Genomic DNA, 121,896 nt, shown 5'->3' on the forward strand with positions numbered 1-121,896 from the left:
TAAGTTAGATATATGCTAATGGTAGCCTATATAAGTTTGTAAAATAGATCTATAGAGTTCCTTTAAGAATATAAGCTTGCAAGAAGTATCTAAGGTAGTCTTAAGATATGTAGTAATAAGCTTGTAAGATGTTAGTTGTAAATGTAAGTTTATATAAGAAATAAGATGGAATGAATATAAGTATATAAGAATTAATAAGAAATATATTTGCTAAAGTAGTTCTATAAATAAGTAGATGTTAATATGTTGTACGTGAGTTTGTAAAAATGTGTAAATGTTGAATGTGAGTCTAAATGCTTTGCAAAAAAAAGTTATATGTGAGTTTGTAAAGTGTAAATGTTAAGTGTGAGTCTATTCTTAATGTATATGGTGAAAACATCTGAGACACAGGAGATAGTGTCCTAGTAGACTGCAAAGTAGGCAGTCTGAATGGTTTCAAAAGCTCCAGAAGTTGCTAAGAAACTAAGAATGGCGGACGCCAGAACCAGCACAAGGCATCCGCAGCTGAGATCCGTGGAATATCAACGCAGCACAGAAAAACCTGAGCTAACAGCAAAAACGGTTTAAAATATTACTATAACTAAAAAGGTCTGTCTGTGAGAACAAAAGTTGCAGAGACGCTTGTTTGAACTAAAGTTGTTAACTGCAAAAAGTTTTGGTTGTAAAACATCTCTTCATATTTGGAAGTGAAAGCCTTGATACCAGAATTTATTTCTTGTTTGAACTTTTTGAACTTAAAAATGAGATAAAATTACAAAAAGATTTTGGTTATGGATTTCTTCAAATTTGGAGGGCTAGTACCAATATTTATCATTTGAATTTTGGTACTTAAATGAAATGAACAATAGAGATTTCATTGCAATGGGACAATTTTGAGCTTACTTATAGTAATGACCTAGGAATGGTTTTCTGGAATTGGGTTAAAAATGGAACTGTTTAAATGAAGAAATGTATTTCTACTTAGAATCAAGATGCAGTTTTGTGTATGCATATATGCTTTTATTAACTGGTAATTTATGAATTGTTTTGTGGAACTGTTTATGTAAAAATGAAATTACTTATGGAACTGGTTTTGTGTTACAAATGGAACTGTTTAAAAAGAAAAGTTTGGGTTTTCTAACTAGGCTTGAGATTTTGCTTAAAATTATCAAGAAAAGGGAGAGTTAATATTCCTTAGTCTATTTAATTTAAATTGTTGTTTGAGTGGATTAATGTCATGTTTTGTTAGTAAGAAATGCAAATGAGGTATACTAAGAGACTACTTTTAAAGTGTGTAAAGAGTTTTTTTAAGAAACTGCTTTTGGATGTTTTGCTAAAAGTTTTCAAAGAGTTAATGGTTAGATTGAAAATATTGCTTTTCAATCTATGGGTTTGTAGGAATTGTATAAGTTTGGGTTCCTCTAACTACGTTTGAGATTTTGTTTAAAAAATTATAAAGAAAAGGAGGAGTTATGAGATTGAAGTATGTTCGCAGAAACCTATTGATATTAATGCACCCTGGTTTTGTGGAGTTAAGAAATGTTTAAGTTTGTGTATACATCGAAGTTTTTCCTATGTTCTGTTAACAAGAAAATTCAAATGACTGAGTTAAAGTTGTAAGACGGAGAAAATTGTTAACTATATATAGCACCATATATGCTAATTCAAATGGTTCTGTTAAGAGTTTGCTTTGAGTTGTAAGACTGAGAGAATTGTGACTATGTATAGCAATATTTATGTTAACCTGTTAATGGTAATGATGAAGCTAAGGGATTCTTTAAGTTTGTAGTCGCCTTAAGAGTTTTTGGTTTAGAAAGGGCTTGAGGCAGCTAAGACTGCTGTAGTCACCTTGGACCTAATTCAAAAGAGAAATGCCATCTATATCATCCTCTACTCCATACTGGGAGGTGTAACAGCTATGGAGATTACTGTAAGCCATTAATAGTTATTTTTTATATATTAAGAAGGGGGGACCTGTGGGAGCCCGTTCTTCTTGGGTTCCTGGTGGCTTTACCCAGCAGGTCCGAATAGAGGATGATCAGGACCACGGGCCTGAGTGCAGGTGTCTGAGATGGTCTGCACTTGGCAGTGTTGGGGGAGGAGGTCTTTTGCTCCACCCCTTGGCGTCTCTATAAATCCCTGGACCAGAGACAGTCGAGGCCCGTTGGAATAGGTTCCAGGCCTTCTCGAGGCTATCCTTTATTTTCTATCTGTTTATCTCCGCAAGATTCTCCACTATAAATCCTTCTATCTAATATTTCCTGCTGAATGCACTCAAGAAAACTCTGGGAAGCTGTGGGGGTGGTGGGTAAATGCCCCACAGCTGGGCAAACCAGGAGGAGCAAGCCAGTAAGTAACACCACTCCGTGGACTCTGCATCAGCTCCTGCCTCCAGGTTCCTGCTCTGAGTGAGTTCCTGTCCTGACTTCCTTTCATAATGGACCATTATAGGGATGTAAAAGCCAAATAAACCCTTCCCTCCCAAGTTGTTTTTGGCCAGTGTTTGCTCACGGCAACAGATAAGCAAATTATCCCACTGCTCTTGGATGGCTCCAGCTGAGTGTGAGGGCTCTGAAAAGGGAGCCATCTGTAGCTTGATTTTTTCGCCTTGCCCACAGTCAGGACAAATCTCTGTCACCCGTCAGTCCCACAGCCGCTCAGACCCAACCAAATAAACACAGACACTTATATTGCTTGCCAACTGCATGGCCGTGGCAGGCTTCTTGCTAACTGTCCTTATCTTGCTAACTGTGCTTTTATCTTAAATTGATCCATTTCCATACATCTATACCTTGCCATGTGGCTGGTGGCTTACTGGCGTCTTCACATGCTGCTGGTCATTGCGGCGGCTGCAGCCTCTCTGGTCATTGCGGCGGCTGCAGCGTCTCCTTCTGCCTTTCTGTCCTTTTATATCTCCTCTCTGTTAGTCCCGCTTATCTTTCCTGCCTAGCCACGGCCGATCAGGTTTTATTTATTAACCAATCAGAGCATACAGACCATCCCCCAGCACAGCCAAGTGCAGACCATCTCAAACACCTGCACTCAGGCCCATGGTCCTAATCATCCTCTATACGGACCTGCTGGGTAACGCCACAAAGAACCTGAGAATTGGGCTCCCACAGGACCTACAGAACATCCCACAGCAGCCATCCTTTCTCCAGTGTTTCCCAAGAGGAGGAGGTTGAAGTGAGGCAAGCCAGGGGTCCGGCCTTAGGATTACACCATGCAGCAGAAGTAGGCCACTGGGTGGTGCTAGCCAGTTGCCTTGGGCTGGGAAAAGGAAAGGAGATAAAAAATTTCTCAGAAGCCAATCTTATGGCATCCGGGCATCCTCCTGGCCACAGCTGGATATCATCAACAGCCCTTAGAGCAGTGGTTCTCAACCTCCCTGATGCCAGGACCCAATAATACAATTCCTAATGCTGTGCTGACCCCAACCACCAAGTCATGTCGATGCTACTTCAGAACTGTAATTTTGCTACTGGCATGAACCATAGTGTGAATATCTTGGAGACAGACGTTTGTCAATGAGGTCACGACCCACAGGTTTAGGACCAATGCCTTAGACAAGGCTGTGAGGAAAGGATGTGCTGGAACCTCCCTGCCCAGAGCTGCCCCATGGAAACACTGTTTCCTCTTTCAGTAACTTCCATTTGAGCTGTTATGAAGGATGCTCTCAGGTCAAGAAACACTGTTCAGGGAGCAGGCCCAGGAACCAGGTCCTCTCTGCTCTTTTTAACATCAGGAAGGGGAGGCAACCGGTGGACTTGGACCCAAGTCCAAAGTGAGTAGCTCGTGGAGCATTTGGTAAAAGTGACAGGTCTGGGGAATTGTGATCAGAAATCACGTGTTGCTCCTCTCAGGTCAGAGGTCAGAGTCCCTGAGTTCTTTAAAGAGAACTGATGTACAGAACCCTAGAGATGGTGGCTTCTGACGTTCACAGATGCAGCACACTGACATTACTGCAGTGCCCTCAAGTGTCCAGTGACTTACAGCTCTCAGAGGGGATGAAAATGTGTTGAGACTGTACCTCTTACACATGTGTACTTGCACACATTCATACACTGTTGTTCACACAGGCACACACCAATGTATTCACAAACATGCCCGTATTCACACACTTGTGCATATCCTCATGTACACACCATGTAATCCCACCCAAACACACACACACACACACACACACACACACTCCCGGACATACTCACACATTCACATACACACTGCCAAATTCCATCTGCCTCAATGAAATCAAAATAAAATTTGCCAGGTTTTAAAGTTTTCTTTACTAGGAATATTGCCATGATTGGCCACTGCAGAGAGTCAGGATCCTTTATGAAAACTCAGAAGTTGATGGAGTCCAGCTGAGACCTTTATCCTCTGGCTTGCAGCTCCCAGGGAACCAGCGGCTGGACAGCACGACCTCTCAGTAATGACAATCTGGAGGAGGAAAAGCAGGGTGGTTGGTAAGCATGCCAAGGAGCCACGAGTGCCTGCGCTCAGTAGTGTGGTCCCTCATAACCAACAGGTGCCGAGGAAGGACAAAATGGGAAAGGATGACCGCCAAGCCTCGGCATTCTCTGAGGGCCTGTTCTTGCCAAACACTAGAAATTTCCCAGAGGAACCTGCCGACCAGTGTGTGTGGTCACACAACAAACCACCCGGGTGTCGCTCAGTCCGTAAAACACCTGCTTCCCACGCCTGAGTGTCAGAGTTCTGAACCCCTGGACTCCCACAATACGGCAGGTGTGGTGGGACATGTCTATAACCTTCCTGTTGGGATTGGGTTCGGGCTGACCTATACAGACCCCTGGAGCAAATTGTCCAGCTACCTCACCCAATCAGTGAACTCAAATTTCAAAGAGGGACCTGGTGGAGAGAGGCTAAGGGAGACATCTCATTTCAAACTCCAGCCTCCACACACTTGTGAATGTACACACACACACACACATACACACACACACACACACACACACACACACACACACACACACACACACACACACACACAGAGTAGAAGAGGAGAGAGGAACTGTGTGTTCCTTGGGGCAGAAGGGATGTGCCTAGCTGTGGGTGACAGGCTACAGAGCCAGTGACCAGGATTCAGAATCTGAAAGCCTTGGCCTTATCCCAGGCTTTATGAGCAGACCTGAATCCTCAGTGCCTCTCCTGGTTCTTCCCCCTGAGTCCTGAAAATCCAGCAGGAGTCCATTTCCCTGCAGCACACCTCACCATGATGTCACACCCTTGTTAGGTGTTGGTTGTTTTGTTTTGTTGTCAACTTGACACAAGCCAGGGTCATCTGGCAAGAGGAAAACAAGGTCCTGCTTCTATAAGAAAGCAGGCTGAGCAAGCCATGGGGAGGAAGCCAGCAAGCAGCATTTCTACATGGCCTCTGCTTTAGTTCCGGCCTCCGGTTTCCTGCCTTGAGCTCCTGCCCTGACTTCCCTCAATGACCGACTGTGATAGAGCTGTGGAGGCCAAATAATCCCTTTGCTGTCCAAGCTTCTTTCCGCAGCAAACTCGGACAATCATCAAATTATGAGCTGATCCATCACCCATTATCTCAAACATTCCCATTCCTTCCTCCCTCTCTGGTTCACATCCTAACCCACTCTGCCCTGGCAGAGATTCATCTGATGTCACCTGTCCCCTAAAGGGACACTCACCCATCTCTGTTGCTCCCCTTGAACACCTCCCCAGTCCCCTGTTGAAGCCTGTGCCCTACAGATAACCATTGCATCAGTGTTGATGAGGAGCTGAGGGCATGACAATAGACAGCCATATCTGTAGAACCAGACCGTGGTCCCACCACAGACGCTCAGGATGAGCACAAGGATGCAGGTTCTACATGTGCAAAAGCTGGTAGGTACTGTGGGATGCAGACTCTGAGCTGTACCACATCTATTGCACCTACCCCACTTGGGTTCCCTCACCTGTCTCCTGCATCATGGACTCATTCTGAAGATCATTGATCCAAAGCCTGGTACCATCTCCAATGGCTTCAGTACTGCATATCACATCCAGACTTATGGCTGCCCATCTCTGTATCTTCTGTATCTTCTCTTGGACTCTAGGGCTTCCCCTTCCTCTCTCACTTAGAACCTGGACTCTACAAGGACAAATCATAGGTGTCTTCTGGTATGGATGTTCTCACTTCCAACTCTTTCTTTATGGCTGCCATAGCAGCTGCTTCCTAAAGCCTAACCTTCTAATCCATAGCTGCTCAGCTCTCCCTCTGACCGCACCCTTCTCCTCCAGCCTGGCTTCCACAGGGCTCACATCACCCTATTACAATACCAGGGACACCTGGCTGCCTCCTCCCTTGAGGTTCACAGACACTCTAGAACGTGGTTGTGCAAACCTCCATGCATCCTCTTAAGGAATGCATGACTCTGCAGGGATGTGGTTCTTCTCACATCTGCTCTTCACCTTCTTTCCACCTTCAACCCCGACCACCCATGCACCTTGAGGGTGATGGTGTATATCCATTCAGGAATATTAACAATTGAGAGCTCCTTGGGTACTAGCCAGGCATCTCCTTCTGCCCACAACCTCTCTAGGACTGGATTCTAAAACACAGTCAAATGACAGGGACGCAAGAGAGAGGAGCAACCAGGCAAATCCTCCAATGCCCCGTTTTCTTCCTGGAGATGGGGAGACCAAACTTGGTACAATTCTTTAGGTCAGTTGCAGAGATGTCAGAATTAGGAGCTATCACGCTCAGGACAGAACCAGTGTAGCTAGGTAGGAGAAGGGAGAAAATGTAACCCCAAAACGTGAATGGGAGTCACCTGAGTTCTTGGTCAAATCCTTAACTGCCTTGACCCGAAGGCCAGACACATGGGATATTGAGGAATGAAGGGTGGCCATGGGGCTGTGCTGTGGTTCTTACAGTCTAGAATCACATGGACTCTACCCTGCCTGAGGAAGAATTCGATGATCCACCCAAGGATGGGTTAGAGACACAGAGGCACAGCATAGGAACTGACTGACGGATTCCAGAGTGGGGTGCTCCGGGCCCATTCTAGCAGAACTTCAAACAGGTCTTGAAAGAATCAAGCTCTTCTGCAAGTTGCCAGGACAAAAGACCACAGGCCCAGGCTTTGACAGCGCTCATGTGTCCTCAGACTTCTGGAGGTTGGAAGCACAAGATGAAGGTGTCCCCAGGGCCAGTTCCTTGTGAGGCCCTCCTCAACAGGAAGAAGGCAGCATCTTCCTGTGTTTCACAAGGCTGCCCCTCTGTGGATTATAACAGACGCAACATTACCTTTGGCAGCCCCCATTATATTCCATCTCTCTCCATATAGTCACATTCTGAAATCGTAGAGGCGAGGGGACAGAGTTCATCCAAAGGACAGCTGACTGAGCACAGATCTACACTTTTCTAAGGAAGATAACAAAACACAGACACACTCAACAACACAGTAATGCTATGATGTATGTGTTAGTTATTTATCTCCTGCTGTAACAAAAGGACCCACAGCTTAAGAGAGGGATGGCTCATTATGGTTCTTGGTTTCCTTGAAGCCATGATTGGCAGCATGGTTTGATGGCCGTGGGAATGCAGGCAGAGCTCCTCATGTGCTGATCAGAGAGCTCAGGACAGGATTAGAGATGGTTTAACTTTCAAGGCCTGTACCTGCCTCTGCTAGCTTGGCAACACATCCCAAATGCTCTGTTCCCCTCTCACTACCCTATCAAAAACAATGATGCCTTGCTGGGACCAAGTGTTCAAACATGAGCTCAGTGAGAGACATTTCAAGCTCAAGCCCTGCCTCCCACATCTGGCCTTCTGTAGGCCCATGGCCACCACATGATGCAAAATGCATTCTCCAAATGACCCCAGAGTCTTAGAGGTCCCAACACTGTCTAAAAAAACAAAAGTGTCTACTGAGACTTAAGGTCCTTGTTGTGAGCCTCTGAAAATTTAAAAAGCATTACATACTTCCAAAATACAACACCACAGCCTCCACACTTCCATTCTAAAATGGGCAAAGGGATATAGTGAATACAAATTGGACCCAAAAAAAACCTCTGAAACTAGTGTAGATCGCATTAAATCCAATAACTCTAGGCCTGGCACCAAGGGCACACAGTGTCATCACAGGGGGTCTAAGAGGATAGGACAGCCCTACCCTACATAGTTAAAGCACACATAGGCTCTCTCTTGGCCAGCTCCACTCACTGCCTGCAGCACTGCTTGCCAGACATTGCACATCCCTAACATCTCCAACATTGATGGTCTCCATTGCAGCTTACATTTCTCTCTTACCAGTTCACTGATTAGTCTCTTGGGGCCTCTCTTCAGAGACATGTGCCTAGCCTCACTTGGAGCAAGCCTCCATGGTCTCATGACAATTATATGCTGCATTTTATAAAAGCAGTGACCAAGGGAATTGATCTGCCACCAGACTGATAGGTAGCCATGATCTCTGGGACCACTGCTACCATGACCCCCAGGTGCCTCACAGCTGAACCTGGGGGTTTCTTGCATGGCTCTGTGGGGCAGGAGGGCCTGGGGACTCTCTCCTGTCAATGACTGCCTTTGCAGTGACTCTTCTTTCTAATGAAAATCTCTCAGGTGAGTTTGCCACAGTACACTCAGGAGTATTTGGAGGGTGGGATCCTGCCCTTCAGTCACCTTCTCTCCTGGTACAGTGCAGAGGGTGAGGGCATTTTTGAATGGAACTAAACTCCTTGACAATGGGATGCTTCCTCCAACCTTGCTTAGTGTACAACTTTCAATATTACTGCATTCCTTTCTTTGCCAAACATCACTTGGTCCTTATCACTTTGCTTTGCTTTTTGCTCTGGATTCGCACCCTAAATTTGGGTAAAAGCATCAAGCCACAGCTGTGCCATAGCCTGAGTGTTATCTTGTCTTGAAATTTCCACCACCAAAGAAATTTATTATCACTATTGCTCCAGAGCCAGGAGGAGCCTAGTGGTGGCCCTCTGGGGAAGGCAGGGGCTGACATAATCTGAAGTGTGCAAGAGCCACACGGTCAGCTAAGGCATAGTGTGGGGCAGGAAAGATTTATGAGAGACAGAGCAGACGCCAAGCCTGTGACAGGCAAAGACATCTGTGCTGTGTTTGGTCAATTGGACAAAGGCTAGGATCATTTTGACAGAAGAAGGTCAACTGACAAGATGTCTTATCAGATGGCCTGTGGGCGAGCTTGTGGGGCATTTCTTGATTGGTGATTGGTGTTGGGGGACACAGCTCAGTGTGGGTGCTGCCATACCTGGGCAGGTGGTCCTGAGGTATAAGGAAGCAGGCTGGGCAAACCAGGATGAGCAAGCCAGTAAGTAGCACCCCTCCATGGCCTCTCCATCAGCTCCTGCCTCCAGGTTCCTGCCCTGTGTGAGTTCCTGTCCTGACTTCCTTTCATAATGGACCATTATAGGAATGTAAAAGCCAAATAAACCCTTCCCTCCCAAGTTGTTTTTGGCCAGTGTTTTGTCACAGCAATAGACAAGCAAACTATCCCACTGCTCTTGGATGTCCACAGCTGAGTGTGAGGGCTCCGAAAAGGGAGCCATCCTTTCTCCAGTGTTTCCCAAGAATGAGGAATTTGGAATGGGACAAACCAGAGGTCCGGGCCTTAGGATTACACCATGCAGCAGAAGTGGGCCACTGGGTGGTGCTAGCCAGTTGCCTTGGGCTGGGAAAAGGAAAGGAGATGAAAAATTTCTCAGAAGCCAACCTTCTGCCATCCTGGCACCATCCTGGCCCCAGCTGGATACCATCAATAGCCCTTAGAGCAGTGGTTCTCAACCTCCCTGATGCTGGACACTTTAATTCAGTTCCTCATGCTGTGCTGACCCCAACCACCAAATCATGTCGATGCTACTTCAGAACTGTAATTTTGCCACTGGTATGAACCATAATGTGAATGTTTTTGGAGATAGACATTTGTCGATGAGGTCACGACCCACAGGTTTAGGACCAATGCCTTAGACAATGCTGTGAGAAAAGGATGTGCTGGAGCCTCCCTGCCCAGAGCTGCCCCATGGAAACACTGTTTCCTCTTTCAGTAACTTCCATTTGAGCTGTTATGAAGGATGCTCTCAGGCCAAGAAACCCCGTTCAGGGAGCAGGCCCAGGAACCAGGTCCTCTCTGCTCTTTTTAACATCAGGAAGGGGAGGCAACCAGTGGACTTGGACCCATGTCCAAAGTGAGTAGATCATGGAGCATTTGGTACAATAGATGGGTCTTTGGAATTGTGATCAGAAATCTCGTGTTGATCCTCTCAGGTCAGAGGTCAGAGTCCCTGAGTTCTTTAAAGAGATCTGAGTGTACAGAACCCTAGAGATGTGGCTTCTGAAGTTCACAGATGCAGAACACTGACATTACTGCAGTACCCTCAAGTGTCCAGTGACTTACAGCTCTCAGAGGGGATGAAAATGTGTTGAGACTGTACCTCTTACACATGTGTACTTGCACACATTCATACACTGTTGTTCACACAGGCACACACCAATGTATTCACAAACATGCCCGTATTCACACACTTGTGCATATCCTCATGTACACACCATGTAGTCACACCCAAACACACACACACACACACACACACACACACACACAAACACACACACACACACACACACACACACACACACACACACACACACTCTCCCGGACATACTCACACATTCACATACACACTGCCATATTCCATTTGCCTCAATGAAATCAAAATAACATTTGCCAGGTTTTAAAGGTTTCTTTACTAGGAATATTGCCATGATTGGCCACTGCAGAGAGTCAGGATGGTTTATGAAAGCTCAGAAGTTGATGGAGTCCAGCTGAGACCTTTTTCCTCTGGCTTGCAGCTCCCAGGGAACCAGCGGCTGGACAGCACGACCTCTCAGTAATGACAATCTGGAGGAGGAAAAGCAGGGTGTTTAGTAAGCATGCCAAGGAGCCACGAGTGCCTGCGCTCAGCAGTGTGGTCCCTCATAACCAACAGGTGCCGAGGAAGGACAAAATGGGAAAGGATGACCGCCAAGCCTCGGCATTCTCTGAGGGCCTGTTCTCCACAAACACTAGAAATTTCCCAGAGGAACCTGCCGACCAGTGTGTGAGGTCACACAACAAACCACCCGGGTGTCGCTCAGTCTGTAAAACACCTGCTGCCCATGCTGGAGTGTCAGAGTTCAGAACCCCTGAACCCACACAAAAAGGCAGGTGTAGTGGGACATGTCTATATCCTTCCTGTAGGGAGTGGGTTGGGGTGGATGTAGACAGACCCCTGGAGCTCACTGTCCAGCCACCCTACCCAATCAGTGAACTCTGAGTTCAAAGAGAGACCTCGTGGAGAGTGGCTAAGGGAGACAATCAATATCAAACTCCAGCCTCCACACACCTGTGAATGTACACAACACACACACACACACACACAGGAGGGGTCCTCAGCAGGTGGGAGGGGATGGGATCAGCTCATGCCAGGCCCCAGGTGGGCCCCCACCTGCAACCATTTACCTTCCACAGACTGTGGGTAGAAACACCAGGGCACCTCAAAGATCAGGTTGGAAAAGCAGCAGTTTCGAACAGTGCAATTCTCAGGGCTGATGCCCGGGTACCCACAGTTCTTTCGGGCTGACACTTCCATGACACACTGCTCTGATTCTGGTTATGGGGGAACAGCATACAAGACTCTGTCAGGTTAGCCGCTCACTGAGGGACACCAGTGCCTCCTTCCCAGAGACACTAAAGTTGTAGCCTCGGTGTGTCCCAAGGAGCTCCTTGGGTTGGTGACTCTCAGCACAGTAAGAGCTAGGGACCGGCTGTGCTTACCACAGGAGGACATGAGTGTAGGGAGGTCAGCACAGGTGGGAATATCTGCAGAACTGGAACCTTGGGAAAAACCATATCACCCTTTCTGGACTCAGGGATCAGCTCTGTGTAATGTGAGTAGCCCACTGTACCCAGCCCAGAGTAGGCTTGACAACCCTAATTGTGAAAGGGACCTAGCACATGGCCACCCACCTACCTGGTTTTTGTTGTTGTTGTTGTTTTAAGTACACTAAACCCCTGGGGACAAAATTCCCTATAATGAGTGTGCCCCAACAGCAAGGTCAATGCCTGGATGGACACGCACACAAACTGTATTTACAGTTAGCCCTGGCTGAAACACATTCTGAAAAAGGTACCAGAAGCCTCAACACCCATCTTAAAGTCTGAAGTCTGTTTGCACGGATGGTGATGCCATCTTACCCAATGTCTCTATTTCCTTTCCAAAGCTTCTTTGAAATTATGGTTTTATATATAGGTAGAAAACAGTTAGGTCTGCTCACAGGCAAGTCTAGATACAGGGCATGGGGGTGGCAGGGAAGGTCTAGAAGAGACACTAAGGCTTCCTTTTCATAAACTTGGGCTAGCTCTAGACAAACAAGCAGGCTTCCAAGTACTTGCTCTAGACCTTGCCCAGGGCCTGGTCCTAAACTGACACCTGGAAGGAGGAGCTGGGTCTCCAAAGTTTACCTTGTTTTGGAAGTGGGTGGAAACACCAGGGGACCCCACCAATGCTGGAGTCAAAGCAACATCCGAGATTGAAGCACTGGTCAGTGGTGATGCCCGGGAAGCCACAGTTCTTTCTGTTATGTGGTGTCATCCTAGAGCACTGGCAGGGAGCTGTGGAGAGATCCATCCATGGTCCACCCTGTCCAGGGTGCCGGCCTCAACCTGCTCTAGGCCGTCAGGGACCTTGCAAAGTCCCATGTCCCCAGGAATGACATGAGATCTTATTTTGCCCATGTTAGAGCTGTCTGATTTCCTCCTGAGGAAACCACAGGATTTTATAGAAATAGCTTCATTTAGTAAAAAAAAAAAAAAAAAAAAAAAAAAAGCCACACAAACCTTTTGTAAAGATGATGGCCCTGTGGACCTGGGCAGAGATCCAGGTAGAAGGGGACAAGATGGGCCCAGGGCAGCATGCCCTGCTGTCCTCCTAACCAGGCTGACACCTGTGGACTCGGCCCTTCTGAATAGGAGTCACAGATTGAGCCCCACACAGCAGCATCCAGACTGCAGGGTGCTCTCTAGCTCCTTGCTAGCTGTCACCCTGCCTTTGTCCTTTGAGGGAACATCTAGAAAAACCCCACCTAATACAGGGGATGGGTGACCCACAGCCCACCACTCATGGGGACTCAGGCAGGTTTCACCTCCCACCTGAGGGATCACCCTGGACTTTTACTTACAGGGTTTCTGGCCCTCCACCAGAGCATACAGCCCCAAGACAAGGACCACTGCCAGGAGAGGGGCGCCTCGAGGACCCATGTCTGTTCTGCTGTACCTGGGCAGCCTGCAGAATGTCCAGTTCCCACTGGCTGATGTTTTATTGGCTCCTCTCTGTTTGCTCAGTGGCTCTGAGAACCGCCCCCTATCAGTGGCCCCAGCCCTCTGGATCCTGAAGAGCTCTCATAGCTCCACGTGGAGGCCTGGAGGAGGTGGGAGAAAATCCTGAGAGTGCAGTCACACAAGGCTTCCAGGCTGGGTCAGGCTGGCCTCCATAAGCATAGCTGGCCCCTGTCTGAGGCAGGAAGCAGGGTCCTGCCAGGCTACTGACGTGGAGAATGGGCCATGTGTCCAGCGGGAGCTGGGCTCTCTCAGGGTCACACCCAGGAAGGGATTAGCCATGTGTTACCCTGAATAAAGTTTGTGTCTCTCATAGTGACATCCGATTTTTTTTTTAAATATTTGTAGTGGGGCTATATGGGAACTGAACAGCACAGAGGAGGACATTCCATACAAGAGCCTTCTGGGGTTGGGGATCTCACAGGACTATGGGAAGCACCTTCAAGGTACCTAGTTTGTACCCCTGATGCAGAGCATACCCTCCTTGAACTTGTTCCCTGCCAGCCTCAAGACTGTGTCCATAGAGACAGATGACAGGGCTCAAAGGAGCAGTCAGGACAGGCTGTTTTTTGTTTGTTTGTTTGTTTGTTTGTTTTTTAATCACCCCTGATGTTGGACATTCTTTGTCCCACAGGGATCCTTTTCATTCCCTCAGATGGTGCCCAGCACTGAGATGTCCACAGTGAGATACCCTGGAGAAGGGATTTGTACACTGGACACAGAGAACAAAAGCCAGGGCTTCATGAGAACTCAAAGGGTAAATGATAGAGTAGAAGAGGAGAGGGGGACTGTGTGTGTTCCTTGGGGATGAAGGGATGTGCCTAGCTGTGGGTGACAGGTTACAGAGCCAGTGACCAGGATTCAGAATCTGAAAGCCTTGGCCTCATGCCTGGCTCTACAGGCAGACCTGAATCCTCAGTGCCTCCCCTAGTTCTTCCCCCTCAGTCCTGAAGACCCAGCAGGAGTCCATTTTCCTGCAGCACACCCCACCATGATGTCACTACCTTGTTAGGTATTGGTTGTTTGGTTTTTTTGTCAACTTGACACAAGCCAGGATCATCTGGCAAGAGGAAACCAAGGTCCTGCTTCTATAAGAAAGCAGGCTGAGCAAGCCATGGGGAGGAAGCCAGCAAGCAGCATTTCTACATGGTCTCTGCTTTAGTTCCGGCCTCCTGGGTTCCTGCTGGGAGCTCCTGCCCTGACTTCCCTCAAAGACTGACTGTGATAGAGCTGTGGAAGCCAAATAATCCCTGTGCTGTCCCAGCTTCTTTCCGCAGCAAACTCGGACAATCATCAAATTATGAGCTGATCCCTCACCCATTATCTCAAACATTCCCATTCCTTCCTCGCTCTGGTCCACATAATAACCCAACTTCTCCTGCCCTGCCAGAGGTTCTTCTGATGTCACCTGTCCCCTAAAGGGACACTCACCCAATTCTGTTGCTCCCTTTGAGCACCCCCCACCACTCACATGTAGAAAAGCCTGTGCCCCACAGATATCCATTGCATCAGTGTTGATGAGGAGCTTAGGGTATGACAATAGAAAGCCGTATCTGTAGAACCAGACCGTGGTCCCACCACAGACACTCAGGATGAGCTCAAGGCTTCGGTTTCTACTTGTGCAAAAGCTGGTGGTCCTGTGGGATGCAGAGTCTGAGCTGTACCACATCTATAGCACCTGCCCCACTGGGGTCCCCTGAACTGCCTCCTGCATCACGGACTCATTCCCAAGGTCATTGATCCAAAACTTGGTGCCATCTCCAATGGCTTCAGTACTGCATATCACAACCAGACTCATGGCTGCCCAGCTCTGTATCTTCTATATCCTATCCTGGACTCTAGGACTTCCCCTTGCTCTCTCACTTAGAACCTGGACTCTACTAGGACAAAACACAGGTATCTTCTGTTCAGTATGTTCTCACGTCTAGCTCTTTCTATGTGGCAGCCACAGCAGCTGCTTCCTAAATCCTAACCTTCTAATCCATAGCCGCTCAGCTCTCCCTCTGACCGCACCCTTCTCCTCCACCCTGGCTTCCACAGAGCTCACTTCACCCTAGTACAACACCAGGGACACCTGGCTGCCTCCTCCCTTGAGGTTCACACCCACTCTAGAACGTGGTTGTGCAAGACTCCATGCATTCTCTTAAGGAAGCCATGACTCTGCAGGGATGTGGTTCTTCTCACATCTGCTCTTCACCTTCTCTCCACCCCCAAACCGCCCCCCCACACACACCTTGATGGTGATGGTGTCTATCCATTCAGGAATATTAACAATTGGGAGCTCTTTGGGTACTAGCCAGGCATCTCCTTCTGCTCACATAGAAAGAGATCCAGACCAATCTCTCTAGTACTGGATTCTAAAACACTGTCAAATGACGGTGATGCATGAGAGAGGAGCAACCAGGCAACTCTCCCACTGCCCTGTTTTCTTCCTGGAGATGGGGAGACCAAACTTGGCACAGTTCTCTAGTTAAGTTGCAGAGATGTGAGAATTAGGAGCTACCAGGCTCGGGCCAGAACCAGTGTAGCTGGGTAGGAGAAGGGAGAAGAAACTGCAACCCCAGAATGTGAATGGGAGTCACCTGAGTTCTTAGTCAAATCCTTAACTGCCTTGACCCGAAGGCCAGACAAATGGGACATTGAGGAAGGAATGGTGGCCAGGAGCCTGAACTGATCATGTGCTATGGTTCATATAGTCTAGAATGAAGTGGGCTCTACCCTGCCTGAGGAAGAAGTCTATGAGCCACCCAAAGATGGGTTAGAGACGCATAGGAACTGACTGACCGATTCCAGAGTGGGGTGCTCCAGGCCCATTCTAGCAGAACTTTAAAGCAGGTCTTGAAAGAATCAAGCTCTTCTGCAAGTAAATTAGCTGCCTGAGTTAGCTTGCAATGGTTGCCAGGACAAAAGACCAGACACCAGGGCTTTGACAGCACTCATGTGTCCTCAGACTTCTGGTGGTTGGAAGCACAAGATGAAGGTGTCAGCAGGGTCAGTTCCTTATGAGGCCCTCCTCAACAGGAAGAAGGCAGCATCTTCCTGTGTTTCACAAGGCTGAACCTCTGTGGAGTATAACTGCCTCTCTTCAGAGACACCTGCCTAACCTCACAGGATTTTTATCCTGGAGACTTGGAGCAAGTGGTCCCATGACTCTTACATGCTGCATTTTATAAAAGCAGTGACCAAAGGGATTGATCTGTCACCAGACTGATAGGTAGCCATGATCTCTGGGACCACTGCTACCACGACCCCCAAGTGCCTTACAGCCGAACCTGGGAACCCTTTTCTTGCAAGGCTCTGTGGAACAGCAGGGCCTGGGGACTCTCTCCTGTCAACGACTCCCACTGCAGTGACTCTTCTTTCTAATGTCTAAAGTCTAAAGTCTCTCAAGTGAGTTTTTCACGATACACTCGGGAATATTTGGAGGGTGGGATCCTGCCCTTCAGTCACCTTCTCTCCTGGTCCAGTGCAGAGGGTGAGGGCTTTTTTGAATGGCACTAAACTCCCTGACAATGGGATGTTTCCTCCAACCTTGCTTTGTGTACAACTTTCAATATTACTGTATTCCTTTCCTTACAAACGTCACGTGGTTCTTATCACTTTGCTTTGCTTTTTGCTCTGGATTCTCACCCTAAGTTTGGGTAAAAGCATCAAGCCACAGCCGCGCCATAGCCTGAGTGTTATCTTGTCTTGAAATTTCCACCACCATAGAAAATTAGTCCATGCCTTTGAATCCAGATTCACTTGATTATGTAGGACATGGGCAGAACGTGTCCAAATTCTTTAGCAGAATAGAAACAAACAGATTCTCACTCAATTCCAAAGAAGGTTTCTTCTCCTCTGAACTCCCATGAGCATGTTCGCTGTGAACATTTTTATCTATATTCTGTCAGGGATTCTGAACTCCTGCCAGAATATCCCCTTGATTTCTGCTAGCAGGATTCTAGGATTTGCCTAACGTCATCTACAAACTCCTCTACATTGTTCTCGGACAAGTGGCAAAGGCTGTGACCCATGCGGTCAGGTTTAATCACAACACTTCTCTCCATACTAATTCTTCTATTAGTTAATTTCCCTCTTGGAGCGATAACGTATTGACAGAAGCAAATCCCGGGAGCAAATGTTAACTTTGACTCACAGTTGGAGGAAGGTTTCAGCGCATAATAGCAAAGAAAGCAAGCGTGGTGTATCGACTCCATGGACGTGAGGGTGTGGGGCGGAGTCTTCATGTGGCATCCAGACCAGGAATCAGAGGGCTCAGGCTAAAATAGAAGGTGATGTTCCTTCACAGCCTCTCCTAGTAGCTTAGCTCCACCAGGTAGACATCATTTCTCAGATGTTCTAAAGCCTCCCAAACCAGATGTCCATTAAGTGCCCAAAGATTCGAACCTGTGGAAGTCTTTTCAGACTCAAACAGTGACAATGTGTAAACACAAAAGTCAAAATCTACTAGACACACAACAAAGCAAGAAAATACATCCAATGGTCATTAGAAAGATAAAAATACACAAATACCAGAAACTCAAATAACTTTAAGAAAGATAAGTTCAAAGAAAAAAAAACATATATCAAATTATTGGGAAATGATAATTAAGAAAATTCTTAAACTGGCCAGGAAAGCCATCGCATAAATAATGGCTGACTTTTTCCTGAAAACAATGAAAAGCAGGAGCGATGGAACTATGAATTCAAGAGGCTGGCCCAAATCAGAGCACTACACTCTGTGAAAACATCCCTCAAAATAGAGGGTTGTTATGAGATGTTCAGAGCAAGTTGCAATTTGCAAACCTGTCCTCCAATCCAGGCTGAAGCTTCTCCACATTGCCCCACCCAGCGCTTCTCCCAACCCTCAGGCTGGGTTGCCTCAGTTGTGGCACCTGCTCATCGCAGTTCTGCTAACGTTCAATATACAGCTGGATGGAGTCTGCATGGTTTCTTATTTGGTTTGTACACTGCGGGAAGCCAGACTGACCCATGGCTTTCTCAGAAGGAACTTTAGTTCTGTGTCCTTGTCCAGGAGCGGCCTTGAGAAGGCTGATCTATGGCTGCAGCCATGGCCTCTGAGGACTCAAGGTGGCAGCTTCTTCTCCCTGGGTTGTGGTTATCAGTCCTAAGGCAGCTACGTCTGGGGTAGCCTGTGTTCTCTTTGCCAGCATTATCTGATTTAGCTCTCTGCTGATCTTGTTGTCTGCTCCCCCCCCCCCCCGCCCCTGCCCCCGGACCCTTGCAAATAATATCTAGGATGCTGTGCTTCTTAATAAACATGCTTGGCATGAGTCACCAGCTTCTGCACGAGGTCCCAGTTATTGCTTTTGTCTTCTTGATCTCTTGTCTTCTTCATTTCTCACCTCTGTTTCTCCCACCTGACACCCTGTTCAGGACCCTTACTGCTGTGGGTTCAGGCCACATGTCAATGACTTGGCGTGTTGCTGCAGCGGAACAGCTGGCAAAAGCTGTGTACAGCAGGTGGGGTTTCTTTGGCTCATGGTTCTAGGTCTTGCATGTGAGGAGATGCTCCCGTGGCACAAATCCTAAACTCAACGCCCAGTGTTGAAGGATTCCATGAATCCTGGTTGGATTTGGGAGTTGTGAATGGCTCGGACCCAAGTGCCACTTCCTCCTGCTCACAGGCACTTCTCTCCAAAGGACCAGTCCCCTGTCCCCGCTCATCCAAAAGCTTCTGGTTGGGTCTCCAGCCCACTTCCCACCCACAGAACAGCTTAAAGACGTTAATCCAGTCCATCTACAGAAACACTGGCCATCACCCCTTGACACTGCAGAGCCTGGATCCCATTCACACCAGCCTGAGCGCCTTGCCATGTGGCCCTGCCTGTGTGCGGCATGCGTCCTTCTCCCCCAGCCGTGAGTGTGTGAGTCACAAACTCATTGTTCTCACTTCTACTTCGGGTGAAAGGTGCCTGACCAGCCCTGTAATTCTAGAAAGGGGTCCCTCCCTCTCCAGAAAGCTATGCAGTCTTATCTTTGGACTATCTTCAAGGATGTTTGCGGAGCAGATAACCTTGGGAGGTAGATAAGATGTCTCTCCCAGAGCAAAGGGTCCCCAAGGGCAGGGTTCCGCCCTAAGACACAATTTATTGTGTTTGGGGGTCCCCCTTGAGCCTGTCATCTTGGGGAGGTGGCTTCAGACCCAAGGGAGCATCCCAAGCAACATGATTTGTGCTGCTTGCTCGACAACAAGTAACAAAGCCTTTGTCTCTAGCCCAGGAACAGCCCGGCTCCCACTAGTGCACTCGAGACTCCGCCATGCTGACTTGACAGCATATGAAGCCACATGAAATATCGTCCCTTCTCAGACTGAATGGATTCACCTCCTGAACGTGTTCAGACAGGCCCTTCCACGCTCTCTACTGACTCCGACAAGGTTCACACCCTGTACAACTTGTGTGTGTGTGTGTGTGTGTGTGTGTGAATGTGATGGCTTTGCCTAATTGAATCTGTCTGCCACTCAGAAAAGACCAGCTCAGTGTTAAGAACTGAGAAAAGAGGTTAAGACACATCTATTCTTTGTCCTTGGACCCGTGACCACAATCTGCTTGGTAGCTATCAAAACCTTCCAGGAAACTCCATGGCTGGTGCTTGCCAGGTTGATTGAGTCTTCCTCCTTAGCTTACAGGCTCCCAAGCAGTAAATAGTTCAACACGTGGCCCCTCTCCACCTTCACACAGTCAAGGATGTTTTCTTAAGTTAGCACTATCATTCTCCAATGTTACAAATGACCCTACAAACACAATTAAAAACCACAACTTGACTTGAACATTAGTTCCTGGTCTGAGCCTCAGTTTAACCCTGAAGAGAAGCCCAGGGTTGTGTGGGGTGTTATCTGGATTCAGTGCTTGGAGCAGCAGGGCTCACAGACCAAGCAAGGGTACACGGTGTGTTGGGTTACCCTCAGTGCACAGTAGAGATGGAGGGGAAGATTTTAACAGCCCTCTCTGGGGCCCAGGTCCCCGGAAGGGAACATCTGAACCCTTAATGGGACACTCATGGGTCGTTCCCTGACCCAGTTTGTAGTCTCAAGCATCAGAGCAGAGACTCAAGTCAAAGGACCAAGCTGGAGCATGAGCCATGTTCTCAACTCACCTCTGCCTCAGGGGTAAGGATGCCTGGTCACCGTCGTGACCCACAAAGCACCAGGCTTCTGCTCTGAATGTTAGGCTGAGCACACATGGCCCTAATGCCACCCCAGAGGATCCCAGGCAAGGCAAAGCTGTGGCCCATTTCACCCTTCCCCACCATGCCACCCCCACCATTTCTTCAGAGCTGGGGATTCTAGGGCCCATCCATGTACGAGGCAAGCACTCCACCACTGACCATATCTCAGCCTATATTTTATGTTTTCTTTTGAGACAAGTCTCAACAAGTTAGTTGGTCTGGTCTTGAACTCATTCTGTAGCCCATACAGGACTTGAACTCATGATGCTCCTGCCTCACTTCCAGAATAGCAGTGATTACTAACCTGGACCACTAGACCTGACCCTTTCCATCATTTCTGTCTTTCTGACTCCTTCCTTCTCCTTGACATCTGCAACATTTTAGACATTACCAACTTACCGTCCACAAGGAACGCGTCTTAGGCGTGTGTGTCACTCATGGCTCATGCACGTCTCTGGGTGCCCACCGTCTACACTGACCCTTCTTCAATTCTACGGACTTCCCATTCGTAGGAGAGTTAGCCAATCTGAAATAACAGCAAGCCACTGTGCCACCAAACCTTTGATGAGTGCATTGATCAGGGCCCTGGGGCTTCAAGTCACTAAGTTTCCTAGGATGGCCTTGAACTGGTGATCCTCCTGCCTCAACCTCCTGAATAGCTGTGATTTCAGGTTTGAGCCACCAGGCTGACTTAGTATGGGCTGAGTTTGTCCTCCATACCCCCAGATCCACAATCTGAGGCCCAACTCTAGTGTCTTTGAGCTGCCTGCATTTGGAGACAGTGTCTTCTTCTCGTTCATCTTGTTGCTGTTTCCAAAGTGATTTATTCGTGGAGCCATTCCCTGGGCCAGCGTTGGCTGCCCATATGTGACTGTGCTGGCAGACTTCAAGAAGACTTAAATGAAGAGTAAATGTCTGGGTCTGAGCTTATTCCACCATGGAGTTTATGTCTTCCAGCACCTGTTGAAGGTGTTTTGTTTTGAATGGATCTTTTTTTGTTTTTAAGTCCTCGATTCTGAGAATTCTGCACCAGCCGATAGACGGCAAGCTGACTTCCTCCTTGCAAAGTAGGGGACGGAAGCCGGAAAAGCAGAGGGGCCATGAGTACAGAGCAGAGCTCTGTCCACAAAGAATGGGTGGGCCCCAGGATCGATCCAACTGCAAAGATTAATGACTGGGTGACGTGGCAATTGCACAACACGCTACTAGCTTTCATCATTAATAGCTTAAACAGCACTGTGGTACTAATTGCGGTTCAAAATCAGAACCTTGTTTCTGCATCCCCAAGGAGGTGGCCTGTGTACACAGCCATGTCACCCTGTACTTAGGGGGTGTGTCATTGCGTATGCCAATGGAAACTCTGCCTTTAGAAACCAGTCACAGTGTTTGAAAGAATGGCTGTAATTGTGATCTTTAAGTGCATGGAAGGTGGAACAGTTTGCTTTAATTAAGTAGATAGCACAGCAGTGGTCCTGTCAGTGGGGGAGTTTCTGCTGCCATGAGGAGAGCTAACTCATACTCCGACAAGACAATGAGCCTAAAGAGCAATTTCACTGAAATAGAATTTTAAAACACAAACCATTGCCAGGGCTTTGCACCAATGTGTGTGTTTATGCCAGTAATTCGCACAGCCATGGAGCACCCTAGGGCTCTCTCCACAGCTGCTAAAGAAAATCAGCTGGAGCTGGAGAGCTGAGTGAGCAATGAAGAGTGCTTGCTGCTCTTGCAGAAGATCCAAATCCAGGGCCCAGGACTCACAGCAGACAGCTCATAACTGCCTTTCACTCTAGCTCTTGGGGATCTGACTCCTTCTGGCCTCTTGAGGCACCTGCACACAGCTCTCTCTCTCTCTCTCTCTCTCTCTCTCTCTCTCTCTCTCTCTCTCTCTCTCTCTCTCTCTCACACACACACACACACACACACACACACACGTAAAATCTTTTAGAAAAAGAGCATAAGCATTTATATTATTAATGGTTTGCACTAAATTTAAAAAGTTATCAAGTACACACATTCACCCCTCAGATGGGATTCTGGTCTGTAGTGTGGCTTTATCAGTAATGCTGTTTGTGAAAGGAATAGGAAATTCAAAAGCAAAATCCAAGCACTGTTTCTTGGGAGTGGAGACTCTCTCATCAGAATTGGAAGGAGGACCCCCACATAGCACAGATCCCCCCATGAGCAGGCAGACCGGGATGCAAACAGTGCATTACAGCTTTACAAAAGAAGGTCTGTGTTGAGTGTGTCCAGTCCTAAGGAACTGGTGTCAAACGCCATCAGCAGTTCAGCTTGCTGTGTGATTGTGCACTTTGGAGGTAGGATGGCTCTTAGTCAGCTTCAGCTCCCATTCTGTACAGGCTCTACAGTCTAAAAGAAACCCCTGATGGCTCCACCTCCATGCACCATGTATCTGTACCATCCGACCACACCCTTCATGATGGTTGAGTGTAGGAAGCAGACACACTGACCCTAGGAGGCGAAAATCCATCTATCTTCAGTTACCTTGATCTGCCAGGCACACTGGCCTTATGACTTGCCAAATCTGCTCACCTCAGGAGTGCACCTGCCATTGCCCAAAACTGAACCACAGCTTCATCAACTATGAAGGATGATGCTGGCGTTGGGAATGTACTGAGTTCCAATGGAAATCCCAACCTGCAGTGATTTCAGCTCTAGCAGCACTCCAGTTTACTTAACACAAAGTGCGGGAGCGTGTGGTGGGGAGGTCAAGTCAATAGCTTGAGGAAGTCCAGGCTCTAGCTCTGGGCTCTTCCTCATTATCACAGAATGGCTGCCTGAAACACTTTATACCTTCATTACCATAGCAGCCAAAGGCAGGCTTCAGGGATGTCCCGAGAACCAGAAGGCACTCTTTCTTCAACAAGGTAGAAAATTCCTAAGTTCCTTCCCCACAGCCTTCACACAGACGCCCCCCTTGGATCAGGACCACCTCTAGCTGAGAGGGTTTGGAAAGGGAGTACTTTTCCTCATTCTCCATGAGTAAAAGCTAGGTGAGAAAGAAGGGGAGGTGTGGGAGATGGGTACCCAAGGAACAGGCCAACTACAAGATGCCATGGGAAGCCCCCTTCTTGCCACTGAAGAGTTGCTGGGAGAAGACAGCATGAGGCATTACCTGCTGATTGGACTCTAGAGGACACTGGAGCTGTCCCTTCACCCGGGGCTCAGCACAATGTGAGAGTTCTGGGCTTGATGCAGACTCTGGGCTCTTTGTCCCAGGACTGCGGCCCAAAGAAGCAGTGTAGATTATTCCCAATCTGGGGTTTATGGGATCCTACCAAAGACAGTTCACTTCTCACCAGCAGCAGGGGCTAGGGTGATGTGAGTGAAAATATCTCCCTTCGGGGTATCTGAACACTTGGTCCCTAGTTGGTGTCAGTCTTTGGGGAGGTTTAGGAAGTGGATGTGGCTTTGCTGGAGGAAGTACATCACTTGTAATTAAAAGCCTTGTGCCACTTCCGGTTTGCTCTCTCTGTTCCATGGTTGCTTTTGAAGATGGGAGCTCCTGACACCACATCTGCCGCTTGTTGCTCTGCCTCCTTCCTGACCGTGATAGATTCATCCCTTTGGAAATTCAAGTCCAACCAACATTTCCTTCTATAAACTGCCTTGGTCAGACAGCCATAAAAAAGTAATTGTCAACTTGACAGATTTAGAATCACCGTGGAAACAAATCTCTGGGCATGCCCATGAAGAAGTTTCTAGATTAGGTTAACCAATGTGGGAAGACCTACCATAACAGTGAAAGACACCGTTCTTGGGGCTAGTCCTGGACTGAATAGAAAGAAGAAAGCTGGGTGAATGGAAGCATGCAGCTCTCTCCGCTTCCTGACTGCGGATGCAATGTGACCCCTCAGCTCTCGCCACTGTGCCTTTCCTACCAGGATGGACTGTGTGCCCTGCAACTGTGAGCTCAAACACACCCCTCCTTCCTCAAGTAGCTTTGGTTAGGTGTTTTCTTACAGCAACAAGATAAATAACAAATGCAGACTGTACGATCAGGCAGTCTCCAGACATGCTGGAGAGGGAAAGAGCGTCCCTCCGATCCTAACAGCACATGCATGAAGTGGACTATGTGATTGCAGAGCATGGGTGCCGTCAGCCGCCAGTACCCATGAGCTCCGATTCTGAGTATTTACAGACCTCTTTTCTTGTCATCATTTCCTAAAAGATGTGGTAACACTGCTCTTTAGGACTGCGCTTCCACTGTTGCTGGTATTTTGAGTAACAGTTGATTTCAGCCATATAAGAGGACAGGTTACCACACCATTCCATCTAAGGGTATTGAGAGTTCACAGACTTGGTTGTCCTTGGAAGCTCCTAGAGCTTGTCTCCCGGGGGCACTGAGGGATGACTGTGTACACTTGTTATAGGGGACAGGTTCCTTCTGTTCCAAGTACTTCTCCTGGCTGCTCTCATCTCTCTACTCCTCATCCTGGTGTCTGACTAATATAAAGAGAGCGAGGGCCCCACAGGGTTCAGTCCTCCCCTCTTCCTTCTGGGAACCATGTACACTAAGCACCTAGGAGTCTTGTGGGAGGAGGGATCCAGATGCTCCAGCCTTCTCTGTTGTGCTCCCTGGTGGGCTAGCTACCTCCAAATGGCCCCTTTCCTCACCCCACGAGAGCTCTTAGAGCTAGTGACACCTGTGATCCCTCAATGAGGCTGCTCACCTGTCATGGCCATACCAGACCGGCAGTGGCCTTGGCAGCCCCCAATGGCCCAGTGTCCCTTTATTGGGGCTGTGTTAGAACTAAGGTGAGGAGGGGACTTTGGGCCTCTGCATCTCTTGGCTCTTATTCTATTTTCCAGGTCATTTGTTTGCTGGGGATGGGTTTGATGCATGACCACACCGCCTTTTTATGAACTCATTCAGACATGTGACTGTGGGCTCACATCCTAAGCCAGTTTCTGTCAGGGGCAGTAAAGGCATTAGTGTGGCTGCCTTAGCAGAGTGGAAGATGTTTCAAGGAGAGGACTGTGTTCCTTCATTCTGTTGCCTGTAGTGGGTGGCTGTGTGAGCCATACCCTGAAGCACCACCCCTAGTGAGGCAGCTGTATCTGTTACACCTGCCTATGACCTTGAGGTACCTGCCCCTGGGGCGTGGCTACTAGGGACCCTTAAGACCTCGACGCACGTATGCCCCCTCTCTTGGCTACCTCATAGTTTTGGATGCTGAGATCTTGGATCAAGCCATTCAGTGTGGGACATAGCTCAGCTTTCCCAGACCCTACAATAAATCTCCCGTGGTTGTGAGTTTACCCCCAAATAAATTCCTTTGATCATTAAGCTGATTCAGCGGATTGCTAGTGATTTAATCACATTATCTGACACCCAACATGGGGCATGAACCCACAACCTTGGCATTAAGAGTCCCATGCTTTACTGACTGAGCTAGCTAAACCTCAGTGCAGTGAATTGTGGGACAAGCTTGACCCAGCTTTTTATTTAGACAAAAGGGGACCCAGTGCTTACCCGCTTTAGCCCATAACCACATGGGTACCTCTTCCTCCCTCCCAGCCTCTCTGCCCTGTGGCTGCCACTGCCTACAGCTCCACTAGCCACACTCAGTCTTCCCTGCCACACTGTGAGTGCCTTCCTGGGTTTCTGCATGGTCTCCCATGTCACACCGTGGGTGCCTGCTCATCTCGTTGCAAAGCCCTTCCCATCACACCACCCATATGCGCACAGCTGGCCCAATTATTAAACTTGCTCTGTAGCTTTTTAAGCCAAAACAGGTCAAGGTCTTTGGCAGGACCTGCTCAGTGCTACACCTATGACACCTGCTTGCTGACTGTGCTACTACACCCCAAAACTATCACAAGGACTGAGACACCAGCAATCAAGGATTTTGTCCAAGATAAAAATTACTTGATAATTATACACCTTAAAACTGATTAATAAATAAACAGATTAATAAAATTTTCTTTACAGATTTTGAATATTTATCCAAAAATGGCAGAAAATATTACATCACAAGAATTTAAAAATTTTTTGCTTATATGATGAATGAATTTTTACAGGACATATACAACCTTCCTGGGATGTATCTATTATTCACTATTATGGTATTTAGCATAATAATTCACATCATATCATTGAAAAAATGGCTTAATAATGATAACAAAAATGATGTATTAATGGGACTGATACAGGCTTTACAAAGTAGTTATGAAGACTTAAGTAAAAAGATTCTTTCTTTAGAATCTGCTAACTTACCACAACTTCAGGCTTTTCAGAGTAGCAATGAGAGTTTAAATAGAAGGATTCTTTCTTTGGAATCTGCTAACTTACCACAAGAACTTCAGTCCATTAATAATAACTTTACAACCATATTTAATTCTATTGATAATAAATAGAAATAATTAATGGATAAAACAAAATCTCTTCAATGTTACCACTATTCAGATAATTTATAAGGAAGAAAGATTATGGCTAATTGATAAAATAAGGTCTATGGAATCATGTGTTTCAGAAGAACATAAAAAGTTGCGTGATTCCATGAACTCTCTAGAATTCTTTACAACAGAGGAGGTTCAAATGCTGCAACAGACCCTTGGTGCTTGGTTACAAGCTCTGGAAGAATCAGGAAAGATGACAATGAATCTGATGAGCAGAAGGGCAAGGCCATAAAAATCATAACATCACCAGATAGCTCTTATACAATGGCTTATCCTGCCACCATTCATGAAAAGTCAGCAGATGATAAACATCCTGAGCCATACTGGAACATATTTTGCAACCTATTCTTATGAGAGATTTTAAAAAACATTAAGGAAGCAGTGGTCACCTATGGTATACACTCAACATATGTAAAACAGATGTTAAATATGTGGCTTTTTACAAATAGAATCATACTAGATGACTGAAATCAGTTAATCTCAATTGTTCTAGAATACAGCTAGCAGTTACAATGGAAAGGCTGGTTGAGAGAGAAAGCTAGGATCCTGGATCAGCAAGGTAAGATCAGAGGTTTTGAGATCTCCCAAGATCAAATTCTTGGTGAGGGACATTTGCTGATAGAAATGCACAAGCTACTTTTCATGAGAATACAATGTCCCTATGCCATACAACAGCTTTAAATACTTGGGGGAAAACTTCCAGAACCAAGGAAAATAACTGAGCTATATACAAAAATGTTCTAAGGGTCACAAGAATCATTTACTGAGTTCTTACAAAGGCTGACCACAACTGTAAGAAAGGCAATATCAGACCCACGATTAAGACAAGTATTAACTCAATCTTTGGCTTTTGATAATGCTAACACATTATCAAATGTGTTATCACATGCAAAAGAATACGTACACCTTTAAAGGTCAGGTCTTTGGAGAAATGGATTCAATACATAAATGGTGTTTAGTCTCTTAATCATGGTAATGAGACTTGGATAGGAGAGGCAATTCCCAGAGGTGGAAGGAGGCCTCAAGGTACCAAATGTTTTAACTGTGGTATACCAGGTCATATGAGAAGAAATTGTACACAGGGTGCTCCTAGAAGCAATACTCCTAGAAATAAGCCAAGTGGGAGACCCCAAACTTCTGGATTATGCAGAAGATGTGGCAAAGGCTGACATTGGGTCAATGAATGTAGATCAACAATAGATATATGAGATAACCTTTACTGGTGGGAAATGCCTCTGGGGGCCTCACACAGGCCCCCAAACTGGACATGGTCCAAACATTTCTAGCCATTGTGGAGGAAATTCCTCTCTAGGACAATTTAATAACCCAATGTCTAATGTAAAAGGCAATACTGCACTGGATGATAGAACAATTCTGATAGATGGATCAAAAATTCCAAAAAACACTATAAAGTGAATATTTGGCAAACTTCCATAAATGAACAAAGACCAAAGCTTAGAGTATAAATTAATAGCATTGTTCTGGAGGGCCTGATAGACACAGATGTGGAGACTATAATTACACCAAAATCATGGTATCTGAATTGGCCTCTTCAAGAGATAGATGTCCAATTTCTAGGGATTGGAAGCCTATCTCAGATAAAACAGAGTTTGAGATGGATTGAATGCATAGGTGCCCTGGCCAGCAGGGTCTTTAAAGGGGACCTGGAGGGAGGGCCGGTGAATGAGAGGGACAAGAGACACAAAGAATGAGAACAAGACAGGATGTCTGATCAAGCTCCAAAATTTTATTTTCCTCTTAAGGCATATATAGGCAAGGGGAAGGGGAAGTGCAAGCAGGGAGGGGTCTTTCTTAGTCATGGGTTGTTCAGCCAACAGGATATGTTGTTATGGGGATTATCTGTTCCTTCCTAACTGCAGTACAGTCACCTGATTTCTCAGAAGAGGTTCTGGTATTTCTGAGATGTTCTGGTGCTATGGAGACTTAAGCAAGGCCCAGATCTAGAAAAAGAGGAGAGAAGCCCAGATATGGCAGCATGTATGTCAAGGGTCACTTAGGCTTATGGCTCCTATCACATTGGGCCAGAAGGACAGAAAGGAAGGCTGAAGCCATATGTGGAAAATGTAGCAGTGAATCTTTGGGGCTGAGATCTGTTACAGCAGTAGAATACCCAGATTAAAATTCCTACAGTCTCAGAAACGGAATACAGACTAATCCATGTTTCTAGGAATAACATTATAAGATACTATAAAAAACAGCCACTGACCATTCAGGTTGTACATAAACAGAGAACAACTGCTGTTGAACTCTCAGAAGTACCAACAGCCTTACCTTTAAAATGGCTAACTGATAAACCTGTCTGGGTTGGACAATGGCCTCTGACCAAAGAGAAGCGACAAGCTCTAAGAGCAGTTAAATGCTCAACACAATGAAGAGTCTACCAGCCCTTGGAATTCTCCTGTATTTGTTATTAGAAAGAAGTCTGGTAATTGGAGAATTCTGACTGATCTGAGAGCCATTAATAAAGTAATTCAGCCTATGGGCTCCCTACAGAATGGGATGCCCTTGCCCTCTCTGGTACCCAAAGAATGGCCAATTATAGTTATTGACTTAAAAGACTGTTTTTTTTAACCATACCTTTACACCAAAAGGATAGAGAAAAATTTGCCATCACAGTAACTAATTATAATAATTCCCAGCCAGTCAGGAGATATCAACGGAAGGTCCTCTCACGGGGAATGTTAAATAGTCCTATCCTGTGCCAATATTTTGTGCAAAAACCATTGGGAATAATTCATTTGAAGTTTCCACAATCTATAATTTATTGTTATATGGATGATATCTTATTAGCTGATCCAAAGTTAGGTACCTTAGAGAGCATGTTTGAAGAAGTAAAGAAAGTTTTGCCTCACTGGAGACTACAAATTGCTTCAGAAAGTATACAAAGATGAAATTCTATTGATTACTTAGGATATAAGATAGATCTCCAAAAAATTAGACTTCAAAAGGTACAACTCAGGAGAGATCAATGGCGGACTCAATAATTTTCAAAAATTGTTAGGAAGCATTTCCAACCTCCAGGCTATCGTTGGAATACCTAAAAATGGACTAATAAGTTTGGCTAATGCCATAAACTGGGACAAGGACGAAAATAGTCCAAGAGAATTATAAGATGAAGCTGAGAAGGAATTGGCTCTAGTAGAAAAGAAAATATGAGAGGCACATGTGGATCATGTGAATCCAGAACTTAACTGCATTCTGGTCATACTCCCCTCCAGATATTCCCCCACAGGGATTTTGATGCAAAGAGAAGATATTATATAAGAATGGATAATTCTACCATGTGAACTGAGTAAGAAATTAAAAACTTATGTGGAAAAGATCTCTGATTTGATTCTAAAAGGAAAATTAAGACTTAGTCAATTGACAGGACTGAACCGAGCAGAAACTGTAGTGCTTTTAACTAATGAGGAGATTTCCTCTTTCTGGAAGATAATGAATACTGGCAAAGAGCCTGCAGTAATTTTTGGGAGAGATTAACAATTGTTATCCCAAAAGCAAGAGAACAGAATTCATAAAGAGAATTGAATGGGTCCTTCCTCACATTGTATGACAAAAGCCAATTTCTGGAGTCCCCATATTCTATACTGATGCAAATAAATCAGGAAAGGCAGAATATAAATCAGGAGACTTAAGTAAAGTGGTTCAAAGCCCATACAATTCTGTACAAAAGGCAGAACTGTATGCCATTCTTATGGTACTAATGGACTTTACAGAACCCTTCAATATTGTCACTGACTTTCAATATGCAGAGAGAGTTGTTTTACATATTGAAACTGATGAATTTATTACTGATAATACAGAATTAAATTTCACTATTTATACAATTACAGGAAATCATCAGAAATAGGGAACATCATATATATATATAAATATATATATAAATATATATATGTAAATATATACATATAAATATATATATATTTAACACACATCAGATCCCATACGGGTCTGCCAGATCCTCCAGCACAAGGTAATGATGATATTGATCAGTTATTAATAGATAATGTGCTAGAAGCCTCAGAATTTCATAAGAAACACCATGTAAATATCAAGGGTTTGAAGAAGGATATCTCTATCACTTGGCAACAAGCCAAGGAAATTGTAAAAAAAAAAAAAAAAAAAAAAAAAGTCCTACTTGTTCCTTCTATAACCAAACTCCATTACCCACAGGAAGCAATCCAAAAAGTATACAAAGAAATGAAATTTGGCAGATGGATATGTTTCATTTCACAGAATTTGGAAGATTAAAACATGTACACTGTGGCAAGCCACAGGAATATGAAATAGAAGTCCAGTTGTATATTATAAGCTATACCTTGACAAGACCAAGGGTCAGTCAAGTAGGAAGCCAATCAGCAAGGACTATTGGTGTTATACAGCTTAATATTCAGTTGTGCCTTGCCATGAACTCCTTGTGCTCATAATTCTCCTAAAATGTGCCTGTGTGTGCGAATCTCCATTTCAAAGCACCTGGATAGTCACATAGACAGAATCTTCTGCCTCTGAGCTCCAGGCCTTTTGCAAATACTCCCCTTGAGCTACTTCCTAAAATAGAGTCAACCCCAAACAAAGCCTTAAAAGATAAGCAAGGAACAGATAGCTACCAGGCCATCTGTTAGATGCCTGAAATCTCCCCAACTAAGGTAACCTCTTAGATCAAAAGAGTTTTTCTCTTACCAGGCGTTTCAAGCTATGATGCAGATAGACTAGCTATCAATACTCTTCCCCTGCCCTGTCAGGAAACTGGCAGCAGAGAAAAAAAAAGTGACAGTTTTAACATTTAGCAATCTATAGACCTTCTCTACCCTATCACCTGTAAGTTTATAATTGAATGCATTTATGATAGACTCATAATGCCTTCATGTAACCACAGTAAGGATATATTTATAGCACATAAATTCCTTTTCTGTTTTATCCCAACTGCTAACTGACTCCACTCTTAGCTCTCCCCTTTTGAGTTGCAAATAAAATTGCCAGGAAGCCTTTAGTGGGGGACCCTTACAATCTTGTGCTGAATTCAAAACACAAGGTGTTACTGCTTGGGATAGGATATAGACCAGTCCCAGAAGAAGGGGAGAAAAGGAAGGAAAGGAACCAAGGAAAGGAGAGATTGGAGAGAGTTGAACTGGTGCTTGAATGATGGTGACTGACAAAAAAACAAGTTGAATGAAAGAGCTCTGAGCAACTGGATTTATTCCTGCACTGATGGTAGCATCTCTTCTGGGCCCCTGGAATTGTATAAATTTAAGGCTGGACCCTTAAATATTATACAAAAGTACACCATACCATTGATACCTATTCAGGATTTCAATGGGCAACTCCTATGAGTTCTGAAAAGACTGATTCTGTGATTATGCACCTATTAGAAGTTATGGCCATCATGGGAAAACCTGTACAAATTAAGACCGACAATGCCCCAGCATATGTCTCAAATGAAATGAGATAGTTTTTTGCAAATTACAATATAAAGTATATTACAAGTATACCACACAATCCTACAGGCCAAGCAATCATAGAAAGATCTAATTGAACTTTAAAGGATATGCTAAATAAACAGAAAGAGGTAACAATGACCCTAGAAATAGATTGCATATTGCTTTATTAACCTTGAATTTTCTCAATGCTGATGAGAAAGGGACAACAGCTGTGGAGAGACACTGGATGACAGATAAAACTTCTGAGCTAAATCAACCTGTTTACTTCAAAGATGTGTTGACCTCAGAATGGAAACCAGGATATGTCCTACATTGGGGAAGAGGTTATTATTTTTGTTTCTACAGGAGAAGAAAAACTATGAATACCAACAAAATTAATAAAAATTTGATACAAACAGGAGAAATCCCTTGAGGAGGAGAAGTAATAACTCATTCACCAATGTGACATCTCTACAAGTTGTAAGAAAAACTCAACAAACAAGGGTTGCAGCAGGGTTCTATTTTCTGTCTTTATAGGAATAGAAATACCCATCTTCCAGGAATCTCACTGCCTAACATCTATATCTCTTTAACTCTAGAAAAGTTATGGTCCCGATTTAATTATAAATCAAGCTGGTTTTGGAGCTGGAATGTGGTTCTCTCCTTCTCTAAACCCAAGCATATTGCTAAAGGAAAAACCAGGAAATTCTGTCTCATATCAGAAGAGCCAACTGGTGTGAGACAGAAGAAAACCAATAATCTAGGGGCCATTGTTGTTAAGATTCTATTTCTTTCCATGCTTGTCCTTGCTTTTGAAGGATTCTTTCTCTATCCAAAATAAATCCAAACTTTCCATTTTGATATTAAAAATGTTCAAGTTTTTCATAATAAAACATAAGTCTTTCCAACAGCAATCTCTGAAATCTCCAGAAGGAAGATGGGGCCCCACAACAATGACTCTACCCAGTCCAGCATGATGCCATGGTACCTAAGAACATTACTCAATGATCAACCTTGGACTGAAAACTCTTCAGGACAGTTCCAAGATGAAATGGTCCATCATACTACACTTCTAGCCAGAATCTCAGAAAACTTTACCCATTACTCTGAGACTAGCTGTAGAATCTACAGTTAGTTCAATTGAGACCTAACTATCTGAGCTTTCTTACAGGACCCCACAGAGATACTGTCGCCCCCTAAACAGCAGGAAGCAATTCTAAGAAAACGATGCCCTTAATACTATAGAATATAGTATTATATTCTTAGTAATATAGAAAAGAAAAAGGGGAATGAATAGGTATAGGACATTAAGGCCGATTATTGTATATACTAGTAAACTAATTTAGTACAATATCAGCCTTAGATAATTTGCACTGTTATGAATCCTTGTATATTGATATAAATGTAAACTATTTTTATAGGGCTGGAGAGATGGCTCAGAGGTTAAGAGCACTGGCTGTTCTTCCAAAGGTCCTGAGTTCAATTCCCAGCAACCACATGGTGGCTGAAAACCATCTGTAATGAGATCTGGTTCCTTCTTTGGGCCTGCAGGGATACTTGCAGGCAGAACACTGTATACATAATAAATCAATAAATCTTTTTTAAAAAACTATTTTTATATTCCTATTTAAGATAATTTGTGTATTGATACAAATACAGAACTGTATTTGTTATAATGTACATATATTTCTACTCCTATTTGAAATATTTTGTATATTGATACAAATGTAAAATTATATTTGTCATACTGTATGTATGTTCCACCTCTGTTTAGGATATTTTATATATGATACATATTTAGGATTGTTGTCACATTGCATATTGCACTATACATTTCTGCCTCTGTTTAAGACATTTTGTGTGTTGTCACAATTTTGAGGTCATTGTCTTTTTACTGTACATTTGTTTACAGACTGTTTACCTTGTTTATATTGAAGCCTTAGTCCTCAGGTTATTTAGGTAGATAAGACTTACAGATTTATAATCACCCATGCTTGTCATCTCTATAGTTATGTTAGTTAGGTTGTCCAGATTTACAGATACATAGGTAATCTTCAAACAGTTCATAGAGCTAAAGAATGTAACATTTAAATAACTTAGAATTCTGTTGACGTGAGACACGACACGATTGGAGCACCAATCTGATCCCGAGAGAAGGCTGGGCTTTTAAGACACTCAGTTTGGAAGTTTGGCTTCTTTCTGGTGCATAATGGCTTGCTGGGCAAAGACCTGCCCTTACCTCAACTGCTGACAGTACGAATGCTGTCCTTTCCGGACTAGCAAGACACAAGGAAAAGAGACTACTGAACTCTACCAAGACAGGGTAAGATAGTCTTTCAAAATTCCTGCTTCTGAAAATGGTCTGTCAGGTATTCTGTCAGGTAGCCAAATCGAATGCCCCAATGGTGCTGAGAAACTTTAGGTGACTGTCCAGGCTGTCAGCTGTCTCTGTCTTTTCTCGGAGGATTTCCGAAAGTTGCTTGCATGCATTTCCTGTTTTCTCAGGTATTATTATATTCCTTCTCAGGATGGGGTTGAAGACTAACAGTTATAGTTACAATCTTCTTGTATCTTAGCTAGAACATACTAAGTACTAGATTCAGATTCTTTGGGATAGGACAGATTTTTGGAATGATCTCTCTAACATACCATTTACCTATGTTTTGGACATCTCTGGATTTTAGTATGTGTCTCTTGTTTGATGTTGCTCTTGTTGGTTGTAGTTCCATTTGTTTATGTCATTAACCTTTATTTCTCCTTGACAATCATTCCTATTGTATATAGTTTTGTGTTATTTTCTTATTTAGACAAAAGGGGGAGAGGTAGTGTGTAGCTGTTTGAGCCATTCTCTGAAGCACCGCCCCTAGTGAGGCAGCTGTATCTGTTACACCTGCCTATGACCTTGAGGTACCTGCCCCTGGGGCATGGCCTCCATGGACCCTTAAGACCTGCGATGCACATATGCCCCCTATCTTGGCTACCTTGTGGTTTTGGATGCTGAGATCTTGGACCAAGCTGTTCAGCATGAGACATAGCTCAGTTTTCAGCTTTCTCAGACCCTAAGATAAATCTCCCGTGGTTGTGAGTTTACCCCAAATAAATTCCTTTGATCATTAAGCTGATTCAGAGGATTGCTAGCGATTTAATCACATTAGTTACCAGATTGAGACATACACCCCCAAGGAATTGGAATTCCCCCAGGAACCTCATGTGGGGGAAGGAAAGGTTGAAGCCTGGTGCTAGCCAAGGGAGAAACTTGTCTCCTTGGAAGAGATTTACCACCTGTCAGACCATCTTGCCTGAGAAACTGGAGCCCAGACAATGTGGATGGAACCACAATTTGACCGTATTGCTTAGCTGTGCATACTTTTTGCCCTCTATTTAAGGCTAAACTTTATCTCAGGATCCCAAAGATGGATTAGGGAAGGAGGGCCACTGGACCTCTTTGTTCCTCTTCCCAGTGGGACCACATTAAATGGACCCCTTTCCTTCTGCTTTTCATTGTTGTGTCTTTAATGGTCCTCCCGAGGACCAGAGGTTGATCCTGGTTTGTTAGAGTTTACAGTAACTCTAGCGACATTGGAAGATGGGTCTCAGCCCTTGGTCAGTCCCTCCTGCCTTGGATGTCTGAGGAGCACTCATGGAGCACTTGTGCTGGAAGCCTGTGAGGTCCCTCAGCATGACCCTGAGACCTCTGTCCTGGGTCTCAACACCAACGACAGGCAACGACCCTGCATCAGCTGCAGGATGTGTCTCACGTGCTTCATTCTCCCAGCTGCCCACCCCTGCCTCCCCTACACAGTTCCAGCTAAGGGCTGATCCATGACAAGGAGTTAGTACCCAAAATATTGCATGTGACTATCAAAGAGAGGAAAATGGCTTGTGGTTTTTTAAAGAATGAACAACACAGAATAGCATTCATCTCTTTTAATTCTCAGGCCGAATTTGAGTTCTAAAAGTCAGAGAGGTTGAACTGTGACATCAGGCCAGATCCAGCCACAGAACAGGTGTATATGCAGTGGGTGGGCCAGATGGCTCCGGTGCCCAGGTGGAGTGGTGGCGCCAAGTCTCGGTGTAACCGGCTCTCTCAGGTGGACTCTAGAAGGGACAGTCCTCTACAGGGAGAAGAGACAACAAAAGGTCCTCATGAGTGTTGTCTTTCTCTTTAAACAACTGTAGGAAGCTTTGACTCAAAGTGCCGATAGGAAAACTCTTCGTGAAACACCAACTATCAGGACTGGGGAAATGGCTCAGTTGGCAAAGTGCTCACCTGGCAAGCAAGAGGACCTGAGTTCGATCCCCAGCCCCACACAAGAAGTTGCACTGTGGGAAAGGTTTATAATCCCAGTACTGAGGAGATGGAAACAGGAGGGTCCCTGAGGCTTGCTGGCCAGCCTATCTACTCATCCCAAGAAGAGACCCTGTCTCAGGAGAGAAGGTGGGTGGCTCCTGAGTAATGACGCATGAGGTTGACCTCTGGCCTCCACACACATGCATGCCCATGTGCGCATGCACACAACCACTTATACAAACGCACACAGAGAAGCTGTCCTGGCATCTTCTTGCCATCCCCACCCCTCCTGCTCCAGCCAGCATTCCCAAGGATGTTGCTTGGATTCAGACTTGACAAACTGCCAAGCAACAGTGGGCCCCTCCCTTACCAGACTTTCAGCCCTGACCTTTCACCTCTAGACCACCTGGATTCAGCCATGTCACGGGCATCCAGGGCCCGCCAGACAGGCCAAGACCTACCAGTGACCCTGACTGGCCCCACAGTCTCCTGGAGTTCTCCCTGCTGACGAAATCCTCACCCCGTACCGTGTTGAGAAGTGACCATACCTTCCGGAGGGCTTTCGATGGCCAGAGGGTGGAAGCACCATGGGAAGCCCCGGACAGTGTCGTCGAAACAGCAACCTCTTTGCTTGCACTGCTCGGCGGTAACACCGGGGAAGCCGCAGTTTACCCTTTCCCGGGGGGTCATGGTACATGTTTCTACTGTGAAGACAAAAGCAGAGGAAGGTCATGGGCTGGGTTCCTGAAGTTGTCCACGCTCTTGGCAGCTTCCTTCTCCAAGGAAACAGGACACTACCTGCTGGGAGCCAGGTTTGAATATGCAAAGGGACGTGGGCCTCATTTGCAGATGTAGGAAGACTGGTCCATGGGGGTGGGGGTGGGGAGGACCGTTCCAGGGCCCAGGCTTGCACAGCTGCACCTGCTATTTGATAGATGTACTCTTCTCTTACTAACTTCTGCAGATGGTCGGTGAACTGTGCTTGCCTAATAAATACTTACTGAGCAACGTGCATTCTGGCTACATGTAGGAACCGGCTTGGCAAAAGCCAGACATTGTGCCCAGTGACAGAATACAGCGATGAAAACAGAGGTCTTGCCATCCCCTTCCTTTTGTGCCAAGAAGCTGGTGAGCATTCCCAAAAAACGTATCTTTGCTTCAGATTTGACAAACAGTCCAGTAAAAGAGGACTCCTTTCGGGTCCGAACCTCCAGCCCTAGACCTGGATTCAGAGACTAACAGATGCATGGAGGACGTGAGCCACACAGAGCAATCATCCCAGTGCGCGGAGGATAAGCACGGGTGTGGTAGTAGCCCTCGTGGGGGGTGGAGGACCATAAGACTGAACGAAGCAGAGAGGGCATCTCACTAGAGGAGGCTGGGTGGGTGACAATAGGTGTCCCAAGCAGATGGCAGAGTCCAGAGGCCTGGGTGTGCATCGGGGCCTGCTCCCTGGGCTGTTCTTCTTGTGTGGGGATCTACTGAAACATTCTTGAGGAACAGGCTCTATCTTTCAGGATAAGATCAGGACCTGGTATCCACTTGCTGGTGGCCTCTGAGGGGCCACCGGTCTCCAAGCTTCGGTTCTATTATAAAGCTAAGGTGACCACTGGCCACCCAACAGGATAGTCAGGGGTCACAGGTCCTTAAGTCATTGAGAATCAGCAGCTAGGGGAGGGAGGGGTGTTTCTGCTCTCCTGTGGCCTCCAATTCCCTTTCCCAGCGGGATAGCGGGATTTAAAGATCTCTGTCCTGCTCATACATTTGTGGCCAATGAGGGAATCATTGAAAGCGAGTTCCCTTCAGGATTGGCACAGGCAGCTACTATATTCTATAGGATATATCTTTATATATCTACAGATACATCTCTATGGAAACAGGGTCAAGGACACCATGACCCAGAAACAGGTGTTGAGCCCTGGTCCAGGGAATGGGGCACAGGAAAGCAGGGAGACTGTGTGATGGATGGAACTGGGGCGGGGCAAGGGGCTGGAGAGAGCACAGGACAGCAGAGGGAGGCCCCCCTGCTCTCTTCACCATCTACTCCAAAGCCGCTTCTCTCTCAGGTTCATCCCCCCCACCCCCGACTGGCTCCTTGTTCCCAGCCATGGGCTGACGCAGAGAGGTCTAGGCGGTAACATGGAACTTCCTCCTCCCTGCTCACCCCACTACCTGCTCCCACTCAAGGGGCACAGAAGGTGCTGGAAGGTAAGCAGAGAGCCCTTAACTCTTCTCTCACGCTCATAGAAATCCTTGACTTGGAAACTTCCCTGTTCCCTCTTCCTTAGCGCTGTGTCTAAGAATCAAGCTCGTCACAGCCAGGCGCGCACACGGCCACTGTCGCACTGTCGCACGCCTGTTGTTGATGCCCACGGGGCAGACACAGTTCCCATTCTACAGGCAAAGCAATTGCGACAAGGTCACGGGTCACAAGGCGCTCCATCCCCAGGATGGATGGCACAGGGCTAATAGGAGGGGGTTGGATCCCAGAGCGGGGTGCATCCTGGGGATCCAGGGGCTCAGGATATGGATGAATCTCTTGAAGGTCCAATCACAAGTACTTGGGCAGGGCTGCCTGCCAGGGAGAGGCTGGCAGGGGCATGTGGAAGTGCTGGGCCTTGCTCTAAACCACCAAATGTTGCACTTAGACTTGAGGCTCTAAAAACTGTGCAACATTGGCATCAACCAGGGAAGAGGGAGCCCAGCTGTGAAGCTCTGTTCTCCCCACACTCTCACAGGTCCCCGGGCCCCACCCCACTGCGCCAGACTTTCTTGCTTTTGTCATCTTGTAAACTGGGTAATGGCCCTCAAGGACCCAGACCAGCGGCTATATAGGGGAAGACTGGAAATAACAGGCCACAACAGTCTCCAGGCCCGATGTCTATGGCTGTGACCAGCAGGAAACAAGAGGCATCGTCTTACCTGCCTGGTCCTGGGCAAGGCTGCTGAGGGCCAGCATGAGGACCATAGCGAAGACACAGATCACCTTGTGCTCCATGGCAGCTTCACAGGAAGACCACGAGTGACAGATGAGCCTCTACTCAAGTTCTTAGCTTTATACCGCTGGCCTGTTTGCCTAGAGTGAGATATCATTTGCCAAAGGAGGGTCCACGCTGAGTAAGATTACAAAGTGTTTCTGAGATACAGTCACGGGCTGAGAGTGCTGATACAGGAAGGCTAGTCCCTCTCATAAGATACACTGGGTAGCTAGTGTATCACCCCTGACATGGCCTTGATCCAGAAAGCCCTCCTGCTAGGCTAACATTGCTTTCTCAGCCAGAGCTGATTCATAGCAAGAGACCACAGGAAGTGCCTGTCTCAACAACGCCCCTTCCAAGTGATCCAGGAAGAACCAGTGAGCCCCCATCTGCTGACCCTGTCCTTCCAAAGTGGGTATTCGCATAGTGTCAGCTACTTGGAGGATCCAGGTCAGGCGGAGGCAGGAAGTGTGTGACTGGACAAGATGAGAGGGGGAAATAATGGGCTATCTCCTGCTGGCATGGCTCTCTCCACTCCAGAGATGAATCTCTAGGCTGCATCTTTTGGGCATTTGCTTCGTCCTTACATGTGCATATGTGAGCAAGGCATTCTTAGGCCCCTTACTGGGGAAACCTGCTCAGTGGGGCCTGTCCCAGTGACAACTTGGGGCCCTGAAAACTTGTCAAGAGCTTAGAGTCCTCATCAAGGCACTGTGCATGCCTCTTGAGCTCACCTAAGTGATTCATATATACATACATATATATATACATATATATATGAATATGACTAAAACAGGCATATTCTGGATGCCATGGCCATAGATTGTTATTCCATCTGCAGTCAAGTCCTTTTGAAAAAAGAAAGAAGGAAAAACAATCATATACAAGAGCTATATGGAAAACAGATGTAGGGTGCTCACCCTGCCTGGCACCTGCGGCTCCCTGTCCTCCAGCCTCTGCCTCAATGTCCCCTAAAGGCGGTCTACCTCCTGAGTCATAGTCTCTAAGATGGACGCCCTGTACCCAGGGCTCTGACTCACCCTCCACCTCTGCCTTCATTATTGATCTCATGATCTAGCACATGCAGCCACTCTGCATTTCTGCTCATTATTTATACCCCTCCCCTAGACTGGACGGTTCACGAGAGCATCGACAGTAGCTGTGAAGACTTGAATGGATGAATGAATGAATGAATGAGTGAGTGAGTGAACCACAGCAGAAGTGCTTTGCCTCTGGCGATAGATCAAGGGACCTGCCTGCTAGCCTGGAAGACGGCCTTACTAAATAAGCCGCAGAGACCCTCGGGGAGGAGAGCATAGATCAAAACAGGAGTACCTCCTTCCTTTCCTTACCAGTGCTCAGCTCCCCCTTAAGCAGGGCCACCAGAAAGGGGCCGGACAGACAGAACTTCATCACATACAAGAGATGCTATGCTGCTATGCGGGGGTTTCCTTGGTTCACAATGAGAGGGCTCAGAAGGCAGAGTGGAAACCAAGTGACAGTTAGGAGAGACAGGGGACAAGGCTTTTGGAGCCACACAGAGCCCACCTATAACTCCAACTCCAAGGGATCTAATGCCTTCCTATAGCCTCTGAAGGCACCATGCACACACTTGGTGCACAGACGTATATGTAAACAAAACACCCATACATGAAAAAAACTAAATATTTTTCAGTATGGAGTTTCCTCAAAACACTGAAGACAGGACTAGCATATGACCTAGCCTTACTCCTCCTGCATGGACACCCCAGGAACCTGAAGTCAACACGTCACAGAGACACCCACACATTTGCATTTAATGAAGCACCAGAAATAGCCACGTCACAGAATCAGCCATGGTGTCTATCGACAGAGGAGTATGTGAAAACGTTATGTCATGTACACAACAGGATTCATGCAGTTCTAAAAAAGGGTGATTATTTTGTCATCTGCAGGAAAATAGAGGAGACTAGAGATCAATGGGAGCAAAAAGTTGGGCTCAGAAGATTCATGTTTTCTCCTGTTTGTAAATGCTAGGTTTTACACACATATGTAAAATATATATGTAGTATGTATATAAAACATACATGGCATTGAGGGGAACAAAGGACTAGGGAAGGAAGGGAAAAGAGAGGTGAACACAGTCCAGTACAGGGTACACCTGTATCGGAACATCTGGGAAACCATAACTATAAGTAAATATACGCTAATTTAAAGTGTTAAGCCTTTTGTCATCTATGGAATGGGGATGAAGCGGAGGAAACCATGTTCCTGGAAATGAGCCAGGTACAGAAAGACAAGCACTACAGGTTCTCTTGCTCACATGTGGAAGCTGAGCAGCTGATCTCACTGTGGCGATGACGGGGAGAGGGGCTGGCTGGCTAGGGTGTCTGGGTTGGGGGGAGTGGATGAAGGGTGTGGGGAGCAGTTAGAGGGGAGATTTGCTCCTGGTGTTCTTAGAAACACAGTAGGACAGCCAAGGCTGACAACAGTCCAGTGGACCCTAGTGTGGCTGTCGTAGAAAAATGGTGACGTCAGCTGACAGATATGCCGGTGGCCTCCATCTCATCGTGGCACACGGCTCGCACACTGAGACATCACACCGTACCCCATAAACATGTAAAATTACCTTGTCAGTTGAAAGCAAAGCAGTGCAGCTGGGAGGAGGGACCGGAAGGTAAAGTGTGCAAACATAAGAACCTGGGTTGGGATCTCCAGCGCCCACGTGAACAGCCAAGTGTGACAGCACATACCTGTAAATCCAGTGCCAGGGAGGTGGAGATGGGTGAACCCCGGGCCTCTCTGGCAGCCAGCTTAGCCTAATTAGCAAGCTCCAGGTTCAGTGAGACCCTGACTGAAAAAACACAGTAGAGAGAGAGACCTGATGTTGACCTCTGGCCTGGCACACCTGCACCCGTGAGTACCCCCACCCCACACACATACTGGTAAATATACGAATAAAGTAAAATTAAAAACGAAAACAACCAACAACTCTGCTGCTGGGTTGTGTACCACAGCAGCTTTCCTTGCTTTGCAAGCAGGCAGGTCCTTGTAGCCCTGCCTCTGGTTTCTGTGTGGCTCAGCTGGGCTGACAGTCTACCTGCCCCAGAGCCAGCCACTCCGGTCCTCAGGGCTAGGCACCTGGAATGGGGGTGCCAGTTTCTGCCATGCTTCCTGCCATCTCCACCCAGCTGCACCCAGCATGGCACGCACCCTCACCCGGCCTCCCACCTCCTCTGGCTCTGGATGCCTGAGTGGCTCATGGCAGGAGAGGGGTGGGAGGAAGTGAGTTCAGAGTGCATGTGTGTCCCCCTACAGTGGGATCGGGACTAGATCTGACCTTCGGACTACGTGCCTGGGCAGCCCATCCCTGCTTTTCTGACTTGCCAGGTCTAGGAGCCCAAGGGGACCCACTGTGTCTTTCTTCCTCCTCAGATGGCCCAGAATGGGGAGGCCAACCCATGTCCTGTCAAGCCTCAGGCTAACACAGAAATTGCCACCAGTGAAAATGAAGACCCCCCCCAACCACCCCACCCTACCCCCACCCCGACATCAAGACCCTGGGGAATCTGAGGGACCAAGCACACCCTAGTCAGGGATGCTGAGACCCTGCTGAGCACAGCATGGAGCTTCAGAATCCTCCTCAAGCCAAAGTGGGAATGGATGAGCAGTGCCCTGGGAGCGAGGGCGCCAAGAGCAGCTGTTTCTGGTAACAGAAGGATGACAAGGACTGGGGTCCGCTGACTTCTGGGAGACTTCTGCAAGCTTCCTGGAAGAAGGAAGAAACAGCTCTGAGAATGTCCCTAAGAACAAGACAAATCATGGGCAAGGAGACCCCAGGCAGGAAGGATAAGGAGGCCAGTGTAGTGGACAGGGAGCCAGGACAAGAAGGCCATGGATGGGCAGGGATAGTGGGCCCAGGGAGGCTGCAGGCCACTGTCTCCCTGAGCTGCACACCGTGAGTGTACATCATATCCAGTTCACTCGCCCCAAGGTCTCAGCTTTGATAGGATGGGGTGTTAGAGTGTGAGCTGAGATTTACACCCCCCAGGAACCTCCTGACTCCTGCCTGAAGTAAAGCAGCCTTCCTCTCTGAAAGCCTCCAGACAACACTGCCAGGAAACAATCTTGTACTCAGTAAAAGGAGTCAGGCTCCGACATACAGACAGGCCACCATCTCATATATCCGTGAAACGGTAAAAGGCTGAACTCTGGAGCCGAGTCTAGAATGGTGGTTCCGAGGGCCAGGAGGGCACGTGGGGCCATGCTGGTCAAAGCAGGAGAAAACTAAGTTTAAGAGATCTTTGGAGCAGCACTGTGACTAATGATAGATAGTATGAGCACGGGAAAGTCTGAGAGTTGATTTCAACTATTCTTACATCAAAACGTAAGTCCAGGTGGCGATACATGTGTTAAATAACGTGACTTGGGCCAGTGAGGTGGCTTCGGCGGGTAAAGGGGTCTGCCACCAAGCCTGATGACCTGAGTTCTGGCTCCAGGACTCACATAGTAGAAGGAGAGAACTGACTCCTGCACATTGTCCTCTGACCACAGATATGATGGCGCACAGGCGCCGTGGCACACAGGCACCGTGGCGCACAGGCACCGTGGCACCCCCACAAAAATATGAACAAACGTATAAAAGAACGGTTTGGCTTAACTGGCTCATGAGGTACGCATTTTGTTTCTTATTTGTTGGCCGCAGCAGCGTAGAGGGCACGAAGTCCTCGAGCTCACAGAAAAGCACCAGGAAACCAGGGATGTGAAACATGCAGGTGTGTCTCTTCGACAGAAGAGATGTGTATACTGTTTCCCACCTGGGAAGTGGGGAATGGACGTAGTTAACGGCCTGGTGAGCTGTGTTGTCGGTAGGGCCAGGCCTCACTTATCCCCCCAGACTACTATGCTTATCCCAGACTCTTTCTCCCTACACCTTTATCCTGAGCACTGCTTCTCCATCAGGAGAGCCCATTCATACGGAAGAGGGCAAATGTACTTTGCAAAGGACTTCTACCGTGCAAGGGATTTGATGTAGCTGCGCTTTAAGCTTTATTATGACAAACGTCACCGAGAAACTTTTCTCCGAAGTCGTACTGTGTTTAAATATGTCAAACACAAGCTCCCCGGGGTCAGACTCTAAGAGTGAGAAACAACACCTGCTAACTAAGTCGTGTTGCCCTGGATTTTCTCCTTGCCTCACATGACCGTTACTCTGCTGGCTCTGTTGTTTGCAGGGACCCACACACAGCAGGGCCCGCACACGTAGCACACCCTGGCCTTGAACTTGTGATCCTCGCGACTAGTCCTCCCTGGGGCTCGGATTGCAACAGTCAGGTACCACCAGGTCTAGCTGTACACGCATATTTTGGAATATTATATCATTATATATTGTAAGTGTATATAATTTTAACTTCTGAATTTTAAAATTAATTAATAAACATATATATATATTTATTTATATATAAAAGAAATAACTTAGTAAGGGGCCCACGACAGTTTTCTGAAGTCTTGAGGCTCCAAGCAGAGCTGGTGTGGGATCCAGAGTTCCTCAGCTAGAATGGGGACCAGGTCCCTGAGAAAGGGCCCTAGAGCAATGGTTCTCAACCTGTGGGTCATGACCCCCTTTGAGATTCGAACAACTCTTTTACAGGGCTTACCTATGACCATCGGATAACAGATATTTACATTACGATTTATAACAGTAGCAAAATTACACTTACAAAGCAGCAACAAAAATAATTTTATGGTTGGAGGTCACCACAACACGAGGAACCATATTAAAAGGTCACAACACGAGGAAGGTTGAGAACCACTGCCCTAGGGGGAGGCTGTGAGGCCGTTTGCAGGTGTCTTGCCCGCACTATACTGAACCCTTGACCTCCAGCACCTGACACCGTGCCCTCATTTGAAAACGGGTCTTCACAGATGATGGAGTTCGGGTGGAGACATAAGGTGGATGTGAATGTTTCCCTACAAAACAAGCAACCTGGACACAGACACATCCCTGGGACTCCACTGAGGCAGCCCCAGAAACCAGCGCAATCTGGGTCCTGGTGAAGAAAATCATGCAGACTTTCTGAGACCATCTGAGCTAGCTCTGAGCTGACCCTGATCCTCAGAAGCCCAGACTCTGTCCAGATCTCCTGAGGGCAGCTGTGGCCTGGAGGTGCCACTGGCCTCACCACGTGGGCAGTGAGGTTTCAGGTCCTCCTGTACTGGAACCCTCATGTGCAGATTTTTAAGGATTGTCATCATACATGGAGAATCATTGTACCGCAGTGTTACATCCAAAGGAACTGGTCACTGAGGTTTAAAACAACCTGAGAGAAAAATGGAAGACTTGGTACAGGTGTTAGAGCTGACCAGGTAAGAGAAGGTAGGTCTGTGGCTCTCTCTGAATTCTGCTTCCCTATTAACTGCCAGACGTGAAGAATTAGCTGTCATCACTGAAAAGGCAGTGTTTTATAATTTATATATATATAATATTATTATATAATAATTCAATAATTTTGCTCTCCCCAGATCAAAAGGACAGCAGCTACCATCCTCTCCTGGCGAGTGAGTCAGAAGGTAAGATATGGGGCTAGTGTTTGACTTTGGGGGGGTTCCTTGGGCCCACACCCCACTGATGTGCTTGCCCTGAAGCCGTTTCCGCACACCTTCCCTGAAGTCAAACACAGACCTGAGGTGAGTTGTGAGCTCCTGTAATCTTTCAGATACCAGGCGCTGGTGAGTGGAGCCAACCACTCCTGCCCGGTGAGTCCTCCTTACCCCACCCCGCAAATCCCAGAGCCTCTCTCCACACGGGCCAATGAGGGGACAGAAGATACCCAGGCCTATCCGCGGTAAAGTGGGGACCTCTGAACCCCATGCCCTGTCCCCTTTGCCTCTTGTCACCCTTCTCCTCTGCTTCCCATCCCACCGGCCTTCATTCGGACAAACAAGACATACACCAGGGCCCGAAAACTGACGCAGCCCTTGCTATGACCTCCTGAGACGGTGAAGCAGGAGTCACCTCTGGGACTTCGGTGCTGACCCCAGCTCGGCCACGATCATGTCACACGGGGGACACCAGGACTGTGAAGTGTTTTAGTGAGAGGTGTGTGGATGGTTCCTCTGCAGGCTTCTTTGATGCTTTTGGTCTTTTCCATTTTTCTACGAAATGAGGCAATGCAAAGGGACTTCACACACACACACACACACACACACACACACACACACACACACACAGTGAGACGTAGAGTTAGTTTCTGAGGCTAGACCTCCAGGGACTTAGCCCTCCCCACACACACACACTCTGTACACTAAGGTTGGTGTTATGAGGGAGTTGAATGTGGTCCAAATGGGGCAGGGGAAATGGGGATATATTCCACTGGGGACCTCAGGGTCCCTTCCCGGCAACTGACAACATCAGAGTGACTGGCTGGAGGATCAGCAGAAAAACAGAAGGGCAGCATTGCCCGGTGGAATCTAACTGGGATGTATAAGAAGACACTCCAGCCAACAACAGCTGAATACAGCTCTCCAAGACAGACCCTACAGAGATGAGACCACAAAACACACATCAACAAAAGCTCCCAGACTAGTGGGATCAAACCGGGAATAGCATCAGACAACAGTGGGGGGCGGGAGGGGGGGGCCGCGGAGCTCAAAACACATGAAACCTAAAAATACATAGAACTAAATATAAATGAAAGCACATTTCCTTTCAAAACTCATAGGGCTCAGCTGAAGCAGGAGTGAGATGGGGTAATAGCACGAATGTATGTTGGAAATGAGGATGTTCTCAAACCAATAACAAACTGATTCACTGATTGAAAAATTAAAAGGGCCAGGCATGGTGATGCACACCTTTAATCTCAGTACTCAGGAGGCAGAGGCAGGCAGATCTCTGGGAGTGTGAGGCCAGCCTGGTCTACGTAGTGAGTTCCAAGCCAGCCAGAGCTACAAAGTGAGACCCTGTCTAAAACAAACAAAAAGATCAATGATATTGGCAAGCCCATATTAAAACTGACAAAATTTAAGAGATAAGACCCAAACCACTAATAACAAATACAGCAACAGACGTATGTCACTACAGACCCTACAGCCGTCTATAAAGGATCAGAGAAAATGGCTTGTTTTGCTCCTGATGTCATCAAGTAAGAAGGAACAGACCAATTCCTCAGACACTGCAAACTACCAAACACAATGAAGGGAAAAGGTTGTTCTGAATCATCCTATAATCCTCAGAGAAATTGAATTCATAGTTGGATTTCTAGGTTCAGGTTTTAGAATTAACATCAATTTCACATGATTTATCTGGAAAACAGAGAATGGTGAATACTTAACTCATTTATGAGATCATTATCTCCTAATTACCAAAGCTAGGCAAAGTCAATTCACACAAATAAAGCAACAGAGCAGTATTATTCATAAACTTAGACATAAACTTCTTCAATAAAACATCAGGAGCTTAAGTCAACAATGTATAAAAAAGAAGTGTATGTGAAACCAATTAGGATTTCTTCTAATTATGTAAGGTTGATATAACTCTAAAAATGACCACCATAATAAGAAACTAAAGAAAAATTATACAACCATATCAACTAAAGTAGAAAAAAATAATTAACGAAATTTAGCACCTGTTTGTGAATTTAAAAATCTCTTAGCATCTTGGTTACAGATGCAAATGATCTCACCTTGAAAAAGAGCATCCACAAAATGCCCACAGTGATGTCATATTTACTGGTGAAAGACTAGATGCTTTTATTCTGAGATTGGAATGAGGAAGAACTGTTCATCCTTATTCAGTGTAGTAATAGAGACTGTAGCTGTGTAATCAAGAAAATATACACAGCTGGGAATAAATAAAACTGTTTGCAGATGCCATGCCCACATCTACATAAGGTCTCAAGGAGGTAGGGGTGCAGCTCTGGGGTAGAGTACCACATACTTGGTGTGTGTGAGGCCCTGGGTTTGATCTCTAGAACCAAATGGAAGATCAAATTCTAAGGAATCTAAAAAGAGCTAGAGATGGACAAAAGCCAACTACTCTTCTACTGTTCTGTCGGTGAGGGTGCAGAAACATTACAAAACACAACTACCTTTTTCAGGCACTCAAAAAAGTAAAACACAAGATAAGACCCGCGTGCAAAACAGAAACAAAACAAACAAAAAACCCCAAAGGAATGACAAACTCCTGACAAAAGTTAGAAGGAAGTGAAGGTGATGGATACCGAAGAAATATGATGAATACTGACCGTGGCTCTGGACAGGAGAGATGTCCATTCTCCCCAGATGGAGCCAGTTCCTATGGAAACCCCCAGCAAGGTTTTCGGTAGACATAAAGAAGCTTATTTTAGAATCCACTTGGAGAGATGCAGGCCACGGAAGAGCTGAAACAATCTTAAAAACGAAGGGTGATGTGGGTCTTCAGGTCTGCTGTTGTGAGGTCAATCCTGGAGACAATGCAGGGGTGGCCGAAGAGAGACACATGGGTCGGTGAAGAAAAGCTGAAGACTCGGACAGACCTCACACCTAGGCTCAGGTTATTTTGACGAAGGACGCAATCTAGTGGAGACATCTCTGGAGGATCGAGGGGAGTCTGTGCTGTGGCTGTGGGGGAGGGGAGTTGTTTCAATAACACCTCACACCTCATACAGAACACAATATCCATCCTAGAACTAAATGTAAAACATAGAACTTCTAAGATAAACACAGGCAAAAAAATCCTCCAGGACCCAAAACTAAGCAAAAACGTTCTCCAGCTTTTTACTGTAAAATTGAGAATTGACACAACTCCAGCAGCTGGACCTCACCACTTGTCATCATCAACTTGACACCATCTAGAATCGTCTGGGAAGAGTCTCGGTGAGGGACTGTCTAGATCAAGTTGGCATGTGACTGTATCTGTGCTTGTCTTGATTACGTTAACTGAGGCGGGAAGACCCACTCACTCTGGGCAGCATCGTTCCCTAGGCAGAGGATCCTGAACTGTGTGAGTACAGAGGTGGGACCGAGCACAAATAAGCATTCATTCATCTCTGCCCTCGATTATGGATGTTATGACTAGCTGCCTCAAGTTTCTGCCCTCCGGCCCTCCCCACAATAATGGACCGTAGCCTGGAATTATTACTAGCCCCCCCCCCTTTTTTTTCTGGTTTTAGACCTTGTTGTCCAAGTATTTTACCATAGCCACAGAATGAAACTAGGATGTCAATGTTAACTTTTTTAAGACTGATTTTATTTTTAATGAATGTATGTTTGTGTGTCTGTGTACACACAAGTGCAGTTGTCCACGGAGGCCAGAGGCATCAGCTCACCCTGGAGCTGGAGTTACAGATAGTTGTGAGCATTATTAGTGCTGGGGACTGAACTCAGGTCCACCAAAAGAGTAGCTCCTGGGCACCATCATGCCTTCTAGACACCCCGGGTACTCATGAGAGCAAGGAGAGGGATGATAATAGGGACAGGGGCTGCATCCATCCTTCATCAATGGTTCTTGGTATCAAGGGGAGATGGCAAGGAGCCAGACCACACATAAAGGAGACAGTAAACCCAGCTCCCCTAGAGGGCGGGGAGCCTCCAGTTAGCACCCAGGTGCAAAGGACACAAAGGAAAGACCAAGAGACCACAATGGAAAAAGCCAAGAATCCAGGTCCTGTCCCTGAGACGCCCCCAGTGCTTAGAGAATAGCTCTGAGACAGGATCACTATGCTTTGCTTGCCATTCTAGAAGAGGAGGAGGAAGAGGGAGGGACAGGGCTGGGGGAGAAGCTGGGGGACCAGCCCTGTGCTGGAACCCCTCTGCTGTGATTGCTGAGCTGAAACTCCTCCGCTGTGATCTAACTCTGGCCATCTTCTGTGAACTATACCTCGAATCGCTGTTCCTACATGACTCACACCACTCAGGATGGTCCAGATCTACATGGTGATGTCCCAGAGTCCAGTTTTCTGATATCCACTGATAATGTTTGCATTTTTGAGTGGAGAGACGTGAAGACTTTTTTTTTTTTTTTGGTTTTTCCAGACAAGGTTTCTCTGTGTAGTTTTGTGCCTTTCCTGGAACTCACTCTGTAGCCCAGGCTGGCCTCAAACTCACAGAGATCTGCCTGGCTCTGTCTCCCGAGTGCTGGGATTAAAGACATGTGCCACCTCCACCCGGTGAGACATGGAGACTTTTAAAACAAATCATGATGTTAAAATCTCTCTTCAGGTTGCTTCTCATTGTTTTCAAGCCAATGTGCTGGTGTATGAAATGCCAGCTTCCAGGAAAGTCTGTGGTGGTAGCTCGTTCTTATAGAAATCATTCATCCCACCAGAATGTGTGAGCATCGTGTAGGTCCTGGGCTCCATGCCAGGGACACAGGCATCAGTGGACCAACTTCCTCCCCAACAACCTCTCAGTTTAGAGCAGACAGACAGGCTCATACACAAGTGCTGACATTGCTAGGAAGGGTTACTGTCCATGTGCACACTCGCGTGCAACCAAGCACACACATTACTATTATACACATATACATTCAGACATATATTATGAAGGTCATAAAGAAAGAATGGACGTAGTGGTTTGGATGAGATGTCCCTCACAGTCTCAGGCATTTGTACACTTGGTCCTCAGTTAGTGACACTTTTGGAGGAGGTATGGATGGTGCAACCTTCCTGGAAGACTGAGATTAAAGCCTCCTGTCATTTCCAGCTCTCTCTCTCTCTCTCTCTCTCTCTTTCTCTCTCTCTCTCTCTCTCTCTCTCTCTCTCTCTCTCTCTGTGTGTGTGTGTGTGTGTAGCTAGAGTTTTCCTGCCTTGCCCACAGTCAGGACAAATCTTTGTCACCCGCCAGTCATAGCCGCTCAGACCCAACCAAGTAAACACAGAGACTTATATTGCTTACAAACTGTATGGCCATGGCAGGCTTCTTGCTAACTGTGCTTATAGCTTAAATTAATCCATTTCCATAAATCTATACCTTGCCACGTGGCTGGTGGCTTGCCGGCATCTTCACATGCTGCTGGTCATGGCGGCGGCTGCAGTGTCTCTCCGCCTCAGCCTTCCACTTCCCAGAATTCTCCTCTCTCCTTGTCCCACCTACTTCCTGCCTGGCCACTGGCCAACCAGTGTTTTATTTATTGACCAATCAGAGCAATTTGACATACAGACTGTCCCACAGCATGTGTGTGTCTGTCTGTCTCTGTCTGTCTGTTTCTCTGTTTCTGTCTCTGTCTGTTTCTCTGTCTCTGTCTCTCTGTCTGTCTGTCTCCCTCTCTGTCTCTCTGTCTCCCTATCTCTGTCTCTCTGTCTGTCTGTCTCCCTGTCTCTCTCTGTCTCTGTCTCTCTCTGTCTGTTTCTCTGTCTCTCTCTGTCTCCCTCCCTCTCTCTGTCTCTCTCTCTCTCCTGCATTTGAAGATGTGAGTTCTCAGTCTCTGCTCCTGTGGCGGCCCTGCCTGCTGTTTCCTGCCATGCCTTTCTCCCACGATGGACTCCAATCCCCCTAGAACCATAATCCAAAATAAACTCCTGCTTCTGAGTCGCCTTGGGCATGGCGTTTCATCACAGCAACAAAAAGTAACTAACACAGGGGTGGTTTGTGAATCTCAAGAAAAACCTAGTCTACATAAGCACACAGAAGACATAACTAAACTAGAAAGCACCCCATCTCAGGAAGGTGCCGCAGGACAGACAGACAGCATGTCTCTGCATGCTGAGCACCCCACAGGCTCTGCTTGGACACAGAGTGTGGTCTATGCTAAGCTGCAGCCTGTAGCAAGCTGAGAAATTCTTTCTTTTGTATGATGTATGGGTGAGGATGAGACCCAGTGAGGAAGTCTCTCTGAAGAGACTGGAGTTGGTGTCACTTAAAGATTTAAGGAACAGCAGATGACGCGGTGGGTGTGGTGGTTTGAATAAAAATGGCCCCCAAGGTCTCGTAGAGAGCGGCACTATTAGGAGGTATGGCCTTGTTGGAGTGCATGTGGCTTCGTTGGAGGAAGTGCATCATAAGGGGGCAGGCTTTGAGGTCTCAAATGCTCAAGCTAGGTCTAGTATAACATCCCCTTCCAGCTGCCTGCTGATCCGGATATAGCACTCTCAGGCCCTTCTCCAACACCATGTCTGTCTGCTGGCTGCCATGCTTTCTGCCATGATGATAACAGACTAAACCTCTGAAACTGTAAGCCAGACCCAGTTATAATGTTTTCCTTTATAGGAGTCGCCGTGGTCATGGTGTCTCCTCACAGCAATCAAACACTGGCTAAGACAGCGGCTAAGAGCGTTTGCTGTGCAAGGAGGAGGACCCAAGTTCAGATCCCCAGAACCGGGTTTAAACAAACAAACGAAAAGGTTGAACATGAACACACACACTTATAACTCTGGAGCTGGGGAGGGCCGGGCAGAAACAGGAATGACATTGCTGGTCAACAAACTGCAAACTCCAGATTCAATGGTAGACCTTGTCTTTAGGGAATGGGGACAAGAATGACCAAGGAAGACACTTGACATCAGCTCCTAGAAAGGGAAGAACACGGCCACCCTGTTGGACTCTGCCTAGAGCCAACAGCTGTCTTTAGGAAGACCAAGTATTTTCCTGGAGCAGTGGTTCTCAACCTTCCTAGTGCTGCGACCCTTTAATACAGTTCCTCACGTTGTGATGACCACCAAATACAAAATTATTTTTTGTTGCTACTTTATAACTGTAATTTTGCTACTGGTATGAATTGTAACATAAATATCTGATATCTGATATCTGATTTGCAACCCCTGGGAGGTCGCAACCCACAAGTTGAAAACCACTGCTCTATTGGGAAGCAACAACTTCCTGGTTCTCCACGTATGGTCCACTGCCCTGGAGGAAGGTGAAGTCAGTCAGGACCTGGGATCGCAAGCCCTTTTGATGGCTCTGAATGGGTAGCAAAATGCCGAAGTGTCTGGTCCTACGTTGCTTTCATTTCTGCTGATACGATGAGCCATTCTGAGTCCATATGTTGTGGACCAATGTGTGGCCTTGGGAAAGTGCCTCCATCCTTACACCCTAGACACTTCATCACAGAAGAGGGGTCACACTAGTCCTGTCCCTTAGTGTCCCTGGACTGACATCTGGACATCTCACTTGAAAGCCAGTGTTTGGGAGATGAGAGCTGGTGGGAGGCAATCAGGTTTATTCAAGGACCACCACCACAGTAAGTAGATAAAGCTGTCCTTAGAGGTCTGCCTTGGAGAATCCAGGGGTGCAGCTGATTATTTACAGGGAGGAGAGGAGCAGAAAGGCTGGGTCACGAATGCAGTCTTGACATCCAGCTCTGTTTCCTTCTGGCCTGGTTGCAATGGAATTCAAGTTCCAGAGAGGAGTTCCTGCGCTCCCTTCTGAAGGACAGGGTGTTTTCCTGTGAGCCAAACCTCACGGAAATGCTCATGTTTCTCATGAAAGACTATGGAAAGGAGGTATGTGTTTTAAGTTATATGAAGAGCGCTATGTTGTTCTAGATCCCATAAATCTAAAGAAACGGGACTTGTCAGTCAGCATATTGATCCTTTAGGCAGGTTTCTTCTTTAGAATTTTGAGTGCCAGGCAAAAAGAAAGGGACCTAAGGTTAGCAGGGAACTAGGGAGATGAAGCAGGCCTTGAGGTGGGGCAGGCTTAGGGAAGGGATGGCTTGGGGAGGGGATGGCTTGGGGAGGGAGGGAGGCCTGGAAAGGGCCAAGAGAAAGGAAGTAAAGGTGACTGCCAGGAATGGCTCCCAAGGAGCAGCCCAGCTGTCACAGCAGGAGTTCAGTGACAGAGGTGAGCACATTGAATGTGCAGGGCTTGGAGCAGGTGCCCAGTCCATGCTGGTTAGCTGGGTGCTGTCTTACCATCCAAGACCGGAGTGTAAGCATCAAAACAACAGTGGTCAGAGAAGCATGAAGTCACAGCAGGCTGGACATGTCCTGCTGCCAGCCTCACAGTCCGGCTGTCTCCAGTGAGGTGGCTACTTAGGAAAACTCCTCATTTCACAGCTTGGTTATATCACATGGAAACCAGCAGTGTTTTCACAGAGAATTTGGCAAAACCCACCTGAAACGAAAATGTCCTCAGCGCCTATCTAAGGTTTCTCTTTCCAAAGTTTCGGTTACAACAGGTCAACTGTATGTAGTCCAAAGGTATTAAATGGGAAATTCCAGAAATTGACTCCTAAGTGAGTCTTCAGTTACACACTGTTCTGAGTAGCATGAGGAAACCTCATGCCTTTCCCTATCCCCCAGACATAAATCGTGCCTCTGTCCAGTGTGTCCACGCCGTATACGCTACCCACCCACTTGTCAGTTAATAGTTACTTCATTTATTGGGTGGAGTCTATGGCCCTTCTTTTACTTTGCAACTGTTATAGGTATATATATAAAGATATTCCAAGTTTGTGGTTAGGAGCTGAGACAAATTACCCTTCAGAAGAGGCTTACTACGATAGTTACGGCCGCGGACCGGGTTCTGAAGGGAGAGAGCCTCCAGTTTCAGAGCTCAGAGGGAGTTTCCGGCTCTTAGAGGTTGGGGGGTGAGGGTTTCATACCACACCAGGGACCCAGCCTGAGTGTTAGGAATCGGGCAAGAAGGCACCAGACAGCAGGGTGAAGCTGCAGCGTGGGAAGCCTGTGGCTGCCTTTGGCTGCAAAGAGGAGAGAGAAGAACTTTGAGGCCACTGTAGGCCTGCCCTGCCTGCTCTCCACCTGAAATGGGAGAGGCTGTGAGGGGCATGGCTTGACTTCCCCGCGGTTGCAGCGTCTGCTTTATATAGTGTCCTGGCTAGTTAATGTCCACTTGACATAAGCCAGAGTTATCAGAGAGGATGGAGCCTCGGGTGAGAAAATGCCTCCAGAAGATCTGGTTGTAGGGCATTTTCTTAATTAGTGGTTGGTTGGGGTGGGCCCAGCTCATCATGGGTGGGGCCACCCCTGGGCTCTTGGTCCTGGGTTCTATAAGAAAGCAGGCTGAGCAAGCCATGAGGAACAAGCCAGTAAGCAGCATCCCTTCATGTCCTCTGCATCAGCTCCTGCGTCCAGGTTCCTGACCTGTTTGAGTTCCTGCCCTCACTGCCTTTGATGATGAACTGTGAATGAAATAAACCCTCCCTGGTCATGATGTTCCACCCAGCAATAGTATCCCTAACTAAGACATCTATTTTTTTAAGATTTATCTTATATTTATTTATGTGTATGTATGTCTCTGCATGTGTGTGTGCACATATGTGCCTGGGACGGTTGAAGTCCAGAAGAGGGTGTCAGATACCCTGGAACTGGAGTCACAGGCAGTTGTGAGCTGGGAACAGACCTCAGTCCCCTGCAAGAACAGCCAGCGCTCTTCACTGCTGAGCTGTCTATGCATCCGGTTTGTTCAAGCCACAGCATCTGAGGTCTGCCATGGATGATAAAGACCTCCAAATGCAAAGCACGGTGTGGTGTTGTCTGTAACTGGGGCGTAGCAGAGAGAGGCCCTAGAACACCACACTTGCACTCAGTATTGATCGCCATATGGTTTTAGAGCTGCCGTGTTGCATGATGAGTTATGATTGTCCATCTCTTCCTGTGACTAGTAGATACACTACACCACAGAGACGTGTGCACAGGGAAAAGGACCATCGCTACAGGGCTCAGAGTCAGCCGAAGATTCGGGCACCCACAGGGGGCCTCGGGACCCTTATTCTAGTCACAGAGATCTGAGTAGTGGCTCTGATCTGGACAGGGATGAGTCCAAGCACAGTGGCCATGTGGCAGTTTGTTTTGGTGGTGTCTCCCCTACACACACACACACACACACACACACACACACACACACACACACACACACACACACGTTTTCTGTTACAGCCACAAAGCAACTGATTCATATTCTGAAGACCTAATCTGTGACAAGCTTGAATGACCAATGGCTGCTTCCCATGTAACCCTCCTCTGTCACTGGATAATATGGGGACCATAGGATTGTGGGCCATGCAGGAGGGGCCCAGATGCCATCAGCTATAGTACATTAGCAGAGTGCATGGAGGTGTGACAACCCTCGATGACATAGGACCTTCTATTCAGCTTGCTTTTAGTGTCCTCTGGTCTTGTCTTTGCCCAGACCTGTGTCCCTTACTCTGCTTGTGAGTCCCATGATGCAACATGGGATACTTCTAATGTGCTGAGAAACCTGTTCTAACAGGAAAATGCAGACTCCTGACATGTGTAGGGTGGTCTTTCGATGCGAGCCCATGATGGCGGTTTCTGCGAGCCGCCACAACTCATTCACGTAAGCCCAAGGACAAGCCACGCTGAGAGAAGAAGGGGCACCTTCCAGAAGCTAGCAGTTCATCAAGCACCAAATGCTGTGAGAAGATAGTGGAGCAAAACCTTAGACTGACTGATTCACAAGCTAAGTTGCCCCACTCCTGAAGTGGGCTGTTGGAAGCAGAAGTTTGGCTTGAGAACTGGAGCTCGGGGACAGAAGGAAGAGGTGACTACATCTGTAACAATCCACACCAGCAGTTCCCGCCTCGGGTCTGCACCAACTGGCGTCAGTGGTTTTGCACAAGAGGTTGCCTGTGTTGGCAGCGGCTCTCAGGGGAAATCTAGGGGGGTGGCCGGGAAAGGTGCCTGAGTGGGGGTGCTTTTGTCCTTGAGAAGCACAGAAAGCTCCGAGGTCATTCCATCCCCACACCCCACTGGCCAGAGGCTTTAGCAGCAGACAGCTCTGGGTATCAATGGTAGCGAGGGTGCTCTTCCTGCTGGCTCCGCCTCAGTGCAATGGGCAGGGCACTAAATGCCGGTACTCGCGTCCACCATGCCCACACAGGAGTCCAGGGAAGGCTTGGGCTGCGTCCACCCTCAGGAGCTCAGGCTCTGGCTTTGTTCCTCATTCTTCAAGTCTTCAGGTCTCTCTAAAAGTAAAAACAGAGGTCATCATTTTCCCCCTGCAAGCCATGTCTTGGACACTGTGACTCCATGGGCACCTAGATTTCCCATTAAATGTTACCAATGGTCACTGTGGAGATCTGGGTCTCTGAAGGAGGAGGCTGCCAGCTCTGGAGGGCTCCCACCCAGAAAGGCCTCTGCACTTTTCATCTCTGCCTAAGATTGTCCCCAGACTGCTATGTGAAGGCGCTGGGTCTCAGCTGCATATCCCTGAGGCCTAATATGAGCCAGAACAATTTTAAGCCCTAACTGGATAGGGAAATGTGAGGAGCAGAATGGAGACGATAGGATGGGGATCTCTGGGGCTGACAGGTAGGACAGTGCGGCCAGGTGAAGGGACTCTTGGAAGGGCCTCCAGTGAGACAAGTCAAACCTGGGATTCCTCCTACAGAAGGGAGGGGCCTTCCGGCTCTTCCCTGTGCTATTTGGAAGCAGGTGTGTGTGGCAGGTGACATCTCCTGCAGGTCCTCAGTGGTCAGGACAGCTGATGGCTGAGACGCCCTGAAGAGACCCTCAGAAAGCCTAGTCAGCCACTGTGGCAAAACCCCTTAGAGAACAGACAATTCCAGAAACTGCCAGGCCTTTTCCTGAGGGCCGGGGAGTCTCGGTACGCCAGCCTTCCTAAAATGGTATTCAAAACATGAAGATCACCTGGTCCCTGCCCCAAATCCCCAGTGGGATTGGCAGGAAGAGGGAACCGAGGGTCTTCAGTTTTAACAAGCAGTCAAGGAAGGCTTTGTCGAGCCCAGGTTTGGTATCTGTTTATCTCTCTGGGCAGTCATGCTGAGGTCCTGGTCTGGGTTTGGCTGTACTCTTCATATGTGTCCTTACTGACTTGGGAGCCCTCACTTGTCCAAGATCCCCATCTATCATGAGGAAGATTCTAAGACCCATCACAAGGTAGAGAGCCTACTGTCTAGGACCCCGCCCCCGTCATGACTTCCCAGCCTGAGCCCCTCCCTGGCTGCCCCATATTCCTCAACAGTGTGAAGCGCCAGGGGAGCTGCTCCTTTGCTTTGTAACCTCTGGTGGTTTAGACTTTCAGAAGAGGCTCAGTCACGTGGGAGCTGTGTCCCAAGAGCACCCACATGAAGGCACACTTGCTTACATTTGGGGGGAGCCAGGGGGGGTGAGACAGGGTTTCTTTGTGTAGTTTTGGTGCCTGTCCTAGATCTTACTCTCTAGCCCAGGCTGGCCTCGAACTCATAGAGATCCACCTGGCTCTGCCTCCCGAGTGCTGGGATTAAAGACGTGCCCCACCGCTGCCCGGCCACACTTGCTTTCTGAAGTTCCTCGATGGCTTGCTACACCTCCCGTGTGCACGTGGTCTGTCTGCATCCTAGTCTCATCCCACAGTGTCAGTGGCCTCTGCACAAGGAAATCACCTGCTCAGATGCCCATTTCCATATCTAGCAAAGGGAAGACAAGTGTTGGCTAAATGCTGTACTGTGGTACCCGCAGACTGCTCCCACAGGCGGCTTCCTGCCGGCCTGTGACCAGCAAGCCAGGCCTCCATTGGGCCAGCCCTAATGGGCTCCATCATGCACAGTAGGTAGAAGCAAGGCTGCAGAAATGATTAGTGATGCTAAGACCCGAACAAGCCCAGGCGTCACCGGCCACTGCTCCACCCCTACCCCACCCCAACACAGGAACCCTGTTCAGTGCCCTGCCTCATTTAAGGCTGAAATTCAAATGAAGAAGCCGAGGGCTGAGGTGCAGCTCAGTGGTGGAACCCCACCTAGCACACACAAGACCTTGCATTCAGTCCTCAGTGCTAAAGAAGAAAAAGAAAGCTGGGCAGTGGTGGTGCACGCCTTTAGTCCCAGCACTTGAGAGGCAGAGGCTGGCAGATCTCTGTGAGTTCAAGGACAGCCTGGTCTACAGAGCAGGTTCCAGGACAGCCAAGGTTACACAGAGAAACTGTCACAAAAAAAGCAAAAAAAGAAAGAAAGAGAGAGAGGGAGGGAGGGAGGGAGGGAGGGAGGGAGGGAGGAAGGAAGGAAGGAAGGAAGGAAGGAAGGAAGGAAGGAAGGAAGGAAGGAAGGAAGGAAGGAAGAAAGGAAGGAACCTTGAGTTAAACCAATAATGAAGAAATAGTAATTAGGGCTGGGGAGATGGCTCAGAGGTTAAGAGCACTGGCTGTCTTTGCAGAGGACCTGGGTTTGATTCCCAGCACCCACATGGCAGCTCATAGCTGTCTGTAACTCCAGTCTCAAGAGATCTGATGCCTCCACAAGCATCAGGCACACACATGGTGCACAGACAGACTTGCAGACAAAACACTCATGCACATAAACTAAAGATAAAACTTTAAAAAGAAAAGAAGCAGAAATGAACGCCTGAGGAGTGCTAAGGCAGTTATTGAAGGTAGCTTTTCTTAGTCAGTTGCTTCAAATGACAGGAGCTCCTTTAAAAAGATCTTAGAGGGGGCTCAGAGGTTAAGGGCACGTACTACTCTATACTGTAGAGGACTTGGGTTTCATTCCCAGCTCCCACATTGAGCAGTTTACAACAGCCTGTAACTAGTTCCAGGGGAATCTGACCTCCTCTTCTGACCTTGGAAGACACTGTACACACACACACACACACACACACACACACACACACACACACACACACACCATCAAAAATTAAAATAAGATCTTTAGTTAATTAAATAATCTTTTTTTAAAGGTTTGTGGTGTAGCTCAGTGGTGGAGTACCTGCCAAGCATGCATGAGGCCCCAGGTTTGAATCCCAGAATCCCATTAACCAAGTATGTTGGTACATGCCTGTTATCCCAACACTTGGGAGGTGGAGGCAGGAAAATCAGAAGTTGAAGATTATCCTCAGCTACACAATGAGTTTTAGAGGCCAATCAGGGTTTCATAAGACCCTGTATCAAACACCACACACACACACACACACACACATATATACACACACACATACACACACACACACACACACACACACACACACACACACACACACACACACACGATATATATAAGGTTTTGGAAGCCCACAGCTGATCGCTGGAGACTGGAGGGCAGGAAGGGACATGGTTTTCCACTGGGATGATAGGAAAGTTTTTGGAACTGAACAGAGGTGGTGGCCGCACACGTTAGTGTGTCAAACGCCCTGGGACTGTTGTCTTTTGAAAGTTTGTCTATGCCACATAAATTTCACCCCTATTATGTCACGTGAAAATATCTTTGAAACTGGACTAGGGGGTGACATGAGGCCAGTCCGAGAGAAAGTTAGTAAATATTCGCCTGGTGCTTGGTCCCTGGCTTGGCCTCCAGCCCTTTCCCACTCAGAGGGAGAGGGGTCGTGGGCATCTGGCTCTCCCTACAGCAAGGACTGTGTCTAAGAACACTGGTTCTGTGCCTGGTGCCCAGTGAGTTCAGTTCCCTGGTGGCTTAGGGTTTCCCTGTCTTCTTCCTGCTGACCAGGAGGCTCTGTAGGCCTGTCCTGCGTCCCCTTCCCTGAAGCAAAGCTACTCAGACCCCTCCTGCTTAAGAACTCTGGACCACTCTGACTCTGAGCAAGGCATCAACTTCACAGGGGCATTGGGGGCCGGCCCCCTCACCTGGCTCTACCTCATCTAGACTCAACCCCCCCCCTCTGCTCCATGCACATATGGCATCCCAAAATCACCCCCACTCCCAGGGGACACCTCACCCACTGGTCAGCTTTTTCCCTGCTGAGTCAAGCAGGTCCTTTCTTCCTGTCCCTCCCCTGCATGCCTGGGTCACACCCACAGGGGTTAGCTGTGCCCTGGGGCCGATACCCAGAGTTGCCAAATCAGTGCATAATCAACAGCCTTTCCATCCTCTCCTGGCTCCCCTGGGCAGAGCCGCGGTCACACTGGGTGCAGGGGACATGTGAGCTGCAGAGTCACATTCACGTCCGCTGGGGCACTCCACCCACCTCCAACTGTTCATGAATCCAGTCCAGGAAGGAGGTGATGCGGGTGTAGACTCCAGGCTTGTTCACCTCGGCACAGCCAATGCCAAAGCTTGTTGCACCCACCAGCTTCCACAGTCTCCTCTCCTGGCACACCAGGGGCCCCCCACTGTCTCCCTGGAGAGCAGAAGGAGGCAAAGGTCAAGAGAACTGGGCTGGTGACATTGACTTCCCTTTTCACGTGGCGGGTGGGTGACACCACGGGGCACACTCTCCCTGTGTACTTGTAGGATAGACTCTGCTGTGCTCAAGAGGTGGCCCCTGGCCTGTATGGGAAGGGTTCCCTCTAGCAGTGTCTCCCTCCAGATTCCAAACACTAAACCAGGAAGGTCAACGGTGGCCTGTGTGACCCATTGGAGCTGGAAGAGGAAGGGTGTGCATGAGACAGAACTAACTCACTGTGCCCACAGGTGGTACGCAGTCTCACCCACTCTGGCTTTTGGGGGCCCAGATCCATCAGCTCACACCTGCTTGTGCCTCTAGTTGGGCCCCTACACACTCAGAATCGGGCTGGAGAGGATTAGGAAAGGCAACACCCCATGCCCTGGAAAACTGGGAGCCTGGGTAAACACAGGCCGGGCCACCAGGAAAGCCAGGGATATCTTAAGCAAATTTCTCCCTTATGCCATGTAAATTTGCTTTTTGTTCAGTCACAGGGAAGCTGGCAGTGGCCTGTCCCGTGGGTTGGGTCACTGTACTGGACCCTTGCCTGCTGCCCTGGCCCCCAGGGTAACTGGCTGTCCTTTACCTGACAGCTGTCCACACCGCCCTTCAGATAGCCTGCACAGAGCATGGACGGGGAGATGATGCCGCCGTATACATCCCTGTGGTTGCAGATCTTGTTTGAAATCAAAGGGACAGCCGCGTGGTTCAGGACAGGGGAGGCGTCACCTGCCTCAAAGTAATGAAGAAATGTGCAGTGAGGAGTCTGGCTTAGAAAACAGAGAGACAGGGACGGAAGGAAAAGGGGGGGCCAGGGACACGCCACCCGACACAGAGCAACAAGAGCGAACACCAGGTCTGTAGCTGGAAGGGCAGACTGTCACGGAGCACATGGGGCCCAGAGTGTCCCTGCTGAGTGGGCTGTGTGTTCTCACCTCTGCATCAGGACCACTTACACCCCTAAGAGACCCAAAGGGGAAGAGAAGTGGCAAACAGTAGACAAATGCTTCTTCCCGCAGCCAGCCAAGCCCTTGACCCACCCCAGTCAATCCACACTAGCAAAGGGAAACTCGGGCTCCGGGAGGCCACACACATCCGGACAGGGCTGTATGCGGTCGGCAGAAATGTGTCCCTCCAAATATAGGTGTGGGCCTTGGACCTGTGGCCAGGCCATTAGCCAAGGGACTTCCCGGGCAGACATTCGAGGGCACGGGCATGAGATAGCCTGGATGATGTGGGTAGACCCATGTCAACTACAAGGACTCAAAGAAGGCACCGTCAGAGGAGGAGCAGGGCTTAGCATCAGATCAGCCCGTCGGCCTTGAAGATGCGGCCGAGGCCACCAGCCCAGAAGTGTAGAGGCAAAGGTAAGGGGTCATCAGAGCCACCTGAGGAACCAGCCTGCCGGCACCAGAGACCCCTGAGGCTGGCTAGTGACTTCTGAGCTATGACTGGAAGGTAATGAACACGAGCTTGGCATTGAATCCCAGAGTCTGAGGGGCTGAAGCTGGAGGGTTTCTAGGAAGTTCATGGCTAGCCTGGGCTACATAGTGAGTTCCTGGATAGCCTGGGCTGCAGGGAGACCCTGAATGAATATGTCTCCTAAGGGAAACATGGGACTTCCTGCATGGGTTGAATTATAGCTCCCTTCTTATTTGTCTGTCTGTAACCAAGACAAGTGACCCTATTTGGAACAGACTCTGCTGGGTTTGCTGAAGTATGATCTCAAGGCCAGGTCATCTTGTGTGTAGGGCAGGTTCTAAATCCGACAACTGATGCCATGGAGACAGGGATCAAGGGACTGAGGAGATGGATCAGTTGGTAAAGTGGTTGGTTCAATACCCAGAACACACCTTGCGTGGGGGGGGGGGGTTGGGGGGGGATGGATAACCAAACAACAAAAACTCAACCATCTAGCCATTGGGACTGGAGAGACGCATCAGGCAGCCAAGGAACCTGAGAATGGCTGGAGCCACCAGATGCTGGGGAGATGCTGGGACAGACCCCACCTCAGGCCTGAGGACACCTTGACCTTAGACTTTAGAACTGTGAGAAGACTTGCATCTGCACTTTTGAGCCTTTTGAGCCATCCAGGCCACAGTAGTTTGCTACAGTTTCTAGTGACAGCAGACTGGCCTGAGTCCAGAAAATGCATAAAGGAAAGTCAGTGCTGGGAACCTTGAGCCTCGAGACCATGTCTGCACTCTTGATGCAAGGGACACAGATGTCCCTGGCAGGTATGTGACCGTGACTGACAGTATTGCCACTATCAGCACAGTGGATGCTCCTGGGTAGTACCTTCTACTCCATGCTCACAGGAGAAAGTAGCACACCCTGCCAGCTCTCACAGACATCAGTTCTTTACCCTGTATCCCTGCATGCTGAATAAAACTTGGGGGGTCACCTAGGTGTGCTTCATACACTTGATTTGCAGAGTGAGAGGAGGCAGGAAGGATGGGTGGGTGAGGGCCTCTCCATGGACAAGTACCCACACTTCTCCCTCATAGCCCATTTCTCCCTAGAGAAGCCTCACAACGTCACACTGTCCAAAGATGAGTGACGCCACGGTGGCCCATGGTTACTCAGCAGACTGCTGTTGTGAACAGCTGGTCTGCACTGACCCTGAGCTGGGACCTCCAAGTATCCTAAGGAGACATCATGGCAGAACATTGGAGGGGCCCTCCCAGCCTCTGGCTTCAGCCCACTGACCTCCATCCTCCGTGGCCCCCCATCCCGATGTCCAGCACAGTTTCCCGTCAGGAAAGTTCTCTTCAGAGTTGGGCAGACAGACAGGCTGGATAGTCTCTGTTAGAAAGGGAATAATGATGTGAAGTTCCTGAAGCCACTGTCCCAGAAATCAACTGACTTTCTGAACCCATCTTCTAGGGAGGGATTGGGCCTTGGTCATGGCAGGCAGCCAGCTCAGAGCAGAGGCCCTACCTACTCATTCCCCAGAGTCTATAAAACTCAAGTGTAGCACTAGACTGTGGTGTGTGTCCAGAGCCAGCAGCAAGCCCTGGCTATAAAACCCTGGACAGTAAATAGTTCAGGCTTGTGGGCCATGTGATCACATGTCATCACTGTTACTGGATCCACAGGAGATGTAAACAAAAGGAGCTGGTGGATTTATGACAAGATTTTTTTTTTTAAGATTTATTTATTTATTATGTATACAGGAGAGGATGCCAGACCTCATTACAGATGGGTGTGAGTCACCATGTGGGTGCTGGGAATTGAACTCAGGACCTCTGGAAGAGCAGTCAGTGCTCTTAACCGCTGAGCCATCTCTCCAGCCCCGATTATTATTATTATTATTATTATTATTATTATTATTATTATTATTTAAGATTTATTTATTATGTATACAGCATGTATGACTGCAGGCCAGAAGAGGGCGCCAGATCTCACTACAGATGGTTGTGAGCCGCCATGTGGTTGCTGGGAATTGAACTCAGGACCTGTGGAAGAGCAGCGGAGCAGCCAGTGCTCTTAACCTCTGAGCCATCGCTCCAGCCCCGATTTATGACAAGATTTTACCTGCTCAAATGTGCATTGAGTCACACTTGGCCCTTGGGACAGAGCTGGCCACTCCTGGTCCAGACTTCAAGTGTATACACAGAACATCACACTGTGGATGTTCCTGCTGCCCCAGGTGTTTGTTCTGACAGCAGACTGGCCTGTACCTAGGCTGTGCCACTGAGAGCCTAGCAAAGCCAAGTGACTGCATGTGCCCTGGACTTTCACGTGAGCAGTCCTTGAGATGCCCCCCATCCCGTGTGGTGATAATAGAAAGGTGGAGAGGGGTGGAGACGTATTTAACTCTCTAGCCAAGTACAGCTAGAGACACCTCCTTTTTCTAGACTCAAATACCACCAAAAATAATTAACAAGTAATAGCCCTCAACCCCCCCCACCTCCCACCCCCCACCCCCACCCCCCGCCAGAAGTTTCTTCTCTCTGCTGTGCTAGAAATCACACATTGCAGAGAAGAAGAGTCCACCTTGGAAATAGCCCTGCCTGCCCTCCACTGTGCTTATCCTCAGAAGGTCAGGAAGGAGCCAATGTTTCCTTTGTCCTGTACCACTCACAGAAGAATGCCAGAGAGGTCTAGCAGGTCTGACTCTGTGGGGGTTTCTATAACAGCCAGAGGGCTGTGCTTGGAACTCACAGCCTCTGTCACTGGAGGTGGCAGAATTGGAAAGAAGGGGAGAGATCGGTTCTAAGAACGCCCAGGGAGCTGAAGAGGCCTGGAAACTTCCAGATGCTGAGGAAGAGGGAGGCTCCTGCCAAGCCCTCAAGCTGCCCCAGGCTGGGCCCCTGCTCTTTGCACTGGAGATGCCCTTCAAGAGGCTCCATGTAGCAAACACCAGGACAGGAACGTGCTGTCTGCTCTGGGTCCCTAAAGGCAGGTGACTCTCTCCCACCACCTAGAGGCACCAGGTGGCCTGGCCTAGAGAAGCTCTTACATGCAGCCGGTACCAGATCAGACCGAGAGACCAGGGAAGAACCAGGAAGGCTGTGAGATGAAATTAAGGCCAGAGCCACAGTCGAGAGCAACAAACCGGATCTAAAGAAGGTAAGAGGACTGAAGTCTTAGGAGAGGGCTCAGTCTCCTAACATGCTCAGATTGAAGACACATATCACTTGGGCTGGCAAGGTGGCTCAGTTAACAAAGTACTTGCCACATAGCCATGAAGACCTGAGTTTGGTCTGTGAAACCCGTGTAAAAAGCCAGATGTAATGGCCCTGAGCCTGTTACCCATGCTGGGGAGACAGAGACAGAAGGATTCCTGGGACTTATTGGCCAGGCAGCCTATTAGGTAACTCTAGACCAGTGAGAGACCCTGCTCCCCCAAAAAAAAATCAAGGTGAAAAATCCCTGAGGAACAACCCCCAAGGTTGTTGGTGTTGGCCTCTGGCATCCATGTGCATGCACATACGTGTGCACACATGTGCATGTGCATGCACACAACTTCAACGAGCAAAGATAATGCACTGGTGTCAATCCCCAGCTGAATCAGACATCGGAATTTTCTGGCAAGGACAGTAAAGCAGCAGCCATTAGACCAATGCTTCAACAAGTAACCACCAATGCTCTTGAAACGAGTCCAAAGCAACAGTCTGGCGCAGAAGCCTAGACATACCGTCAAAGGTGAGCGGCTCAGCCAGCTTCATGAGGGCGATGTCGTTGCCCAGCCGCTTTGGCTTGTACTTGCTGTGGTAGATGATTTTCTCCACCAGATGGGAGGGCACAGGACTGTCCACCAGGGACACAAGACCCACCTGGACAGTCCAGGACTTGGGGTGGTACAGGCTGAAATGCAAGGACAGACAGGTGGGGCTCAGGACAGAGCCAGCCATGCTGAGTTCTAGTGTCCCAAGAGCCCAGAGAGAGAGAGTGAGAGATGTCACCAGGTGGGAGACACCAAGGTCCCGCACATCTGTGCCCCACACTGACCACAGTCCCAAGTCCTGCAGGAACACAGAGCACGCCCCATGTACATCCCAGACAAGCCATTCTCTCCACACCACCCGAGAGATAGGCGTTTGAGGGTCGGGCTCAGCTTTGCTCCCTGCAGAGGCTGTGGGGGGGGGGGGGTTCTCCACTAGACAGAAACCGAAACAGGAGACAGAAAGAGAATCCACCACTGGGTTTGAGATGCTTTCTGTGGCTTCCTTGCCATCTAAACTCCTGGTAGACCCAGCTTGATGGAGGCTCAGTGTTCTCTGGGTGCCCTGCACTCCCACCCCATGGGACCCTGCTGTGCCATAACATGATGACAGTAGTGAGCTACAGGAAGGCCTGGGACCTCATTTCAAGGTCTCTTTCCTCCCTAATCTTCCTCCTTTTTCTGCCCTCTCTGTGCCAGCCCGGCTCATGTCATTCCCAGACACAGAGACAGGTTCACTTTAAGAAAGGCAGGCATTTACACTACATGTAGCTTTAGGGTGACTGGCTTCCTGCCTTCCTAACCTGCCCTCACCCCCAGATCACCCCGTCTCCATCTGACCCAGGACTAGGTAAGGCTCTGGGAAGAACAGACTCCACAGTAGCGGGCCCAGGCACTCACTCGTAGACACAGTGCGCAGCCGTGACGATCCACAGAGGGGTGATGACAGAGCCCCCGCATAGGTGGTACCCCTGGAACTGGAGACTGACTTGCCAGGGCCACTGGGCGAGCGAAGACATGTTTCCACCCACAATGCGGGGGCTGTAGCCAGTTCTCAGGCCACAGGCTACAGAGGGAGAACAGGGGTTTATGGGTAATGCTGTCATCACCCTAAATCTCCTACCTGGCAATGTCCCTGTCCCCCACCCAGCAGGAGAGGGTCGGGCACACATGGGGTCGGGCACACAAAAGACTGAGATGTGTGGGGTTTGTGGGAGGACTGTTTCAGAGAGCAGGCACGCTCACCCTGCCCATCAGTGACCTCCTGGCACCTAGCCCCACACTGGCATGTAGGAGACGTGGTCTTGAGCTGTCCCCAAAGGGAGAACCTGACTCCACAAGGGCAGGCTTCCATGTGGCTCCCTACGTATTTAGACACTTACCCGAGCACTTCAAGGTGACCACATAGCCCGAGGCACAGCCCTCCCTACAGTGGAAAGAACAGTTCATGGACAGGCCAACAAGCTGCTGTTCACAGAACGGGGCTCACACACGTTGGACCTGGGGGCCTGGGTGTCCGGAGGAAAACCTGGCTGCAGTGCACCTGTGGTCTTTTCTCCCTGCTTCAGCCTGGGCCCCGATAGGGAGATGTCTCCGATCTGGGCATCTGACTGTTGCTAAGGGAACCTGGTTCTTCCTTATCAGAGTTTCAGGGGTGGGGGTTGGGGGTGGGGTGTGAGTAACTGGTGAATGTGAAAGCACTTTGTAAAAGATGCTGTCTAGCTTTCTCTTCCCTTCCCTGCTTGTTTGCTTACACACACACACACACACACACACACACACACACACACACACACACATACACACTTCCCTGCTATGAGGCAGGCCCAGCACTGGCCTGAAGACATCCCTGTCCATCACTGGGCATCACTGTTGCTCTTCTACTGTACTTCCTTCCTTCCCTTGACAGAACCCTACTCTCCAGGGTTGGGGCTTCACCCCTGCATCCTAGCTTAGACACCACCGTTCTAACCACAGCAGTGAGCTCCGCCCTTGCTCGTGGAGGTGACATTCTTCCCCCTCCCAGAGTGCACCACGGCTTCACAAACCCAGCCTTGTGACTCAGCACCTACGCAGACAGCAGTAGCCACCTATCGAGCGACCTACCTCACGTACACGGAGTGGTGCAGCGTGGTCACCTTGTCATCTGGCAAGAGGTGATTGATGGACACAAAGTCGCTCTGGAACTGCTCCTCCAGTGCGTCCACTCTGAGGTGGTCTGAGCTCACATAGCTGCAGGCACATCAGAAACCCAGACCCAACAGTTATGGAGACTCTGAAATATCCGTCACCCAAGACACACTCACCAGGTTACAGGCATCCCACTTTGGGGACCTCCTTGGGTCCTCCCCAAACCATCAAAGGCTTTATCTTGCTGATGAAATGCATACACCTTAGCCAGGCATTCCAGGCTGGGTGTGGCCTGGCGACCTGCTTGCTGTCCCCCAGTCCACAGCCTGGCCTGCCCACCCACCCTGCTCCAGCCACAAAGAAAGACCACTTCCTGCCACAGTTAGGTAGTCCCCACCCACCCTACTCTGATGCACTTGGCTTTGCTGGAGCCAAGCCTCAGGGGAGGCAGCTAGACATCTAACTCCGGAGGGCCAGGAGTTCAGGGAGTATGAGAGCCTGACCCACTTTGCCCAGCACTCATGGAAAGAAAGCAGTGACTCCAGGACCCTGGGGTCAAGTAAATGGGCTCAGTCAGGAGACGGGTATATACATTTGTGGTGCAGAAGATGGAATTAAAGAGACCAGAAGAGGGTAGAGTATGTCAGCACATACCCAGCAATAGAAGAAGAAGAAGGAGGAGGAGGAGGAGGAGGAGGAGGAGGAGGAGGAGGAGGAGGGAGAGGAGGAGGAGGAGGAGGAGGAGGAGAAGAAGGAGAAGGAGAAGGAGAAGGAGAAGGAGAAGGAGAAGGAGAAGGAGAAGGAGAAGGAGAAGAGAAGAAGAAGGGAAGAAGAGAAGAAGAAGGGAAGAAGAGAAGAAGAAGGGAAGAAGAGAAGAAGGAGAAGGAGAAGGAGAATTATTTAAGGAGTCTTCAAAGAAGGTGGGGAACAAAGTGTACTACAGGTGGCAGCAGTCTGTCCCACAGGATGCCATCCAATTGCTGTTAAGTGTCACAGAGACTCATGTAAGTAGAGTGCAGTGTTCAGCCAAGCATGGGTTTGAAGAAAACACCACCAGGACGTTTTCCAGGCATTTCCTCCCAGGGGAGGTTGCAGTAGGCTGCCTTGATGTGAAGGAGCCGGCTCTTGCTAGGATGTCAGGTCATGGGGAAGACGGGCAGGTTGATGAGCTCACGAAATGCAGAAGGAGCCTATGTGTCACAAGTGGAACCCACAGATCACCTCGGAGTAGCAGCCACCCCGACCACGGCCATGAACACTCTAGTGACCACTGAGCTCCCTCAGCCTTTCAAGGTGGGCGCTGGCATTGTCCATTCTAAGGGAGGAGACTAGGCAAGTCTCACGAGACTGGCCTCCATCTGCACCAAGACTTGAGCCAACTATCTGGACTGTCTGGTTTGGTTTTTGATTTGTTTTTTTGTTTGTTTGTTTGTTTGTTTGTTTGCTCACTTATTTGCTGCTGTTCCTGAGATAAGAGACAGATGTGGCAGAGGAGGGGAACTTCTAAAGGGAGAGGAGGAAAGGATAGACGAGAACACGGAAGGAAGTCAGAGAGACTGGGGCAGTGGGGGTGGTGGTGGTGATGTTTTCATGGTGCCGGAGAAAGTGGCACAGGGACAAGCTGAGTCCCTACCATCCTCTCAGAGGAGAGGAATGGAGGCTAGGATGGGCTTTAGAACCAGGAGCTGCCCACCCTATCAGGTGACTCCCACGTGCCCGGAGACCTGAAGTTCCTATCCAGGGTCTGCAAGGTGCACGGAGGACTTGAGCAGAGTGTGTCTGGACAGTATGGCCAAGGGCAGGGATTTGGAAGGGGAGAATATTCCGGAAGAGAAGAGGAGGAATGAGAAAGAGACTGACAGGAAACAGAGATACCTGATGGGGAAACCGGGGCTGTTTAGGTGTGTGTGTGTGTGTGTGTGTGTGTGTGTGCGTGTATGAGTGTGTTTTATGCTGTTTGAATGTCCTCTTCTCTAAGGAGTAAAGCTACATAATTCTCAACATTGTCTCTGAGTGACTCTTGCAGCCATCAATGAATTTTACTTGCAGCTTATTTCGGAACCCAGGCAGGCATGGCATGCAGAGGAGGCAGGCCTGGGGGACCTCAGCATTGGGGCATCTAGGATCACACTGGCTTAGATCCTCCACAGATGGTAACCATGTAGCTTTGAGGACCTTGCTTCCTTGGTTACAGGCTAGGATGTACTTCTGAGAATGCCACCACTGAGCTTGCTCAGTTCCTAAGATGAGTGTGGGAACCTAGGAACCTGTCTGTGGTAAACCAGGACCTACAGTATTGAGAAGCCAAAAGGTAACGGCACCCTGGGAAACAAGGCAGGGGTCAGGAGGGACGGCCGTGAAAGGGAGCGAGCCCTCAGTTAGGAAAGGCATGCTGCTGCAGTGTGGAAAGCCAGCAGCCGACTCCCAACCCTGAAGATGGAAAGACACCGTCTTAGATGGTCTCCTAAGGCTAAGAGTGGTTTTGAATAACTGCATCCATCCTCTGGGGCTCTTGAGGATGTGTGTGCAGACATGGATGTGATCATCATGACCATGTGCAACAGTGTCCCAACATCTACTTTTTTTAAGCTGCAAAGCACCTAGCTAGAGTATTTATTTTCCACTCAGAAGTTCTGGGCTTACAAACTATTTGCTTTCTGTTACTTTTTTTTGGGGGGGGGGGGTTGTTGTTGTTGTTATTGTTTATGGTTTGCATGTTTTGTTTGGCTGTCTTTTGTTTGTTTGTTTGATTGGTTGGTTGGCTAGTTGGTTGATTGGTTGGTTTGTTTTTGTTGTTGGACAGGAACCCACTATTCAGCTCAAGCTGGTCCCAAACTCTCCTTGTAGCCCAGGCTAGCCTAGAACACACATTGTCCCCTCCTCTGCCCCAACAGTGCAGGGATTACATGTGTGCCACCAGGCCGGGTTGTTACAGTGCTGGAACAGAACCCATGGCTTTGTGCATGCTAGGTCAGTGCTCTACCAACTGAGCCCCTGCCCCAAGGATCTAAATTGCTTTTGCACCTAACTGAAGTCCTGGCCTAGTCCTGAGAACTCTCTTTACACACAATGTTCTGTGACTTGGAGTCACTTGGCTGCTCGGGCCTTGTCTTGCTCTCTGTGAAGGAAGACAGGTCCAAGTGCTACGAGGTTGTCCTAAGAATGAGGTGTGACGTGTGAACGCATCTAGAGAGCTCTTGGCTGTCCAGGAGCAATCTGTCACCCTTGCTGTTTGGCCCTGACTCACCTGGGAAACCCCAGCTGGCCACAGGCAACCTTGGCATGGTGGGTTTTCCAGTCATCGGAGCACACGGTCCTCCAGGCGGCGGCCGCGAACACCTGAAGCGCTGCTCTCTGGCCACTCACCCGCACTGGCCAGGCGTGGGGAGAAGGGCGGTGAGGACCCGTGCAGGCTGAGGCCGGGCAGAGCCTGACTGCAGCCCCAGTCCCGCCACGCAGCAGCCCCTCTTCCAACCTGGCCCACTCCCACCCACAGCCCCTCCCCCACAAGATGCTGCAGTCCCCGTGGCCTGCACCCTGAGACCTCCCCAACTCAGAGCCTGTCTAGTCCCCCCAAGTGAATGTAAGCACACACAAGGTCCTCCCAGAACCTCGCTAGACACATCCCAGCTGAGGGCAGGGCGCGGCAATGGCTACGCCCTGGATCCATCTCACAGACGGAAGGGCAAGTGCTGGGTTGTGTTCACTCTCTGTTGCTTCCTTCGGGGAATGGGTGCGACTCACCACATCGGTACTCATCCTCCCCGTCCTTGCAGTCCGAGACCCCGTCGCACCGAGCGGTCAGTTCGATGCACTTGAAAGATGAATGGCACCTGTACTTCCCAGAGCAGTCGAAGTGGACTGGGCAAAGGGAGGAAAGTGCGAATTCGAGCAAGCAGCCCCTTCCGGGTGCGGCACTAACAGCTGGGCACCTGCTGCACGGCCTTGAACTTGCCCATCAATAATGAAACCTGCATTGAAACTGCATCCCTGGCAGCAGCCTGTTTCCTTCAGGCCCGTTTCTGTCCTGAACTCCAAGGGGCAGGACTGCTGCACCCACAGCCGCACTACTTCCGGGAAGCACAAATCAGGGTGAATTCGGACTCTAGGGGTTCAAAGTCAAGAGCAAAAAGGCATGGCGGTGGCCAACACACCAAGCAAGCCCAGCAAGAGCCCCAACTGAGACCTTTCAAACACCTTGCTTCCTTTTACTCTGGGCCTGAAGCCAATGAACTGTGGAGCACATGGCTGAGCAGGAGGCACATTGTGCCGCCCTGTGCTGCAGTTACTTGAAGGGGAGAATGAGAAACTATATGCTCTAAGAGAGCCCCTTCCTCCCCGTGACCCACTTTCTCAAAAGCCCCACATACCTCCCTATAAAAATAGCCAGGGTGCGTGGTATGGCTTGAATGGAGTTCTTTGTCTGCTCCACCCCAGCCTCCCCCTTCCCATCCCAGAGTCCTGTTTCATCAGCTACCTTTGAGTAATTCTAACTGTGCAGGTACCCTGGTGGCAGAGCCCGGAGCACAGCCAGCAGCCCCTGCCTGCCCGCCCGCTCCCACACTGGCTTGACATTCACACAGGCAGAGAAAACCCGTAGCCCTCAAACCAAAAGGACATCACCCACCGGTAATTAAGGCCAGGCAACAGCAAGTGCAGACAGGGTGGGGGTGGGGGGACTCATGCAAGTTTAAATGCCAGAGCAGGTATTCGAGCACCTACTAAATAATGGACGGTACTCACTGCCCAGGCCGATGGCCAGCGCCAGTATCAAGGCAATGATCCCGATGACGATGATCGGAAAAAACTTCAAAGGCAGCAGGGACAAGATCTGCGCAGCCACTGCATCTGCATCTGAGAACCAGAGGAGTTTGGGGGTGCCGGGAGGGAGAGCCAGGGAGCATTGATGTTGAGTGACATAAAACTTAAAGTTTAGCTGCGTGTTCCCTGTCCCCTCTGTGCAGAGCAAGTACCAGCCCAAAGACAGCTAGCTGACTGCATTGGATGAATGGCCACGTTGTCTGGGTCAGTCTCACCCTCCCAGCTACGGCCCAGCTCTCCGTCCCAGCTCAGGAGACATTGTTGTGGGTTGAAAAGTATCCTCCAAAGGAGCCTTTGACACCCTAACTCCCAACAGCCAAGAATGGGATCTTACTTGGCGGTCGGTCACAGAGAACACAAGTTAGGATGAGGTCCTTAGAGAAGGCACTCATCTTGTATGACTGGTGTCCTCAGGAAGGGGGAAACTTCAACACAGACCCGGACATGCACAGAAGAAAGATGGCAAGAAGAGATGAAGGGAACAGACAGCCGTGTGAAGATGAAGGCCAAGGGCAGAGTGACATGTCCACAATTCAAGGAGTCCCAAAGGCTGTTGGCCAAAGGTCTACATCTGCATGAGGCCTGGCGGGGCCTGTGTGCATCTGTGGGAACAGGGCCTTACTGATACCAAAGCTTTCAGACTTTCATCCCCCAAAAGGAGATAAGAAAACTCTGTTGACTGAGCCACCCAGCTGTGGCATTTTGTCCCAGCAACCACGGGTGAACAGTTTAAGGAAATCCCAGGTACCAAGAATGTGTCCAGAGAGGGTGGTGTGACAGGAGATTTTTTACACCATGTGCTTGAAGCCAGGAGGGCACTGGGCTCTCTCAAATCATCCAGAGCTGACCTTCCCCCACAGAGTCATGCTCAACCTTTGTTCCAGGCCATGCACCACACATGGGCAGAGGCCGCCATATAGGCAGCATATCCCCCAGAATGGGGCTATCCGGTAGCTCACTCACTGTCCAGTTTAGTAAATTTCATGTCTGCCTCCAGATCAGAGCTGGCATAGCTTGGCTTGAAGCTCCTAAAGACTGGGTTACCTGGGCTCTGATTTCTTCAGCTGTCATGGAAAAAGGGAATTGGCCTTTGGGCATATCTATGGAGTGTTTTCTTGATTAATGATGGACATGGAGAGGCTAGATCATTGTGGATGATGCTACCTTGGAGCAGTTGGTTCTGAATGGTATAAGAAAGTGGGCTGAAGAAACCTGTAAGCAGCACCCCTCCATGGCCTCTGCTTCGGTTCCTGCCTCCAGGTTCCTGCCTTGAGTTCCTGCCCTGACTTCCCTGGATGATGGACCACAGGCTGCAAAGCTTGCATAAACCTTCCCTCCCCAAGTTGCTTTTGGTCATGACATTATCACAACAATAGAAAAGCACATTAACACACTTGGGATGGTCGGGCGGCGGTGGCACACGCTTTTAATCCCAGCACTCGGGAGGCAAAGCCAGGCGGATCTCTGTGAGTTGGAGGCCAGCCTGGTCTACAAAGTGAGTTCCAGGAAAGTCACAAAGCTACACAGAGAAACCCTGTCTGGGAAAAAAAAAAAAAAAAAGACACTTGGGATGGTGAGTAAAATGCATCTTGAGAGAGAGGGGGCGGTGCCCACAAAGGACAGACAAGCAGGAAAACCTCCCAACCTCCCTGGAAATGAACCAACAAAAAAAAAAACGGACCTAAATTCATCCTAACATCACACCGACTTTGCTGGTACCACACCCACTGGTGCTCACAGCGAAGGGACCAGGGACCGCAAGCTTCTCACACAGCACAGGGGCGGGACTTTGTTCGCTTCCCATTTGTGTGAGATTGGAGATGTCTCTACACGGCTTAAAAGCAGATGCTGTGTTTGACCCAGCGACGTCACATCTGGGAAGGTATCTTAAATGTTGTCATGGGTGTACACAGATGTCTGTCTCCACACACCCCGTGGGGGGGGGGGGGGCGGGGGGGGGGTACCGGTCCAGAAACTGGCAAACAGGAAGCAAGCTGAACAGCCAGCGAAAGGGCAGCAGGAAATCCTCAGCATCGCCGTGGCCCGCATGGGATGGGGTTCCTAGGGTTCTTTTCCAATTTCGTGAGCCCGTGCCTCCCACCCTGCCCTTCATACTCTGTAGCAATCCAGATGGCTTAAAAAGAATCCTTAGGGGATCCTGGATGCAGGTTGTCCAGAGCTACATCCTGAACTATCCCAGTTCCCACCCTCCCCCAGCCCCAGGGGTCATCATTCCCATTGCTCCTAAGCCGGAACTCTCCAAACCAGCAAGCCACAGACGGCTCTTCAGCACAAAGACCCCACAGGAACATTCGTCAGAGGGAAAAATGCTTTACCTAGTAGGCAGGTGACTCATGACACCAATTGTCCTTTTGGTGGCTACACCTTTCACTTTTAACCGGACCTTTAACCTTTGGTCAGAAACCAGCTTGCCTGAGTTTTCTAGAACGGCTGCGGCCACTATTCCTAAGGACTTCCTGGAGGGCTCAGGGTTTTCCCGGCCAGCATTTGACCTCCTTCAAAATGAACCAGTGTGGAGCCAATGTGGAGCTTGGGTCTCTGAAAACCTCCAAGAAGAGAAGAAAGCAAAACAAACTAAAAAAAAATACCGCCCCCAGGGAGTTAGCCAGTGCCTGACATAAAGGGGTTCCTCCTGAGCACCCTCCAACTCCTGCGTTGGCAAGATCAGGAAAGGGACCTCAGGAAAGGGACGCGTCCGGCTATTAATGTGAAAATACCCAGGGAAGGTGGGAAACAGCAAAGTCACAGAGTGCCTATGTAGCATGTGTATGGCCTGGTTCAATCCCCAGTACAGGAAAGAGGGAAGGAAAAGGGAAGAGAAAGACGGACAGAGGGAGGCGGGAGAGAGAAAGAAAGAAAGAGTGAGAGAATATTCAAGGAGATTCCCCCCTCCCAACACACACACACACACACACACACACACACACACACACACACACACACACACACACACACGGACACTTGACCACATTCCCTACTTCTGCCCAGTTCCCACATCACAAAGTCCCACCTACCTGGTGCCACAGGACTTATTTTCAAATCATCCAAGCCAAAGAGCGATCGGAAGGAGAAGGGGGCTTCGGCTGCCGGAGGATCATTTTCCCCCATGGTGACTATCTCAGGGCCTCTGATGTTGGCTTCCGGCTCCACCTCCACCTGCTTAGCCAGGAGTGAGCGGGATTGGTCCCTGTGGGAAGCGTGGGCACCAGGGGTGCCTCTGTCCCATTTGAAATCCTTTCAGTCAGCTGGGAAGCCCACACCCTGTGGGTTTGTCCCAAACATCTGTCTACTGGGAACACAACTCTCCTTGGACCACAGTAAACAGGAGAAATTGTTGATTAAAAAAAAACAAAAACCTAGAGTTGATAAAAGAGCGGAATTTCGATTCCTCTCCAATAACAACGATGGCAGCCAATCTTAAAACCAGTCAAGTGACACTTTAAAGATAAGCCCTTTTACCACACAGAAGCCACTGTGCATCTGAGTGATTTCTAAGGCTGTCTTCCTCTGCCCTTCAACATTTTTTTTCTTTCTAGCCATAGGATTTACCTGTCCTAGACATAAGATATTCTGAGACTCAATTTGTTTGTCCCAAAATGCAAGCAGCATGAGAGGAAGGCCACGGCCACGCTGGCAGTAGCTTCCCACAAACACAGCCCTTTCCTGGCTCGTGCAGACATGACCTAATTGAAAAGGAAAGTATCCAAGCCCTGGGGACCCAGGCCACCCAGCCAAGTGAGGAGTGGCTGGGAGCCTCTGCCTCAGGCCAAACCCACACAGGTCTCCGTTTCCTAAGTAGAGACTTTCCAGAGAGGGTGAGCAAGCGCAGACATGAAGGGCGCTCTCAGGTGAGTCCCAGGTCATTCCTCCCAAGTATACAACCAGGATATTTAGGAATCTGCTTCTGTCCAGGCTGAGGTCCACAGAGACCCCCTGAAGGCTGGTGAGCGAGCGCCAATGATGAACCTCTGTCTGCCTCCTTCCTGGCTACCTGTTGTCTTTGTCCACATTCCAAATGGAGCTACACACCATTAATAACTACCCTTGTTTCTCCCAATATTAGTAAACGCTAAGCTTTCTGGAAAACCGGCCCCGGGGGGAGTATCCCCACCCAAGCAGGCCTTGGTTGGCAGGTCTCACATGGGAAAGCTGAGCCTTTAACACACAGCGCATCCTGGAGGTGCCCTCCCCCCTCCCCGCCCCCCCCCCCTTACTTACAATTTCTGGAGCCGCCATCGTGTGAAGCAGTAATAATTTCCTTTTTCATTATAAAAACGAGCGGGAGGGTGAGCAGCTGGCAAAGGGGAGCCCAGGAGGAAAATATTTCCACCAAGCCACTCAGCCTTGTGGACTCTGAGGCCGGCGGCATCACCACGGCGGCGCCCTGTGTAACTCGATCTGGATGTGGTTATCAGGTGGCCCTGGTGGTATGGCCTCAGAGATGGAGAGAACAGCTTGCAAATGAACAGAGCCAGACTCATAGGAGTGTCACAGAAGAATGCAGGGACCGAGGACACTCCTTTCGTGAAGATGACCAAAGGGGCCACATCCAGTGCCAAGCAGACAGCCCCACAGAAGGGCAGGTCAGCACTCGGCTGGACAGTGCCGTCCACCCAGGTGACTGAGCCCCGGGTTTAGTCCTACGGCTGCCCTGAGGACAAAAGACAGGGACTAAACCCTCTGCCTGCAATTTTTCTTGATGTCATTGTTTTTAGTAGCTGAGTAATACTCCATTGTGTAGATGCACCACAGTTTCTTTATCCGCTTTTCGCTTGAGGGACATCTAGGTTGCGTCCAGTGTCTGGCTATTACTAATAGAGCTGCTATGAACATTCATTCAGCTTGATACACCATGTTTGGCTGATATCCATGGGAGGCCTGCCCTCCCCTGAATAGAAATGGAGGCAGAGTGGATGGGGGGGAGGAGAGGTGGGGGTGGAGAGACTGAGAAGAGAGGAAGGAGGAGAAACAGTGGTTGGGTTGTAAAATAAATAATACATAGAAAACAAACGAATGAATGAATAAATAAATAAATAAATAAATAAATAAATAAATAAATAAATAAATAAATAAATAAATAAATAAATAAGACAGAAACTGCTGGGTGTGGTGGTGCATTCCTTTAGTCCCAGTACTCGGGAAGCAGAGGCAGGCGGATCTCTGTGAGTTCGAGGCCAGGCTGGTCTACAGAGTGAGTTCCAGGACAGCAGGGCTACACAGAGAAACCCTGTCTCAGAAAAACAAAAAGACAAAGACTAAAGTTCTCCGCGCTTACAGGTCCTTCCTTAGCGATGACTACTCTCCCGATCCCAAAATAAATATTTACTGAGCCGGCGATAGGAGACTTGGCTCTTAAAGCTTTCTTTTCTTTCTCCTAATTGGCGATCTTAGACGGTCCCCTAGAATGTTCTGTCCCAATCCCCACAGTGACCAGGGCCAAGAAGGGCTGACTGTGAAACTTAAGTGGTCCAACAGTGCTGAATAGACACACAGACAGCCAAAGCCAACAAGGAGGCAAGCAGAGGTCACACGGGTCTCCCAGCCCCCTCAGCACCACCTGCACACAAGCGAGTTCTCTTGGGCGAGTGTTGAGATGAGCTGCCCACAGGGAGGGCTTCCTTCCTCTGTCTGACCTGAAAGACAACATTTAAGGTATGAGGAAAGGAATAAAACAGCTAGAGGATTTCTTGGCTGATGTGAATGACCTTTTCCCTCCCTCTTCCCCGTCTCCTCCCTCCCTCCCTCCCTCCTTTATTTTGTTCTTGTTTGCTTGCTTCCTTTTGTGTTCTGAATCAAAGTCTCACGTGTAGGCCAGGCTGGCCTCAAACTCACCACTCTGCTGCCCCAGCCTCAAGTTCTAGGATTACAGAGAGATGAGTAGAAACATTTCATATTTTAATATATTACAGACATGGATGTAATTGTTCAAAATTATTATTTGGAAGAGAAAAATCATATTTGAATAGAGCTATTTATCAGACCCCATATTGACTTTTTTCTCCTCTGGGTAATGTGGGATGAAGGCCCTGTGCACACACACCTCACAAAGCCTCGCCTGTGTGGAAGATTTTATAGACTGACTAGAACTTTATGGGGTGGTGTGTGTGTGTGTGTGTGTGTGTGTGTGTGTGTTGGAATGTTGCGGGTCAAGAACCAAATTATCCTGGGCTATCTTTAATCCCTTCACGGTCCTTTATCGCCCACCTCTTTGTTGGACCTAACATCCTTTCAACTAACAAGTAAAGCCCCTGGGATGTATTAATTCAGCAGACCACTGGCTTCTGCCAACCCCAAAGCTAAGAATGTCCTCAGATAGCATCTGAGACTTATGGGAGAGATGTCTCCGCTTTCCTGCATCCCATCTAGTTGATGTCCCTGGCAATGGGTTTGAAAATGCCTTCCTTTAGACCGCCTTTTGTTCTTTGCTTATAAAAAGTTCGTGTAATGTTTCCACAGTGAAGCGTTGTCATTCAGGGCAACTCGGATCCAGGTGACTCCCAGATGAATCACAAGGAACTATCTCTTAGTTCCCTTTGAAGCAAGAGATGAGTTTTGCCTTGGTGGTAGCAAACTTTGTCTATTTCTAACATTCAAATTCGAGATAAGTACATTGATTGGGAAATTCTCCTTGAGTCCCTCAGGGGGAAAAGGAGAAGGGGTGGAAGCCTGGAGGTCTCCGTGGCAAAGGAAATGGACACGCAGAGCAAGAGACCACCCGATTTCCCTTGGGTGTGGACTATGCAAAAGGGAGAATGTAGCAGAGAACCACATGGTGGTTGTGGGGTTGGGACAGAGTGAGAAGTGAGGAGATAGGAATCAAAGGGTGTAGATTTAGATATGCAGACTGGGCAAATCCGGCGTCAGGTGTGATCTCACAGACACAGTGCTGCACTGAATGCTGGACAGTCTGGAAATCCGATTTCAAAGGGCACTTGTTACTCCTGCAGAGGATGGAGTTTGGTTCCCAGCACCCATGTTGAAAGGCTCACAACTGCCTGTAACTCCAGCTCCAGGGGATCCCCAAAACCTTCTTCTGGCACCCTCACACATGTGTGTGCACAAACACACAAATAAAATCTTTAAATTTTAAAAATATATTAATATTTTTATGTATGAGTGTTCTGCACATATGCCTGCAGGCCAGAAGAGGGCATCAGATCCCATTACAGATGGCTGTGAGCCACCATGTGGCAGGGAATTGAACTCAGGACCTCTGGAAGAGCAGCCAGTGCTCTTAACTGCTGAGCCATCTCTCCAGCCCCCAAATAAAAAATTTTTAATTAAAAATAAAGAATGAGACTATTTGATTTGAGAAGTCATAGATCGATAGATAGATAGATAGATAATTTTTCAATTAAATAAAAGTTTAAAGACATTATAATATAAATAGAATAAACTCACATTTTAAAGGTGAAACATTGAAGTCCCTCCTCTGATGGAGGGAGTGGCATGGAGGTGTTATCACATATATTCAGCATCTTATTTGGGGTCCAACATAGTACAATCAAGGCAGAAAGAAAGCCAAACAGACAGAGAAAAGAAGAAGATTGGGAGGAAAAAGGGACAGACGAGATGAAAAAGAAGGAACTATATAAAGAAAAACTGTAAGAACCGGTGAGCAATAAGGACATGAAGCTGAGTGTGGTGGTGGCGCACACCTTTAGTCCCAGTGCTCAGGAGGCAGAGGCAAAGGGAGCTCCGTGAGTTCAAGGCCAGCCTGGTCTACATAGCAAGTTCCAGGCTAGTCAGGGCTACATGGTGACACCATAACTCAAAATCGGATAAGAATAACAATTTAAAAATAATAAAATAAAATGTCACCATCACTCATAGACAATATCTAGGATTCTAAAGATAAATTATTAGAATCAATAAATAAATCTAGCAGGACTTATGGATATAGAACCAGTAGGAAAGAGTATACAAGCATGGTGATAATTTACCACCAACAAAGCACGATCATGGATATCTTTAAAAAGATACAATTTATAGGAGCACCAGGGTTTGCTCATTACGTAAAGATAGTGTAATATATACCGCATGATCTCTACCCAGAAACCCCTGCAGCAGAAGTGAAAAGAACTAAAGACTAGCAAGCCTGTGTCAGGAAAGTTAAAAGGGATAAATTCCTTGAAAAACAATTTAACAAAACAGATTATATAAATTAATTCATACATTAAAACTTGCCAGCAAAGAAACTTCTAGGCCCAGGACATTTGACTGACAAATCTGTACAAATATTTTTTAAAAAGAGAAATTATATGGTGTTTACAAAAATTCAGATAACTGGGAGAAAGGGAGACACCCCTTAGCTCATTCTTTAGTCTATGGGAAGACTGGTCCTGAGTGGGGCACCCAGCCCCGATCTACAGGGGTGCAGGCTTTGAGCACCAAAACCTACAAAGTCCAGGGGCAATCCAGGTGTGGATCACCTGACTCAGACACCATTAAAAAAGAAATATGCCAGATAGTGGTGGGGCATACCTTTAATCCCAGCACCCTGGAGGCAGAGGTGGGTAGATCTTGTGAGTTCAAGGCCAGCCTGGCCTGCAGAGTGAGTTTCAGGACAGTCGGAGCTATACAGAGAAACCCTGGTCTGATTTCTACTGCACCATCAATGCTGGGCCCTCGCTGAGACTCTTCTTGGATACCCTGTTGTTGCCCTGTGTTGTGGAGATCCTGCAGCTTCGGGTCTGCAAGCAATGAACACTTGCAAGTAAAGCTACATGAACAAAAAGGGACTTACTGCGTGACTCACTGTGTCACACGGCAGCTTCCATGACGAGATTTTAAATTCTCTTAAATTTTGTTTTACTTTGAGGTTGGGGAGGAGGGAGTCCAGGGGGTGGGTTGCAGGGGCAGAGGGCAGATGCAAAGGGACAGGGAAATGAATAGGATCAAGATGCATGATGTGAAGGACACATTGAACAAATAAAAAGAAAGGAGAAAAAAAACAACAATAAAGAGAAACCCTGTCTTTGAAAAAACAAAAAACAAAAGGAGTCAGCTAAGGGAGTTCACAGACACAGATACAGACCCCTTTAATCAAGTTTTAGTACACTGAGTTCCCAACAGTAAAATGCATAAGCATACACATGCATATTGCATATATGTTTATAGAAAAGCATGTTGGGACTTGAGGATTAACCCTAGGAAACAAGGTTGATATGGCATTGAGAAAGCTCACTTTTGCCTTCACTGGAATAATATGGCAAATTATGGTACAATAAAATCATATACAGCCCAAATTACAAGAACAGTTTGAAAGGAAGAGGAAAGCCACTATTATTTGGAGATCAGGTCACATGATATCCGTAGAAAATGCCAAAGAATCCCTGGAGTTCTAGGAGTGATAAGTCAACTCTTTAGCAAGATCCTTATACAAAAATCAGTCGCACGTCTCTACCACTGCCAACAATTAGGAATAGATATTGTTTTTAAAGCATCATTTACAAGTGATTGGAGAGATGGCTCAGCAGTTAAGAGCACTGGGTGCTCTTCCAGAGGGCCTGGATTCAGGTCCCCAAATCCACATGGTAGTTTACATTATCGTGGTAGCTCACAACTGGTTGTTATTCCAGTTTTAGGGGTTCTGATGCCCTCTTCTGGCCTCCATGGGAACCAGACATACATGTGGTGTGCATACACTCATGTAGGCAAAAGTACCCATGCACATAAAGATTAAATATATATTTAAATATTATTTAAAACCAGGTATAGTGGTACACTCCTAGAATCCATGAATTTGGGAAGTAGAGGCAGAAGGATCAGGAATTCAAGGTCATACTTAACTGCATAATGAGTTTAACAACAACCTGAGCTATATGAAAACCTGTGTAGATAGACTAGATAGATAGATAGATAGATAGATAGATAGATAGATAGATAGATATACATAATTTATAATAGCATCAAAAACATAACAGAAGGAGCCCGCGAGATGGCTCAGTGGGTAAAGTACTCATTGTACAGCCCTAATGACCTGAGTTTGATCTCTAGAACCTACACAAAGATGGAGGGGAAGGAGCAGCCCTACCATGTTGTCCCCTGGCCCCCACATATAAGCCAGGGCCTGCATGCATCCACAGGTAGACAACAGACACGCTCACACACAAAAAATCATAAATAAAATATTTAATTTAATAAAAGAAAGAGACAGGGGGATGAAGAGATGGCTCAGAGGTTAAGAGCACTGGCTGCTCTTCCAGAGGTCCTGAGTTCAATTCCCAGCACCCACATGGTGGCTCACAACCATCTGTAATGAGATCTGGTGCCCTCTTCTGGCCTGCAGGGATATCTGCAGGGAGAATGTTGTATAATAAACAAACAAACAAATAAATAAATAGACCTTAAAAAAAAGAAAAAACCTGAAAATTACAAAACACTACTAGAAGAAATTAAGTAAAGAGCTATACCATATTCCTGGCATTGAAGACATAATACTATTAAAATGTCAATTCTTCTCAAATGATATGCAGATTCAATCTAACCTCACAGATTGTTTCTGACAAAAAAAATAAATTAATTAATGCATCAGTTTTTATTGTCTTTAGCATTCCTTTCATTTCTCTTTTTTTAAAATCAGTTTCATCAAAAGGTGCCCTTTCCAAGTACTCAGCTTGGTAGTCTTGGGAGAAAAAAAAGTCGATTGTATAAACACTACTTATGTCCCTCAGCCCTTAACTCACTCCCACCCTACCTCAGGCAACTGCTGATCTGCTCTCTGAAACTGTAGCTCAATCTTATCTTGTCTAAAATGGCACCTAAGTAAATCTACACAGCAAGTGTGATGGTGCCTGGCCCCGGCACTCAGTGCGATGAGCTCCTCTGTTTGTTCATGCTGCAGGAAACAGGGCAATGGTTCTTCCTGTGGGTGATCACTGCTCCATGAGCTCACGACTCTGTGTGTCTGTTAGCAGTTGGGTCTCACTTGGACTGTTTGGATCCTGTCCGGTTTGGGACTATGATGAATAAAGCCACCGTGGATGTTTAAAGATGGTTTTTTGTGGGGGCACACATTTTCACTTTTCCTTGGTAAAATCTCAGATCAGAATTGATCACGGAGTCAGTGTATGTTGGTTGACCTTTATAAGACATAGTGTCAACATGTTTTCCAAAGTGGTTGGATAAATAATAATCTCACTAAAAAACGTGGGTGTTTGAAGCGTTTCCTCGCCTCGTTAAAGTTTGACCTTGTTGGTCCTTTTGACTTGAGCTCCAAATCTAGCTGGTACTGTGGGTATGTGCTGTGGTCTTTATTTACATCCTTCAGTTATGAGTGAGGCTGGACATCCTTCACAACTGCTCCCAAGTCTTCTTCGTCAGGTGTCATTTAGATGCTGTCCTAATTCCAACCTTGCTTATTGGTTCTCTCCTTAGCTGTAAGAATGCATACTTTGCATATACACTGTATATTCTGGGTATCAGACCAAGTACGTAGGCGGAGAACATTTTCTCCCACTCTGTGGCTTACCTTTTCTTTCGTTTCCTTTATGATACTTTTCAAAGAGTCGACGTTTACGACTTTGATGAAGCCCTATGTGGAACAATAAAAGATCATGGATTATGCTTGTTATGCCCTAAGAAAGCTCTATACTCTAAAACACAATGTACATTTTTCTTCTAGGTTTTCTTTGGGGAGGGTTGAAGTTTCAGATTTTATGTTTAAGCCCGTCCTCCATTTTGAATGAACTCCATCCATGCTGTGCCGTTCGCCGGCACCATTAGTGAAACAGCAGCTCTTTCCGGGGAACTACAGTGCCTGGCTATTGACAGGTGACTGACATGTATGTGAGTCATCGGCACCCTCCACGGCGCACACGCGGCTAAGAATGTAGAACAGTCTCGCAGACACAAAATCAGAGCACTCCCACACCATCGGTACCTAAAGAGTGAACGAACACAAAAATGAATAAATCGGACGAGAGAACACGACAGAGCCAGAAGTAAACGACATCTGTCGGTCACGTAGCTGGCAATCCACTGGCGTGTACAGGTCTTGCCAAAGGGAAAATAAAGAACCTTTAGCCTGACCTCACACCATACACAAAGTGGTTTCTACCCGGCACTGAGCTAAACAGGAATGGCCGCAACAGCAGACTTTTCTAGAACAGAGAGGAAGACGCCGTGTTCACCGATGCGGATAAACAACATTTTCTCAAACAGGGGGCGGAAGATGCCAACCAGAGCTTCCACAGAGGTTTTTTTTTTTTTTTAATTTATTTGAAAAAATAAAATAAAAAAATAAAAACCAGCAGCGCAAGGGCGGAAACGAGCAGGGAGATCCAAGCAGACTCTTCCCCCAGAGAGGCTAATCCCAGGCCAGTAAGCCTGTGCCACAGCACTGGTGTCCTAGTCCTTCGGGGAAATGCAAATTGCAACCGCAGTGAGATGCTTCTGTGCACAGACCAGAGGGCTGAAAACGCCAGGCTTCCCATCCTCTGCTGGCCAGAGGGCAGACTGTCACCTCTGCCTGTATCGATGGAGGAAAAAGATGCTGTCTAGCAGGATGTAACGACAGCAGTGAATGAACTACAGAGCAAGCAAGAGCATGGCTAACTCCCACAGACATCATTTCAAGCCAAGAATCAGGACACGAAGAGCCAAAGGGTTGAAGCACTTGCCTGCCATGGTTGGGACCCTGAGTTCAATTCCCGCCACCACAAAAGAAAGAAAAGAAGCATGCTGTGACACTGCACGTGTTCCAGTGTTCTAGCAGCATGAGGAGATTTGTGGGGGAGGGGGAACCCACAAAAAGAGGCTGGGTGGGGCAGATCCTCTGGGGGAATGGAAAGTTCTGGAACAGGGTTTCATAACCTGCATTGCTTGCACTGGACAAGTTTGCTCTTTGCTGTACAGACTGTCCTGGGTACTGTGGCAGCTGGCGGCAGCTGTGGTTGACATCCACTAGTTGTCACCATGTTCCTGCCCCTCTCAGATTTTGACAACCACAGATGTTTCCAGACACTGCCAACCGTCCCTTTAGAGAGGGGTGTAAAATGAAAATGCCCTAGGTTTTACATTGTGGTTTCATTGGTCCTGGGGGAAAGAGGGGATGTGCTCACTTTATGGAAATTCCTCATGCTACGTACATAGCACTGGACTTTAAAAGTTCTTACTTAAAAAAAAAAAAAAGGTCAATAAAAATTTTAAAAAACAAAAAATGTTTTTCTAAGATTTTACAGCAAGCAGGGACGGTGCAAGGAGTGAATTTCAGGGTCTTGTCTGCAGACATGGAGGCTAAGGTCCAGGGTGGCTTGGGGTGGGTGCCCAGTGGAACCCACAAGAGAAGCCTGTTCCAGACTTCTGCTTCCTCCACCTTCTCAGATATCCCTCCTCCCAAATGCTTCCCAGGTACACAGCAGATCCCAGTGATGAACTTCAGGGCAGACCCCGCTGCGGGAGCAGGTGGGTTTGGAAGACGCCGCTGTGGACCCACCGGGAGAATTCAAGCCCAATCATTGTGCAAACAGGATATTCGCTTGTGTCAGAAAGATCAAACAAGCCTTGAGGTTTTTCTTCACAGCCTCAGCCTGCCTCCTTCGCCGCCCTCACTTTATCTGGTCCTGGCAGTGAGCAGGCGCCTCTTGCCCAGCAAGCAGGAAGACATGGCTGCGGGGGAGACGCAGCTCTATGCCAAGGTCTCCAACAAGCTCAAGGGCCGTAACACCTCCTCGCTCCTGGACCCCCTCCTAGCCATGGGCTTCCCCACACATACCGCGTGAGTATTTGCCGCGGCCAAGGCCCTCCAGCCTGGCTTCCCTGCCCAGGTAGACCCCTCCCCTGCACCACCTGCCACGCCAGCCACTTGATAAGCAGATGTTGCTGACTTCCTGGTAAAGTGGTCACCCCACAGTGAGAGACGGTGTCTCAAAAGAGGGGGCCCCTTCCTCCTGTTTATACCTGGGATGGTCTTGACCCTTGAAAGATCAGCTCTTCCCCCTGACTAATAGAGCCTCTGAAACATGTGCACAGTGGAAGCCATGTGGGTCTCCGGCTGCCCACTTGTGGAGTTTGGGGGAGAGTGAGGGCAGATGTAACTCCTGCAGATCAATGACTCCAAAGGTGAGGCTCAGGGTATCTGACCCTGATATGAGCTTCTATGGCTAGGACTCCCTGATAGAACTACCATTCGAGTTTCTAAGCCGCCCAGGGAAAACCATTTGTCTCTAGGGAAAAATATCTGGAATATCCGGTAACAAAAGAGAATGGGTGAGAAATTCCAGAGAATGCCAGACTGGGCACCACCTGGCTCGTCCAAGTCTCCACGCACAGAGAGGGCAGAGATACTGCTGACCATGATCACATCATCCATTGCAAGTCTGCTTCTTAGCTGTAGTCCTTATTCCTAGGGAGACACAAGTGAGAAGTGTGCTTCTGGGAGCCCAGAGCTCAGGGAGTGAGCCAAGCGCAACCTTCAATGAGATAAAAAAAAAGACCCTGGCCAGTGTGGAGGACATGGTATTGAAGCTAGTCCCTTCTCCTAATATCAGGAGGGGCTTTGTTGTCACCAAATGGGGAACAGAACCCAGTCCATCAGGAAGCCATCAGTCACTTGTTCACCATCCCGCTGCAGATGAGAATACCAAGGCCTAATGTTGGGGAATATTATTTTAAGGTGTGTTACTTTTTTATGTTGCATTTGTTTAACTCTGTGAAACTCTGTTACTCTGCCTGTCTAAAACACCTGATAAAGAGCTGAACAGCCAATGGTGAGGCAGGGGAGAGAAATAGGCGGGGCTGGCAGGCAGAGAGGATAAATAGAAGGAGAAATCTGGGAGGAAAAAAAAGTATCCTGAGAAGGAGAAAGATCATCAGGTGCCAGCTACCCAACCAGTAATGGAGTAAGAAAGAAAGGTATACAGAAAAAGAGAACAGGAAAAGTCCAGAGGTAGAAGGTAGACAGGATAATTTAAGGAAAGCTGGCAAGAAACAAGCCAAGCTAAGGCTGGGCATTTATAAGTAATATTAAGCCCCCATGTGTGATTTATTTGGGAACTGGGTAGCAGGGGGGGGGGCCAAAAGAGTTAAATAAGATTAAATTAAAAAAAAAAAACAAAACAGCAACAGCCTAAAGAATACCCTGTGGCGAGCCTAGCTCAGGAGCCAGCTCCCAATGCCTCCCAGAGCCACTGTTTTGCTGCTCAAGCTGTGTGGTGGGCTCGCCTTCAAAATCCCCGCTAGCTCAAACAATAAACACCGACATGTCTTCATGCTTGCTCTCAGGCGGGGCTCTGAGTAGGGCCCATGGCATGGCCTCTCTGTCATGGCCTCTCCGGGTAACTACATCCCCACAAATAGCTGTAGTTCTGGGTAGCACCACGTTGGGTTCCAATGGGGACCGCGGTATCAGCCAATGACTGCTGGGTCTGTGGGCCACTCTGCTCTGTTTAACCTACCTCAGCCAAATTCAAGTCAACATATCTACATCCCAGGTCCCAGAATGAATACAGCACATGGAGCCCCGAGGAAAGCCCCAAGGAGCATTTGAGAGTGGGGGGGACACAGGAGAGGGATGTGGACCAGTCTGTCCAGTGGTTGGGTCAGGGATGCTTCCTGATGAGCAACTGGGGTGGGGCTGCATGTGTCAGGGAGGCACGTGAGAGCCAGGAGTACAGCCCGGCCCAGCTGACTTTAGCAGCCACAGGGAGATAGGATTGGGCTTTGTTGCAGGGTAGCAGGATGCAGAGAGAAAGCAAGAGAGGACAGAGGTCTTGAGTTCTAGGACTCCAGGGCCCAGGAAGAAGAGGTCAAACCGTGGGAACGGGGTAGGGGTGGGAGGCAAGTTGGGACATGAATCACTGTGTGAAAGATGGAGATCCGGGGTTGGGGATTTAGCTCAGTGGTAGAGCGCTTGCCTAGTAAGTGCAAGGCTCTGGGTTCGATCCCCCGAGATCTTGGCATAAAGGCACCTGTTGGGAAGTCCAGCAGCTTGGCCCTGGTAGGACACAGCATGGGTGAGCAACCACTTCACTATTAGAACTCACCCCTTCCAAAGGAAAAAAACGACTGGGCCTTGACCATCCTGTGTTCACGATCCGATCCGCAGGCTCAAAGCGCTGGCGGCCACGGGGAGGAAGACCGCAGAGGAGGCTGCAGACTGGTGAGTGGGGTGGGAGCTGCAGGCCTACGTGGGAGTTGGGGGACCCCCACCTGGACTCTGTTCCCTGGGTGGGCCCTCGGGGATGGGGATTGTCTGTGATGTGTAGCAAAATGACACCCATTCCCACCCAAGCCCCCCCTGAGCCCAGGGAAGTAATATTACCTTCCTTGAGATATTGAGAGATTTTCTGACTTAAAAGCCAGATTTAGGGCTCCAGGTGGATCCTGCCCAGCATGCTGGGTTCCACCCCTAGTGCATTAGCATAATCCAAATTTGACTCAAAAAAAGGTTTTTGTTTACGATATATGTTAAATAAGTAGGAAGGCGTCATTTTTGTTGATATAAAATTCACCAGCTGGCGTACTTTCAGGAGGGGAGGCTAAAATCTTTTTAGATTATGGATTAGCCTATAGAAAAATGTCTGCCGTAAATCAAACAGTGAAGGGAAAGATGAATAGGAATCTCATTTATACAACTTAAGTAAAACATAGCTCTCTGAACAGATGAAGACAGGTCTCTTCTGTATCCCAGAATCTAATCAGTATTTATATGTATAATTCAGCTATCATTTGGCTTAAAAGGGCTTATTGGGAAATGTTATCATTTATACTATTTTCTACAGAGAAAATATTTTACTGTTTAAAATAACCTTGGACTTTTAAATTATAACCTGTTTTTATGTTCAGGCTGAGTATTAAATTCTCCCAAAGTTGTACATAAAATGCTTTTATATTTAAAAAAAAAAGGACAAATACTATAGAGCTGTATTACATGAAATATATAGAATATACAAATTCATAGAGACAGAAAGATTAGATGTTATCTCAAGACAGGGCAGAAAGGAACATAGAGCAATGATTTCCTAAGTATAGAATCTCTGTTTTGTATGATGGAAAAACCCCACAAATGGACAGTAGTATCAGGACACAATATTATGAATGTAATAAATCAATACAATTAATGTAATTAATGAATATCATAAATATAATTATTGAATGAATACTTCGGATGTAATCAATGAATACCACAAATGTAATTAATATCATGAGTGTAATTAATGACTATTATGAGTGTAATTAAAAAATAAATTTAAAAAAATTTCGCCGGGCAGTGGTGGCGCATGCCTTTAATCCCAGCACTCGGGAGGCAGAGTCAGGCGGATCTCTGTGAGTTCGAGGCCAGCCTGGCCTACAGAGCGAGATCCAGGACAGGCACTAAAACCACACAGAGAAACCCTGTCTTGAAAGAACCAAAAAAAAAAAAAAAAAAAACTTCACCACGCTATCAGGCCACTGCAGATGGGAGAATTTAAAGACAGTCATGAATCCCCATGGTATCTGGGATACACCTGGAAGGGGGTTAGGGAAGGATGACCCTCCTTAACTCCCACTCCAGTCACCTGCCCATCACCTCAGCCTCTTGCCTTTGGGTGGTGGGGATCCTTACTCTTAGGAGCTCCTCCCGGCCTTGGTGTAACCTGACGCCATCCTTCCACCCCGCTGGGAAGTCCCTCCTGCTCCTATCTGAAGTAGCCACAGTGAAAACCAAACAGCAAAAAGCAGATCCTGGGCTTGGCTGTGGCTCCGTGCTGAGGGCTTGCTGAGCGAGTGTGAGCGAGCGAGCGAGCGAGCGAGCGAGTGTGCATGGGGACCTGGGTTCTGCGTTAGTTTCCTTTCCTGTTGCTGAGATCAAATGCCTGACAAGAGCAACTTAAAGAAGAAAGGCTTATCTGGGAGTGTTTGGGTGTGCACTCTGTCATGGCGGGAAAGCCATGAAGCGGGAGTGTGAGGCAGCTGGTCTCTTTGTATCCACAGTAAGAAAGCTGAGAGCAATGAATGCATGAAGCACACTCAGGTACCACACACACACACCCTGCTGGTGCTCAGCTCACTCTCTCCATTTGACCCAGCCCCATACCCCCGTGTCCATGGGATGGTGCCACTCATTCAGGTTGAGTCTTCCTTCCTCAGTGGACCCAGCCTAGAAGTTCCCTCATGAACGAGCCCGGCACTTTGTCTTTAGGATTGATTCTAGAGTCGGGCAAATGAACAACCAATATTTACCATCCCAGGCTCCATTCCCAGCCTTACCAAAACAGAACAAAAATTCTTCCAGCACTGGGTAGAAGCTTGTGAATGGATCTCGGGGTTCTGTGTTCTAGGAGAACCTCTTCTTATAAGACCACAGGCCAAGTGTGCACAGGCAGAGGGGGCGCAGGCAGGACTCACAGGCAGAGGGCGTGTAAGCAGAGGGCACACATTCAGGGCCTCCACTGGAGAGAGGAATGCCCAGAGTCCTGGCAGTCTGACTGCAGACTGAGGGTGGACAAGCAGGGTCTCTACAAGATGCGGGGAATGCCCAGAGTCCCAGCCTCCAGATTCAGACGATACACTATAAGCCCAGCTCAGTGCTGGGAGGAGCCTGGATGTCACCTGCCAGTAACAGCCTAGCCAATGTGACTCACCAAGGAAGAGGGATGAAGCCAGGTCGCCTGCACTTATCTGAGAGTAGTCCTGACACCCTACAGGAACTAGGGAAGCACAGATTACACCATTAAATCCAAAAGTACCTTGGATGCTGTTGGGACGGGGAGGAGGTGGGAGCCGCTCATGTCTGTGGGAGGCAGTGTGCAGTGTCCCTCAGCACTGGGAACGTGGGAAGTTGACCACCTGGCTCCACACGGTTCCACCTCTGTGCAGAGATCTTAAAGGATCAGATACACACGGAGCCCCTGATCACCGTGCTGGAAGCTTTGGAAAAGGGAAAGCAGTTAAAATGTCCCTGGAGGGTTTGGGGATTTAGCTCAGTGGTAGAGCTCTTGCCTAGCAAGTGTAAGGCCCTGAGTTCGGTCCTCAGCTCCGACAAAATAAATAAATAAATAAATGAAACATCCCTGGTTTTGGAAATAGCTGGAAGCAATGTTCCGTATGTGTAAGATGGTCATGAGGCAGCCTTGGAAAGCCTCACACTGGCAATGTATTTGGATGTCTATTCTCCACACAAAAGAGCTCATGATTGATACAAGCACACACGTGTTTGATGGACCTGCTGCAAATACACCATTGGGGTGAACTCAGGAAAGAGGCACCAAGGGAGCCAAGAGGTGTGCAGGCCCCTCCCCTTTCCACATCACCATCAAGGGAATGGGTTTACACACAAGGTGTCAGCCCAGTGACAGCACCACACTTCCTAGCCCTAACATGACATCAGAGGCAAGTGTCTGTCACAGGGAATTCTCAAAGCTGTAATCGCAATGTGTGCGTGTTAAGCAAGCTAACAACAGACTAGCTATTGCCTTACAGGGATTTTCCCATGTGCATTTTGGCCTGTGCTTCTTGCTCTTCCCCGGGGGACAAACAAATGTCTTAGGGCAGGATTATGAAGACACTGAGTGTTTTCCTCTGCACGTGCGGGCTAAGTAAGGGCGGCAGAGCTCTAGCCTGTGGTCTTGCTGCACTTCAGACACGTGGAAAATAGCCTTGAACCTTTTTAATAGATGCCTACGTTAACTTGACCAATAAAGAGAAATTGTTTCTTTTCAGTTTTTACCTGTTTTGTGATAAACTTCTATTTGGTGCTGTGCATCCATTTTTCTTGTCTCTAGAGTGATTTTCTTAGCCAGGTGTGGTGGCTCACACCTGTAACCCCAGCAGTGAGGAGGCCCAGAGGAGCAGACTCACCACCAGACCCACCTGGGGTGTGGACAGCTCTGCCTCAATAAATTAAATAAATAAATGCTCTTTTAATATAAATATTTCTTGAATCAAAAGAAAAAAGAAAAAAAAAGCAGTATTCACCTAAATTTTGTCCAGTCTTCTGTGGTTTCAATTTTTCCACTTAATTTGAAGTCTGTGGTGAAGTTAAAATGTGAAAATTTTTCCATGTTTCTATATCAGAAAGGTACCTAGACCAGGACTCTCCCGAAGACTGGGGTCTGAGCCCCTCGGTCTTTGGTTGTATAGGCAGACTTTAATGGGGCTGAGGACAGGTATGCATTGGTCTAGCCTGGAGCCACACAGCTCCACGACTGGACTCCATCTTTAAGGGATAGCCACAGCACCAATACGTTTCCGTGACAGCGGCATGCCCCTAACTCTGAGCTGGCGCCCCTGCTGTTGCATGTCCTCAATGGGGACAGCTCCGGTTGATATGATGGCATTTTCTGTTGCAGGCTGCATGGCCACTGCAGTGACCCTTCTCTGGATGACCCCATCCCCCAGGAGTACTCCCTCTTCCTCTGCCCCACAGGGCCCTTGCTGGAAAAACTCCAAGAGTTCTGGAGGGAGAGCAAGCGCCAGTGTGCGAAGAACAGAGCTCATGAGGTCTTCCCTCACGTGACACTCTGTGACTTTTTCACGGTGAGTCCACCCCAGAGGCCTTCAGCGTTCACCAGAGCAGCTAATGCCAATTGTCTCTAGTAACTAGGCAGCAATAGAACACAAACTGATTTGTTTTAATCAAGACACTAGCATGAGCTGGCTCCTTGGTGGGGATCTTTTCCTTTCTCTGGCCAACTTCAATTCATCCTTCAGGACCCAATTCATTTTAGAGTGTTCAGCTCCCCAGGCAGAAGGAGGTACAACCTCAGGCTCTCTGTGTCTTTCTGTCAGTATCTCTAGGGTGCTATGAGGGTGATATGCCCCTAGGAAGGCAGATGCTGCCCTGGTCCTTAGCCACCGAGAGATTAGTGAAGTCCTGAACAAAGCAAGAGCCCCCTGAGTGATAACAATATTGAAGTATTGAAGAATACTGATTTGGGTTGGACATAACCAGGGTCTTCCCTATGTCAGGGCCTGGCCCTCTGAGGAAAAAAAAAAAAGGTCAAGTCAGCAGCCTCCCCGGGCACCATTGCCAAGACAAGAGGATGCACAGTTACTGGCAAAGAGAAGGTCTGAGTACAAGGAGGAAGACCCAAAGCCATTTCCTCTATACCTCTGTCTGATGAGCTAGAGAAGGGCCCGCCTGATCTCGGGACAGCCAGGCAGAGCCTTCTCCTGCCACTCCACGGTGCTAGAGGCATAATGTGCAAGAAGGAAGCTTCCAGAAGCTGTCTCCTGGGAAACAACACCTCCCGAGCATCCACAAAGCACCTCTGTGTGCCTGAGACTGAGAGATCTCTGGGGACAGAACTAAACCGTTGCTTTCTGGGGGTCTGAGCTGGGAGCCCATGGGACACCATGAGCTTCCTCCGAGTTGACTGGAGACTTCCAGAAGCTAGCACATGCACACTGAGACAAGCAAGGAGCACAGAAGGAAAGAGGAGTGACTGGGGAGGTGACAGGGGACAGTGACAGGGGAGTTCCAACCTAGGCACGTAAAGGAGATTATATTCCAGAGAGACTCTTACCCAAGATGCCTCAAATAACCAAGCAGAAAGCATGGGGGTGGCGACCCGTTACTCCATAACTGCAGGGGCTGCATGGGGAGTATCCCCGTGCCTTGGATGGAGAACAGCCCATTGTGATTAAGCCTTGATTCTCAACAGGTGAGTTAATTCAGCAAACACTGAGGACACCCATTCTCTGCTTCTCTTCCCTTAGTGTGAAGACCATAAGGTGGAGTGTTTGTATGAGGCTCTGAGGCGTGCAGGGGACAGGATCCTGAGCTCCTTTCCTACCCAGGTTCCTCTTGTTCTCCATTCTTCTATCAGCTACCTCGGCTTCTTCATCAACGACAGCCCTGCTGATGTCATCAGAGAATTCGCCATGGCGTTTGCCACGGAGGCATCAGTCTTGGCAGGTAGGGCACCCCAGCTGTGGGCAGACACATCATACCCTTTGGGTCCCAGGAGAGCCATACCTAAGGCTTTGGTGGACCAGCTCCTGTCTGCGGTGATGGCTCTTTAATGTCCAACCTCCAGAGGCCAGTTTGGTTCTTGTCCAGAAACAGCACTCCAGCCACTGCCCTCAGACAGACACCCATCTCCATGCCCCTCGATGGGTCTTGTAGGCCTCACCTTAAAAGGGGGAAGGAAGTTCCAGGGGTGTATATCAGTTGGGAAGAGTGCTGGCCTGGACATGAGGTTCAATCCTCAGTGCTATGTATCCCAGGCATAAGGTCCACATACCTGTAATCTGGAAAGCAGGGAGGGGGGGGGATCAGAAGTTCAAGGACATCCTTCACAACATAACAAGTGTGAGTCATACCTTTATTACATGAGACCCTGTCTCAGAAAGAAAGGAAGAGAGAGAGAGAGAGAGAGAGAGAGAGAGAGAGAGAGAGAGAGAGAGAGAGAGAGAAGAAAGAAAGAAAGAAAGAAAGAAAGAAAGAAAGAAAGAAAGAAAGAAAGAAAGAAAGAAAGAAAGAAAGAAAGGGAAGGGAGAGAGGGAAGAATAATGAGGAAACTACACTGCCCAGCAGGAATCCCTATCCAAGATCCCTATCCAGGATCCCTATCCAGCATCCCTATACTAGTTTACACAAGGTCCCCTCCCACCAGGAACCTCAGAATGGGACCTTATTTAACAGTGGGCTCTTTAAAGATGCTATTAGTTAAGATGAGGTCACACTGGGGTAAAGTGACCCTACATCAATAACTGGTGTCCTGAAAAGAACACATGGCGATGACAAGGAGGCCACTTGACCACAGAGGCAAAGATGGGTGGGATAGAACCATAGCCAAGGGATGCCTGGGGCCACTAGGAGCTGGGTGACACCAAAGGACCCACCCCCAGAGCCTTCAGAAGGAATGTAGCCCTGTCCACACCTGGATTTTGAACTTCTGGCCTCCAGATTTCTAAGACAATAAACTGTTGTTTTACGCCACCCAGTTTTGATATCCTGTTGCAGCAGGAAATGAGTGCCATGCTCCCCTATGCTGGTGGCCTGGAACTGAGCATTCTGCCTCATTGAACATGACCAGGGCTCTGTGTTGATAATAAGCCTCACTTCCTGGGAGAGCTGGCCCTGAGCTCTATCCATCTGCTGACCCCGAACAGGCTCTCCCTGCCTTCCTAGGTTATGCCTCAGTCTGACCCGAGAGAGGCGAGGAGACTCTCCTGGGATGACAGCTCAGAAGTGTCCTGAGTCCCTTCCTGCCCACACCAGCCCTCTCGGTGAAACTGAACCCAGGGACACAGGGCAACAGAGGAAAAACAAAAGCCTATTACAAAGTCAGCATGACTCACCCCTGGGTCTCCGGGGAAGCCAGACCAGATCTTTTCCAGGCTGTGCTGACTCACAAGGGGAACCCACTCTCCCCAACTGCTGAAAAGGGTCACGAAAGGAATTTCCCATCACCTACACACACCTTCATGCCACCTTCGCGGGCTGCTTTCCCAGAAGCTTGGGGTTCAGGGACCTCTAGCCAGGGTCTAGCTGGTGCTAAAGTCCCCTGTGTGGAGAATGCTGTGGTGACCCTAGCATCATGGTGCCCGCACCTTCCAGAACTTTCATTAGGGGGATGACAAGTCCTGTTTGCTTCATGGCCTGCACGGAGACGTGGCAAGCAGCTTTAGGGCATTGAAAGTCCTCCGTGGACTCCAGAGTCTGGAACCAGCTCTCTTTGTCCTCAAGTCCTGGCTATCAAAAAGGAACCCAAGTCAGAGCATGACTGCCCAGTCAAGGCCCCTGTGGCGACAAGGACAAAGGTGAGGTCAGGTCTCTCCACAGCCAAGTCTGTGCCATTCCTGTGAAGACACCAGACTGCCTCCTCAGAGTCTGAAATGCTTTGTGATCCAGCTGACCCCAGACCTGGCTGTCCCGGGGACGCCACTCTCTGTTCTTTATCAACCTGAAAGACTCACAAGCCAACCAGGAGCCAAGGGGTTCTCAAGGTTAGAGGCCATCCCAGAGACTGGGCCTCGGCACTGCCAGGGCTGCCAGTGAGGAAAGGCAAATGAACATTAGACATGCTGCGGCTTTTACAGGCCATTGCTCAAGGAAGTGTCTTCCTGAGACTCTGCTTCAAGCAAAAGGCACTGGTCTGGGGTGAGGATGTAGCTCAGAGGGTTTGCCTAGCCACAGTGAGGCCCTAGGTTCAATCCCCGGCAACACACAAACCATGTACGGGAGTGTACACTTATGATCCTGGCACTCAGGAGATAGGGACAGGAGGATCAGAAGTTCAAGGTCATCCTCAGCTACATAACAAGTTCAATGCAGTCTAGGACACACGAGATGCTGTCTCTAACTAAAACCGAAACAAAACCTAGTCCTGGAGTCTAGGCCCTGTCGTGTGTGCACCAGAGAATGAAGGAGTCGTTCACTACATTCCTATCATTTAAACTAGCATGCAGACTAAGAGCTCTGAAGACCTGAGCCACATCTCTGTGCCTGCCTTTTGTTTTTCTTCAAAAACTCTGCAAGCATCCAACCACATCCTTCCTAACAGGGAGAACCCAGTCCTTGCCTTGTCGAGAAAACGCCAACACTGAGGAGCAGGCATGGTATAACCCAGGCAGGACCAAATAGAGTTTCTGTCTGTGCCAGGCAGGCAGGACTGACATTCGGGGACACCTTTCAGCACCCCTCTTCTCACCTGACACTCAGAATGGGTACCTAGCAGCCTATGTCCAGTTGACATTCAGGGTGAGATACTCAGCATCCTGCATTTCCTTGACTCCACAGACTGCAGCGTCAAGCCCTGCACCAAGCAGCTGCACCTGACCTTGGCCCATAAGTTCTACCCTCACCACCAAAGGACCCTAGAGCAGCTGGCCAGAGCCATCCAGCCCAGCCACACCTGCCAGTGGACAGCTGCCCTGTACTCCCGAGACATGCGTTTTGTGCACTACCAGGTGAGAGGACCCGGACTGCCTGGCGGGCTAGCCCAGCCTTGGTTGCTGGTAGGAGGTGAATAAATAAATGCTCCTCTGTCAGCACTCACTTCTACAACCCTCCCTGAAGAGAAGAGGGGCCTCCCCTCTGCTAGATCCCTCTCCTCTTGTGCAGTTTAGAAGTAGCATTCAGTTATAGCTGAATTGGCCATGCACAATCATTTCAAAAGACAATGAAAGCTCTCCCGTGGTATTAGAAAAGCCCATTGTCAAGATGTGTTAATATGTGGTTTGCTTATTAATTCACCCTGTGTAATGATTTTGGTAGGCTTCATTCCAAGATTTCTTTCCTAAGAGCTGATTAGTTGAGGAAGAAAGTACGTTACACAGGGAATAAGTATGAAGGAGTCACCAAATTCCCTGTCATAAGAGAAGTTGTGAATAGCTTCACACCAAGGAGGGTGGATATACACATTTGGTCACACTGTAAGGTCTTTCCTCTAAGAGAAACAGATACATGGATAAATGATGGATGAATGGATAAATGGGTAGGTGGTTGGGTAGGTAGTTGAATACGTGGATGGATAGACATATGGATGGATAGATGGATGGATGGATGGATGGATGGATGGATGGATGGATGGATGGATGGATGGATGGATGGATGATAAAAATGGGTAGGTGAGTGGATGACAGACGAATGGATGGGTGGGTGGATGCATAAGTGGATAGATGGATAATGGGTGGAATGATGCACAGGTGGATAGACAGATGTCTGAATGGATGGGTAGATGGATGGATGAGGAGAGGAATGGGTAGCTGAGTGAATGAACAAATGAATGAATTAATTAATTAATTGAGAGGTGGGTAGGCAGGTGGATGGATGAGTAGATAAATGGACAGATGGCTGACTAGACAGATGGATGAATGGGAAAATGAGTGGGCAGATGAATGGACAGATGAATGAAAAAGTAGATGGAGGGATAGATGATGGGTGAATGGGTGGGAAAATGGGTGTGTGAGTAGATGGACAGAAGAATGGATGGGTGGATGGGTGGCGGGTGAACGAAAAGATGAACAAACATGTTGTTGGGCAGATAAATGAATGGACAAGTGGATTGGTGGATGGGTACCCAAAAGGATGGGTAAAAGAAAGGAAGACAGACATTAAACTTTTTGGGATTTGGTACTGTTTCACACTGTTACACACCGGCTCCACATTGTGTATCATTAGGCAAAGGCATGATGGGGGCTTGTGGGCATAAGACACCTCAGAGGAGCCAGAAGGCTAGCCAGGAGGTATCTGGCTTCCCGCTGAAACTGATTCCTAGCCAAACCCTCACTAAGACATGGGGCTACCGCCTCCTTTCTAGACCCTGAAGGCGCTGTTCCAGTACAAACCCCAGAACGAAGACGAGCTGATGCTCAGGCCTGGTGACTACATCTTCGTGGACCCCACTCAGCAGGAGGAAGCCAGTGAGGGCTGGGCCCTCGGGATCTCACATCGGACTGGCTGCCGGGGCTTCTTGCCGGAGAACTACACAGAGCGAGCCAATGAGGCTGACACCTGGGTTAAGCACAGGTAAGAACTGCCCTCTCTGTGCCAGTTACCACCTGAAACAGTGGGCACGGTGGTGATGGGGGTTCTGTCCTTTGAAAAACAGTCCCCATGCTGGCCACATTGTTCCTCTGCCCACATAGTACACATATGATCCATTTATGGTTCTGCTGATAACCCTCTGGAAATCAGATGGCTTCAGTTGCTCTTCTGAGATAGTACTGTGAAATACTTCCTTCTTTTTTTTTAAAGATTTATTTATTATGTCTACAGTGTTCTGCCTACATGCATGCTTACAGGCCAGAAGAGGGCACCAGATCTCATTATGGATGGTTGTGAGCCACCATGTGGCTGCTGGGAATTGAACTCAGGACCTCTGGAAGAACAGCCAGTGCTCTTAACCACTGAGCCATCTCTCCAGCCCCAATACTTCCTTCTTATGGACAACACACAGTGCACACAGAGGTCAGAGCTGGGCCTCGTAGCATTCTAAGGAGGGTTAGCAATTTTCTAGTGTTCTAGAACCAAATGACACAAATTTAACTGGGTCCTCTGCTTGGGGTCCTACAAGGCTGTGATCCTTCCCTAAGCTCATGTGGTTGTTGGTGAAATGTACTTCCTGGAAGCTGGTATTGTCCTGATGGTTCGTTTCTCCCGGCACAGTTGGCCGATCTCTTTATTTTAGCATTTAGCACCATCTGTCAAGGCTAAGGATTTTCAGAATGATCAGAACTAGGGTGGTGTTGCTGTTTGAAGTTATTGGTTCCTCCCTCAACATATCTGTCTCCTCTCCCGTTTTACTATGAGCAAAAAGGAGAAATTTGGTGACAACTTTGACACTGTGCTTAGAGATAGCCTGAGCTACTTCATTCTTTACCAGGTCTGTTCCCCATGAACAATGTTGCTAAGCATTTGGCTGTAACACAGGGACCTTGCCCCAGCTTCCTATGTCTGTGTCTCAAACCTCTGGCTGTCACCTCACACTCCATATGCATTCTGCCAGTAATAACCATGACTTCTTATTTGCTTTTTCACTGTGTGTGTGTGTTTGTGTGTGTGTGTGTGTTATGCATGCTTGCTGGATATTATCTGTGGACAGATTTTCTAACCTCCCTCTATCCAGGGAGCTTTTTCCTGTATGTCTCTCTATCAAAGCCGGCCCACAGCTCGCAGAGCTGTGGAAACTGCACTGTTTTATTTATGTGCCTATTGGAAGCTAAAGAGTACAGTAGAAGTTCTGGTAGCTAAAACTTCTGTTTAGAGTAAACTAAGAAGCAACGTATTTTGAATATTTGAAGCAAATGATTGATTTTGGTCATTTTTACAAAACCTTTTTTTAAAAGTACAGCCGTGGGAAAAATAACTAGACTTAGCAAGAAACTATTTTTTTTTTTAATGGAGATTTTTTTTTCCGGAAAATATTAAGTGAGATCAGAAGAGCCCTATGCTACTGTTTCTTCCCGTTAATTAAGCTTATACTTGAGTTTGCATGACAGGCCAAGGACAGCATTTGTGCCCTTGGGCCCCCCACCACCAAATGCAGTTACCAGAGTAGGTCCCCACCACCCCTACCCAGGCAGGATCTCATGTAACCCAGGCTGCCCGGGGACTCACTGTGTTGCTCACTATATAGCCAAGGATAACCTTGAACTTCTGATCCTCCTGCCTCCAGCTCCAGAGTACTGGTGTTACAGGCATGAGCCATCACACGGGTTTCGTGTATGCTAGGCAACTGAGCCAACCATGCATTCTTATATGCAGTTAGGGATCTGTCATATACACTGATATAAAATAGCTTTTAAAATGCACGGATTCAGCCAGTTCTGCAGTGGGTCGTTCCATGTCATCTTAGCCTCATGTGCTAATTCCTAAGAGCTGAGGAGCATACCTACAAACTGGGAAAGGCAAATTCAGCCATGATTCCCAGGCCTTTATATCAACTGTCAGCTCATGATCCGCTGAGTCACAAGGGCCTGTAGAGAGAGCTGCAGACACCCTCCGGTGAAAGCTGAGTTCCCAGCTTGGGTGGTGACGGGATGAACAATGTCACAAAATCAAGGAAACTTTGGTTTCCTGCAGACCCCACCTGATCAGTCAGCGGCTTCAGAAACAGTTGGCAGAACTGAAGACCGGAGATGTTGGCATCAGAGTCCAGGAGGCTGGGGCTTGGGTGGCCTTGTAGCCCTGCCCTGTCCTCCTCGCCACAGCCAGGGCAGAAAACCTCACTCTGGCAGAGGAGCCGCCAGGCAAGGGACAAGCCTGGATTCTGCAGCTACAGCAGAGCCTCTGCAGCGAGCTGTGGCTAGCAACATTCCACTTCCCTGTCAGGGTGTCACCTGTGGAAGTGTCCCACCTTGTGACCTGACCTTCCTGAGAGACCGCTTTCCGTTAGGGGCCAGTGTATAGTCACAAAAATTGCAAGAAAAAGCAAGTTCTGGCTGAGTGCTGTGGCGTACCTGATGGAGACTCCCCCCCCTCCCCCGCATCAGAATCACCCCTTCCTCACAGGATAGCAGCAACCCCCCCTCCCTCCCCCCCCCCCCACTGACTGAGGGGTGACTGTAGGCTGGGAGGTGGCAATAGGTTGGCTATGGCTTCTCACGGTGCTAAACATCCTTTTAAACGTTTAAAGAGGTTTAAAATCAGGGCATGGTGATGCTCAGCTTTAATCCCTGGACTTAGGAAGCAGAGGCAGGCAGACCTCTGTGGGTTCCAAGGCGGCCAGGGCTATACAGTGAGATCCTGTCTCAAAAGACCCTAACATATCTGAATGTGTCATGAAAGAGTTAAGCAGGGGGTGGGGGGGGTGGGGGGGTGTAGTCGGACAGCTGTGTGCACAGATAGTTGGCCAGTGGGCAGACAGCTTGCTGTCTAGACATTTGATATCTATCTCCCAAGGCCACAGGGAAGAATTGCTGGTATGCCACCGCCCAGGGGAAGATCTGCAAACCACGAGGGGAAGAGGCCCCTTCCTGTTCAGAGGACACCTCCCCAAGCCTGGAGGTGGCTGCCGTGTGAACACATTGTGATTTACCTACAATCCACTACACCAGTGTGCCTTTAAGCTGGTGGCTCCAGGACTCTGAGGATCAGTAGGCCTGATCCGGCACACGCCTGTTATTTAGAAATCACGAGTTAGTAGAAAGAGGGCACAAGCCTGAGCTACCTGTTTCAGGCATCTTCACAGGGTGCATGTTTACAGCCTAGCTGTAGCTCAGAGAGGCAACAGCTGAAAGTTAGAAGATGAAGGAGAAGCTGAAGCCGTCCTCCAACCACGCGAGGAAGATTTCATCACAGAAGACGTCGAATCCCACAAAGCTGGTGGCAGGAGACCTAGCAAGGGTACTGTTGTGGGATGAGATGTCTCCCTCCCAAAACTCCTATGTTGAAGCCCGGGTGGGTGTTTTGATTTTTTGTTTTTAAGAAAAGGACCTTTAAATTAAAAGGTAAAACAAGATCTTACTATGATCCCTTATCCAGTCTTACTTTGTTCAGAGGGAGGATCATTGAGGACCCAGCAGGAAGATGCCATCTTATCTTCAAGCCCAGGACAGAATCCTCAAGATGAATCACAAGCCCCTTGATCTTGGACCTCCCACTCTCCAGGGCAGTGAGAAAATGAAACCTGTTCTGTCACAGAAGCCCAGTCTGTGTGACAGTAACCCGAGGATACTAACACAGTGACTTTGTCTTTGAAATGCCACACACTGGGGTGACCCCCTTCTAAGAACAAAGGAGAATGGAAACATCTATTTCTATGGCACAAGTTAAACCGCTAACTGGCTCCCTTAAGTCCAAGAGAAAAACAGAAATGTCACACGCTCCCTTCACCACCAACACGCCCACCACCCTGCTGCTTGCATTTTTAATTGAAAGACTAGTGGACAAACTCGACTTCCTCTCTGACTGTAAAGTTCACAGATGTCACTCAGAGATAACAATGGTTTTACAGTCTGCTCATGAGCCCCGGGTTACACAGGTGTCCCCGCCTTGCCCTCAGGAAGAAGAAAGCAACCAGTACTTCCTGAGTCAGGATGTTTCAGCTGTACCTGCCCTGTGTGTGTGTGACAGGCTTGTTGAAGAGGAGCTGCGAGCTACTACAGTGTATGTCACTCTTCTTCAGCTACGGGAGCCACAGACACCGGCATTTCAACCCGCTGGCGTCTGCAGTGTGAGAATGCATGAGGAAAGTCCATGCCCTTTTGGTGGTGTGCCTAGCCTCTAACAGCTGAGCCATCGCTCCAGCCCAAGTCCATCTGAAAGAGCCCATAAAAGGTTATAAATCAAGACAGGACAGGGCACAATGACAGGGACAGAGGACCATAACTCATGGGTAACCAAAAAGTACATGGTAAGACTAGATAAATAGCTCAGCAGTTAAGAGCTGAGTCCTCTTAGAGGACCCAGGTTCAATTCCCAGCACCAACTTCGTGGCTCACAACTGTAACTCCAGTCCCAGGGCATCTGACGCCCTCCTCCAGCCTACATGGATATCAGGCATATGCATGATGGACAGACATACACACAGGCAAAACTTCGGTATCCATAAAATAAAATAAAACATTAAATGCATGAACCATGTCAAAATCAATAGGTTTTTCTATACCTGGATAATAGGTTTCTCTGCCAACACAGCAAACCAGATCAAGCCGAATTGAAAAATTATAATAACAGGTTTATTTGAGCAAAGCAATTCCCAGGTGGCTTCTCCAGTCCCAGGGATGGAGGCCAGAGAAGCCGCACGCCTGAACTAAAGCAGGGAGATTATATAGCCTGTAAGCGAGGGGTGATGACGCATCTGCCACAAGCTGGGTTTGTGCCCAAGTAAGGTTCAAAGTTGGAATGCTTAGGCAGGGACTTGGGCTGCTGGCAGCAGCAAGGGAGGAAGTTGCAATTGTCACCAGGAATCCGGAACTAGACTTTTTGGCGCCTTTTGTTGTTGTTGTTGTTGTTGTTGTAGATTCTCTGAGATGGTGGGGTTTGGAGAGAGAGAGAGAGAGAGAGAGAGAGAGAGAGAGAGAGAGAGAGAGAGAGAGAGAGAAATGAGGCTTTCCTGTTCATGCAAGGACAAGCTGGAGGTTCCAACCTAACAAAAATGCCACAAAGGTCACAGGGGTCAGGCAGACAGCTGTAGCCAAGATACAGGGTGAATGATGCCATGTTGCTCTAGACAGGTCTCAGGCTGGAATCACAGGGAGCTGTTGCCTGCCACATGATAATCTGTTATAAGAAAAGGGATGAATGAAATAAAAACATACCTCATGGGTGGTTAAGGAGAGTGAATCACAAGAACCTGTCAACTTCAGAGTCACTTCCGGGTTTGATGACACTTAGGACAAAGTCCTGGTGCGATCGTTTGTTCGAATGTCACAGAAAGAATGAAGCATTTTTATCTAGAAGAAACAGCAGGAGAGAAGAGCTGAGAAGATTCTGGGAGCCAAGTGATGAGGGGGATCAGCCTGCGGCTCAGCTCATCGAGTCCTTGCCCAGCCTGGGTTTGATCCGCAGCAACCCCTAAACCTAAATGTGGTGGTGCACACCTGTAGTCCCAGCACTTGGCTGGAGGATCAGGAGTTCAAAGTTATCCTTGGCTACAATAGTTAGTCTAAGGCCAACCTGGCATATATGAGACTCTGTCTCAAAAATATATTATTTTAAAGAAGACATTAATGGTATAATACATTGAAAGATCAAAATAGGGTTTTAGCTCGAAGGAAAGGTGACAGCTGAGTGGAGCAGACCAGGTACTGGGTGACAGAGAGGCTTACTTGGCATCCTGGGAATCCATGTCTGGGAGCCCCACAGAAACCAGTGGGGAAGAGTGAAAGACATCATCGGTATTTTGTAGCATAAATCTTAAAGAGTCTTTATTAATAAAACAAACCCGGAGCCAAGTATTGGGGTGAACACTGGAAGATCAGAGAGATAGAACAAGACACAGCTAACCTTACCTGGCCAACTTCTCAGCTGGTCTTGTTTCCTCAGACCGGAAGCCTCTGTGTCCTCATATCCGAATGACTCTCAGCTGAACTGTGCTGCTCAAAACCTAAAAGCTTAACCAGCCAAATGCTGCTAGTTTCTGGTCCTCACACCTTATATATCTTTCCTTTCTGCCATCACTCCCTGGAATTAAAGGCTTGCTTTCTGGGATTAAAGGTGTGAGTCACCATGCTTGGTTGTGTCCTTGAACACATGGATTTTTGTCTCTGGAATGCTAGGATTAAAGGTGTGAGTGCCACCATTTTCTGGCCTTTGTATGTAGTGGCTGTTCTGTCTCTGACCCCAGATAAGTTTATTAGGTTGCACAATATTTTGAGGAACACAATACCACCACAGTATTTATACCCCATCCACATAGTTCACCCAAGTCAAAGCCTGGCAGAGATAAGAAATAAATAGAAAGCGTGTCTCTGGCTTCCGGGCTGGGAGAACTTTGATGGTGCAGAAGCAGCCGGGTATCTCAGAACGCTTAGTAGGCCTGTCTTTGATGGTGACCAGTCACTGCCTGACATTCATGCCCTCTGTACGTTCAGAATGACAAGGGGCACCACAGGACAGAACACGACACTGTGGACTCCACACTCCTGTGAGAGGCGTCTGTCTGAGCAGGTTCCTGCCTGAACCTCTCCTTTGAAAATGGCTGTGACTCTGGCCCCAGCTGGTCCTGAGCCATCTTCTCTCACCCAAAGTCAGCTCAGGGATGCCATGTGCATCTGCATCTCACTAGAGGAGATCCTGACTTAAAGCAGGCCACGTCGACCCTTCGCAAACTCCTCATCTCGTTCAAGAGCAATTCACTCTTTCCTATCGCTCAGCCAGAAAGGCCGGAGTCGAGCTTGGATACGTGTCAGTGGTACAGCACTTGTCTAGTGTGGGAGGCCCAGGTATGATTCCTAACACTGCAGAGAGAGAATGTAGGGGAGAGGAGGAGGAGGAGGAAGGGGTGGGGAGGGAAAGGGGGAAGGGAGAGAAGCCTGGTGCAGAATCCTCCCCATCACCCATTGCCCAGGCTCTGTATCTAGTTTATCAAGAGCTGCTGTTCACATAGTCACCAAATCTAACTGCTCCTCACACTCTGGGCACAAACCTCAGGTGAACCTGTAGCATCTGGGTTCTGCACCCACCAAAGCTCCTCTGTTGTGTGCCTCTCCTCCCTTGGCTCCTTCTGCTCCAGCCACACTGACCTCTACTGCCCCTCAAACCCTCAAGAGAGTTGAGTCCCCTCACGACGGCCTCCTCAGCCTGCCCCTGCATCCCCAACTCCATCCCCATCCACCCACCTGGCACGTCACCCACAGCCCTGAGGGGATTAGGGGAGTTGTCCCCTTGCCCGCCCCCCCAGATAACCAGGAGCCTTCTCAGCCAGGCCACCCCTGCCTTATTGCAGCCCATAATACTCCACCTTCTGAAACTCAACTATGCAATCTGCTTTTCCCGAAAAACTGGGTCAGAGTCTAAATATGGGTGGATGCGGAGAAGATTAAGTGGTTGAATTCGGTGGCTGACGGAATCATGGGGACCTTTTCTTTTTCAGTGGGTTGCGACCGTTTCCCATGTTTCCAATAATGACTAGAATCAAAATGTTCCTTGTACCTAAAAGAATTGGAGAGTAAGCCGGCTGGGTCAACAGGAAGTGAGAGCAAAGGTTCTCAGACACACAGGGTGGTGGGCAGGACCTCTCACAGATGCAGCCCAGAAGAGCCCAGAAGGTCTGTCCAAGAATCGCATAAGCAATTAGCTGTCACTGGGGCTGGGAATTATTTTTAAATCGCTTATAGAAACTTTTCCTTGCATGGCTTCTACCCTGGGGAAATCACTCCTTTTCTGCTCCAGGGAGGAGCCGCAGGACCATTGCTCATCCCCCCCCCCTCTCTCACCACCTACCTGTTCCTTCCAGACAGGAAGGAACCCTGTGAGTATAACGCCCCTTGCTGTTTCATATCTTGGGGTTCTCACTCCAACTTGCTTTGGCTCTCTCCTACCAGAGTTCCCGAACACCTGTCCATCTCACGGCACTTTAAGTAATTCACAGTTTCCTGGTTACCTGGCAAGTCCTCAGGTGCCTCAGCACCCAGCACCCACAGGGCACATCCCCGTGCTCCCACAGGGCACATCCCCGTGCTCCCACAGAGCGCATCCCCGTGCTCCCACCAGGGCGCATCTCCGTGCTCCCACCAGGGCGCATCCCCGTGCTCCCACAGAGCGCATCCCCGTGATCCCACAGAGCGCATCCCCGTGCACCCACCAGGGCACATCCCCGTGCTCCCACCAGGGCACATCCCCGTGCTCCCACCAGGGCACATCCCTGTGCACCCACCAGGGCACAGCCCCGTGCTCCCACAGGGCACATTCCCGTGCTCCCACCGGGCACATCCCCGTGCTCCCACCGAGCACATCCCCGTGCTCCCACAGAGCACATCCCCGTGCTCCCACCGAGCACATCCCCGTGCTCCCACAGGGCACAGCCCCGTGCTCCCACAGAGCACATCCCCATGCTCCCACCAGGGCGCATCCCCGTGCTCCCACAGAGCGCATCCCCGTGCTCCCACAGATCTTGAGGGTGTCTGGCCACTACTCCAGTATCCCACCTACTTCCACCTGAACAGATGGTGAATCAAAGGATGGTGTGTGAGAAAAACAGATTTGATATTCACCAAAGGCACAGAACCAGTAGGATGTAGAGATGAGGGTAAGGCACAGAAGGGAGGGATCTGCTTAAGTTTTGATTGGCGGATCCTAAATCTGCAGGGTGGCCTGGTAGGCAGGGCCCAGGAAAGATCCGAAACTACAGCTTGTGTCTGAAGGTGGCCTGGAGACAGAATCTACCCTTCTGTGAAGACCTCCCTCTACCCTGTCTCAAGAGTCTCACCCTACCCTACACACACGGGGTCTATTTTATTCAAGGTCTGCTGGCCTCACCACTAGTGTCATCTAAAAGGTACCTTCTTAGTGACATTGAGAACAGAGCTTGGCACAGTGACGCACATCTGCAGTCCCAGCTACTTGGAAGGTTGAGGTGGGAGGCTGTCTTGAGCCACGAGTTCATGGCCAGCCTGAGGGACATGGAGAAGGCGCCATCTCTAAATAACATGGCATTTGAGCAACACCTGGGCTGGGTGTTGAGGCAGGTCTGGCATCATGGTGGTGCTAGGGTGATGAGCCAACCACAGGCTTCACGAGTCCTATCCAAAGCACTCTGCACATTTTCTTATTTTGTGGTCTTGATCCTTATTGTAGAGGTTGAGACAGATTTCCCAGGAACATTCATGATCAGATCCCATGCTGACAACATCTTCTGTCTCTATTCACTGCCTCTCCTCTTCCCCCACAGGACATACACATTTAGTCTAGCCATGGACCTGAACTCTAGAAAGGACGGTGAAACCAGCAGCAGGAGAAATGGAGAATTCCACACTCCGTCAATGTCAAGGAGCATCAGTAGCATACAGGCTTTGCAGGTAACAGGACCCTGGTTGGTTGGTTGGTTAGTTGGTTGGTTGGTTGCTTTCTTGTTTTGTTTTTGCTAGTAAACCATGCTTGCTGGTTTAACACACTGGTAGACATTAGCTGCCCGAGTTTGGCCTTTCTCCCAAGAGGATGGACTCCCCACATAGGAGCCCCTCCTGAAGAATGATGCATCACTGCTAAGGACCCTCAGGCTACTCTTCAAAGCACAGGCTTCCCCAAGAGCACAGTGGGCATGTACCCTGTGATTGTGAAGTACGAAAGACAGCCTGAAAAGTAAGGAATGTTCCAGAGAGCTGCTGCCTCCTGTGACCTGAGGCTGCTGCACACTGTCAGGCAAACAATTAAAGGAAAATAAAATATGGCCTCTGCATCTCTACATCACAGGTTTCTTTTATCCACCGACTCAACCAACTTGGGGTGGAAAACATTATAGAAGACTACATCTTGTCTTAATCAGCTCCCCAGTAGTGCAGCAAAATACCTAAAATGACCAGCTTAAAAAAAAAAAAAAAAAAAAACAACCCACGAATATTTGTTTTGGTTTATTATGGTCTTAGCGTCTTCAGTCCATCATCATTGGGCCCTGTTGCTTTGGGCCTGTGGTGGTGCAACTTACCATGACGGAGGCAGATGGCAGAGGAGACTTGGTTACCTGACAGAAGCCAGAAAGCAAAGAGAGGAAGGGGCTGGGTCCCAATAGCTCTTCAAAGTCAAAATCCAGTGACCTAACTCCTTCCCACCAGGCCCTGCCTCCTAAAGGTCCCTGTCTCAGCAGTACCATAGGCTGGCAACCAAGCTTTCCACATGCAAGCCTTTGAATGACATTCAAGATCCAAACTGGCTGTGGTGACACATGTCTGTAATCCCAGCACTTGGGGGGTTAGAGGCAGGAGGATAGCTGTGAGTCTGAGAGCAACCTGGGGTACATAGAAAGTTCCAGGGCAGCCTGGGCTAGTGTCAGATCATGTTTCAAAAGAAAAAAAAAATGGAGGGAGGGAGGGAGGAAGAAAATGAAGGAAGAGAGGGAGGGAGAGAGGGAGGACAATAGTTTCACCAGTACTGAACACATACAGACTTTCCCTGTCACTGTTCTCTAAACAATACGACACAGCTATTGTTCACATGGCATTAGGTGTTTAAGTTGCCTGAGATGAGTTAGAATACACAGGGGATGTGTCTACGATCAATGCAAATATCATGTCATTGTATACAAGGGACTTGAGCATCTGTGAATTTTGGTACCTGCAGGGGTCCTCGGCCTACCTCAGGTGCACTGAGGGATGACTGTCCTGCTCACTAAGAGCACTTGGGCAAGCAGAGGTTGTCCAGCTAGAGGAAGACAATGAGGAAGAAGAGCACCTCTTACCTGGGTGCTCAGAGGAAAAACACACACCTGGACACCACAAGAAAGCTACCTTGGGGTAGATTCAACACGGGCAGTCCTGGAGGGCTCCTCAGAGAAGGAAGAGCAGCAGTAAATGAGGAAACTATAAATAGCTTGATATATGATAGAGAAAAGAGAGAAAATGGCAAGAAATAAAGAGGAGAAAGGAAGGGAGGGAAGGAGGGAGGGAGAGAGGAAGGGAGAGAGGAAGAAAGAAAGAAAAGAAAGAAGGAAGGAAAAAAGGAAGAAAGGAAGGAAGGAAGGAAAGATAGATAGATAGATAGATAGATAGATAGATAGATAGATAGATAGATAGATAGATAGATAGATAGATAGATGATAGGTAGATTAGAAGATGATAGGTGAATAGACAAGATGGTAGATAGTACATTGGTAGACAAGTGATTATGTATTGTTCCATTGCTGTGATAAAACACTACAACCAAGGCAACTTACAAAAGAAAGTTTATTTGGCTCGAGTTTATATTAGTCAGATTTCTCCAGAGCAACAGAACTGATACAACACATACATATTAAAGGGGGAGTTACTAGAGTGATTCACAGGCTGTGGTCCTGCTAGCCCAACAGTGGCTGTCTCCCAGTGGAAAGGCCAAGAATCCAGTAGGTGTTCAGTCCAGGAGGCTGGATGTCCAGCCGTCTCAGTCTGGTGCTGGAGTCCCAGAGGATTCCTAGAGCGTTGCTGGTCTTCAGTCCATCGTGGTGGGAAGGCACGGCAGCAGGCAGCAGGCATGGTTGGCAAGAACAGGAAGCCGACAGTCCACATCTTCAAATGTAAGGATGAAACACGGAGTGCAAACTGGAAGCAGAGCCATGCTTTCATCTAAGTCCAATGATGTACTTCCTCCAACAAGGGTGCGATTACTAAACCCTCCCCAAGCAGCACTACCAACTGGGGACCAAGTGTTCAAACACCTACGCCTATAGGGAACACTTCCCATTACAATCACCATAGGTTGATAGATGATTGAAGATAGATGATAGATAGATAGATAGATAGATAGATAGATAGATAGATAGATAGATAGATAGATAGATAGATAGATAGATAGATGATAGATAACTTGGAAGAGACAAAAAGGTTGAAAAGTACATGTCTATGATGGGGTGACCCCAGCCTCATCACTGTGAATGAAGGCTGGCAGCCTGACCCCAGTGGCTGAACAGCTTAGGAGAGGCTCTGTCTCTAGGCAATGGCTGGCAGATTCTGTAGAGTGAGTCTGATTAATAACTCTGTGTCCCATTGCTCCCGCTCCAGGCTACCATCGCGAGGAGAGGCGTGCTGGTAGTACGCCACGGGGAGAGAGTGGACCAGGTCTTTGGGAAGTCTTGGCTACAGCAGTGTACTACCGCCGATGGTAGGTTGAGTCCAGGTGACTCTAGACAGACCGTCTCTGTGTCCTTGAGGGGCCCTAGATCCCAGCAGTACTGTCCTCTAGAGCAGCCATAGCACAGCCGCTGCTGGGAGATGACTTTGGGGTCACTTGGGTGGGTATGGACACCCACCCACATACACATCGGCCCCATGTCTGAGCCAGGCCCTTGGCACCAGTCCAGTGACTTGTGACAATTCTGGTTTCCCCTTTTCCCTGATGAGAGAGGTTTAGCCACTTGTTTCTGGTCCCACAGCTCACAGCTAAGGGTCAGAATTCCTACCAGATTGACAGATCTGAGAGGCCAATGTCAGATTCAAGGGGACCACAGTGTCATGCAGCCCCTGTTTTCTGGTCCTACAGTTAAGCACCTGACTGAAGAGTTCCCAAGGTGGGGCACCTCCACCCAAGTGTGTATTGTCCCAGCATCAGCAATATACCCACGAGGCTTCATACTGCCCCCAGTTAACTGATAGCCACTCAGAAGCCTATCTTGGAGAGACACGCTTCCTCTCCCTTGTGTGAGTGACGAGGACTGAGAGGATGAAGTAGGCTCCTAGTCCCTGGGGCTCAAACCTATGTGCTATGCATTTGAGAATATGTTACAGGCCTGCAGAGCAATATTTGCTCCATGAATTGAATCCATATCACAGAGAACATTCTAGAAACGACAGCATTGGCAAGGATTTAGGCAATACCCTTCCCATGTGGATCTCGGTTTTGGGGTCTTGAGGGACAAATGGATCTGATTCAGTGGTCCCAGATGTCTGCTACTTGTTTCTACTTTAGGAAAATACTACAGGCCAGACCTGAACTTCCCCCGCAGCCTGCCCAGGAGGAGCAACGGTATCAAAGACTTTGAAAATGATCCGCCCTTATCATCCTGTGGAATTTTCCAGGCCAGACTGGCTGGTATGTGTAGCTCGAATTCTAATAGGTCTTATAATAAAAACCCATTGCCTGATATTGGGGTAATTGCTGAAAGATCAGAGAGACAAAGGAACAAGCCACAGACACCTCTTACCTCTAAGACTTCTCAGCCTGAAAAAAACATCTAGTTCCTATCTCCTCCGGCCTTATGTACCTTTCTCTGCCCACCATATTACTTCCTATTGCTGGGTTTGAAGGCATGCGACTTCACACATACTGGGATTAAAGGTGTAAGATCTCAAGTGCTGGGATTAAAGGTGTGTGTCACTACTGCCTGGCTCTGTTTCTCTCCTAGACTGAGTCAATCTCATGTAGTCCATGGTGGCTTTGAACTCACAGAGATCCAGACTGATCTCTGCCTCCCACATTCTAGGATTAAAGGTGTGTGCCACTACTGCCTGGCCTCTATGTTTAATCTAGTGGCTTGTTCTGTCCTCTGATCTTCGGGCAAGCTTTATTAGGATACACAAGATATCATCACAGGTGTGTTTAAGAGTGTTCCCACCAGAGAGAAACAGTGATAATGAGGATCTTAGCTGTGCACACTGAGCCCCTGTCATGCATCCTTTGACATTGGTACTGATGCCTTCCATACTCTGCCCATACAGGGACACAGAGATTGTCTTAGTGACTGTTTTATTGCTGTGAAGAGATGTGATCAAGGCAACCTGCAAAAGGAAGCATGTAATTGAGGGCTTGCTTACAGTTTCAGAGGGTTAGCCCATGACCATCACGGCAGGCAGGCAGGCATGGAGCTATAGCAGTAACTGAGAGCTTACCTCCTGATCCACAGGCAGGATGCAGAGGGAGCCTGGGCCTGATACGAGCTTTTAAAACCTCAAAGCCCACCTCCAGTGACACACCTCTTCCAACAATGCCACACCTCCTAGTCCTTCCCAAACAGTTTCACTAACTGGGAACTAAATATTCAAATATATGAGGAGGTGGGGGGCATTTTCATTTAAACCACCACAGAGGTGTTAGATGATTTAGCCAGGGTCACACAGCTAGTGACCAAAAGTGGAGCAGTCTGATCCAGTAATGGATGGTTGGTGATGTAAGCAATGAAATACAGGGAAGGGGACACCGTAAGGAGAGGAGAGATCAATAAACACCAGATGCACCAAGAGTGTCACTGGTAAAATTAACACTGAGCTGGGGAGTCAGCTCAGTCGGCTAAGTGTTCTCTGTGCAAGCAGAAGCACCTGGATCTGATACTCAGAACCCACGTGAAAAAAGCTGGGTGTGGTGGCGTGCACTCAGATTCCCTGTGCTAGGGAGATGGAGACAGGCTGCTGCTCCCTAGCAAGCCAGCTCCAGGGCCAGCCAGCCCAGGCTACACGGTGAGTTTCCAGGCCAGTGAGAAATGCTATCTTAAAGGGTGGACAGCATTCCTGAGGATGACTTTTGAGGTTGACCTCTGACCTACACACCACACACACACACACACACACACACACACACACACACACACACACACACACAGAGCACACCTCCTCATGGGTTGTATTGCGCTGTCCCTCAGAGCTTTGAGTTAATGACTGGGTATTCTCCTTCCACGAGATCTAATCTGGGGAGCTGATGAGATTGTTGAGTTCGTCTGCTTTGCATTTTATAAGTTTAGGAAGCTGAGCCTAAGGGGACAAATGGGCGCACCCCAGTCTCTGGCTGGTTAGTAAAAGGAACCCAGGAGAACCAGCTTTCCTGCTCCTCTCCCTGCGTGAACACACAATGCTTCCCTGCCAGCTCTCTGGATGGGGGTGCCGCGTTCATACTGTGGCTGTTTCAGGCTCCCAGTGGGACAACGGTTGGCTCTGAGGTTGGGATACACCAGCCACACATAGCCCCACAGGGTCCCTTCTCCCTCAGGGCAATGCACACATGTGTCTGCATGTGACATGTATATGTGTCCCAGAAGTCCTGTCTTTGTGCCTAAATACTTATGGAGATGTTTGAGCAGCTCTCGATGTGTATCTTGTGTGGGTGACAAGTCACTTCTGGTGTCACAAAGAAAACATGGGTGGATTACAGCCTATCATTCTACAAGTCATGGCTGGCCTTGAAGTGACCAACTAGATGACCATGAAGGTATAAAGCAATGTCCACGTTAAGCCTACAGTGCAGATCTGACTTGAGCAGGGCATGGTGGGTTCTCAGCCCACGGAATCACTTCTATCTGGAGCCTATGGCTCCTTCCAGATTCAACCAGTCTATAATTAGAACTCATGTCCTCAGGGATGCAGGACTGGGGCCTTCCCTGGCTGCTATTGGCCACTCTCTGCTTCTGAGGTCACACCCATGCCTTGGAACATGGGCCCCTCCATCTTTCAACACAGCCAAGGAATATGGGTCACATGCCAAGTACATCCTCCTTTGGTTTCCTCTCATTCCTGCTCCGTGGCCAGCTGGGGGGAACCTCCACTACCTATGGGCTCACTGACCCCTGGGCCATCCCCCTCCACCATACAGTGTAATGTAGTCACAAGAGGGATTGCTGCTCACAATTGCAGTTTCTACCCTGACCTGGTGGGGGATCCTGCAGCTGTGTACAGCAGTGGGTAGATGCCCCATACATCCCTGCCCACCACCAAGGTAAGCCCATCCTGGGCTGATGCATGAAGGGTGTTTCCTACCTTGTTTTCCAGGAGAGGCTCTGCTGGACAGCGGCATCCGAGTCACAGCGGTCTTTGTATCTCCAGCCCTGCGCTGTGTGCAGACAGCCAAGCACATCCTGGAAGGTGGGTGAGAAGTTCAGCAGACCCTCCTTTTGGCTTGATCTTGAGGCCACTCTCCGTGGGGAGCAAAGAAGGGTTGGAGGTGAATGAGATGCTGGACAGAGAATGGCCACATCTAAGCCAAGAGGCAGTTAGAAACTGCCTTCTAGGAGCTGCTGGGAGAAATGAGCCACTAACATTCTAGAATGCTAAGGATTTAGGACCCATGATAGGACCACTGGTGTCACAGAGCCAACGTCTATCATTTGCTTTGCCCCTGTGGTTCCTTTCTACAAGGTGTTCTCAGTACTTAGAAAGGAACTTTGGCAAGCCTAGAAAGCTAGGGCTGCTGTGAACCCTTCTAGATCCAACATGCATGACATCCCAGAGCAGGGTCGATGCTCAAAGGGAGCTGTCCAGCATCACCTGGCTGTCAGGATGCCATTAGCAGATCCTCTCAGCCATGCAAGATGGTATAGCCACCTGGGCAGCTGGTGGGCACATGGGTTCTGCCCACACTTAGGGGGTCGTGGAAGTGTTTGCTGCAGGGGACGGAAGCCCTCTTTCTTCCCCACAGAGCAATGCTCCTGTCCAAGGTCCGCAGTCAGGAGGCAGGGGCCCCGCCCCCAGTCTGAACCCCTCTTGATTACACTTTCATCCCATTCACAGCCTACTTGACAGGTCTTTGGGGCAGGATGTAAGATGCTTGGGGAGGGTTAAGGTGTGAGGAATCAGAATGTTCCAAACGTTTCTCTCTGACCCCTTACCTCCTGCCCCATCGGTCACGTGTCCCATTGTCACTATCGTCACATCATTCTATCAAGGGTGAGGCTGTGGCATGGGTTGAGTGAGCTGTATCTGAAGTTAGAGTGACACCCTAGGTGGGGGGTCTGCTGCCTATGGTGTCCTCCTATCAGGGCAGCATGGTCCATCCTGGTGGGCGACATGTTGTCAGTCCTTGGATTTCTACAGCTGCCTGGTGGTTTAAGTCTCAGAGACAGCAGAACTGAACTTAAAGCCCAGGATGACCTTTGCCAGGAAAGAGTCACATTTGTGAAGGGTTTCCTTGGACTCGTGCATAGGTCGGTGTCCTAGTTTGCTGTTTCATTACTGTGATAAAACACTAAACCAAAACCAACTGGGGGAGGAAGAGGCATATTTGACTTACACTTCCGTGTCAGCGCCCACCAGTCAGAGAGGTTGTGGTAGGAGCTCAGAGCAGGAACCTGGAGGCAGGAGCTGAAGGAGTGCTGCTGACTCCTGGCTTGCCCTGCCCCCATGGCTTGCTCAGCTGCTTTCTTAGAGCAGCCAGGATCGCCTGTCCAAGCACGGCATCACCCACAGTGCTTTTGGCCCCCCTGTGTCAGTAATTAATCAAGGAAATGGGCATAATGGTGCACGCCTTTAACCTCAGCACTTGGGATACAGAGGCAGGCAGATCTCCAGGAGTCCAGGGACTCTACATAGTGAGTCGCAGGACAGCTAGAGGCCCGCCTACAGACCAGTCTTATGGAGGCATTTTCTCAGCTGAGGTTCCTCTTCCCAGAGGTCTGCCTTGTGTCGAGTGGACAAAACCACTAGCCAGCATGGTGGACCTAGCTATGAAGAAACGTCTTTAGGTAACGTTCATGCTTGTTTTGCATCGACCCCAGAACTCAAGCTGGAGAAGAGGCTGAAGATACGGGTTGAGCCTGGAGTCTTCGAATGGATGAAGTGGGAAGCCAGCAAGGCCACCCCGACCTTCCTGAGCTTGGAGGAGCTGACAGAGGCACATTTCAATGTTGACCCTGATTACAGGTAGGCACCTTGCAATTCTCTGCTATGGAGGCTTCTCTAGTTCATGTTAAAGAAAATCTACTCACTGTGGTAGGGCCCTGCAGTGGAGAGTGAGGTATATTGAGCTATGGGTATAGGATGAGCAGGAGGGAGGCCATGGGAAATGGTGTGAGGGCTATGGTCTTGTTCAGCCAAACCAGCAAGACTCTTGGTGAAGGCAGCTACAGTGAACACACATCACCTAGGGGCCATGGAGGCTGGGGAACCTGAACACCTATGGGAGATGGAGTGCTCCTCCTAACTGGCCCTGCAAGGATGGACACAGAGGGACCTTATCCAGAAAAGGGTCTTTGTAAAGGGGAGTGTCTTTGTCCTTCTCCAGGGTGACTGACTGGGATGTACAGAATTCCTGTTGCTCAGTCAGCATCCATGGTGAGTGTGGGTACCACAGCCCTCTGCTGATGTGGAACACATCCAGAAGCCCCTGCTGGCCATGAACCCATGAGCTCTGCCTGACAGGCATCTCTCAGCTGCTCCAGCACACACCTTCTTGGTCACCAGAAGGCTCTAAGACAGCAGCCATCTCTCTCTCCACCCTCCTTTCAGGCCTGCGTTCCCCCGCTGCTCCCTCATGCCAGCCGAGAGCTATGACCAGTACGTGGAAAGGTGCGCCGTGAGCATGGGGCAGATCATCAACACATGCCCACAGGACAGTGAGTGTCCCACAGATTTGAGGAGGACCAGCCTTGGGCTTCTTTGGGATGGGATTGGCAGATTCTGAGCTGTTAATGTCCCCACCTCCCTACCCCCATGCTCTGGCCAATAGTAGCTCATCTCCACCATGACAGGGAGTGAATGCATACACACATACCCCATGTAGCCCAGGTCTGCATGCTCTGGTGCTGTCCACTGATGGGCCTTGAGAACATCAGGGCCTTCATAGACGATCCATGTCTAAAAGGCTGGAGTTAATTGGAAGGGAACAAGAGAATCCCAGAAGGACTGAAAGATGGAGCAACCAATGCTTAGGGAAAGTGAGGCGGAGTCCCAGCCCTCCTGCCCTAACCACCAGCCACGCTCCCAGCTCTCCCAGCTTCACCTTGTCCAGCACAAAGCTCACACAGAGGTGCTGGGTCCCACATCACTCTTCAGCTGCCTGGAGCCCATCATGTCACCTGAGGAGGCTCCCTGAGCCCGTGGACACTGCAAACCCTTATCTAAAGCAGGTACCATCTCGGGCTCACAGTGATAAGCCAGCTAAAGTGACTGGATAGGGTCTGGGTGGCAGCCATGACATACCCCGCCTGTGGCTGGCAGGACCTAGGCAGCCAGCCACAAGAGGAGAGTGGCTCGGATCACCCTTGTGCCATCCTTGAAGCTGGCCCACTGATGCCACACCCGATCTCCAGGAAGAGAGGTGGTACACTCCAAATCATGGATGAGCGACTGAATTTTCCCACCCCACCACCTCACAGGGGCATGGTCGCTGGACCCGCAAGACTTGGAGGAGTCCTCTATCTTACAAAGTGCTCCCTGTGCCTGCTCTGACCTCGGGGCGTTTTGTCTCCAGCAGGCATCACCCTCATCGTGAGCCACAGCTCAGCACTCGACTCCTGTACTAGGCCTCTCCTCGGGCTCCCACCCAGGGAATGTGGAGATTTTGCCCAGCTGGTAAGAAAGGTATGTGTCCCCCGTATGCCTCTTTTATCTCAAAGTAAAGCAGGCACAGGGTCATGGCACTCGTTATAGAAGGAAAACAAGTGTCCAAACCAGAGCTGGCAGGACCATGCGAGTGTGCCCACCTGCTCCCGTGGAGGGCATACCTGCAGGAGCTGTGGGACAGGCCCGCCATTCTATCACCACACGGCAGTCTCAGTTCCCTGCAGCCAGTGACGTCGAGAAGTTTCCAGATTTGTTCAGTCAGCCCATGTCCCTGCAGCTCTAATAGAACTAAGGTCCTGCATGGAATCAGGAGTCACTGTTTGACTCAGGTTCTCCCCTTTGGGTACCTCTGGGAGGGGTACTGTCAGGTAGAAGGGACCTCCACCCACTCACCTCCTGAGTCACCTCTCAAGGGACAAAATGTGAACTCACTGTAGCTATCTGCCAGCATGACCAGGTGCTGGGCCAGCACGGTGCAAACCTCTAATGGCAGGCTTGGTGGCAAGCATGCAGAGGTGACCTATTGAACACACCTCAGCAGAACAGAGAGGGTGGTGGCCAGGTGATGAATTGTTCATCTGAGATCAGCCCTTTCTCCCCTGGTGACCTGCTCAGGGCTAGACTCCCACATTCATATTCTCTCTCTCTCTCTTTCTCTAACTAACCCGGGACCCATGCCCTGACTCAACTGGTATAGACTTACAGATGAGGCGGGATGACCACATGAGCTAATGAGTTTGAGCCCCGTTTGAGAAGCACAGGGACCGAACCCCAGTTCAATAGGAGAAAAGGAGGGAAGAGAGAAGGAAGAAGGCGTAGGGAAGAGGAGGACGAGGACAAGAAAAAAACCGATACCTATAAACTTCTAAACTCCAGAACGTTCTTATGCTGACCGTTTAGAGTCTATTTCCACCCCACCCCAAATTCAACAGCCTGCGGATCAGAAATTTATCCAAGGTCTCTGCCGAATGATGAGCCTCCCAATGGGAATCAGCATGCAGGACCCTGAATATCCAAGGCTTTTCTTTGTCCAGCCCATTACACCCTGATGGTCCCTATCTGCATCTAGGATGACTGGTCCCTGGGTCCACAGTAGCCTCTGCTCAGATTCTTCCATGCAGCTTGGGATTTTTGCAGATCTGTCTGACCAAAGAATTCATAGACAAAAAAAAAAAAGGGTGAGGCAGGGTAAGCAAGGTGTGAAGACAGAAAAGCCTTCGACACAAGGACCCTCCTTGGCAGGTCCACTTACAGATGAAGGCATGGGGGCCCAAGGGTTGACGTCTATTTTATTCTGTGGTCTAAAACCTCAATCCTGAGCCTGCAGCTGAGGCAGGAATGAGGTACTTTGTACCTAGTTGGTAGGGTCCCCGTCCCCATAGGCATGTGGACCTGGTAATTCTGTGGGAAAGAAGGACTGACCCATGGCTCCCAGAATGCTTAGCAGCCCCACTCCAAGTTAGGACCAATCTCACCCAAGGTCCCATTGTTGGGAGGACTGATCATCCCCAGGTGGAAGTAACATGATGGAGGCTGACATTGGTTCCATGGTGCCCTGGCAGCCTGGGACCATCTGGTCCACTTCCATGATGTAGAAGCATAGTCAGTAGGCTTGAAAAGTACCCCAGTGTTGATTGACATGTAACAGAGCATTCTAAACTTTCTAAACCCTTTCCCAGATCCCATGTCTGGGGATGTGCTTCTGTGAAGAAAATAAAGAGGAAGGAAAGTGGGAGCTGGTGAACCCCCCAGTGAAGACGCTGACACACGGGGCCAACTCGGCTTTTAACTGGAAGAACTGGATCTCGAGCAACTGAGCCAGCCCCAGCTTGTCGGCAAGGCATGAGGGGCTGTGATTAGGATTACACTCTAGCCCCTCGTGTGTCGTGACTTGGAGAAGCACTAAATACACTTGATATTCAGGGGTACTGCCATGGCTCATGCCTTTGTCACGGTCATCTGTGGCTCTGCTGCCCTGCCAGCCTGACTGTGGAAGCCACAGCAGAGGTGTGGATTAGGACACCACATTGCAACATGCGTGCTGGGTTGGAGAGAACAGAGGAATAGCCTCACCTCCAGGAACTAAAGGCTCCCCACCCCCACGCCCGAAGATGCTACCTTTCTATGTTGTATGCTCTTAGGAGACCTCCTTCCTTCTATAGCAATCACCCTTTAGCCAGGGCCACACCAGCTGAAAGAGGAACAGTAGTCAATCAAAGAAATGGCCCACCGCATCAAAACCAGGGCAGCTGCTGGCCCCAGCCCCTGTGTATTGGTTCTGTGCTGCTGCTGGGACACGTTGTCAGAAACATAGTGATGATCACGGCAGTGTAAAATTCCTGCATATAGGCCAGGGTGTGGTTCTGGAGGTCCGTGTGGGTTGCGTTCCCCTACAGATTCTAGAGGGCCCTTCCCCAGCC

The 121,896-nt window shown here is 48.5% G+C and overlaps 4 protein-coding genes across 7 annotated transcripts; 1 reads left to right on the plus strand and 3 right to left on the minus strand.

The window, feature by feature from the left end:
* Positions 1–10,693: 10,693 nt before the first annotated feature.
* Positions 10,694–13,395, minus strand: LOC102925792 (trefoil factor 2). Of its 2 annotated transcripts, none has more exons than XM_076558010.1 (4): positions 13,190–13,395; positions 12,474–12,623; positions 11,472–11,618; positions 10,694–10,871 (listed from the first exon to the last, which is right to left on the minus strand). In XM_076558010.1, the coding sequence occupies exons 1-4, from the start codon at positions 13,266–13,268 to the stop codon at positions 10,858–10,860; spliced, it is 390 nt and encodes a 129-aa protein (XP_076414125.1). In that variant the 5' UTR covers positions 13,269–13,395; the 3' UTR covers positions 10,694–10,857. The 2 variants fall into 2 exon arrangements, with proteins under 2 accessions (XP_076414125.1, XP_076414124.1); XM_076558009.1 differs by having other exon boundaries at positions 11,458–11,618; positions 13,190–13,388.
* Positions 13,396–36,291: 22,896 nt separating this feature from the next.
* Tff1 (trefoil factor 1) lies at positions 36,292–39,666 on the minus strand. Its single transcript, XM_042266703.2, has 3 exons — positions 39,591–39,666; positions 37,217–37,369; positions 36,292–36,492 (listed from the first exon to the last, which is right to left on the minus strand). Exons 1-3 carry the CDS (start codon positions 39,664–39,666, stop codon positions 36,476–36,478), a joined length of 246 nt encoding a protein of 81 aa, XP_042122637.1. The 3' UTR covers positions 36,292–36,475.
* Positions 39,667–55,414: 15,748 nt separating this feature from the next.
* Tmprss3 (transmembrane serine protease 3) lies at positions 55,415–77,005 on the minus strand. Its single transcript, XM_006997722.3, has 12 exons — positions 76,789–77,005; positions 73,676–73,786; positions 72,677–72,793; positions 72,180–72,303; positions 68,909–69,034; positions 68,185–68,228; positions 67,703–67,868; positions 66,776–66,945; positions 64,342–64,437; positions 62,219–62,361; positions 61,435–61,587; positions 55,415–57,485 (listed from the first exon to the last, which is right to left on the minus strand). The coding sequence occupies exons 1-12, from the start codon at positions 76,880–76,882 to the stop codon at positions 57,468–57,470; spliced, it is 1,362 nt and encodes a 453-aa protein (XP_006997784.3). The 5' UTR covers positions 76,883–77,005; the 3' UTR covers positions 55,415–57,467.
* Positions 77,006–87,308: 10,303 nt separating this feature from the next.
* Ubash3a (ubiquitin associated and SH3 domain containing A) lies at positions 87,309–121,404 on the plus strand. Of its 3 annotated transcripts, none has more exons than XM_042265839.2 (14): positions 87,310–87,494; positions 89,823–89,876; positions 94,048–94,234; positions 95,417–95,615; positions 98,445–98,614; positions 99,967–100,175; positions 109,483–109,609; positions 112,280–112,379; positions 113,184–113,306; positions 115,970–116,062; positions 117,691–117,835; positions 118,421–118,527; positions 119,385–119,494; positions 121,156–121,404. In XM_042265839.2, exons 1-14 carry the CDS (start codon positions 87,382–87,384, stop codon positions 121,291–121,293), a joined length of 1,875 nt encoding a protein of 624 aa, XP_042121773.2. In that variant the 5' UTR covers positions 87,310–87,381; the 3' UTR covers positions 121,294–121,404. The 3 variants fall into 3 exon arrangements, with proteins under 3 accessions (XP_042121774.2, XP_042121773.2, XP_076414592.1); XM_076558477.1 differs by having other exon boundaries at positions 119,388–119,494; XM_042265840.2 differs by lacking the exons at positions 118,421–118,527; positions 119,385–119,494 and having other exon boundaries at positions 87,309–87,494; positions 121,156–121,337.
* The last annotated feature ends 492 nt before the right edge of the window (positions 121,405–121,896 follow it).

This window comes from Peromyscus maniculatus, chromosome 21, assembly GCF_049852395.1.
Source record: "Peromyscus maniculatus bairdii isolate BWxNUB_F1_BW_parent chromosome 21, HU_Pman_BW_mat_3.1, whole genome shotgun sequence".
NCBI classification, from domain to species: Eukaryota; Metazoa; Chordata; class Mammalia; order Rodentia; family Cricetidae; genus Peromyscus; species Peromyscus maniculatus.

What these genes read in the sequence shown, in the direction of transcription:
- Tmprss3 (XM_006997722.3), bottom strand. Translation starts at nt 76,882, where the DNA reads ATGGGGGAAAATGATCCTCCGGCAGCCGAAGCCCCCTTCTCCTTCCGA. An exon ending in GGTCACCTTGAAGTGCTCGG is followed by an intron (nt 67,869 to 68,184) that starts GTAAGTGTCTAA and finishes CTCCCTCTGTAG; the next exon opens with CCTGTGGCCTGAGAACTGGC. An exon ending in GGGGGCCACGGAGGATGGAG is followed by an intron (nt 62,362 to 64,341) that starts GTCAGTGGGCTG and finishes ACTTTGAGGCAG; the next exon opens with GTGACGCCTCCCCTGTCCTG.
- LOC102925792 (XM_076558009.1), bottom strand. Translation starts at nt 13,268, where the DNA reads ATGGGTCCTCGAGGCGCCCCTCTCCTGGCAGTGGTCCTTGTCTTGGGG. An exon ending in GGTGGAGGGCCAGAAACCCT is followed by an intron (nt 12,624 to 13,189) that starts GTAAGTAAAAGT and finishes ATCTCTCCACAG; the next exon opens with CTCCCTGCCAGTGCTCTAGG. An exon ending in CCACCCACTTCCAAAACAAG is followed by an intron (nt 11,619 to 12,473) that starts GTAAACTTTGGA and finishes CCCCATAACCAG; the next exon opens with AATCAGAGCAGTGTGTCATG.
- Ubash3a (XM_042265839.2), top strand. Translation starts at nt 87,382, where the DNA reads ATGGCTGCGGGGGAGACGCAGCTCTATGCCAAGGTCTCCAACAAGCTC. An exon ending in GCAGAGGAGGCTGCAGACTG is followed by an intron (nt 89,877 to 94,047) that starts GTGAGTGGGGTG and finishes TTTCTGTTGCAG; the next exon opens with GCTGCATGGCCACTGCAGTG. An exon ending in AGCCAAGCACATCCTGGAAG is followed by an intron (nt 116,063 to 117,690) that starts GTGGGTGAGAAG and finishes CATCGACCCCAG; the next exon opens with AACTCAAGCTGGAGAAGAGG.
- Tff1 (XM_042266703.2), bottom strand. Translation starts at nt 39,666, where the DNA reads ATGGAGCACAAGGTGATCTGTGTCTTCGCTATGGTCCTCATGCTGGCC. An exon ending in CCTTGCCCAGGACCAGGCAG is followed by an intron (nt 37,370 to 39,590) that starts GTAAGACGATGC and finishes TCTTCACAGTAG; the next exon opens with AAACATGTACCATGACCCCC.